The 118,491-nt window shown below is 57.4% G+C and overlaps 4 protein-coding genes across 6 annotated transcripts; 1 reads left to right on the top strand and 3 right to left on the bottom strand.

Annotated features, from left to right (window-relative positions):
• The first annotated feature begins 3,592 nt into the window (after window positions 1–3,592).
• LOC122393164 (neurogenic locus Notch protein-like) lies at window positions 3,593–53,249 on the top strand. Its single transcript, XM_043388905.1, has 12 exons — window positions 3,593–3,822; window positions 11,461–11,542; window positions 23,045–23,515; window positions 28,166–28,299; window positions 32,928–33,067; window positions 36,017–36,233; window positions 36,724–36,879; window positions 39,023–39,107; window positions 39,870–39,967; window positions 45,829–50,510; window positions 50,807–50,992; window positions 51,309–53,249. Exons 1-12 carry the CDS (start codon window positions 3,756–3,758, stop codon window positions 52,371–52,373), a joined length of 7,383 nt encoding a protein of 2,460 aa, XP_043244840.1. The 5' UTR covers window positions 3,593–3,755; the 3' UTR covers window positions 52,374–53,249.
• A 923-nt stretch (window positions 53,250–54,172) lies between these two features.
• Window positions 54,173–58,617, bottom strand: LOC122393165 (glutathione S-transferase Mu 5-like). Of its 2 annotated transcripts, none has more exons than XM_043388906.1 (5): window positions 58,477–58,617; window positions 57,776–57,916; window positions 56,371–56,553; window positions 55,814–55,909; window positions 54,173–54,691 (listed from the first exon to the last, which is right to left on the bottom strand). In XM_043388906.1, exons 1-5 carry the CDS (start codon window positions 58,504–58,506, stop codon window positions 54,491–54,493), a joined length of 651 nt encoding a protein of 216 aa, XP_043244841.1. In that variant the 5' UTR covers window positions 58,507–58,617; the 3' UTR covers window positions 54,173–54,490. The 2 variants fall into 2 exon arrangements, with proteins under 2 accessions (XP_043244841.1, XP_043244842.1); XM_043388907.1 differs by lacking the exon at window positions 58,477–58,617 and adding an exon at window positions 58,272–58,362.
• Window positions 58,618–59,775: 1,158 nt separating this feature from the next.
• LOC122393169 (rho guanine nucleotide exchange factor 7-like) lies at window positions 59,776–100,341 on the bottom strand. 2 transcript variants are annotated; one of them, XM_043388919.1, is made up of 13 exons: window positions 100,086–100,341; window positions 95,441–95,652; window positions 90,188–90,344; window positions 86,631–86,849; window positions 86,247–86,353; window positions 84,866–84,957; window positions 81,886–81,982; window positions 75,259–75,383; window positions 74,007–74,085; window positions 70,379–70,521; window positions 61,993–62,185; window positions 61,380–61,475; window positions 59,776–60,994 (listed from the first exon to the last, which is right to left on the bottom strand). In XM_043388919.1, the coding sequence occupies exons 2-13, from the start codon at window positions 95,631–95,633 to the stop codon at window positions 60,690–60,692; spliced, it is 1,806 nt and encodes a 601-aa protein (XP_043244854.1). In that variant the 5' UTR covers window positions 95,634–95,652; window positions 100,086–100,341; the 3' UTR covers window positions 59,776–60,689. The 2 variants fall into 2 exon arrangements, with proteins under 2 accessions (XP_043244854.1, XP_043244855.1); XM_043388920.1 differs by having other exon boundaries at window positions 61,380–61,472.
• On the bottom strand, window positions 97,053–97,793 carry LOC122393172 (transcription initiation factor TFIID subunit 10-like). The gene is made up of 2 exons (XM_043388927.1): window positions 97,770–97,793; window positions 97,053–97,400 (listed from the first exon to the last, which is right to left on the bottom strand). The coding sequence occupies exons 1-2, from the start codon at window positions 97,791–97,793 to the stop codon at window positions 97,053–97,055; spliced, it is 372 nt and encodes a 123-aa protein (XP_043244862.1).
• Window positions 100,342–118,491: the final 18,150 nt, after the last annotated feature.

The raw sequence follows: 118,491 nt of genomic DNA, 5'->3' as shown, positions 1-118,491 counted from the left end.
ATGGCTATACTTTTATGTAAATCGAAGCGCGATACCATCCGATATTGATTATTCTCGTTTGCTCCAAATGTTTAACGTAACTGAATTAGAGAAAAGACGCCATCAATACGATATCATGTTTGTGGAAAAACTGTACAAAGGTGTCCTCGACTCACATGTACTATTGGCACGGTTTCCGCTGTATGCTGCTCCAAGAATTACAAGGAGGATTGAAGGAGCTCGTGGTGTCATGAATGTACCATTTGCGCGGGTCGACACTATGAAAGGTTCGCTTTTTGTTAGGGCACCCACTATCATAAATGAATTTATGTTCGAGATAACAGATTTGGATTTGTTTCACGACTCAATGCGGGATGTTCGGGCTAAAGTAAGACGACATATACAAAACATGTGAGTCCTGGTGTGAACCGCGTGACTGTATTTATTGTGTTATGCATGTACTGTATGGACTGTGTGATAGATATGGTTGGTATATCGAGGGATTGTATGTGTAAGAGACGAAAGACTAAAGGCAATGTTTACACTGCTCCGAACGTAAACTGCTATGGACTGTTACTGGGCGTCAATTCGCCTGTTGTTCCATGACATCGAATAAATAAATAAAATAAATAGAAAAATTAACGTTTAAAAAGATCTTGACCTTGACCTATGACCTTGAACTCGGATTTTTTCAAATGTGCTACTGCTTCTCGATGAGACGAACACAGTGGTGGCCGAAATTTTCCGATAGCTCAGAAAATGAAGATTTTATAGGGTAAGGCGATTTTTAAAGTGACCTTGACCTTGACCTATGACCTTGACCTCGGATTTTTTTAGATGTACTACTGCTTCTCGATGAGACGAACACACTGGTGGTCGATTTTTTCAAATCGGACCAAAAACAAAGATTCTACAAGGTACGCAGTATTTTGACCTCTCAAGGTCAAACGGTTTGACCTAGGAAAAAAGGTCACCATTTTCGAACTCAGCGTGCCATGGGCTATCTGTATGCCAATTTTGAGCGAAATCATTACTCGAATTTGAATCCGAATTTTAACGTTTAAAGTGACCTTGACCTTGACCTATGACCTTAACCTCGGATTTTTTTGATTGTGCTACTGCTTCTCGATGAGACGAACACAGTGGTGGCCGAAATTTTCCGATAGCTCAAAAAATGAAGATTTTATAGGGTACGGCGAATTTTAAAGTGACCTTGACCTTGACCTATGACCTTGACCTCGGATTTTTTCAAATGTGCTACTGCTTCTCGATGAGACGAACACAGTGGTGGACGAAATTTTCCGATAGCTCCAAAAATGAAGATTTTATAGGGTACGGGGACTAAAATTAACGTTTAAAGTGACCTTGACCTTGACCTATGACCTTGACCTCGGATTTTTTTAATGTGCTACTGCTTCTCGATGTGACGAACACAGTGGTGGCCGAAATTTTTCGATACCTCCAAAAATGAAGATTTTATAGGGTACGGGGACTAAAATTAACGTTTAAAGTGACCTTGACCTTGACCTATGACCTTGACCTCGGATTTTTTCAAATGTGCTACTGCTTCTTGATGAGACGAACACAGTGGTGGCCGAAATTTTCCGATAGCTCCAAAAATGAAGATTCTATAGGGTACGGGGATTAAAATTAACGTTTAAAGTGATCTTGACCTTGACCTATGACCTTGACCTCGGATTTTTTCAAATGTGCTACTGCTTCTCGATGATACGAACACAGTGGTGGCCGAAATTTTCCGATAGCTCAGAAAATGAAGATTTTATAGGGTACGGCGATTTTTAAAGTGACCTTGACTTTGACCTATGACCTTGACCTCGGATTTTTTGGATGTGCTACTGCTTCTCGATGAGACAAACACACTGGTGGTCGAATTTTTCAAATCGGACCATAAACAAAGATTCTACAAGGTACGCAGTATTTTACCTCTCAAGGTCAAACAGTTTGACCTAGGAAAAAAGGTCACTATTTTCGAACTCAGCGTGCCATGGGCTATCTGTATGCCAATTTTGAGCGAAATCATTACTCGAATTTGAATCCGAATTTTAACGTTTAAAGTGACCTTGACCTTGACCTATGACCTTGACCTCAGATTTTTTTGAATGTGCTACTGCTTCTCGATGAGACGAACACAGTGGTGGCCGAAATTTTCCGATAGCTCCAAAAATGAAGATTTTATAGGGTACGGGGACTAAAATTAACGTTTAAAGTGACCTTGACCATGACCTATGACCTTGATCTCGGATTTTTTCAAATGTGCTACTGATTCTCGATGAGACGAACACAGTGGTGGCCGAAATTTTCCGATAGCTCCAAAAATGAAGATTTTATAGGGTACGGCGATTTTTAAAGTGACCTTGACCTTGACCTATGACCTTGACCTCGGATTTTTTTGAATGTGCTACTGCTTCTCGATGAGACGAACACACTGGTGGTCGAATTTTTTTCAAATCGGACCATAAACAAAGATTCTACAGGGTACGCAGTATTTTGACCTCTCAAGGTCAAACGGTTTGACCTAGGAAAAAGGTCACCATTTTCGAACTCAGCGTGCCATGGGCTATCTGTATGCCAATTTTGAGCGAAATCATTACTCGAATTTGAATCCGAATACGAATACGACGCTAACGTTATGGACATGACATTAGGTACTTTGTCTTGATCGTTTTTCAAAGCTCTGCCTGTCACTGCTTCTCTTGGCCTCTGTTAAAATACCTATGTCGCACTATTTATGTACGATGTACTAGTTTTTGAAGAATTTAAGACGTTTCCATGAGTTTTGAAGGTATGGATAAGTTCTAAATATCCGGTTCTGTTTATCCGGGTCATTGACTCCATATGGTCCAGGAAAGCTGGCACACTACTTTTATATATAAAAAAAAACTTCTTACTATGCAGTGCATAGGGCTAGTGTTAAAATTTTGAAGTTCTTGGTGTGGCTCAGGCCGCCCAATCAAGCCTACATAAAACCACGCCCGTCACCAACGTATGGTTGCAGGAATCTTTTAAACGTCGAGCCGACAGGTGAGACGTTTGAAATATTTTTCTGCCTACGAGCGGTTTAATGATTTTATCCCGTACCGCCGATATCTTTCAGGCCCTTTAAAGCGCCCTACCTACCCTACCTACCTACCTTACTATTTGAGCCCTACCAATAAATTTCGTAAAGTGACGCCCGTCGCCCGTTGATACCTTCTGTATAGTTGCCGGTTGCGGGAGCTGAGCCCCGTATGATCCATGAGCCCCCCCCCCCACCCCCGGCCGGTGTCCCCTGCCTCCCCCGTCCTGGTTCATTTACCTGCTGTCGATGTTGGTCCAACGAATCGCGCGCGTACCCTGCGCCGTCTGTCCTTCGTTCCGCATATCGCTACAGCAATACAAATAGTTCCAGAATCATCGCACCATTTCTGGAATGGTGGTCGTAGTTTGCGCTTTATTTTGTTTTTGTACCATATCGGAAATAAATCTGAACCAAAAAATGAACAAAATTTACATTTATGATGGTAAAGCTCAAAATGATAAACTTTCCCACACTAGACCGGCCGGTCGCGCGCATGCTTACCGCGCGCTCCCGGTGCTACTTTCGGCCGGCGGCCAGTGGTCGCGGAGCGGTGCGCGCGAGAGGAGGTGGGGTGCGCGCGTGTGGTGAGCGGTAGGCCACCTGTGCCAAAGTGGTTTGTGTCAGCGATTTCGAAATCGGCGATAAAATCGAGTGATATGTATATGCGGAAATAGCGTGCCGCATATACACCCCTGCCATGGATCCAAAGGCGAGCCTTTGGGTAGGATGCGTCCTGCTCCTCTTATGTTTGGATCTATCTGAAGGTGAGTCGGCGGTCGATTCAGGTGATATTTTGCCTCGCTTTTAATTAATTTGGTTAATTGGTATCGGTAAAGCTGGCGTCACCGTCGGCGGTAGGTAGTAAGGTAGGTTAGGTCGTCAGGTTAGATTGTTTTTTTACTCTAACTTCATTTTCACATGTTGATGTACCGGTTAGCGGCGACGGTGGCGTCAACCGATACCGGTTAATTTATCAAATAGAACCTGGTATGAACTGTCTGAAATTCGGAAAGTCGGGAAGGTTAACTGGACATAGGACTGTCATGCCATACAATACAATACAATACAATACAATGCCCAAGTCTCACGGGTGTTGCTTTCGTTTCAACGCATTCTCCGGTGTCTGTAGGCACTCAGTAGGCCGGGACAAGTTACCTTCTTGAGGCTTCTGCAGTCAATCGAACTTATCTTCTAACGATCCTGAGAAATGTCAATCATTCATGTGCGTTGGCAAGTTATGCGTACGTCTTTCGACGGTAATTTGGCAAGGCGCTGTCCCGTCCGTAATTCCCGAGATCAAGATAAATATAATCCTTTTCCTGTCGCGAAAAGCACAAATTATATATTACAGCGAAAAAAACTAATTAGTTAAGGTCTCGTAAAGATCCAGGCAATATGAATTTATTGAGTTTGCAAGATGCCGATGCTGATAAAATTAAAGCGAATTATTTAGGCATGAAGTTTGGTGAACGCCATCGTCATTTGGTTAGTTTTAAAGCCTATAAGACATTTTCTGTGATTTTTTTATTCATGAGAACGGTATTATTTCATTGCTTATTTTATTCGTGACATGGGTGTAAGCGTCTTTGGTAAACAAAGCTAGTTCTTTTCAATCTTTTCTGATCAAAAGTAGCGCGAATTGGTTGCTCCACGTTTGTCCAGCTATTTATACCTCCCTGCATAAGACCGGCGCAAGGAGGCCCGACCTGACCTGACCCCGCCGGAGGGGGGGGGGGGGGGGGTGCTGCGACGTCACCGTAGGTCAGCCGTGCACTGGAGGAACAGAGCTTACCACAGGCAGCGCGAGTGAGCGGGTCAAGACGGCTGTGGCTGAGATGTCCGCAGTTCAGCGTGCTCCTTTATCCGCCGCAACCAACCATTCACACCTCCTATTTCCCTCCTATTTCCCGCAGCCTCTTATGTGGCGTAGGTATATGCTCAGATTGCATTAGGTACATGTTATCGTTCTGTTCGAACAATGCACTCCCTTTTTCTCTTTCAGTCAGGTTAGTGGTTATGCATGATCAGTGACCACCAACAAGAAACATAACTGGTCTGTACTGATCAGATTAGTGTACCTACCGCCCGCTGAATTGTCATTTGTCAACACGGGTGGGCTCAGTGCTCAGTGGGCTTTACCAAGATTGGCTTTACCATGCTGATAGCGAGACTTTGAATCGCACCGTTGCTGCTGTGAGGCGGTGGTGCAGAACACGGATTACGTGATGAATGTCACCTCATCACACCCTAATTGGTATTTGGATTGAAGGTGAATTTCGAACGCTGCTGGGGCATATGTTCCGTATGCCCCCCCCATCTTTCCTAGATTCCAATTCTCATTCTCATTCATTGCATTTCCTAAGTGCCAGCTGATGATCATTCAAACAGCGAGCAAATATATTTCAAAGGGTTGTTATAGGAATATGCGAAATGTTTTGAACCCATTTGGGCGTCATCATCGGTCCATCACGCAAATGAGCAGTCCGTCGGTACACACCCTCCCCGTCGGCCCTAATCGACCCCTCCCCCTAGCCCCAGGCCAGTCGCACACACGCAGTTCGACCGAACGCTTCCGACCCTGTCTGCGACCCGGCCGCCGCCGAACGGCCCTCCGACATCCGATTGGAGTTCTCTCCTCCTCCCTTCCCGCGCCGGAGGCTCCTCCGATTGGAGTGCGGCACCTCCTCTCCCCTCCCGCGCCGGAGGGCACTCCGATTAGAGTGCGGCACCTCTCCTCCTCCCCTGCCGCCGCCGGAGGCTCCTTCGATGGGAGTGCGGCACCTCCTCTCCTCCCCTCCCGCAGCCGGAGGGCACTCCGATGGGAGTGCGGCACCTCCTCTCCCCTCCCGCGCCGGAGGCTCCTTCAATGGGAGTGCGGCACCTCCTCTCCCCCCCCCCCCTCCCGCCGCCGGAGGGCTGACTCGGGAGCGGATGTGGCTCCCCGCCGGCAGCTGGCGACGCCTCCCCGGACTCCCCGGCCGATTTTCAAACCTGATTGATGCCAACCGCCGCGGACCACTTGTTGACGGAGACTGCTTCCGGTGCTGCGCAGCGTCTCCGAACTCTGGAAAGGACGGACGCGTCGGCGAGGCTGCACCATGCACATTGCACATTGCACATTGCCCATTGTCATCACGCATTGGCAGTGCGCTGTATCTAGCGCTAGCTAGTAAGGGCGCCGAGTAGCAAAGTAATCTTGGCATGTAACACATCTATATTGCGAGCGCTGCCTTGCTTTGCGACTAGGATCCCAAAGGTCCAACCTCTATTGCCTCATCTGTTACCAGTCTGCTGCTGCCCTGAATTATGACGGCGCCGTGCGAAGGTGCTCGCCGGACGGACGTTTCCGTTTTCCTCTGCCGTTCGCCGAGTCGTGATGCCTCCGTGTCGGGACCGGGACAGCGTGTGTGATCGAACTCGGTCACGATTTACGGCTCTCGCTCCCATACATTGCACGGTCACATCTGCACCAATGTAGGCACGACAGCTGGCCACAGCAGAATGGCATTAACACTGCATGCGGGCTCAACAACTGATTTCGCTCCCTTACGTCTGTGTGAGCGAACCACTTTAAATTCCACTCTAAACAAGACCGATAGGGCCGTCCTTCATTGCTCCGTGGCGTAGCTTGTACTTGGTTGAGATTATGTAGGTGGAGTTGTGTGCTGCTTACCATGAAATCCACCTGCCTCAACCTCAGCTCGGCCGTATCGCGTCAGGCGAGTTCCCGTGTCGATGAGACGACCGGCGCTCGTGGTCCGACGCACTCGACGGAGTCCATTAGGCAGCCTATCGCTATCGCGCGGGAGGGCACTCGACCCGTGAGATCGGCAGATAGTGTTTGTCGATTCGCGTGGCTGGACGGACACGGTTTTTGTCTCGGGTCACGCGCTGTCACGGCTCTGTGGTCGGCCCGCCCGCTGCGCCTCCCTCCCTCCGCCGCCGCGACTGAGTCGTCAGAAACCGCCGCGCCGGACCAGTCGCTTGCGTCCGGCGTCGCCGCCAATGTCCCGCCGCTTTGATGCGCCTCTCGAGTGTGACATCGTTTAATGGCAACTTAATATTGTTTACGCGACCGACTATCTGATGGTACACGGTGCCTAATGAGCTTTGCAAGTGAAAGGGGCCACGAGGCGTGGGAACTGCGGCTTGGAGCGGGGGACGGGCCGATTGTTAAAAACCCGCCCGGCCCGGTCGGTAACTCAATTTCGCTGTGCGGTCGGCGTCACGGGGGACTGATTGAAACGCTTCATCTCTGAATGGGTGTCGGGGGACAGTTTCACCGCCCCGCCGATGACAGTTTAATACAACTGGCCCTCTGAATTTAAAAATCAGGGCTGAAAGGGGAGGGGTTGGGTGCCATGGGCGTGCACCCCTCAGTTGTTTCGCAATTAGCGCCGGGGAGGCACGCAGAAGGGCGGATTTTTAGGGGGACGGCGGCTGGGAGCGCCCGGAGGTCGGCTGGCGTGCCGGTGCCGGCGGCGGGCCGTGTGCCGCTGTCCGTGTGCCGCGCGGAACAGCCGTGTGCCGCGCGGAACGGCCGTGTGCCGCGCGGACCGGCCGTGTGCCGTCGCGGCTGGCCCGCCGCCCCGTGACACGCCAGCGGCCGATCGGCGGCGGTGGCGTGTCGGCTCAGACGGCCGCCGTCTCCGCCCCCGCGCTGACATAGTTGAGCTAACCCTCCCCCCAACCCTCCGGTGATACGGGCTGTCCCGTCCCGCCATCACCGGTGAATCAGCGGCGGATGGCGCGGCGGCGCCGCGGTGGGAACGGAAGCGCGCCTTGTGAAGACGCCGCGCGCCGGTGGCCGGCCGGCGCCCGTCAAATGTCTCGGCGGGAGGTCTGTTCCTGCCTCGCTCCTGGACAGACGCCCGCCGACCACAGCGTGCCGACAGCGGCGTGTTCGCCTCTGTTTATCAGAATGGTCGGCGGTTTATTTTAACCGGGTTCGATTTCGGTCGTTTTTTGTTCTGGTGAGTAGTTCCACGCGGCGTCGCTGTCGCCCGTCTTGGATTATGTGCGTGACATCACCCCTCCGCTGGGGAGGGGAGGGGAGGCGCGAGGGGCGGCCGGGAGCGTGGGAACGACTCGCCACTTGTACGGGGCCGCCTGTCCCCCAGATGTGCCGCCGGCGCCGCGGCGCGCTCTCTCACCGAGTTTTTGTTTCACTGGTGGCGGCTAGAGCGCTCGCGAGTGGGGCGGATGTCTCGTCGCCAGATGTTGAGTGAGGGGAGCTGCTACTGCTACTGATGCCGGATTGGCCGTTCCCAGTTCGGGTGTGACATTGACGGACATACGCGGCGGGCGGCCCGTCGGTGGGAAAGTCTCAGATCGATTTGGATATGCAGTTTTGAATGTTGCTTTCCCATTTCGGCTCCGTCCACCTTTTTAGGTAGCTTAGTCGATTTATCATCGCAGGAAGAGATTGCATTGGCGTAATCCGATTGTGTTTTTGTTTATGTGGCATGTCGGTAACAATTTTGAAATCCGATATATTTTGTGCTTATCGTCTATCGCTTATCGCACGGCATGAGGTCTGGGTGTGCCGAGGAATGTTAAAATGTGCACATGGCAGAAGGCCATGAGGAGTCAGCTTCCACGAATCCGTATTCTAGGTGTCGAGTTGGAGGTGACAAATAGCGTCACATTCCGTGTGAAGTCGTATTGGCGCGACCAGATTGTGAATTAGATAGTTCTCTTGATCCGCGCTTCTTGGTACCTGAGTAGTTACTACCCAACCAAGTAGTTCCTACCTGGATCAAGTACCTACCCAACCACCTTTCGGAGCGGTTCGTTGCCCGACCCTTCTCCTTTGCGGAGGAATCACACTCCATTTCCGGGCCATTTTTCCCTCCCCCGCCCCCGTGCCGGGAAGCCCTTCATTTTCCTGCGTCGTGCGACATGGACGGCCCCGGGGAAAACTCGGGCGGATACCGTGCGCAGGCTGCGCGCGCCGGCCGCCCAGGAAAGAAGCCGGCCAGTGTCGGAATGTGTTTAGTCCGGCAGACTGGTCAGAGGTGCGGGCAAGTGATCTGGGTGGATTTGGGAAATAAGGGCCAGGTTAACAGCGTCTTCAACTTACGCTCTGGCGCTCTGCTGGCTTGGTCACACGACTTATGCTTTGACTGTCAAATGACATGCCACTAACTCCGAGACTACCCTTCACATTTGTCATCTTTTTGCCTGTTTTTATGACCCTAACGATGGAGCCAAGGAGGGCCTCCAATTATGAGGTTTCAGACAGGTGTCCATGAACTGAACATCGCCTCATTCGTTTCGTCAAAAAAGTTTGAATATGGATGTCGCGGCTCCGAGGTTCAAGTGTTACAACACGTCTGGCGGGGCGCCACATATCGCCTCTGCTGCTTTCCCTTTCCGCCACGGCCGGTCACCGTTAGACGGTCGTCCGCCTGCCGTGGGCTCCAGTCTGCAGAGGAACAGGCTGCGGGGCACCGGTCAGCGGGGCCGACGGAGTGCCGTGTTGGCCAACAGTGGCGCGTCCCTCCCCCATACGGGGAGGACAGCTTCACGGTCCGCCGACCTGGCGACTGGTCGGACAGATCGGGGTGATTGGGAGAGGAGATAAACCGACTGGCGGCGGCCCTGACCGCGGTCGGGGTCTCCCACCGGAGCCACTGCCACAGTGCCACCTCCACCGCTCGTCCGCGGGGCTGCACCATGCGCCGGCCCAGCCGCGGGGCACGGGTCGCGTGGCGTGCCGCCGCAGGGCGTGTGTTGGGTCGCGTGGCCGGAAACGGGCGGCGGCCAGCGGCCCGGTTAAATGCGCGGCCCGCTCGCCGCTCGCACCTGCGCCAATCGCTTCCGACCGCCGCCGTTTGAATGGGCTGGCTTCCGGCGCGTCACGGCTCGGCAGTTGGGCAGGCAGTGAGAGGACGAGGTCGCTGGGGGACGGGCCGGCGCGGTGGGCGCAGCAGCTCACCGACCCCCGCGCCGGCCAATGCTCGCACCCCCTCCCCTGCTCCCTCTTATCTCAGGCGTCAAGACGATAACTTTTTGCTAGATGACCGTGTTCGTTGAGAAGTCAAGATGTGTGAAAACTTATCGTTGTGACACAATCATTGGTGACGACGTGTTAGCGGTCATTGGTATCAGCTGACCAGACTTTTTATTCCGACGCGTAGATTTTGCGCTGGGAATTGATCCTGCGATAGGCGCTTTTTTTTGCTCCTTTTTCAAGGAACTCCTGTTATAATATGCTTCAGCATAATAACCACGCTTGTTCAGGCGAGTATATCCTTTATACCCATATTTTTATTGTCGTTGCTGAAGTCTGATAGTCGTTTGTTTCTGGATGGTGTTGCGTGATTAATGGAGTTAGGGAATCTGAGCCGTTTTACTGCAGTTCATTTTGAGGTCATTTGTTGACGCAGTATAATCCGAATGTCGCCAAGTGCAGAGCAGCGGGTAGCTGCGCTGCCCTGCTGACATTGATGATGTACGAGCACATGCAGGCCGTGTGACATGTGCAGATGAAACATGTGCCACTGCTGGCTGCAACAACAAACACGCGGTGAGCTCAGTGTCGCTGCAGTTGCTGTCCCCGCACTGCGAGGGAGCTGCTCTCATCGTCAGCGGACGGACCGCTGATAGTGCCGAGAGGATGGGAGGGTCGATATTTTATTTGGGCATTTTGTCTCGTGAAAACATAGTACAATCACTTGTACCTACCCTAAATTATTACTTAACGACTGATACATGTTTCATGCGTCTCGTCAATAACCGGGAGCACGCCTGGCTGCCTGCACCCGCTGTTGCTCCGACTGGGGCCGCGGCGCCACCCGAGAACCGTCCGTGTCCTGCTGGCTCTGGGTGTAATGACACCAGTGCAGTGGCACCAGATTAGTGGCGTTCTGTTACTTGAGTGTGTTGTCACCGAATGAAATCAGTCCCATTCCTCGTGCGGCGCCCTCATGACGACATCTTGCATCTGAGGCTCTGGAGTGACCCCCGTGTGTCCGGTATCAAGCTTGGTGGCGGACCGAGTGGACCCGAGAGTGACTCTCTGATGGCACCGCCCCGATCGAATACCGTCCATTGTTCCCTCTCTGATACTGCGCCCGGCTGGGTAACATTGGATCACTGACTACTGACCGCTCCTCTCTGTTGATACCTCTGCCTCTGACCACCGATACCTCGCTGCTGATACCTCTGACCAATGACCACCGATACCTCGCTGCTGATACCTCTGACCAATGACCACCGCTCCTCACTGCTGATACCTCTGACCAATGACCACCGATACCTCACTGCTGATGCCTCTGCCTCTGACCACCGATACCCCGCTGCTGATACCTCTGCCGGCTGGTATCATACCTCGCTGCTGATACTGCTGGCCGCTGACCCCCGACCGCTGACCGCTGACCGCCCTCTCTGTGCCGCAGGATTCCGGTCCTGCCACCCGAACCCGTGCAAGAACGGCGCCGAGTGTGAGCAGCGCCGGCGCGGTGACCCTCCAGTCTGCAAGTAAGTGCGCGCCCAGCGCCGCGTTCCCACGGGTTTCCTCTGTTCCGCGCTAAAAAGGCCGCGCTGTGGTCGGCGCCGACAGGACAGGGGAGGGAGAGCAGCTGGACTTGTTTGGAACCAGGCCGGGGGAGTGGAGAAAGGAACGCCAGGCCCTGAAAAGGTTCTGGTGCCGTCCGGGTTGCGTGGTGTTTTTGGGAGCATTTACGCGTGACGAATTGGGTCAGTATTGTACGTTTGGGTAGTATGAGGCGGACTGAATTCAAATCTGGTGTTCAAAAGAGTAGAATTAGTGCTCACGGCGTATGTAAGAGTATAGTGTCTGCTTCTGCCGGCTCAGTGCCCGGAGGAAGGCTGGGGCTGGCCGGCACCGCTGCTCGGAGCCGCTCGGGGGCGGGCGGGCGGGCCGCGTCCGTGGCCGGTGGGCGGCTATTTGCCGGCTGAGGGGTGTGCCGACCGGCTCTCTCCCGGCCGACCAGCCGCTTATGGAGCCGGCCAATCATCCTCATTGAGCCGTAATAGCCGCGCTGGACGGCCGGCGCGCCGATTTGGCATGCAGCCGGCGCGCGGCGCGCCGTGCCGTACCCGCGCCATTAATTGGCGCGTCCGCGGCGCACGATGGGCGCGCCCGCGCCGCGATCGGGCCGACGCTTTCTCCGCGGCGCGCCGCCTGCCGCTCGGCGCCGCGAGCCGCCGGTCCTCCCGTCGGCGGTCATGGAGCCACCTGGGCGCGGTCTGGCCCGGCCGGGTCAACACCGGCGGACCGGCGCCGGGCGACAGGTCGTCCTCGTCGTATATCGTCCCGTCACGCCCGTCCCGTCTCGGCCGCCGTCTGAGTCGCGCCTCGGCCGGCCGGCGCGCACACACACCTGCCTCTGTTCGTTATCGGCCGATAGCGGGCCGGTCCGGCCGACAGAGCGGCCGCCGGCCCGGCCCGATAGGCGCCGTCCACCGGCCACCGGCTGGCGGCTACCGCCGCCGGATGGGGGCCAAATACGCTGACTGGCCGGGTTTGGGCCGGCCTGGAGCCGCCGCTGCCCGTCCGTCCGGCCCGGTCCGGTCCGGTGGGGTAGTCAGGTGTCCCTCGTGGCCGACGGGTGCTGGGGGCGGCGGTTCGTGCGCGGCCGTGCACAGCTCTACAGGCCGGCGCGGCGCCCGGCCTTGTCTCTGGGGCTGGTCGGCCTCTCCAGCAGCCGTGACGTGCGTACGGATGCCGCGGCCTGAGGAGAGGTGGTCGACGGCGGCCGAGAGGTGTTGGGCGGCCGGCTCACGTGCTGAGACAGCAGCGACGGCCGGCCACTCATGTTCCGCTGCGCCGGGGAGCGCTGTCCAGTGTTGACAGGCCGGAGAGACACTGCTGCCCGCCGTGGGGCACGGGGTCCGCCTGGGATGTCTCCACCCTGTCCAAGACAGTAAAAGAGCTGCTACGCAGGCAGCATTGGTGGCGTGCGCGGCTATCCGAAAGGCTTGGACCTCAGGCAGGATAAGCCTTATCATTCTGGCAGATACTAAATGCCCGATGCTTGGCTGGCGGACTGATGCGCTTGTAGATGCAGATTAGGAGCTTACTGACAGTTGTACTTGCGTCACCACCGTTGAGCTCGTGGATTTTATTGCATCTCTGGTGGATTTGTGTCCTGTGCTAGCCGAGTTGGCTGTTGTCCGATGGCGGCAGGCTATAAGCCGGACCATTTAGTCCCCCGGCGAGCATCGTAACAATGTCTCCGACCGGGGGTCCACTGCTCCCGTCCACGGTTTATCTGTCTCCAGGCCGGGGCTTCACTGTCCCCAGCAGGGAAATTTGCCGTCTCCACCCAGGGCGCCGGTATCTCACCGTGTCTCCCCGTCGTCTCCTCTGCCGCTTACGGCTCTTACCGAGCGTACACGGCCGTCACAACTCGCCGTAACTCCTCGAGCCGCCACAACTAGCCGTAACTCCCCGAGCCGCCACCACCTGTTTATTTACCGTCCCGTCGCCGAGCCACGCAGCCTGTTAACGGCCGACGCTGTGGCCGCTCCGATTACTGGACAAAAACACTGCTCCAACCCGACCCCGGAGCTGTGAGACGCGGGCTCAGCGCGGTCGGCCGGCGACATGACCCGGCCGGCGGCGGTCGCTGTGGCGGCGCGTCTCAGCCGGTCCTGTAGCCGCGCTCTCCAGTCGCGGGCGGTGTCCGATACGCGCCGAGCTGTTTGTGCGAGTCGTCGTCACGCGGCTGTTATCAGCGGAGACCGGCGCACAGCGCGGCTCGGTATTACACGCCACTCTGTCCGAACGGAGGAGGCGGGAGGGGGAGGGAGGAGAGGGGCGCGTTACACAGGGCGAGGCCGAGCGACCCGTGAGCGCCATATAATCTCGGCGGTTGAGCGGCGCCCTAAACCAGTTATCATTGCCCTGTGTCGTGGCGCAGGCAATTGGTCTGTATATTACTGAGGCCGCTGGGCTGGTCCGCCAGCTGCGTGGGAACGTCCTCCGCCACCGACGGAGGCAGCCGTGGCGAATTTGGTGGCCTGTGCGGCTGCGCCGCTGCAGTCGCCGGACAGTCCCTATCACCGGCCGGCCCGCAGCAGGCCGCCCGAGAGGCTCCGCGGCGGTGGGAGCGCGGTCAGGGCCGCGCCGAGCTGCTGAAGCACGTGCGGCCAGGGACTAGGCGTCGTCGTGACCGACCGATCACGCGGCGGCCCGTTCGACGAGACCGGCACGGGCCACCTTTGACCGGAGCGCGGCCCCGCCGCCGGCTTCCGTGCCGGCCGACCCGGGCGCGGTGAGCTGTCCGCCGAGCCTAGCCAAGCCGAGCAGAGCCGGGGGCTGCCGGTGTCGGGCTTCACCGTGTGTGGGAACACCGCCACCGCATCGATCCCTTTTGGAGTTTTTGTGGCGCGTCGGCGGTCGGCCCGCTGGCGGGCTCGGAGGCTACAATCACGGCGAGGCTGGCCGATCGGCGCCGCGCGGCCGCCGCCGCTGATTATGGTGCGCGCCGCTCGCCGGGCGTCCGCCCGCGGGCGCCCGGCGCGGACGCCCCGAGGGCGCCCTCGGGCGTCCGACAGACGGCCGGCGGGCGCCGTGGGAGCGCCGGCCGGCGTCCGGTCGGTGCACGCCGCCATTAGGGGCCGAGTTATGGGCGCCCGGTGGGATATGCACGCCGGGGTGACAGAGGCCGCGCAGAGGTGCAGCCTTCCGCGAAAGGGCCGCGCCGCCGCCGGCCCAGGGCGCATCGGCGGATTTTGACGGCATTTTCTGCACTGAGTCCAACACGCGACCGACCCTGCATGCCTGCGAGCGGGCGACTCCAAGGCTGTTTGTCTGCTCGGCCGGAGGTATGTGTCTGCCTCCCATGGCTGATGCCGGCGGGCCTGTGAGCGCGCTGCTAAAGCCGCGCTCGGAGCCGGCGGTCCCAGCGCTGCAGCGGCGTCGATCACGCGCTGTCGCTGCTCTCAGGCTGGCTGCTGCTGCTACACATACACACACAAACACTGCCAGACCGCGGCGGCATTCCTGGGCAGTCCGTTTACCGGGTGTCGCCGTGTCGCTGCCGCTCTCCCACGACGGAGCGCGCCGGCTGCGGCCGTCCTGCGCCGCCCGGTCCTGTCAGCCGGGTAACATACTGCCGCTGCCGCTGCCGTTGCTGCTGTGTGCTGGGCAGTGGGCACGGACGCCAGTCACGCGTCCCGGCCGCGCGTGGACAGACGCGCTCGACACCGGACACCGCGCGATGAGCGCGATAGCGACTGAGAAAATAAACAGCCCGCTGCGCGCGGCCGTGTCGCGCCCATGCTCGGCACCGCTCCCGGCTCGTTCGCGCCCCGGTAATGGGAACCGAGGGCCGTGCGGGGTGCCGCGGCCTGCAGCGAGGCCATGCGGGCTGCTGCCGGAGGCCGGGGCGACGACAGGACGCGGCGGAGGAGCCCGCTCTCTGCCGCTTCCGTTGGAATGCCGCACCGGGCCGCGGACGGGGGTGTGCGCAGCGCCGGCCACATGTCGCGGAACGACGCCGGAATGTTTCTGTCGCTCGACTGGCTGTGGGGAGGGGGCAGGTGGTCAGTTGGTGAGCGATGTGTGTGTGGCCGGTGACGTCTATCCCCCTACCTTGCTAGGTTAGCGACTTTACCACGGAAGATGTGGGCGAGGTCATACCATGTCATACGTAGGATTTTCACTTACGCGATAGCTTGGTAGGTCTGTGGCTGCTTTCCGTATCACTGCTGGATCAGGGAGTGAAAAGTGGAAATAAATCGCGTGCAGCATTATGTGGGATTCGACAAATAAAAGTTCGTGTGTGAGTTATAATCTCTCGCTGAAGAACAAAGGACTCTCGGAAGCAGCCCAGTAAGGTCCGGCGCCCGAATTACGTGATTCACTGCGTCTGTGGTCGACCCGTGGTGTCCTGAGTTCATTGCCCCCTTTGGTGCCCATACCGTGCGTCTCTTGCCGGTCATGCGATCGGCAATGTTCCATAGAAATTATCAGAGTTCCAAGCGCGACTTATTTCGTTGGTATTAGGTCTCATGAGCCATGCCACACACGCTTTTCCCATAAGCCTATCTGGAAGCCGAGGGCAGCGACGCATTTGGAAGCTAAGGCTGCCCGTGTCGGCGCTCGGCTTTGGATCTCTGTTTGCAGGGAATGCAGCTCGGTGTCCAGATCCGTCACTGCTCAGAGCGACACCAGGTGTTGCGCAGAGAACGTTGCACTATTTTCAGTCATGTGCAGGGCGCGCCGTCTGGGTAAAACGTTGGGAAATCTTGAGAGTCTGGAATTTGCTGCAGCACAGGAAATCACCGTCAACTGATCTATGTGCGCTGCAGCTGCCGCATGGCTGTTGATTGTTGAGTGCCTTGTAAAGGACGACGAATTGTCGTTCTGAATGCCAGATTTTGAGATCGACTCCGTGTTTTCGCTACACAATGCTGCTAGTGAAATAGACAACGTGACTAGCGCACGCTCACATCATATGAAACAGCCTTTGTTAATGCCTCGTGTCTTGCAAAAAAGGGTTGCACGCTTTGCTGTTCAGGAAACGGATGTAAGCAAGTCGACTGACACTTGGGTGCGTCACTTTCGCCGCGGGTGTCGGCGATGCGTCACTATCGTCGCTGAGAAACATGAGTGATACGCTCGGCGGCGCGGTGCGTCATTGCTGTGCCCACGGAGCGTGGGCCGTGGTGGGCAGGTCGGGACCGAGCCGCCGGCCGGCGGCGGAGACCGCCTGCTGGTGACACAGCGGTCGACCACTGCTTGGGATACTGCGGGGACGCTGAGAGAGGTGACCGGAGTATGTTCGTCCCGGGACAGCGCGCCGAGCTGGAGACCGTGACGGAGGGGGACGTCCCGCTCCCCGCGACCCCGGACCGCCGCGGGAGGCCGGCACGTCGGCTGCCCGAGGAATGTGAGCGGTCGGAGCTCCCCTCCTCGGCGGGCCCTGGGACGCCCCGGGGGCGGGCCGGACGCTGCTCACGACAAATGGAGGCGGTGCGCAGACCGCTCGGCACGCCACCGTCGGCCGGCGCGACTCATGAATAAAGCCGAGCTGTCAGTCGACGAGCGGCGGCCGGTCGACACCTGGCTGAGACCGCCCGGCCGCCGCGCCGCCGCGCCGCCCAAGGACTCGGCGCGCCACACTGCCCTGCCGGGAGCCGTCTTTGTCCCGCCGAGAGCCGCGCCGGTCAGCCGGCCGATCCGCTGTGACCGTCACGTCACGCGTCACGCCGTCACGCTGTGACCGCCGGTGACGGTGCAGCGGCGGGGAGCGGCGCCGCTGAGTTTGCGTCTCGCCGCGGTGGAGAGGGTCCGGGACTCCGGACCGGCCACCTTGTCAGGAGACGCGGTGGCGGCGGCCGGCCATCTGGCGTGCGCGAGCAGGTGGCCTCCGTCTCCTCCAATCAGCGCCGCGGCCCAGATGACGTCACGCCTCTGCGGCCCAGCTGCCGGCGACCCGAGGGCACGGCCGGAGCGGCCGGCGAACAACACGTGGCACCAGCAGCGGGCGTCGGCCGTCCGCCGCCGCGCCGCCCAGCGCCTTCTCTTCATTAGCTGAACGCAACTGGAGCCGGCCGGGGAGACAGTTTGTCACCGCGCCGACACCGACTGGCGCAGACACGAGACACCCGTCACCCTCCGCTCTCCCTCCAGCAGCCACATGTCTCGGAAAAACAGACCGTCCTGCGGGGCGCGCCTTGCGCCGCCATGTTTTCCATCTCTGCTCGGCTCGTCACCGCGCGTCTCGCGGCCGACCCGTCCTGCTCGGAAGCCGGCGGCGGCGGCCGCACGTCACGGCGCCGTGGCGTGGGAACGCGTGCCGCTCGGGCCGCGCGCTGTCACTTGCCGTGTAATTGCCGGCCGGGCCGAGTCGGTCCGCGCCGTCACGGCCGGCCGGCCAAGGAAGACGGCTCGCCGGAGTCGTGTCCGCTCGGCCGCCGCTCGGGTGCCGAGTCCGAGCGGCCGGCCGGGACCGCCGGCAGATAGCATCAGCCGGCCCCGGTGCCGGGCCCAGTGCCATTAGGGCGCGCCGGGCGGCGATGGAATTCGCGCCGCCGCCTGGCTCTAATTGAGTGACGCCCCGAGTCCGCCGACGGTTGGCCAGGCCCGCCTGTAGGTACTGCGGGGCTGAGGCTGGAGCTGGAATTGGACGGTTGGATTTCAGCGTGAGACACTGGCCGGAGTCGGCTGAGTGACTCATGCCGCTCAGTAGCGGAGTCGGAGTCAGCTCTCTGGGCGGGAGTCTGACTCAGCCGGACGCTCGGGTCGGCCCGGGGCGTTTGGCGGAGTCGATGCAGCCCTGACCTTCCACGTTCTGTTCTCACGACCGCGGTGGTCATTACGTTCGGGCGGAGCCGCGCCTGTAATGGCCGCTGATGGGCTGCCCTCTGCCCCGCGCCGCGCCGGCCCCGCGCCCCGGGCCAGAAGGCGCCCGCGCCGCCGCGCCCGCGCCGCCGGCCGCCGGCCACCGAGCCGTGGCTTATCCCCCTCCGAATCCGGCCGGCGGTTTTTTCATGAGGCTTCAACCCATTGAATCCGGAATGAGATTAATGGCCCAGATTTTTTCCGAAAGGGTTAAAAATCGGGTAATAATTCACATATTATTAACTGGACCATAATGTACTGTGTGCTCTTCTTTTTTCGCTTCCCACCGTTGGTTGGTCTGCCATGAGATTTTGAATACGGCTGGTTGGCCACGGAATGAATAGATGAGCTGCTCTGTGTTACATGCATTGATCTGGTATCGGGAGCGGTGCTTGAGCGCCTTTGTGGCCCCTCGGCGGCCATCTGTGGGCCGCCGGGCGGCGTGCGCCACGGCACAATGGGCCGCCTGCAACGCCGCCCTCCCGGCTAATCTATGGGAAAACGGCATAAAAATGCCCGCCGTCGGGAAGTACAACAAGCGGCTGTTGATGTTAATTGGATATTGGTCGGCGGGCGGCCGGGCCGGTGGCGCGGGGGGAGGGTGAGGGCGCTGATCCATCTCAGGGGAGCCGCCCCAGTAAACAACACGCGTGAGAACGGCACTGAGGCCGGGACCGGGCCGCCGCCCTCCCGACCGGGCACCCGCCAATCTGTCGGCTGTCCGCCCCGGGCTGCCTCGCCGAGCCCGTCCGCCCGCCCCGGGCTACCTCGCCGAGCCCGTCCGCCGGCCCCGGCTGCCTCGCCGAGCCCGTCCGCCCGCCCCGGGCCCGCCTCCTATGTTCCTGGTGCCCGCCTCGGGCGGTGAGCTCGCCCGGCAAATCATCAGTCAAACACGCCCGCGGCGCCGACAGTGCCGGCGGGGAGCCCGGGGGAGGTGGTGCCGCTCCCGCTGACCTGCCGCGCTCTCCCGCTCTCTCCCGTCGTCTGGGGCGTGTCACATGTCGAGACATTCTAACTGGCATCAGTATCTGGGTGTAATCCTGGCCGAGCTCGGGCAGTTAGCGGCGCAATCGTCACCGCAACAGACATAGACGCCACCCCTTTGTCGGCCGATTATTGCTTTAGATTTGGCAAATGGTCGTGCGGCGACCATTTTTCACGGTCCACTTGTCGGCTGACGGTACAAAGCGCGGCGAGTCGGCGGCGCATTTGTCACCGGCGCGCAGCTCGCGCCGCCACCGGCGTCGCTTTGTCTTTGCATTGTCGCGCTGCGGGGACAAATGGCGGACTCCGAGCGATGGAGCCCATCAGCCAGATACGATTGTCGCCGTGATACGGCGGCGTGCGCCATCAGTCGCCGCCGCCGCGCCGTCACTCGCCGCCGCGCCGTCACTCGCCGCCGCGCCGTCACTCGCCGCCGCCGCCGTGCGTGCGACACGCGGCCAGCTCTGCGTGTCCGTACAGCTAACGTAGGTAGGTCTCGTCCCCGTGCCATGCGCTCGGCGTGTGAATCTGACCGCCCAGAGTCGTTACGGTCGCTGGCGCCACGGTAGCCGCCTTCCTAATTAATTCCGTCATCCTCTGCGGGTTATACGTCTCTGGCTATTAGCTCCAGGTGGGCGCCTCCCACCCGTCGATTGGCCTATAATGAGCCAGTTTCTCCGCTCTCGACCTGAACGGACAGGTCTCGATTAGCCGCCGATTATTTATGAAATGTCCGCATTTGTTTCCTTCCCAGACTCAGCGATGACTGGAATCGCTGTCGATTTCCTGATGTGACTTTAACGCGTGTTCATGTCGCGTCTTTGCTGGTCCTAAGCCCTAAGCTTTGGCTTGGTTCAGCTGGTGTTCCTGTGAGCTCTCCGCCAACGCTCCTGAATCTGCGGTCAGAGTCGCTGATGCAACTGACCACCGGCCATCGATCATCAACCACTTGCGTGGGCTGGAGACGTTTTTCCTGAAACCTTTGGATTCTTGGTGCAAGCACAATGCCTCCACCTACAAGCGAGACTCTCCGCCTTTTCACCTCGGTCAAGCGAACTCTTCTATCTTGATGTGCATTTTTGTCCGCTCCTTCCTTCCTTGTCGTGTATTCTCTGGTCTTCCGGTGAGTCCATTGAGTTTACAGAGTCCACCGTGGACGCCAGGTGACTTCCATGGAGACTCGGCCTCGGCTGGCCCGGTGGACTCAGCCGGCTCGGTGGACGCTGCTCACTTGGTCCCGGTAATCGATCAGCTCTGACTGGCGACTTTTTACCTGCTCTCGGCCGGTTTTGTCTCCGCGGCTATCACGCCCGTGAACGGGTCGCGTCGTGTCCCTACGAGCTGTTCCTCACCGATGATAAACGACTTAATCGGCGGCGCCGTCACCGGCCGACGGCGGCGCGTCTCCGAGGAGCGCTCCGTTTTTGTGCAGGCATAGGTGTAGCAACGTATCTCTTTGGTGAAGGATACCTTTCACCAAAGTTTCAGATTGGTGAAGGATCCTTCACCAATCTTGGACAATGCAAGGGAGGGTCTTCACCTACCTATGCTTAGAACTACTGGATTCGACGGTTGATCAAATGTCTGTTTTTTAACCCGCGCCCGGCTGGGGGTCCTGGATTTCCACGCCCTGCTGGGGGGGGGGGGGTTGAACCCCCCCCCTTCTAACTCGGCTCCTGGGCCACGTAGCGATACGCGGAAGGCGGCGTTCGAAAGAGCGCCAAAAATAATGACGAAATCACTTAGGTCACTTTTTTGGTCAGGTCAAAGGTCAGGTCACCAGAGGTCATTGAAGGCAAAATTTCGCCGATTTCCAGGTCGAATGTCGACAATTTCCAAGAAGCCAACGCATAGCTCGGGAACCAATAGAGCTACAGCGCCACGGAAAAGCGCATTCGATAGCCCTATTAACGCCCTTTCTGAGTAATTCGCTCAGATTTGACCTAACGTCAACGGTTTTGCCTGCAGGGGGCAAAAACTGCCCAAATAGACGATTTTTCGGGAACAGTTTTTCTGCAATAACTTTTGACTCAAGCCTTGCACGAGCTTTCTTTTACCGACATCATGTTCCTCTTGTCAAGACGCATCGAATGAACTATAATTTGACATTGAAAGTTCAACTTAAAAATTTGACCTCTGGTCAAGGTCATGATTTGACCGGACATTGTCATGTTGCATGTTAGTGGATCTGTATCGTCGAGCTGAACATATACATATAAGGCGTTTTCATCGCTCTAGCATGCCTCTTTCAAAAGTTAGTCGCAAAAAAACTGTTAGATACCATTCGTGACCTGAGATGACCTCAGGGGCATAAACAGGGGTCACGGGTGCCGTTTTCATGTTCAGTGTGTCAAAGTTACTTGTAATTTAGTGTTTGAGAGTGTTTAGAATGACTTTCGTCCGAAAAAGACGGTTTTGAATTTTCTCCCATTGACTTATAATACCTAGAGTCGCAAAATCGACCCGACCTTAGGTCACCGATATGAAAATTCCGAATTTTGTACATACTGTTGCACTTATCAATTGCTGAAAGCTTCAAAGCGATCCGTCACTTGGTGCAGCTATGGCATACATTGAAACATTTTATGATGTGTTTATGAGGTGAGGTCACTTGTAGCGACCTGGTGACCGGACCTTGAAGGACCCTGGTCTGAAATTTTCACAAAATGTATAACTTTGATAGATGATAAGGTGCCGCCGTTTTTTCAGATATCCGCGAAAAACCGCAGGGGGGGGGGGGTGGGTGGGTGTTCAAACCCCCCCCCCCCTCCCAGCAGGGCGCGGGTTAACACACTTTGACCATTTGCCCCAGTAGTCAAAATTTCTTAGCCGAGGCCCTGATTTACATCTTGCTGTCATGGCAAGATGCACAATTCAATTTTAGGCAGGCATTGAAAATTTGACGTTAATGGGATGAAAAGGGCGTAAGATATCTGCGAAAAACAAGGGGTTGGCGAAATTCGCCCCCCCCCCCCCCGCTTGCACGTTGGTTGGCACGGTCCTGTCCCTTTTCATAAGGTTCAGGTGGCATCCTTCACCAATATTTTTGGCGCTCCTACACCCATGTGTGCAGGGCTGTTTATTGACGCGGCTGAGAGGGACGGACAGGCGGTCTGTCACGGCCGGCTGCCGTGCAGTGATGTCTTGTTGATCGCTACCGCCGCTACTGGGAGCAGGCCGGCTCTCATGACTTCCGAACCGAGCACGGCCGATCTCACGGATATCGGTCCGGCGCTGGCGTCCGGCCGTCAGCCGATCTCGATCCTGTTTAATCCGTGTGTCGACGGTGTTGACGGTGGCTGTAGTGGGTGACGCAGCGCAGTCCCATGGATGTTTATTGGACTGACTAGGCCTCCCAGAGCGTGAGATACGCCGAGAGCGGGTATCCCACTTTCACAGAATTATAAACATAAACACAGCGGCCGAGACGTGTGGGAAGCATCAGGCGAAAATTTATTTTGTCGCGGCACTCCCACCCGGAGAGACGCTCTCACGGCTTTGATGAGGAATGTGTCGTCTCAAGCTGGACATGGGTAGGGCTGTAAAGAAACCAGAAATGGCATGTAACAAACTGTGATGAACATAAATGCTGTTTTCTAGGAACCGACTGATCCGTCCCGCCGGTCCTGGTTGTTTTCATTCTAACCACTGACTCTCGTCTCTCCCCCTTTCTTTCGCAGATGTCCTCCGACGCACGTGGGCACCTACTGTCAGTACGAGAACCCGTGTCTGACGGGGCGCGGCCAGCGCTGCCAGAACGGCGGCCGATGCAAGGTCGAGCTCAACGACAACTCGAGTCCGCAGTTCTCGTGCGAGTGTCCGATCGGCTACTCGGCCAGTCTCTGTGAGATCCCGGTGACGAACGCGTGCGACAGCGAGCCGTGCCAGAACGGCGGCACGTGCTCGCTGGAGACGCTCGACCGCTACCGGTGCACGTGTCCGGCGCGCTTCCGCGGCGACAACTGCGAACTCAAGGACCACTGCGCCTCGCAGCCGTGCCGAAACTCGGCCAAGTGCACCTCGCTCGAGTCCAGCTACAAGTGCCAGTGTGCCGACGGGTTCACCGGAGCCAAGTGCACGGACGATATCAACGAGTGCGACAGCGCCCCGTGCGCGCACGGACGCTGCGTCAACACGTTCGGCAGCTACCAGTGAGTATTAGAGGGCTGGGGGCCCGGGGTCCGAGCCGGACAGCTACCAGTGATGGCTGGGTAGGAGGGGTCCATACGGCGGGCAGGGTCAGGAACTCGGGGTGTACCAAAACCCGGGTGTCCCAAAAGTAAGGTCATGATTTAAAACTTAAATATCTCGAGAAATAAGAGTCCGAATCACTTCCAATTTTAACACGTGCAAGGTACATCCATCAAATTATTTTCTTGCATGCTTAAACCATTTTTGATCATATTTACACCGAGCAGTAGGCATAAAACTGAGAAGGTCGAAATTCAACTCTTAGAGAGGGTCCGTCATTAAAACAAAGGGTAAATACCGCCCAGATTTCGGCCCTAAGCAGACCCTATCAGCTCGCCCTATCTCTGAACTCATGCATAGTTTCGCCTCAACCGGTAAAACGTCAGAAAAAAAGGTATAATGTACGCACAGGGCATGTATACTTAGCCACCTGTGCTTCGAGGTCCTGAGGACGACAGCGGGAATCGGGTGACAATAAATCAAGAGAGGTGGCCGAGAGTCCTCCCAGTGGTTCTTCCGCTCGTCGCAACGCAGCTGTGCCGACACCATCAGCCAGCAGTGGTTTCAGCAGGATGGAGACTATGCTTGCACCGTCCTGAAGATCATGCATTGTCTCCGAGAGTGGATGTGAGATCCCGTAATTTTCAGTCAGGGCAACGCCATTGAATGGCCTCCGCGGTCACCTGACGTTACACCTTCATATTTTTATTCTCTGGATACACAACAGAAAGATTGTCTTTTAGGACAACCCAACGAGCCGGGAAGAACTAAAGGATGATCCCTTCGAGCAAACATAGGCGGCATCTCACCAGAGAATCGCTCCAGAATAGTGGAGGAAGTCAAACGTAGTCTATTCATGCACGCGGCCCGAAATGGTAGCCATGTAGAAAAGCAGCTAATGTGGGGCTACGAGCCAATGTATTGACTCATATGTATGTCAGAATAAAATTTTATAAAATGCTCTTTCATATGATGTCCTATTTATATCTATCCATCGCGTATTTTTGGCAGTGTGGCCAAAACAAATGATGACCTTACTTTTGGGACACCCGGTAGTTAGGTGGGTGTCGAGCGGGATAAGGCTGCAGACTGTGACCGTGGCTGCCAGTGTGTCGCGGAGCGGAGTTCTCTCTCTAGATGATGATTCTGACAAACCACTAATGAGATGGTGAAAGCAGAGGCGCAATCCGCTCCGAGCCAGTTAGCTGGAAACACTAGAACATAAAAGGCAAGCAAGACCGGTAAAAACCATGTTAATGCGCTCGTGGTACGTCGTGTTCCCCAGGGTATATTGACTTACGTGTTCCCAGCACGCCCCAGTTAGACCTCGCGTGTGGCTTGTAAGCAGTCGTGGCCGCTCTCCGACTCTCAGGCGGCCTGGGTGTGCGTCGCCCAGCTCCTGCAGAGGGGTGCGTCCAGCAGATAGGTCATCCTCATCGCCGCTCTTTGACCGCGGCTCAGCGCGCGGTGGCCCGCCCCGCTCGCAGAGGCGCGGTTCTCTGCGCTAGATTTTACGACTGTGCTTTAGCACGACGCGGCACTGTCCGATGCCTCGCCTGAAGCATCGGACCTGACGTGACCGCCATCGAGGCATGGCGTGGAGGGTTACCGTTCTGCGAGCTCCGCCTCGTGCTCTGGATTGCTGACGAGGATCGCGCGACGGTGGGGACACATGTTTGTAGTGTTCCGGTGTTTGGAGCCCATGGGGTAAGCTGCTGGCTCTGTGCCTCTGTCAGCTGTACCCAGTGGTTTTGTCAGCGCTGCACAGTCCACTGCCGGAACTGCTCGCCCGGCGTGCTCCAAAACATTGAGCTCGTTACACTGGCTGCGGCCCGCTCCGGTGGACTCAGTGGCGCGTGGTGCCGCGTCAAAAAAGGCTCGTGGCACCGCCCCGTGCGCTGGGTGGGTCCGATGGCAGCGGAAATGGGGCCTCCCGCCGCGCGCCGCTGTGATACAAACAGGGCTGGCGGCCGCAGTGACACAGATTACCCTGCGCTGCTCCATTTGGGGCACTCCGGGACGGCTCACGGCGTGCCGAGTGTTGCCGTCCAGCTGCGAGGAATCACGGTACCTGAGGGGTTAGTCGGCTCAGCCGTGATGGCAGTGGTATGCTGACCACTGGCTGACCACTGGCTGACCACTGGCGTCAGCTGAGGGCGCGACGCTGCCGTCATCGCTGGTAACGTCATCACTGGCGGCGTCATGACGATGATCTCATCATCCTGGTTAGGCTGCTGGACTCGGACTGGCCACAGCTGAGGCGTGAGGACACGAAGTGCCCTGAGGACACCGAGGAGCGACCCTGCGGGCACGGAGGAACGGATTTCCACCCACCGCTGCCCATGATAACGGGGCGCGGTCGCCACTCCGCCCACAGGCGAGCAGACGGCGCCGCGCCGGTGTCTGGACCGAATCTAGGCCGGCTCGAAAATGATAGCCCCGGATTGTGTAATTTCAGCCGTTCACCGCCTGAGAAACGTGTCGGTTTGTGGTCGGGGCGCGCCGGGCAGACGTCAGGCGCTCGTCTGTCGCCGCCGCCGGTGACCAGGCGCTGTCTTACGCCAGTCGAGCGGTGAGGAATGACCGAACGAGCTCAGAACTGCCGGCGTCGGTGGGTCGAGATTGTGGGCCTCGGGGTCACCTGAGACCCGGCGGTCATAGGGAGGGTCGGCGGACTTGGTCAGCTGAACGGCGGACTGCGCCGGCCGGTGGCCGCGATAGGGCAGGTGCGGCCCCCGTGGCCCGTCACCCCTCCCCTCCCCAGCTGGGCGGGGGAGGGGTGTTTGTGCTGCGCTGAAATCCGCCCCCACCTGTTGGGTCACTGAGGGCAGCGGTCGGCACCCGGACAAACACGACGCCAAAACGCTGACCGGGCGCCGCCGAGCGACCGGGCCGAGCGAGCGCTCTGTCGGGACGCTGCGCTACCTGACACCGGGCCGACGCGAGGGGATGAGTCGCGGGGTGAGCTGAGGAGGGGCGGCTGGCGCCCGGGTGTGGAGCCCGGGAGGAGAGGAGGGGGGGGGGGGGAGGCCGTCGCCAGTCCGGCCGACTCACCTGTCTCCCGTCCCATCGGCCCGCGGCCGCCGGCCCCGCGGGGGAGGGGGGTAACGATATCGGGCCGTGAGCGATCGACACGCCCGGTCAGGAGGCCGTCTCACGTCGAGAGCCGTATCGGCGCGCTGTATTTACTCACAGATACCGACACTGACGGCTTTTACACAAAAACTGAAATATGGCCGCCACCTGGGCGGACACAGTGCGTATTTCGGAGGTGTTTGAACAGACCTCCGTGGGCGCGGCCGGTGGCTTGTAAGGTCGTCCGGTCTGCACCTCTGGCTCCCACAGAACCATGATCACTTATGCGCGTGTGGTTATATTGATGTTCAGATCATAACGAGTGACACCCGAGGAACGAGACGCGACCGCAGTTTGAATTATGTACGCCTGGACGCTGTCATGTTGAATTATGGAGGCGATCGGACTATCGCCGGCTGCAGCCGCACACTGTCGCAGTCGGTTTGTCAATGTTCGTCTAATAATGCATCACTATGCATAACGGCGGCTGAGGTGTCGGGACCAGTCGCTTCCCAGGTAGCCTAAGTGATGGTCATGCGTCCTGTCCCACACCAGATGCCAGGCGCACCTCGGGAGCCCCTTCAGGGTCACTCGTGGAAAGATTCGGCAAACCCTAGCCCCACCAAGGCAGGTATCATCTAGTGGTGTCAATTACGGAAAATCGGAATACCGATACCAAACCAAATACCAACAAAAACCGTAGGGAAATACCGAAACCAAACCAACTTGGGAAAATGAGGGAAATACCAACTTTATACCGATTTCTTAGCTTCTTATACATTAGTGATGGTTCATGATACCAACAAAAGACCAAACACATTACAATTGAAATACCAAATACCAAGTTGGTATCGGTTTGGTATCGGTATACCAAAAAGTCGGTATCCGATTGACATCTCTAGTATCATCGGTCGTTCTCAGAACTCAGAAGTGCGACCTCAAACGATCGATACGCTATGGTGAGGTTATTGATAACCGATAACCGTATCATGTCTTCACGTCTTGTCAACAAAACACTAATTGTTCGAATGTAGCTTATCGCTGTTTCACATATATCGAAAAGAGATTCGTGCTAGATTGCAGTTGTGAGTATCGCTGTGCACTATTCGTATTCCTCATAGCGAGGCCATGTTTATCCTCCTTCTTTGGTCCACTGGATGACCAGTGACCGTGTCCATGTCTGACCTGTCCTGACTTGACCCGACCTGACCTGATCTGACTGACTCTGCCACCCTCATCACAAGAGCTTCTGTGACCGTCTGACCTGCCCCTGGCCCCCTCATCACAAGAGCCTCTGTGACGCGATTGGCCTAACCTCTGACTCGTCTCACCTGCCCCCTCTTCACAGGTGCCTCTGTGACGTGTGCTACACGGGCCGCCGCCTCTTACAGGTGCATTGCATTTGTGACCTGGTCTGACCTGTTGCTGCCGCTCCTCACTGCTGCATATGTGACCCGTCTGACCTGACCCAGTGACCCCTGACCCGTCTGACCTGACCTCTGACCCGGTCTGACCTGCTGCTGCCCTCCCCACAGGTGCATCTGTGACGCCGGCTACACGGGACGCAACTGTGACACCAACTACGTGCCGTGCGTGCCGTCTCCGTGTCAGAACGGCGGCAACTGCACCGTCATCAACGACCTCGAGCACTCCTGCAAGTGCCCGCTCGGTGAGTCGAACTAACTCGCCACACTGGGCGACATTCAGCGGGTATATAGTGGGCAGAAGTAGGTTCAGGGTGTTGGGTTTTGCTCAGTGTGTCTGGGTGCTGTCGAGCCCCTCGCCGCGCTGTGGTGATGGGTTTCCATTGCATCCTCCGTCCTTCGGAAACCCTATGCGCTCTGGGCGCTTGGTTTCAAATTTCGTCTTTAGACAGAGCCTCCCGATGGAGCCAGCGTTGGCTGGTGGTCGCTTTTCCTGTCTGTAACAATAGCTAGCGCGAGTGTGTCGCGGCATTGGCTACACAGTGGAGACAAGGAATGTCCAGCCGGAGCGACAGGGGGCCGGCGTTTTCCCAGTCCTTGAGACCGATCTGGAGCCGGGCCAGTGCAGGAGGTCAGATGCTGCCCGTGTTTACGGGAAATGTCGAAGGTGACGACCGGTTCTGTCGATTGATGCTACGGCTGATACTGTTTTATATAATAAAAACCTTGCTAGCAGGACGTCCGCGAGCAGTAAACAGTGTTTTATTATGGTGATGTACTCTGCTAATTGCACGGTCTTTTCTAGTCGGACACAGGAAAATCGATTGTTGCGCAATATTGCTAGAAGAGATTAGGCCTGTCAACAGGCGTTTCTTGGCATTAATACCGTCCACTAGGCTAATGGGCTCCTGCAGTCTTCAGCACTCGGCAGTGTTTCAACTCTCAAGTGCTCCGTTTGTTGCACTGCTTTCGCTGCGGGCTAATTTAGTCGGATCTGTTGAGTGACGTCACCAACTGATATCTGCGTGAGAACGAGGCTTCAGCAGCGGACACACCTGGCGATTGTGTCTCCCGACGAGCGGAGCGGTCCGGAAAAGCCTGCCTGCCCGCCGCAACGCGAAATCGGTTCCCAAAGCTCGGTGAAAGTTTACAGATTTCTGCAGAATTTTCATCTGATGATCTGGGTTGTGTTGCGTGTTTGGTGAGCCGGCGGCTGGTGGCTGATCCCCAGCCGATCCGCTGTCGGTCGATCTGAGCCGTAAAGGACCGCCGCGGGGCCCGGAGCGGGCTGTGACCGGACCGGCAGTGTCCCCGGGATCGTTTTGCATGTGTCCGGTGTCGGGCCGTCCGCCGCGGCCGGCCAGATATGACGGCACACCTTTGTGCAGCGCGCGGCTGTCGATGTTCCCAGAAACGGCGCTAGACACGCGATTTTTCTCCACGAACGACGGGCGGCCGGCTCGGCGGCTTTGAAAGTCAACATCCCAGCGCGCAATCCCTCCTTATTCGTCTGCGGCGGCGGCTGGCGGCCGGTGCTGCGGCTAGGCTGCACGCTAGGTCCCCTCGACCCGGCGGCAGCACGGGACGGGGCTGCCCGATCCCCTCGCTCACTCCCCATTGTAGTCATAAATAGCCATTCACACAGTGATTTACGAACTGCCATACTACGAAATATGTGCACTTATTTTCAAAGATCACGCATATTTTAATTTTTCCCTCGTATTAGGCAGCACAGCGTCCTGAGCACGTTCGGCGCCTCGGCAATCAATCAGGACGGGCGCGGATCACGCCGTACCCGCGCGCTCATGACCTGCCGTCGGCGTCGGTGCGGCACTCTCGTTCCGTGCCGATCGGTATCAGCAGCGCCCGATCATCGCGATCATCTCGTGCCGCCGCCGCCGGCTGCCGTCGTGACCGACCGAGCCGCGCTCCGGACCCGCTCTGGATCAGCTCCGGACTCGCCGGCCGGCGTTCGGTGAACGGCCGCCGCCCTCCGCGTGCCGCGCTTTGTTACCGGTCCGGGCTCAGAGAGACGCTCGGGGACGCGCGGAGATCCTGAGAGACGCCTGGAGGCGCGCGCGAGATCCTGATGGACGCCTTAGGACGCCCGGTGAGCCTGAGAGACTAACGGCGGCGATCGGGGACCACTTAGTGTGCGTCATTATCGCCGGCCCGCCGTCACTCGCGCACCGTATAATTAGTCAATCTGCGGCCGGCGAGCGGCGGGTGACGCGGCCGTTCAACCGCCCGGCTGCGTTACGCCGGCTCGTAATGCCAGTCATAGCCGGCCGGCCGCGAAATGCTAAGTGCGGAGATATCTGTCGTTCGATCGGCAGCGGCGATGCGCGGCGCGTTTTTGGTTGCATATCTGTGCGCATTCAGCGGTCAGCGGTGAGTCGGCGGCCGCCGACGTCCGGCATTGTTTGCCAATGGCTGTCGGAGGCGCGGCTGCCGTGCGCGCGCCGTTCACAGAGACGGGCCGCGGCGAGCGGCCCACAGAGACCATGACATCAGACGATGGCCATCGCTCATACCGCGGCGGAAGCTGAATGACGAATAAATCGCCGTGAAAAATGACGTCGTGTCACGTTTGAGTGGTGTTTTCCATACGATCATTGTTTCTGTTGCGATATTGGTCAAGTTTTTCGCTTGGACGCACGGAAGCGCCGGCCGGGCTTTGTTGGTCGGTCCGGGAGGGACCGGTCCAGATTGGTCCGGCCGAACCGGACCGGACCGGACCGGCGCCGTCTGGGAGCGGCGCCGTGGGAGAGCAGCGCGGCCCGTGACCCGCCGGTCGCCGCTTCCGGCGCGGCGCCGTGCAGCGCCACTGACCACCTGGCTGTCGGCCATTTGGGCCGCCGGTGGCAGCGTGATAATTGCAGCGTGCACAGTGGTGCACAGTGGTGCACACGGCCGGCCGGCGCTCTCCCGTCTCCGGGCCGCGGTCGGTGCCCAGTCCGAGACAAAATGGCGAGACGCCGCGGTCGGGTTGAGCCGCCAGGGCAATTCTCGAGAGGTGGACAGTCCAGTGGGCGATGCCGTTTTGATGGGGCGCCGGCCCGGGTGACGGGGAAGTGGCCGGGCTCTCTGAGCTGCAGCGACTACTGATGAGAGTTGTATGTGGACCATGTAGCCAGCGGCGTCCGGTCCGCCTCGGGCGGCGAGTGGCGCGGCTCAGCGGCGCCCTCCCACCGCGGCCGTGATGACACTGCTTTCCATGCGCCATTCCCACCGAGCCACTCTCTGTCTGTGACGTCTACTTTTGTAAATAAATAGCGGCATAATTCACAGAGCTCCTTGGCGTTCTTTATGGTTAGTTGCGCTTTGATAAAGCGAAATTGCTTTGACCCAGAATGGCTCGGTTTCGTAATGGAGCGGATGAAATATTTGCATTGCAATAAAAATGAATGCACGTTATTATCCTTTGGCGGCTATGCCTCAGCCCTTTCGTAACCAGTCATTCTCTTTGGGTCTCGGGGATAATATGCTAGCTGGCAGAGATGACCGAGACAGAACCCGTTTCAGTGTGTTTTGACTAGATGCGCACTACTACGGTTGGCAATTATTGGTGATTTTGCGTCTTATTCGCCACTTGAGAAACTAGTGGCGGGGCTGGTGAGGACACGATACAGCGGAGGCGGTAGCCGGCGGACGACCTGGGCCATCCCGTCCACTGGGACCATTTAAACCGTCTCCAGTCGCCGGGCGGCGGGCTCAGGATCAAGCCACCCCGGGACGCTCCCACGAGGCCGCCCTCTCACAATGCCGGCGGCCCACCCGCCCCGCTCCGCCACCGCGCCGCAAAAACTGGCGCACCGCGATCGGCGCGGCTGCGCCATTAGCGCGGCCCGGTGGCGGCGGCCGCTGCCGCCCCGCGCCGCCGCAGCCGCCGCCGCCGCCGGCGTCTTGGCGGCCGGCCGACGCTGGGAAAGTTCTCACGGTGCGGCCTCTGGCAGCCGGCTCCACGGATGACGTGCGTCCGCCCCGAGCGGCCCGGCCGGTGGGGGCGCCACCGGCCCGGCCCGCGCGGCCACCACCGGCCCAAGGAGAACGAAATCACGCCCAGTGGACTGGGACGAATCGAGGGCCAATCGAGGGGAGAGGTGCCATGAGGCGGGCGCTGGGCGGCGCGGCCTTCGCTAGACAAACAGCCTTACAGCAGGGATTTCCCTAGATAACGATTTCGGAAAACACGCGAAATTAAGACTGCAAATGCTAGTCTTATCATCTCTAAATCGGTTCTTAAATATTCAAGCGAATGCCAGCTCGTTAAAATCGCCTTTAATTGTCATCGTATTCGGGAGTGTTTTTAAAAATCATGCGGCATTTTATTGTTTGGCATTTCTCTATCGATTAATCCTAAGTGTCGTCTCGAAGTCGCCGATAATTGCTGATCGGAAAGAATCGCCTCTGATGTGATTCTTGGTCGGGCATCGGGTGCCAATTTGTGAAGTTCAGCAGTGTGGGAGCGTGGCTTTGTGCGGCGGGCGCGCGGCCCGGGCCAGGGGCAGTTTGTCAGCGCCGGCGGATGTCGCTGAAGGGTCTCTCCCACGGCGGCGTCCCGACGGGACAGCGGCGGCGAGGCCGGCGGCCGCTCCGTCGCCAGGGTCGGCCGGGCTCCGCATGGGCGGGAGGAGCTGCTGATTGGACCATTTTTGTAGAGTAGGACATGTGAAACATGTATTGCGCTCGACCGAACTTGCGCGTTTAAATTATCTGTCAGGTTGTTAGCTTGTTCCGTCTGATCCCAGTCTGTCGGCACTGCTGTTTAGGCTGTTGCTTGCCTGTTTGTTAACGTGCTAGCTGAACTGCACCACCAGTAATGACCTCCACCGACTCCTTCACTGACCGCCACCCTCCCTTCGCCCGCCAGGGTTCACCGGGAAGGACTGCGAAGACAACACGGACGACTGCGCCGGCAACCTCTGCCAGAACGGCGCCAAATGCATCGACGGCATCAACTCGTACACGTGCGAGTGTCCGCCGACCTACACCGGCGAGTACTGCACGCAGGTACGTGATCAGTGGTACTGGGGAGTAGGGGAGAGTGGGGTAATTTGGCCGCTTTTTTTAGAAAACGATATAACTTAAAATTGACGACACATCTCTGCATTTTCTCAACGCTGACAGGTGTCGCATTCATTTTACTTTACTGGACAGTGAACTTGAAATGATAGAGTAATTACTTATATTGAAATTGTGACGCATTACAAAGGTCTGCAAGGCGGCCAAATTGCCCCACTAGCAGGGTTATTTGGCCGGGGGTGTGGGGCAATTTGGCCGGTGTTAGTTTGCGGTCGGGATTTTCTATTATATTGCGAGTCAGCTTCAGATTCAGCAATGACGTGTGTAATATGACGCATTTGCTGCATTTTGGAGGTTGGCTCAGGGGTCACAGGGGTCAAAATAGCCAAATTAGCGGCTCTAGATGCGATCACAGTTTTTTACGAATAACTTTTGAAGTAGTCAAGCTAGGCCAAAACTTCGAGTACCATCGTAATTCTCTCGTCAGTCCGCATCGAATGATATATGTGTTGACCTTGAGAAGTCAAGGTCAAATGTTGACGTCAGGTCACGTTGCATCAGGTCGCTTGACCTCAAGGTCACGTGATTTCAAGGTCATCATGCATATCATTCGATGCGCCTTGGCGAGCTGAACAGAATGAGACCATTTGTGCGGTTGTACCATTTTTATGTAAGGATTTATAAGCAAAAAACCTTTGGTGACCTTTGATGACGTCACATGCTCTTACAGTTGACCAATCGGAAGTAAGGCATCAAAGTAGTCAAAGTTGGTCATGAATCATGCCATTTATGGTACAATTGACCATGAAAACTCGGCCGTCCCAGCATAATGACCATGAGCGCACCGGCCAAGCTGCCCCGCTAGTCCCGGCCAAATTACCCCATATTGCCATTCTGAAATTTTTTGTCGCTAAAGTCATCACGGCTTTACGGAATTAGATAAATTTGCTCTTGGAACAGCTGAACACCCCCAAGAATGGCGCTATAATGTCTGAATTCGTTTTTAGCCCAAATACTACATGTTATACAGCTTTGTAAACAGAAGTAAAAGTTACCGTTTTCTAATGAAATTAACGTTTTATTAATTTTGAATAAAACTACGAGGGGCAAAGTTTTGACATTTGTCCTCCAGTTATTTCTACCCATGACAAATGAATAGAGACTAGAGTTATTTCACTCACTTTTATTAGACATCGTACAGGTGGGGGCGGCCAATTTACACCACCGGCCAAATTACCCCACTCTCCCCTACTTACGATATGTATTGCAAGTGCGCCCTGCGCCTAACTCAATAGGTATGCAGGCCAGGTTAACCCGGTAATCCTATAACTGCTCACTCGAGATGTGTGATCGATCCCTGCCTCTCTCAGTGCCGTTGAAGGCGGGCGGCCGGTCCTGTCCCACTGCTCCTGGCCGCAGAGTGGGTTCCCACCGGTCCACCCCTGCCTGCATCTGTCCGGATGTGGGCCGTCCCATTGTGCCGCTCCCCTCTCGGGCACCCGCTCCGCCGGTCTCTGGGTCTCGTCTGTCGCCGTGACGGCCCCTCTCCGCGATTCAGCGGCAAACTCTCGATGCGTCTGAAAAGGAATGCTTCCTGTTGGATGGGCAGACCCTTTTAGTGGGCTAATGCTGCGAATAGTTGGCACAGAAGGGAGTCTGTTTTCGCCGCCCGGCCCCGGCCCGGACCCCTTCTCTCAGGCGCTCTAGATTTGGTCTGAGCGCGGTGCTCTCTGTTCCGTGCAGCGCCTCTGGCGGTATATGAAGCGGAGATGTTACGCCGTCATAATCCCACTCTGTCACTTTCCTTCTTTGCACACTCGGTCAATTGTCATTAGTCAGGGGCTGTCCGTCCTGTTGCCGGGCCGCCGAACCGTGTGAAAGTCCCGCTGGCTCTTGGCTGCTCTCGTCCAGCGCTGGGCAGAGGGAGGGTGATGTAATGAGCGCCACTGAAGGGCAACACCTGTACTGACGGTGCTCCGGTGCTCCGAGCACGTGTTACTGCCGTGTCAGCGGCGCCGATTCTCTCCGATAAGATGCGTTCACACCGCGCCGTGACGTCTCCCCTCTCCCCGTGGCGTCTCTCCCCGTGGCGTCTCTCCTCGTAGCGTCTCTCCTCGTAGCGTCTCCCCTTCCCCTGTGACTCCCGAGTCGTGCAGTGCGGTGAGAAAAGTGTTCCCGCGGGAAGAGCCTGCTTCCGGCCGGTTTTTGCCGTGAATGTGCCGCTGAGAGGTGCCATGGGGAGCGCCAGTCGCCTCAGCTGCCAACAGTCGGCCGAGCGAATGACGAGGATTAGGGAAAATCTCCCGGATCTGGTCTTATTAAGCACCTGCAACCTCTCCCGTGCTGGTCTGTAACCAAAGCTGATTATTTGTCCAGCGATGAGCGATGATTCCGAAATTATCCGTTATTCTGGAGACCGGTGCGGTGAGCTGGTCTGTTCGGCCGTCCCCACCGGCCGCGGTGATGTCATTTCTGGCCGACTGGGAGCGACAGGCCGTGACAGCTGAGCAGCGGTGCACGCCTGTCCCCACTCCCACACGACCCGGCACCTGGGACAGACCCGCCCGCAGGAATTCTGTGCATAATTCAACATTCGTCCAGTCACACAGACACCTGGTGCATGGCTCGAATACACACATCAGACATCGTTTCCGTTATTGTGTTTTAGGTGAAGACGAAGCCCTACACGCGGCTCGCGTCTGCATCTGAATATCTGACTGTGTAATGAATGACTGCCTGGTCAGCTTGTGTTATATAAGATATTCCTCTATGATTTCCCCATCCGGGCGACTGTTATGTAATAATTTCCTCTGAAGATTCCCGTCCCCGCCCAACAGTGTGTTTTGTGATGAATCCTCTTGATGATTTCTCGCGCTCGTCCGTGGCGTGTCTTATGTTGTGCGTCGCTCTGACATTGTCCCTCCTCCCCGCCGCCAGGATGTGGACGAGTGCGCGCTGCGGCCCTCCATCTGCAAGAACGGCGCCACGTGCACCAACACGGTGGGCGGCTACTCGTGCATCTGCGTCAACGGCTGGATCGGCGACGATTGCAGCGAGAATGAGGACGACTGCGCCAAGGGCGGCTGCTTCGCCGGCGCCACCTGCCACGACCGCGTCGGCACCTTCCACTGCGAGTGTCCGCCCGGCAAGACAGGTGCGTGTGGCTGCGGACGGCGGGCTGGGCGCGTCGCCGGGCCCTCCTCTCTGTCGTGACACGGTGCTCCGCCGGCGCGGCCCGGCGGCCGGCCAGAACCGGTGGGGCGAGTCGGCCGCCTTTTTTCGTGCTCAGTTGACCGATGACGAAGTGTCCCATTGTCTTGCGAGCGCTGTCTCTGATTCGGCTCGGACATGTTGCATATTCGCGGCCCTATCTAAATTGCGATCGACGCGGCGCCGAGTCGATTCGCCCCATTGTTCGAGCTCTCATTGTCCGGGAGATTCTGTCGATCGGTGGGTTTCCTCGGCTCGGCCGGACGACGGTGCAGAAACTGGTTCGTACTCTGCTCTCCGGCTCTGAGATCCCCTGCCTGGCTGACGAGCTGCTGGGAGGGGAGGGGAGGGGAGGGTCGGCGGCCCCTCTCCGGCGGCTGATTCGCTCGTCACGCGCGCGTGACACCGCCGCTGACCTGTGGCCGTTCCCACAGGTCTTCTGTGTCACCTGAACGACGACTGTGCCTCCAACCCTTGCCACTCGGGCGCCAAGTGCTACACGTCGCCCATCAACGGCACCTACAAGTGCCACTGCGACACCGGCTACTGGGGCAACGACTGCTCCCAGGACCTCAACGAGTGCGAAGAAGGTAGGCATTGTCATCCGGGCGACGGGGCCGTGTTTGTGTGCTGTGTGTTGTTGCTGGTTTGTGTATGGGTAGTGGTGATGGTAGTGGTGGTGGTATGGGTCCTGGTGGGTCGTAGCGGGGCCTCCCAGTCACGGGCAAACTGGATGTGCTGCCGCGGCCCGAGTTTCCCTGATGCTATCAGCGGACACATATGGACCCTGAAAAGTGTCGGGGCTGCACGCTGGCGGCCACTCGTCGGACAGAGTAGAGCTGCAGAATTGGCGTCCGGAGCCCGGCGCCCGTCCAGTCTGTGGGAACGGGCCTGATTAGAGCCGCCCGCCCGATCTTGGCCGGTGTCGGGGGTGGCTATTGCGCAGCTCTCTGCATGGGTTGTGTAACCTTATTGTGGCATTACGGGCAGCTCTGCCAGTGACCATTACCCCGCGCCGGACCGGGGCCGTCTGCGGCCACTGCTATGTCTGCAGCGGTATTGGCATTCTATCGCCCGTTGTGGTGATGCAATGTGGGCTGTAAATATTTCCTGGCGCGGCATCCATCGGGGTCAGGGCTGGTCGGCTCAGTCAGGGCCGGCTCAGTGCCCCCTCCCCTCCCCTGTGTGCCCCCCTCCCCCCCGAGTGGCCGCCGGCTGACCCGTGACCCGGGCCGGCGGCTGATCGCGTGCCGATCCGACCCGAGGTGACCGCCGTGCCCCGCCGCTTCCCGCGAACTGAGCGCACCCGCCCTCTGTGTGCTGTGAATGCTCTAACCAGAACTCGCCTGCCTCCCAAAGCTGCAGCCGTCCAGTATGGTAAGCGGCCAATTTTCGGCGCATATCTGCATTAATATACTGCTTCTTTATGCTAATGTGCGGCGGCGGTGGCTGCGGCGGCGGCGGCGGTGGCCGGCCTGGGAAGGACCGCCGGCTCCGGCCGGCCGCCAGGGTCAGCGCTGCCGCCGCCGCTGCAGTCGCCGCTGCAGTCGCTGCTGCCGCCGCTGCTGTTGCAGTCGCTGCTGCACTCGCCGCTGTCTTTTTATGTTCGTAGATACCGCGCCTGCTAGTGTGCAGAATCTGTAGTGTAGAAAAGCGTAGCTGTATGGTTTTGCCAGTTTTTTTAGTTTTTTTTCTTTTTAATCTGACTGCTGACTCTTGTTTCTAGCGGGGCCATGGGAGTCACAACCAGTCGGTTCTGATAGCGAGACTGAGACCGACCCACCAGGATTCGCTCACTTTTTATTGCATTTGTGTGGCTAGCACAATGCTATCGTTCAAAACAATAGGTACAGAGCCCTTTCAGGAAGAGAACAGGTAAAGAGCGATCGGCGGATATAACGCTATCGCTGCACCACCAAGGTCGCAGCCTGTCACCGGCCAGTCACCATCCCCGCTGCTCATCATTAAATCGCTGCAATTAGCCGGTCTCCGACTGATTTAAGCTCCCTCGCGCGATTACGGAAACTGGCAGTGTCAGTCAGCGCTCGTTCTGGGCCTGAATTCCCCTCTGCTGCTCCTTGGAATGGCGAACTGAGTGGTGGCCGGCGATGGTTTCCCATCATAGGCTCCTCCAGAAACCTGTCGGTAACAGACTGTTATCGGCACATCGCGCCACGACCGGTTGTAATCAGAACAGCTTAGACTCGCCGCCCGCTCCGCGTCTCCGAACCGCAGGCTCCGCGCGGAGCGTGGGGCTCAGGCTATCGGCTTTGGCTTTTTGTTCGCTAGAATGCACTTGTTTTGTAGCTGAGCTAAAATTGGATCTGTATGAGCGCCCAATCGGTCAGTTTTGCTAGCCTTACATGGTCTTCGAGCTGTTTTGTTTCTTCATACCTACAACTCTTCGATAATCGCAGAACAATGTAAATTCACTTATCAAGGTGTGCTGGTTTCTCAATATGAATATTGAATAAGCTGGCTATCAACACATCACATACCGATGTTTCCAGTGTCCTGAGAGTGCATGGTTGTGTATTGTGTAATGTATTGACGACTGTTTGTCGGCCGTGGACGGCCAGGGCTGGGCCAGCCGCCGATGTTTTGTGTTCCCTCGTCTTGGGATTCCATCCGGCGAGTTTTTAGCGCCGCCGGCCGCCTGCCGTGATGAGCCGGCGTGTTTTGCGACATGCTGTGAGTCGGCGCCGCTGACCCGGCCGTCCGCTCCGTTCGCAGGCTCGCCATGTGAGCACAACGGCAGGTGTGTCAACACTCCGGGATCCTTCAAGTGCGAGTGCTCCACCGGCTTCACAGGCGCCAGGTAAGACTCCGACTCCGGCGACTCTGGCCGTGCACGGCCGCAGCGGATCCACTTGTCTGCCGAGAGAGCTGTCAGCATGCTGACAGCTCTCTCGGCAGACGAGTGGATCCGCTGCGCCGCTGTCGACCGCTAAAATAAATATGACTGTGTTGCAACTGAATGCCTATTTGTTATTGTGATTGGTTTACGACAGGTTTTTCGATGCTTTTGAAGCCTTGCAGCCCAATGACAAACACGTGTGCCTGGAAGGAATGGCTTCACTCATTTATTCATTGCTGTCGGTGGTTATGCAGTAGCGTATCATCCGACTGTCATGTCACCCGTGCCCCCCTCTCCCTTGAACGGGCGGACAGCACACCACGTGCCCCGGTGGAGGCCGTGGTGCGCCGCTCGCCCGGCCCGCCCTCGCTGCTCGCGCGGTGAACACCGGTGGTTCCGCCGGCCGGTGCACGGTGCGGCATTTGTAGCGATTGTTGGGCGCAGGCCGGCGCGTCCCGCACCCAAAGGACGCCCACCTGGCGCCCAGTCACGGTTCCGGCCGCGCGCGATGAGACACGAGTAAAACATTTTGACCGGCCCGAACAGCCGACGGTTTTTCAGCCGGGCGCTCTTTGCTTGTCATTGCTGTAGCGGCCGATTCGACCCGTGTTTTCCTGCGCCGTAACACCGTGTTTCTTTGCGGCGACTGTGATTGGAAGGCGTCAATGTCCGCATCCAAACAGGCAATTGACGCTGATTGTTTCCGCCCCCTCCCCTCTGCAGGTGCGAGATCAACATCAACGAGTGCGACTCGAACCCCTGTCAGAACGAGGGCACATGTCTGGACGAGAGTGGCGCCTTCCGCTGCATCTGTATGCCAGGTGAGTGTCCTGCCCCGGGGCGCCCCGCCCGACGGTCGCGGACGCGGAAACAATGGGCCAGCGTCGGCCGATGGGCCGTCCGACGCCACACTGACGCCCGGAGACGGACAGAGACAGAAACAGAGACGGACGGAGACCGTGAACGGACGGCCGCCACGCCGGGCCAGATCCGGGAATGGCAGCGCGGAATGCGACCGAGCGCCACAGAATGCGTGCCGCGTCCGACCGTGTCCTCCCGAGAGGGCCGGAGGGAGAGCGGGGACGCCGGTCCAACGGCCGGCCGGACGGCCAGACGTGGGAACGGACGGTCCGGCGGTGGTGACCGCGCCACGCCGGTCACACGCCGGTCGGAGGAGCCGCGCTGATCGGGCGGGCGATACGCCGCGACTTGACCTCCCAGTGGCTCCTCACACGCCGAGTACCGTCATCGGCCGCGGGGACTCCTCTGGGTACCACTACCGGTCACGAGGACTGGCTGATTTTGGTGCCGCCATCGACCGCGTGGGACTCCCCACACGCCTTCTATCGCTACTGACCGCGGAGGGCCTTCTATGGGTTAGGCCACCGGTCGATAGGGGGAGTGGCTGGCTGATTTTGGTACTGCACCGGTCGCGGGGAGCTCCTCACACATCGAGTGGTGCTACCGGCCGGCCGGTAGCAGTGCTACCGCGGCCGCGGCCGCGACGACCGGTACCGATCTCGCGGCCCGCTCGGTCGGTAATGGATGCAGCTATCTGGCGATTCGGCGAAGATGGGTGGCGGCGCAGCTGCATGCTAAGTGACACGGCACTGTCTGGTGTCACCGAGTGGGCTCGGCTCGGGAGCAGGTGTGGACGGTGCGCCGACGCCCGTGCCTCCTGAGAGCGAGGGACGAGTGTCGGTCGTCACGCCGGCAGCTGTCGGCGGGCGCCGAGGGCTGGTGTTAGCTTCCTATCGACCGGTGGCTGCAGTCTCCGATAGACACCAGTCGGGCGTCGCAGTCTCCAGGGTCTCGAGTTGCGCTGGTGTTACCTACACTGACGGGGCTGGTAAACGGAGAATTGGTGCAGGAGCAACGATTGCATGAGTGCCATAGATGCTTTTTGTGAGTCCTTGTAGGGTATTTGTTTATGAAAACATTTCGGAGACCCGATGCCTGAGTGATAGTCACTGCTGCTAAGCCGGAACTATGATGGAAGTCTTTGAAGACGGTCGGCTGATAAGAGAAGTGATGGTTTGTTGGGAATGTTTGACTGGACGAGTCGCGTATTCATGCAAACAGTTGGTAATTCTCAGTATCAACAATGGACAGTCCGCCGCCGCGACCGTCCTTGAAAGCCCGCGCGCCTGGCCGTGGCCCGGCGGAGTTGCAGACTCTCGGGGTCGGTTGCAGCTCATCCCTGCTTGGACTGGGTCACATCATCTGCCTTGTGCCATGCATGCTGATTCTGGTGCACGTTTCGGCGGCGACTCGGCGGCCGTTCGGGTTCTCTGCAGGCTCCTCGAACCGCTCCTTGCGTCCATCTTCTCCCCGGCCCGGCCCGGCGCGGCGCTGTAACCCCGCGTCAGAGCAGTTGCGCCGCCCATCCATTGTTCGGCCGTGGCCGGACCTCGGCCCGGCAGTAGAGGCCGTTTTCCGATCGCTCAGGCCGCCGAGCCGGTCCTTAGCGGCCGGCTGTTTTTGTTTATCGGGAAGCTGCGCGGGGCAATCTCGTGTGTGCGCACCTGTCTTGAAAGGCAATTGGACCCTATGATGAAGTGCAGTTTTTGGTGGTCGGAAAAAGTCGCGTGCCGGCCCGCGCCGGCCGCCCGCCGGGGGTCGTCGGGCCGCTGATGCAGTGTCGGCACCGACAGGGCTCTCTGAGCCGGGCACCTGCCGAGAGCCGTAATGGGCGCGCGGGCCCGTGTGCCGGCAGCGCGCCGGGCGCCGGCTAATGGTCACCGATCGTGCCGCCGCCGCGGCCGCGGCCCAAAATGGCCGCCCGCCCGTCCGGCCGGCCGGTCCGGCTGCAGAGTGCACGCGCGCGCCGGCCGGCCGGCCGCTGCACGCTCCCAGCACGGCCAGCTCGCGTGCTGCTGCTGCCGCGGCGGCGCCAGTGTCTCACGCCAGGCCCAGGTCAGCAGAGGTGAACGACGGAACTCGGGTTTCCGGAATTTGCTGCGATCGAAGGTTCTCGGCCGCGCCCGAGCCGTACAGTTGCTTTGCATGCAAAGCGGCGAATTCCCACATTTATTGTTGGGCTGAGCTGCAGCGCCGCGGTGCGTTTTTACCTGGGCCGGCGGTATTGGCCGGCGCGCCGTCCGTCTAGCGGCGGCCGGTGGGCTCTCAGACCGCCGAGCCGCCGCCACTGGCCGCCCTTGGACTCGCAGTCGGCTCCCGGCGGCTCCCGGCGGACTGCCATGAATCACGGCCGTCACTGAACCCATCCGGGCTAATTGCACCGGCATTAGCGGCCTGAATGCGCGGCCGACGCTCACCGGTGACCGGCCGGAGCGGGGAGCGGCCCCGACGGTCGGCATGACCAGCACGCGCGGCCGGCCGGCGCCGCTGCAAATCGGCCCAGCGGGAGGCGGGTCGCCGCGGCGCCTCCTCTCATACCGAGAGGCGTGCGCTGCGCCTCGGACTCAGGCGACGGACCTGCGGACCTATATTTGTATGCATATGTGGGACGACGGGCCGGCCGCGGCCGTGACATGACGGTCACGACGGTGGTGCGGTGGTCAGTCCGGCCCGCTGCCGCGGCGTGCTGGTATGTCCGGCTATATCGCTCGGCGGCGACACGGATTCACAGACCCGCTAACCGGACGCGCTCGGCGAAAGCGGTCTGAGTTGACTAGTGCTTGAATGTGCTATATGTTCCACTAGTTCTTGTCTGCACTGGTATGCATTGGGCTGTAGGAGCTCGTTCGGCCACGGAGCCCGACCATACACCGCCGCGCTCCCGGAGCTCGTTCCATGGGCCGGACCTCTGGAGCACGAGCTGCCGGTCACGAGGAGCGGGTCAGCCGCGCCCGGCCCGTTCCGCTCCGCTCAGATAACGACCTGCCGGGAATGTCAGATGCCTCCGGGCGCGGCGGAAACGGCGCCGGCGTGCGGAGGGCGGCGGCACTCCCGCCTCCGCCGCCGCCGCTTCGCCACCGATGGCGTGCCCAATGGGTCGCCGAGGCCCGCGCGCCAGGGGGGAGCGACAGGGAAACCTGTTTGCCCGCTGTCTGGGACCCTTTGGCGAGCGGCGGCGGCCGAATACGACCGGGCTCGGGCCGGCCGACCTTGGGAGCCAGTCCGGCGCGGTGGACGATTACCCGGCGAGTCCCGAGCTGTCCGGTTCTCAGCGGCCGCCGCCTGGCTCAGACCGCCGCTCTGCCGGCCGGCCGGGCAGCCGTGAGCGAGCGGCCGGCCGCCTGCAGTGACCATTTTTCGCGGCCGGGTCCGGTCGGGCCGGCCTGAGTCATGTGAAAGTCGGCGCGGCGGCGGCGGCGGCGGCCGGGCCTGGGAACGGCGGCCGGCGGCCGCGCTGCTCGCGGCGCCGGAATGCGGCGTCCCGCGGCCGGCCGGGACACTGGCAGCAGGACACAGGTGGCGCTGAGCGACACCGGCCGCGGCGGAGGACGGTCCGAGGGACCGGCAGGCTGACAGAGCGACTGACAGACGGACGGTCCGTCACCAACCGACCGACCAGTCGATAGACCAACCAACCAACCGACCGACAGACAGACTGGCAGGATAACAGACTGGCCAACCCACCCCGACCCGCGGGCCGTGTGCGCCGCGGATCCGGGAACGAGCCCAGCTAATTCCTCGAGTAATTCATGGTTAGCTCGGCCGGCGGCGGCCCGGCAGCGGCGCCGCCGGAGCCGCCCAAACCGGCGGTAGCCCGGTTTGAGGGCCTCTGCGCGGTGACCGGCGCCCGGCGGGCGGCTCGTTACTGTCCGCTCAGGTAATGAGGCGGCGGCGCTCGGGCCGGGTCCGCGCCCCGGACGCGCTAATGGCCGCCGCTCCGGCCGCTCGGTGGCCCGTTTTTCCGGCGGCCCGGTGATCTGAGCGCGCTGAGGTGGTCGGCCGGTCGGCCGGGATTCCGGACCGGCCGCGCACACCGTTCCCATAGAGCGCCGCCGTCCGTCATCAGCCATACATCGATGACGCGCCGGCCAAAACTGGTTCCCGACAATAAAAAGGCGGTCCGGTATTCGCCGCGCGGCGATGGCGGTCGCGGCGACGGCGCCGGGCCGTGGGGAGACGGTGCTGGCGCTCGGTGACAGCCTGCAGCATTGCAGCGGCCGCCGCAGCGCCAGGTAAAGCCTGCCGATGGCGGCGCGCCGCGCTGCCCGGCCGGTGGGTGCCGCCGGCCGCGCGGTCCGCTCTTTGTCCGCGTGCGTGGCCGCCGGAGAAGGCGGCTCGCCGCTCGGCCCGGCTCGAGGCCGCCACTGCCGGTGCGGCCGCCGGGCGGCGCCACCGTCCGGCTCGGACCGCCGCTGTTATGGCCGGCCGTGGACGGTGATTAGCCCGGCCCGGTCGGTCGGACATGGGTCGGTCGGGCTGGCCGCCGCGGGCCGGCCGACCGTCCTGGGAGCCCGCCGTCCCACCGGCCGACACTGCCCCGCGGCGCCGCGCCGCAACAGAATGGTGCGTTTGTGGCGGAGCCGAGCTTATCTCACGTGCAGTGCTTGCCAAGCACACCGTCGAAGAATCGCACCATTCTTTGGCCGGCGCGCGTCGACGGCAGGCTGGCTCATTGAATGGACGGCCGGCTGAATGGAGGCCGATTGCAGCCGCGATGCGGGCACGGCCGATAGCGCCGCTCGCCGGGGGGGGGGGGGTGACCGACGCCGCTGGACGGCCGGTCCAAGTGGACCCGGTCCCCGGTTCCCACGGCGTCCAGTGGCCACTGGTCAGGCCAGCCCGACCGCCGGCCGACCATTCCCAGCTCTTTGTCTTACAGCGGTAACATGGCGTGGGCATTGCCTCAGGGTTCAGCAATTTACTGGTGGACAGAGTGCGAGTTCAGACTTGCTGGGGTCATACAGAGCGCTCCCCAGCTGCCACTGTAGGCGCTCCGGACGGCCGGGACCAGCCGGACAGGGCTGTGTTCTCTCGGCAGGCAGGTGCGGGCTGCGGCGGTTCTGGTCGACTAGCGTGAGACAGTGCGAGTCGGGCTGGGCCGGGCCCGAGTCACCGCGCGTGACTCAGTGTCCGACGGTGACTCAGACGGCTACAACAGAACTGGCCGCCGACGGACACGGCCGGCGCCGTGACTGTGACTGACTGTGACTGTGACTGACGGCGACTGTGACTGACGGTGACTGACTGTCGAGTGTCAAGCCGTGTACCCAAGAACCTCGAACCTGACATTACCACTCCCCGACACGCACGGGGTTTCACGACGGTGGAAATTCCTCGGAAGTTGCGAAATGCCGTGCTCAAGTCACCCATTGTGGGTGCACAGGCGGCGTACCTATGGTCCGCTGCGTACCAGAGATGTATGCCTATCGTGTGAAACCTTCATGAAATAGCGGCGGAAGATAGCACATGATAACACCCAAGGCCCCTTTAGCTCTGCAAGTTTAGCTGGAATGTCGCACTCCCATTGTTCGTTCCCTGCATTTTTATTTTGATCTGAAGGCTAGCAAGCTTAATCTTTCTTCTCTGTAGCGCAGTTATCATGTATTTAAGTCTTATTAACGAACATACATTATCTTTACCGTGAGAGGATGTTAAAATTATAACTTCGTTGCTACACTAACGTCGAGTGTCACAGACATGTTCCCATCAGCTAAATGAGGTTTCAGTTATCATTTCTCACCCCTGTTTCAGTTCACTGATTCTGATAATCCGTCCCCGGTCACCCGAGGTTCTGACCCATCCCCTCCCCTGCTGTCCCCAGGCTACACGGGCCGTCACTGCGAGACTGATATCGACGAGTGCAGTCTGCTCGAGGAGCCATGCTTCAACAAGGGCATCTGCATCGACATGATCAACGGCTACGAGTGTCGCTGCAACTTCGGCTTCACGGGCAAACGGTGCGCGCAGAACATCGACGACTGCGTGAGCCGGCCGTGCCAGAACGGCGGCGTGTGCCGGGACGGCATCAACGGCTACACCTGCCAGTGCCCGCCCGGCTTCACCGGCGCCGACTGCGAGACCAACATCGACGACTGCGTGGGCCAGCCGTGCCACCACGGCACCTGCACCGACCTGGTCAACAAGTTCCGCTGCCAGTGCTACCCGGGCTACCGCGGCCGGCTCTGCGAGTCGCAGATCAACGAGTGCGAGAGCCACCCGTGCGAGCACGGCGGTACGTGCGACGACCTGGTGAACGGCTTCCAGTGCCGCTGCAAGCCGGGCACCTACGGCGAGCGCTGCGAACACAACATCGACGAGTGCCTGGCCAACCCGTGCAACAACGGCGCCACCTGCATCGACAAGATCAACATGTACGAGTGCCGGTGCGCGCCCGGCTTCACGGGCCGCCACTGCGACATCAACATCGACGACTGTCGCTCGAACCCGTGCGCCAACGGCGGCACGTGCGTGGACGAGGTGAACGGCTACAGCTGCCGCTGCCCGCGCGGCTACTACGACCGGCGCTGCTTCAGCGACGTGGACGAGTGCGCCTCGAACCCGTGCCTGAACGGCGGCCACTGCGAGGACGGCGTGAACCGCTTCATCTGCCACTGCCTGCCCGGCTACGGCGGCCTACGCTGCGAGCAGGACGTGGACGAGTGCCAGTCGAACCCGTGCCAGCACGGCGGATCCTGTACGGACCTGCTCAACGACTACAAGTGCTCGTGCCGCGAGGGCTACGCCGGCCGCAACTGCGAGATTAACGTGGACGACTGCGCCTCGCGGCCGTGCCTGCACGGCGGCACTTGTATCGACCGCGTCAACGCGTTCGAGTGCGTCTGCGCCCTACAGTACAACGGCACACGCTGCGAGGCCGAGCTGAACCCGTGCGTGCCCAATCGGTGCCGTAACGGTGCCCTGTGCTCACCCAGCAGCAACTACCGCGACTTCGGCTGTCAGTGCCCGCTCGGCTACAAGGGTCGGCTGTGCGACATCGACCTGGACGAGTGCGAGGCCAGCGACCCGTGCCGCAACGGCGCCACCTGCGAGAACGTACCCGGCTCCTATCGCTGCCACTGCATGCCCGGCTTCGAGGGGCGCGACTGCACCCGAAACATCGACGAGTGCGCCTCCAAGCCGTGCAAGAACGGCGGCACGTGTCTGGACGGGGTGAACGACTACACGTGCTCGTGCCGTCCCGGCTTCACGGGCAAACACTGCGAGAAGGACGTGGACGAGTGTCTGAGCGCGCCGTGCCTCAACGGCGCCACGTGCAAGGACTACGTCAACAGCTACACGTGTGAGTGTCCGCTCGGCTTCTCTGGCACCGACTGCCAGACCAACGACATGGACTGCACGGCCAGCAGCTGCATGAACGCCGGCACCTGCGTGGACGGCATCAACAACTACACGTGTCTCTGCCGGGAGGGCTTCACCGGCTCCAGCTGCCAGACGCCCATCAACGAGTGCGACTCGAGCCCGTGCGCCAACGGCGCCACCTGCATCGACCACCGCGGCTACTTCTCGTGCCACTGCATGCACGGCTACGCCGGCGAGCTGTGCACCGAGTACGTGGACTGGTGCTCGACCAACCCGTGCCTCAACGGCGCCACCTGCAACCAGAAGAAGAACACCTACAAGTGCACCTGCCTGCCGGGCTGGACGGGCGCGCTCTGTGATGTGGAGATGGTCTCGTGTCAGGACGCGGCGCTGCGCAAGTCCGTGACGCGGCCGCAGCTCTGCGAGCACGGCGGCACCTGCGAGGATATCGGCAACTCGCACCGGTGCCACTGCGCGCGCGGCTACACGGGCTCCTACTGCCAGCACGAGGAGGACGAGTGCGAGACGTCGCCGTGCAAGAACGGCGCCACGTGCCACGACCTGGTGGGCACCTACCGGTGCGAGTGCCGGCCCGGCTTCTCGGGAGTCGACTGCGAAATCAACGAGGACGACTGCGTGCCGAACCGGTGCCAGAACGGCGGCACCTGCCTGGACATGGTCGAGTCGTTCAGCTGCTCGTGCCCGCACGGAACGGTCGGCCAGCTGTGTGAAACCAACGAGGATGACTGTTACGAGGGCGCCTGTCACCACGGCGGCACGTGTGTTGACCAGGTGGGCGGCTTCACCTGCCAGTGTCCGCCCGGTTTCGTCGGACCGCAGTGCGAGGGAGACATCAACGAGTGTCTCACCAAGCCGTGCTTCGAGCCGGGCACCAAGGACTGCGTGGAACTGGTCAACGACTTCGAGTGCATGTGCCGGCCCGGCTGGCGCGGCCGCCTCTGCGACGTCAAGATCGACTTCTGCGGCCGCAACCCGTGTCTGAACGGCGGCGTGTGCGACGGCGTGCCGGACGGCTACACGTGCCACTGTCTGGACGGCTTCACCGGCGAGCACTGCGAGCGGGAACAGACCGAGTGCGACCGGCAGCCGTGCCGCAACGGTGGCACGTGCCGGCCGTACGCGCGCGGCTACGCCTGCACCTGCCCGCCGGGCATGTCCGGCAAAAACTGCGAGCAGGACGTGCACGACGAGTGCAAGCCGAACCCGTGCCAGCAGGGCGGCGTGTGCCTGGACCGCGCCGGCCGCTTCGAGTGCGACTGTCCGCCGACGCTGACCGGTCTGCGCTGTGAGATCTACGACCCGAGCTCGCCGGGCGGCATATTCCGGCCGGTGGACGTGGTCACCGGCCTGCCGATCGATATCCTGGCCGAACAGGAGCACTGCCGCCGGCTCAACTGCCACGAGCGCGCCGGCGACCGCCACTGTGACCCCGAGTGCAACACGTACGCCTGCCAGTTCGACGGCGGCGATTGTTCGCTGTACACGAACCCGTGGCAGAACTGCAGCACCGAGGCCGTGCGCTGCTGGGAGGTGTTCATGGACGGCAAGTGCGACATGGAGTGCAACAACGCCGACTGCCTGTTCGACGGCCGCGACTGTCAGTCGGTGGTGCAGGAGTGTAACCCGGTGCACGACTACTTCTGCCGAACAAAGTACGCTGACGGCGTGTGCGACCAGAGCTGCAACACGGAGGGCTGCAACTGGGACGGCCTCGACTGTGAGCAGGGGCCGCCCGTGCTCGCCTCCGGAGACCTGCGCTTCGTGCTGCTCGTCGACATGCAGGAGTTCCTCAACAACACGGTGCCGTTCCTGCGCGAGGTCGGCCGCGAGCTGCGCACCAACGTGGTCATCAAGCGCGACGGCAACGGGCAGCCGATGGTGTACCCTTGGCAGCCGAGCCGCACCATCAGCCCTGGCGGCGGCCGCGAGCCCTACCGCTACCGCTTCGTCGGCAAGGGCACCGAGGTGTACGTCAGCCTTGACAACCGCAACTGCGCGCGCGCGGAGGGCGGCCGCTGCTTCATCGACGCCGAGCAGGCGGCCAGCTACCTGGGCGCGGCCGCCTCCATGGCGCAACTCTCCTCATCATATCCCATCTACGAGGTGAACGGCTCGGGCGGCCGCGTGTCGCCCACGCCGGGTGGCAGCGGCGCCTACCAGTACGTCATCCCCATCATCCTGCTGCTCGTCTTCGTCATGATCCTGGTCGGCGTGCTGGTGCAGACCAAGCGGAAACGCGACCGCGGCGTCACCTGGTTCCCCGAGGGCTTCTTCGGGGCGGGCAGCGCGCCCGGGCCGCGGCGTACCAACTCGCGTCGGCCCGGTCCCGACGGCCAGGAGATGCGGCACATCTCGCAGAGCCGGCTGGCCGAGCTGGATAGCAACGACAACGTGCCGCAGTGGTCGGACGACGACGAGCCGAGCGCCAAGCGGCTGGACAGCGGCCCGTACGGCAGCGACCACACGGTCGTCACAGATGTGGAGGACGACCGCGGCTGGACGCAGCAGCACATGAACGCCGCCGACATCCGCAACCCGGACCTGCTGGCGCTGACGCCCACACACGGCGAGGCGGCTGCGCCCGACGTGGACGTGCGCGGACCGATGGGCATGACGCCGCTCATGATCGCCTCGTTCCGGAACGGCGGCGCCACGCCGGTGGCCGAGCCCGAGACAGAGGACGACGTGGACGACGGCTCGGCCAGCGTCATCCAGGAGCTCATCAACCAGGGCGCCAAGCTGAACGCCACCATGGACCGGACCGGCGAGACGTCGCTGCACCTGGCGGCGCGCTACGCCCGCGCCGACGCCGCCAAACGGCTGCTGGACGCCGGCGCCGACGTCAACTGCCAGGACTCGACGGGCCGCACGCCGCTGCACGCAGCCGTCGCCTCCGACGCGCAGGGCGTCTTCCAGATCCTCCTCCGTAACCGGTCGACGGACCTGAACGCGCGCTCCAACGACGGCACGACGCCGCTGATCCTGGCGGCGCGGCTGGCCAACGAGGGAATGGTGGAGGACCTGATCGGCGCCGACACCGACGTCAACGCGGCCGACGACAGCGGCAAGACGGCGCTGCACTGGGCGGCCGCTGTCAACAATGTCGAGGCCGTGCAGATTCTGCTGACGCACGGCGCCAACCGGGACGCCCAGAACAACAAGGTGAGTCACTGGCTACGGGGCGAACCCTACAATTTTTGGACCTTATTCTGTGAGAACGTCAAATGTTTCTCTTTATTTAGTGGAGCACTGGTGTTGTTGCTTCAAAAAAAAAAAAAAAAAACTAAAGCTGTTCGTGTCTCTACTTTACTGCTGATTAGGGGCATTCAATTTTATAGTTGTAACGCCATTCAAACCCCAATCATCATCATCCCCTGTCATTACCTTTTTTGTACGGCTATCCATGAAGCCGAGTGTTTTTACCCATCACTGACTGGTCGTTCGGTGTGTGCCCGCAGGACGAGACACCGCTGTTCCAGGCGGCACGCGAGGGCTCGTACCAGGCCTGCAAGCTGCTGCTGGATCACTACGCCAACCGAGACATCACGGACCATATGGACCGTCTGCCGCGTGACGTGGCGGCCGAGCGGCTGCACCACGACATCGTACGACTACTGGACGAGCACGTCACAATGAGCCCGCAGGTGGGTGACCGGGAGCCCGTGGGCTGGCGGCGGACAGGGCGCCGTGGGCTGTGGGAAAAAGGGGTCGCTGTTGTATCGCTGTTTTCTTAGCAGGAAAACATTATCCGAGGTCAGATGTGCTAATTTGGAAAAGGTGTGTTTGTTCATGGTTGTGATCTCTGATCTGTATAAACCTCTGTATGAACAAATATTGAAATGGAATTTTTCGAGTAATATTTTCGAGGTAAACATATATCTGTTGGATGTGCGTCCCACGCCGTGCCCTGTCTGACGCCGTTCGACCCTGTCTGACGCCGTTGTTCTCTGCCGTCTCCAGCAGATGCCCAGCGCTCAGTCCTTCGGCTCGGCCTCACAGGCCGACATGTCTTCCCTGATGAAGAAGCCCAAGAAGCGGCCCCGCGCGGCGCTGCCGCCGCCGCAGTCGCAGGGCGCTGCCGGCGGCTCGGCCGACGACGAGCGCAAGGCGCGCACGGCCAGCATGAAGCGCAAGAAGGCCGACCAGCTGGAGCAGCTGTCGCCGGAGATGCTGGAGGACGCGCTCGACACGGCCATGTACGCCAACGTGGCGTCGCTGTCGCAGCACTACGACATGCGGATACCCAACAAACCGCCGCCGCCGTACGAGGACTGCGTCAAGTCGGCCGCCAGCATGCAGAGCCTGCGCGGCGCGGGCATGGAGGCGGCCGGCGGCGCGCAGCAGCCCTTCTTCCACCCGCGACAGAAGTCGATGCCGGCCGCCGTCGGCATGAGCCCGGAGGGATACCTGCAGCACATGCAGCAGCAGCAGGAGCCGCCGCAGCCGGCGCCGCGGCAGCACACCCTGCCGCACGGCCAGCAGCAGCAGCAGGGCTACCCGGGCCTGCAGCAGATGTCGCCCGGCACGTTCATGCCGTCGCCCCAGAGCAGTAACTACTCGCCGTCGCCGCCGGGCGCGCTCTCGCCCCAGGCCCTCTCGCCGTGCAAGCAGCGGCCGGTGATGGCGCTTTCGCCCACCCACATGGCGGCGATACGCGGCGCGGCGCGCGTCAACGGCCACCAGCAGTACGCGTACGACGCCGGCGCCTACGGCCAGGCCGAGTTCACACAGCTGGCGTGCGGCGGCCCGCAGCAGCAGCAGCAGCAGCCGCAGCAGCAGCACATGTACCCGCACTACCCGACGCCGCCGTCGCAGCACTCGCTGGGTGGCGAGCACGTGCAGCTGTCGCCGGACCACTACCCGACGCCGAGCCCCGACTCTCCGGGCCAGTGGTCGACCAGCAGCCCGCACTCGGCCGGCGGCTGGTCGGACGGCGTGTGCTCGCCGCCGGGCGCGCAGCCCAAGCCGCCGGCGCCGCCACCGCCCCAGCACCACCAGCCCGTCGGCGAGGGCGTCTATATCTAGCGGCGCGCCGCGCCTCAGCCAGCGACTGGTGTTTCGTAAAGTGCAAAGACAGTGAGTGCGGGCGTGCCGTTGAGTGTACATAGACACTAGGACAGCCAACTGTGTATCATACGCGAATATTATTGTGCGGGGTTGGGGTGGGGACGGGCGGGGGCAGCGTGAGGTGAGCAGACGAGACTGCGGTGTCGGCGACCACGGGCGCCGCGCTCGCCGGCCGCCGCTCGGTCGCGCCAAATTCGGTGCGACTGCCAAAATGGGTGTGCTGCGCGTCGGTTTCCAGCTTCGGAGCAGTATCTGATGTGATTTTGAATGGATCTCACCACTCGTTGCTCACCATGCTAGGGGACTATACCGATTTGTACATGAAGAACGCAGTGGTTCCGAGCCACAGAGAAGCGCGCGGTGACTCACCGTGTATTTATGTAGCTAAGAATCGCATTTGTTACTAAAGAAAGTCCTCGGAATTTAGTGCGAAAAATGTTGGCGATCACGTGTTTCACTATCGCCGACATTTAGCCTTCTTGTACAAATGTTTACGTTGCGACGAAGGTGAGCTCTGAACGGCGCATTCCGTGCCTTTAAACGTGTTTTATAAATCGACCAGCTTGTGGCGATCCGTTTTTAGACGCCACTTTCCCTGAGGTGTTTGTTTGTGTGTGTGCGCGCGGGTGTGTTGGGGCGTTGTCGCCGCCGGCCGCAGTGTGTTGCTGCTGTTCCGCCCTCGGCCCTCCGCGCCGAGAGGCGCCATCTCCATTGCGGCCGGTGCATACGGAAACGAGCGTTTGGTTCTTTGGTAGCATGTACTTCCCGGCGCCGCGTCGTCATGCTGCATTTGCCCGATGTATTTTGTAAAGACAATATAACTTAGCGTCGAAATTGGTCGTTTTCTGGTCTACCCTAAGCATTTTTTTTTTTTAGAACAGCTAGTTTGCTAAATGTCCAAACGTTCTGTATGGTACGCAGTGGCATACCAACACCGGTTTTTGAAGCGCGACTCGCTTCCATTTATCCGCCTAGGCACCAAATTTAACTTCCAAGGATTTTTACGCGAAAACAATTATGCTTGTCACACGAACCAATGTCCTCGCACAGGCTGCATCTGTTCTCCGTTACAAACTGTGCCATGGCACGTAACTTCAAATGTGATCCAGTACGAAGTATTTTTGGACGACCAACAAGCAATCGAGACAGTCAGCCAGCCTGGAGCTCTATACCTACGCGTAAAAGAACGATGCGAATTGCAAGACCTCCAACTGACATGTGCGGGCCACCTTGGCCGGTCTATACCCGTGCACCAATCGTCGGCTATAATGCTATCCCTAGTACTTAGTAGATCGGTGCATGCGATCGATCGATCACGTGCGGACATAAGCCATATCACTCTTCTAGCCCAACATGGTTTCGAGAATATGGTCACATGTATAAGATAATTTGGGTCACGGTCAAACATTTTCAGATCTGTATAATTGATTAAATCTAGGGTACGGATTTAACGGAAGCTTCGTCGCGATGCTTTGCTTTTTTAACGTTTGTGTGAAAATGGGAGGGGTCCGTCGACCCCCCTCCCTAAATGAGAGATGGATCTGTCTGATGCAGAAGGCCGGTTGTTGATCAGTCGAGCGGTTGCCAAGATACATTGCCGTAAAAAAACGTCGTGGGGCCGGATCGGGCTCCTCATAGTGACAGTTCTTGTTATACCGCAGATAAACTCGCTCGCTAGTTAAAAACTGCTAAGAATATTCGAAACATACGAACGCTTCATCATCCTCTAAAGCGGAACAATTAAATAAAAAGAGATATAACGAAATAAACAAAAATATATTTGCCAAAGGAGTAAATCACAGCTAAAACGGTTCGAAACAAACTGCATACACAAAGAGTGTAGCATTCTTGGCACTAGCGACGATTATTCGTCTCGAGACAAACGGCAGATCTATGTTTCCCCACTAACTAGGTGCGACACACAATAGCCACAGCTTCCTCACGTCTGAATTCCACATGACTGTCACATGACTGAGAGTTGAGCACTGACCGCCAGCACAGGCGTCCGGTGGCCAGTGTGCCGTCAGTTGAGCCCGCGCGCCGATAGCCGATCCCACAGCCCAGACTGATCGCCGTCACTCGGCGCCGAACTTGGCCATTTTGTTGTTGAGCGGTCCCTTCATGAACCGGTCGCTGGCCATGTAGGCTTTGATGGGCTCCAGCTCCTCGAAACGCTTCATGAACTTGGTGAGGTTGTCGTGCGCCTCAACCAGCGTGGCGTCCAGCAGTTTGTGCTGGTCCAGCAGCTCGTACATGACGAAATCGACCACCGTCAGCTGTCGGGGCAGGGAACACGGTCAGAGCCCAGAGGGAACACGGTCAGAGCCCAGAGGGAAAACGGTCAGCTGACGGTCAGAAGGAACACGGTCTGAGGGAACACGGTCAGCGGAAACACGGTCAGAGCCCAGAGGGAACACGGTCAGAGCCCAGAGGGAACACGGTCAGCTGCTGGAGGGGTAGGGAACACGGTCAGAGGGAACACGGTCAGAAGAAACGCGGTCCGAGAGAACACGGTCAGCTGGCCGGGGAACACGGTCAACTGGCGGGAGAAGGAACGCGGTCAAAGAACACGGTCAGCCAGCACTATATGCAATATGCATAGGCAACGGAGTACCGACACTCGCAATTACCCTATCGTGGACGCAGTTCGAAACACAGAAACGACGAACCTACTGGCTTTCGGCTCTGATCCACATGCAGAAGGAAGTTCTGGTATAAAGTATCTAATATCTATGCTTGCTCATCTGTGCGTTCTAATTCGACAGCATGCCCGTTGTCTATTATCTGTCAGCCGTTTCGTGCCAGCGACACGCATCAATTCGTGATGCAGCATTATTTCAGCCCCCATATGCAATGGTCACAAAGTGCTGGTCACTTTCGTCAATGGAGGTCATCATGGTCTACCTGCTCTGAGCCAATCGCTCAAACACTCACAAACAATCACAAAGAGTGAACAGAAAGTATCCTACACGACAAATTACAGTGGCGGACCACGTTAACCTCATTTTGCTCATCTAACTGTATACATTCACGATGAATTCGAACCCGTGACCACGACTCGGCCATTGACCACCACACACAAACAAATGGGGATTAATCAGACAATATTTGCCAGTCATTCTGACTGTCATGACGGCCGCAGCTGGCATCAATTGGGGCTAATTTTATTGACACTAGGAGCGACCAGCACGGAGTCAATGAGGAGGCATTCGGTCTAATTGTCCTCAGCAATAGTCAAAACAGCAACGAGAGGCACATTAGCCCGGTCAATGGACAGCGATTGCCTCGACGATGTGCAGGTGCAACCTCCAGACTTCGTAAATGTCTGATTTCTGGTACAAAATAACGTGGCTATTTAGGCGGACAGAAAGCCGGCCCTAGCCTAAGGGCGAACTCACGTTCTCTCCGGCGAACCACTGTCTGTCTCCGAGGAACTTGGAGAACTTGGCGATCACGTCCTTGACCGACTTCAGGTAGCCTTCCTTCATGTCGTCCTGTAACGGAAGGAGATCGGAAACCCGGTCAATCAAACTTTAGAATACACACTCCTTTACCGCTTGCGAGCTGTTAGACTTGCATAAACGTCGAAAATTTGACGCCTGTTTTGTTATTGGCTGTAAATCATGTGCTACTCCGGGCAAGTAATTTCCGTGAAATGTTTACCTATTTCTAACTGATCTGTTTAACTGGTCTATGTAACCGTCTTTATCGATAGATCACCGACGGACAGGATAAATAATTATTTTCCCTTTAATTACACGAAACAAAGCTCCCTAGCATATCCCTGATGTAATCAGCCATAATAGAGAAGATTGACATTTTAAATCGATATTGATATTCATCTCGACTGACCTCTCCTCGTCATGTCTCGAGTAATGTTTCGCCGAGCAATGTTTATGTTTCGAGTATTGTCTCTCAGAGTGTACTCGGCGTCTCGCCTCCCCGGCCGACTCACAAAGTTGGGGTTGTAGCAGAGGCGCACCCAGCCGTTGCGGAAGTCCATCGCCTGGTTCTCCATGATGTCGACACGGACACGCTCCTGCTCCGTCTTGCCGAGCAGGTCGTGCTTGCGGCCGATGTAGCGCATGATGGCATTGCTCTGGGTGACGCCCACGTCGCCGTCCATCAGGTAGGGCAGCTGTCCGAGAACCACGCAGTCAGAGAGGGACAAACCAGGAATCAGCGGGTACAGGGACGATCAGCCTGGGGCATACGTAAGAGGCAGCACCAGCGGCCGCTGGTCAGAGTGCCTTTTGGCTCCTGCTGCCGAAATCAAGGTCACACATGACTTTAGCACCCCTTCGGGTTGCATCAAGCCCGTTTAGCCGCCGTTTTACGTTACTTCATGTTCCTTCAAACGCATACAACGAAGTAGCGGACGTAGCGGGAACGGTTCGGATGTAGCGGAAACTGTTCATCAGCGGGAACAATTTGGGATGAGAACGTAGTATGACGGATGAGGACGCATATTGACCTGACGTCGATAGTTGGTTGGACTCCAGGGTTCAGCGCATTTATAGACACTGCGGTTGATCGGACGTGAAAGTTGCTTGCCATTACGGGTACTGGAAATCGATAAAAGCCACTCTGGCCACTCCATCTGAAGCGGACAATAACGCACAATCTCTCCCGATTACCGCAAAGGCAGCGACAATTTTACATGAACTTGACCTGGGAGGGTCCAGATTTGAGCTCAGGTGGTAAAATTGGTTACCATTAGATTCGTCCCTTCCTGAAAAATCTGTTAGTTTTTCATTCAAAGCTTTATCTCAATTGCAAACAGAAGAACTCAGCAGAACTCAGCGGCCACCATCCCCATCCATTACGGAGTGGTGAAATGGCAAATGCAGAGGGCTGTTCACGGGCCCTGTGTGCGGTCGGACCGCACACAGCCTCCAAGCTCCGCCCACTGCGTCCCTACGTCAGCCTTCCGTCACCGCACACAGCGACCGCTGTGGCCGGTCGGGACTGGCCACAGCGGACCGTCCACCGCACGCAGCCGTGACGTCAGAGCCGCCTACCCATCCCCTACCCCCACGCCTGCTGGACGCACCGCACACACCGCACGCAGCAGTGTGCGGTGCCTGTGAACACCCCTCAGGCAAGAACTAAGGGGTAGTTGGACATTGGTTGGACAGGCCTAAGGTTTTTACAGCAGGCCCCCCAGCTCAGCACTGCTTGGTTGAGTCTTATATTGGGAACCATCACATTTTGAAAAGGCTGTTTTGGAACCTATATGCTCTGGTTTGGACAGTGCTGGTCAACACTGCACAGCATTTGCAATCCATTGTGTGACCCAATCAAAGCCAGTAGAGCTCAAATACCTCAAGATTGGTACTGGTAGTCAATATGGTACTTACATTGGGGAAGTCCAGCTTCAGTTTTTCTTTGATATCAAACCAGCATGACTTGTCATAGTCTGGGGCAGGGCCGCACTCAAACTTCTTGTCTTCATATTTCTCCCCTGTGTACTCCAACAAAAGGCGAATTGGCTGGGCGAGCTGAAAAATAGGTTATTATCATTATGGTTCTGAATATTCTGCAAACCAGATTGTTCCAAAGCATGAAAACTTTACTACTTGGGATTTTTTTGGAAATGCATGTTACAATAAGGAAAATCAAAATGTGAATAAAAGCATGCTTGAGAACAATGTGGAGCCACAGTAATAATAAGAGAAAATGTGAGATGTCAGATATTCAACAAATTAATCATCAGAATCCTGGGTAACAATTAACATCTTATATAATGACAAGAAGTCCAGAATCCTGTTATTAGCCATCACACACCACCACAACCTTCAGTTCAAGTTAGCAAAATTACACCGACATAAGGAAAGAGCACATTTGTCTTCACACCATTACACAAATCTTCACAAATCACATCATACAGCAAAAAAAAACTCAAAATATCTCCCCCCCCAATGATTGCAGAAGAAATAACGAATCCATAGAAATCAGTCATTCACAGCTTGAGCTTGAGGCTTGAGTTGGGATTCGAAAGCCGGTGTTTTTGATATTGATAAACACATTATCACAGGGTACAAGCGGTATAATTACATACCCCACGAATATTCCAGTACGCCAGCTCCATCTCCTGAAGTTATGGCAAGTGCCACCAGTGAAGAACTCAATACTCTTCTGGTGAAATGCTGGAAAAGACCAAGGCCCTATATACCAGGTAGGGTCGTCCGGCGATTCTACCTTTTCGTGACGTCAGCTCGTGACGTCATTTGGAGTCAAGTCTCGAAGCCCCGTTCAATCCCCATGTAAATATACGATTTTCGAAGCACTGTAGAATGAAGTCTGCACAAGATATATCAAACCTAAGTATCTTATCTGAAAGAGCAGACAATTTTCTGCAAGTTATCTATTACGTGTTTTTCGCTAAATCTTTTGCTTTTTTCACAAAAGCGTAAAATGTCCCCCCATGTCTCCGCAGCCTCCCTGCCGCCGGCCGCCGCGCGGTCGCGGTAGTGTAGTGGTTAGCGTGCCCGCGCAGTATTCCAAAGGTCCCGAGTTCGAATCTATGCGGTGCGGAACTTTAATTGCAATTCCAAGCTGAATATACGCACATCCATAATAAATTATTATTCGTATAGCTAAACTGTCACCAAGCTATCCATATAAATTGACTTCACCCAAAATATCGGCAAGATTCTATTAAAATATAAATTCAAATATGGCGGCTTGGACTGCCGCGTGCGTTAGGCTCCGCCCATAGCTCCGCCCACATGCGTGACGTCATTCGTGTTAGTGGACACACGCGGAGATAGGGGACGACATGGGCCTGGAAAAGACTGCGAGAAGGCGACCGGCTCATCCGCTTTTCCCGCCTCCGCGACCACGCCGGCTCGGATTGGCCTTGAACACGAGCGGCGTCACCTCCGGTCGCCCAATCACAGCGCTGTTGGCACCCGGCCGCCGACCCTCCCCCTCCTCCACCGCCGGCCGTCAGCCCGCCCCTTCCCCCACCCCTCCCCCTCCTCCAAGCCCTCCTCCAGCGCCGGCCGGCCATCGAAACCCTGGGAACGGGAGCGGACGGAGTGCAGGGGAGCGACGCTGGGAAGGGGAGGGGACGGGGACGTGGGACAGAAGGGACATGGCGAACCACTGAAGGCTGAAGCAGCTTCTGTCGTACCAATGACGCTTCCGTTTTACCTCACCCGATCCCGACATGCTTGTCAGTCAACACTCAACAGGTTATCTAAGCCCTAAGGAGAGATAACACCTGAAATAGAGCTTTGGTAATAATTGAAATGCCATTCTCATCCACAGGTAGACCGCCCATGCTGTCACACACACTCATACCCTGGGAATGAGGCACGGGCCGGCCGGGAAGGACCCGAGGAAGAGACACCGGTTACGTCTAAACAATATATTTCCTCGGTGACCGGCTGGATACGCGGACACACGTCACATAAATACACTCTGTCGGCGAACATCACAATCACTACCGCAGTTCGGACAGCGGCTCCCGTGTAAAACGAGGGAGCTCAGTTGCTACAGCTGATCACGCCAGTAAGTGGCTGCGACGGACGCAGCCCCAGGCACCGGGTTTGGCCGACTCGCGTTACACCGCGGGTCGCACGGGTCGTTTGGCAAAACATGAGCGACTGGTGCGGGTACACGTCGGGTGACGTACCTGCGCCCTTCTCCCGCCTCTGCAATAGCACGGCGTCCGCGGCTCCCCACCAGACAGCGCGAGTCGCCGCACATTTCGGTAGCCCTCTTGGCAGAGTCGAAGCCGAATCACCGTGACAAGCTGGAAGTTGGAATCATAGTCCGATTTTGATACTTCGACCACGATCTAAGAGTGCAGTGACCGCCCGCGTTACCGGTGAACCCACCGATTCCCCTCAGCCGGAGAGGAGTGCGACCTCACGCCCGCCTCGCGACCTCGATATGCTGCCTGATCTCCGCCACCGGCGGGCGGCTTTTAGCGCCCCCTAGCCGCCGTACTGCTGCGTGCCGTCCTGATACAGGTGGCAGCACTGCTGCCAATAAATGCTGCCGCCATTCCGCGTCCTAGCTTGCCAAATGTTAAGTCTTGTGCATCACCTTACGTCGACCTTTCCAGCTTTCTGACATCATCACTCACACAGTGTGACCTTATCATTTGTGCCGCTACGGTCTCTCATCCCTCCCCATTCGCCCGGCTGCACTGTCTCCGACGCTCCGCCCTCCCGTCCCCTCTCGGCCCGTTCCTCCGTCAGACGGCGCTTTCCGTCCTCCCGCCCCAGCACGTCTCACTCGTCCCGCGGATGTCAGCGCGGCTCACTCGTCCCAGCGGATGTCGCTGCGGCCGGCCAGCAGGTGCGTGCGCACGATGGTCTCCAGGTGCTGTCGGCGGCGCCGCTCGTCGTCCAGCCGGTCGCGCAGCTGGCGCACCTCGTCCCGCAGCTGCTGCACGCTCTCCAGCAGCCGCTCCTCCTGCTGGGCGGGCACGGCCGGGCCGGCGCCGGCGGCCAGCGCCGCCAGGGCGGCCGCCGCTGACACCCCGCCGCCGCCGGAGCCGGAGCCGCCCGGCTGCTGCTGCTGCTGCTGCTCCTCGGGGATGGGATGCGGCGGGTCCAGCAGCGCTGGAAAGGAGACAGAGAGAGGTGTGTAAGAAACTCCTTGGTACGACAGGTCAAGCAGGGATGGGGAGGAGGGTGACGGGAGATGTTCGTCACGAACTCTAGGGTTCTCCATGCCGGACCACCGGCTGTCCTAACGGAGGTATGGATAATCACACCAAAGCTACATACTGAGCACGCTGGCTAGAAAGCCTAGCGTGGGTCTAAAGGCCACACCTTCACCTCCTATCCGGTCATCCAATTAAACGCAGCAGCACAAATCTTGTCAATAAACTTCAATTAATTATCCTTCAAAGCAGTGTGAGGTGTGATGTCGATGTCCGGACACCAACATCCCCTAGTGCCATATGGAGGGATCGCGGGGATCGCTGATAGCCAGAACACTCACAGGAGTTGACGGTGTGCCGCGGCTGGGAGCTGGTGCAGTACGCCTCGATCACACGCAGAATCGTGGCGTCATCCTCATATGAACGGTCATCGCCTGCTGACAAAAATAACAGACTCATATACTGAACAAATCGCCCAACTGAACAACTCATCGGACTCTGAACCGATCACACAGACGTCTCACCGTATAAATCACATACCGCACCGACACAAAACAAATCACATTCAGTTCTCACTGCAGACAAAGCATCCCCATCCCACGCCAAAATAAATCCCGCCGGGGTCGGCGCCGCCGGTGCCAAACGGCTGGCCGACGGCCGTGTCCCAAAGTGGCGACATCAAACAAATGAGGGCCCAGATGTTCCCAACAGCGCCACGCCCAGACGCGTCAGTTATACCGATGTCAATTGTCATGGACGGCTCCCAAAACCAGCGACGATCGGTCGGCGGCGGCAGATCCAAACCGGCGTCAGTTATGGCTCTATTCAGTACCCGAGGCCGTATGGAGGCATGGTACCAATAGTAATAAAGCACACAGGGATGCACGCACACACCACTCACGTGCTGTTTCCGCATGAGAGCGCAAAGTGCGTCGCCACCTACAATATACCTACCTCGCTTCTTGTACTTGTAGACCATGTTCCTGCTGCTCTTTCTGTTGGTGTCCTCCCGTCCGAGCGCCAGGCAGGGCCGCAGCGGCGGCGAGGGTCGCAGGCAGGCGGCCGTCCAGGGTCGCAGCGGGCCGGGCGCGCTGGAGACGCCCACCTCGCTGACGGGCGCGTGGTGCGGCGGCGGCGGCGGAGCCACCTGGGGCGCGGCCACCGGGCGGAGGTCAGACGCGGGCACACGAGTACCAGTCAGCGAGAACCATGTGACGCGATGTTATAAAGCTCTGATAAACTTTGGGAAATTATCCAGAGGTGTCGACTGCTGACGGCAGACGTTTGTCAAGCAGTGCATTAATCAACTTGAAATGTGGTATAAGAAATGATACCGTAGCAGCGCACTGGTAACTGTTTTGTCCTAAAACTATGTAGCAAAGTAAACCAATTATGCACAATATGTCAACCCCAAAACAAAAGCAGACAAACGGTTACTGTTAACCACAAAGTAAGGGCTAAGCGCTGTTCAGTACAATGATGGCTACTGACAACGAGCTGATGTTAGCCACGCCAGGTAATAAGAGTGCAGTGAGAAGGGAAACAGCAGAAAGTCGGCACAAAACAGATCTACACACTAAACCAAAGCCACTACACACGCTACTTCAATATAAAACACCGATACGGAGGGCCTGCTCAAACAAGCGAAACTACACCAAATATGGGACATCAAAAGACGACAGGTCAGCCGCTAGAGGGTATCGCACACAGCGGTGAGCCGGCGGTAGCTAGCGGCCGGGCCAGCGCGCGTTCTGAGGCGCTGTGGAGGCGGCGGCGGCGGCCGGGCGCGGCGGCGCAGCCTCAGTCTGCCGTACGGAGCGTGCGGGGCGGGCAGGTGGGCGGGCGGGCGAGCAGCACACCACACGGCGCGGGCAGGCAGGTTACGGCCGGCGGACGCTTGCCTCTGTCAGTGGTGGCGCGGTCGGGCGCGGCGCCGCAGGTTGGCCGGCTTGGGCGGCGGGCTGGGTCGGCGCGGCTCCGAGTCCGAGCTGGAGGCCGCCGTGACGGCCGGCCGCGGCCGGGGCGGCGGCGGCGGGCCGGCCGGCGCCTCCTCTGAGCCGCTGGAGGCCGAGCGCCACTGCTCCAGCGGCGGCGGCCGGGAGTCGGTGCCCGTGCTGGAGCGGCTGGCGGCAGAGAGCGGCGGCGCCCGGCGCGGCCCGTCCGCCGGGCCGGCGGGCGGCCGGCCGCTGAACGGCGCCCCCACGATCGGCACGGCGCAGTCGTCGGTGCTGGAGGCCGGCTCGGACGGCGAGGACGTCTCGGCGGCGTCCTCCGTGTCCGGGCCCGGCGCCGCCACCTGGTACCGCCAGCCGCAGTAGCCGCCGGCGCTGGTGCGCACCTCGTCACCGCTCGAACTCCCTCCGCTACTGCCCAGGCTGGGCGGCCGGTGCGGCGCCGGCGGACCGACCGCGGCGGGCCGGGAGGCAGTCTCCGGAGACCGAGACACGGGCGGCGGCGGGAGGTAGGCGTGCGGGGGGTACGGCGTGATGGGCGCCAGGGCCAGCGCGGCGGTCCGGCCGCGGCCGCGGGCGGCGGGCCGGTGCCGCTGCGGCGGCGGACTGCGCAGCCCGGTCCGCTCCAGTACGTCCCGGAGCCGGCGAGTGTACATCTCCAGCCGGCGGCCAGCGGCCACCTGGGCGGCCGTCTCCTCCACCAGGGTGGCGTCGTCGCCGCTGCTGCCGCCGCTGCTCCCCGAGTCGTGCGACACCACCGAGCAGCGACCCATCAGCGTCAGCGCGCGCAGACCGCCGCCCGGCTCGTCGAAGCTCGACACGGACTCTGAGGAGTAGTCAGTGGAGCGCGTGGCCGACAGGCGCGGCAGCTGGCTGAGCGGACACCGTCGCGGCGCCGCCGCCTCCTCTGGCTCGGCCTCCTCCCCGATGGCGGCCGGGATATCGTCGGCAACCTCTGCGCTCAGTTTGCGCGCCAGCGGCCGGTGCGCGGCGGCGGCCTCGGGGGGTGGCCGGCGCACCGGCCGGGCTGCCAGCGCCGGCAGCGGCGCCGCCGGCGGACCGGTGGGTGTGCGCTGCGCCGCCTCCGGCTCACTCTGACTCGACTCACTATCCTCGGCGATGGTGGAGGGCACGCAGCGTTCGTGCAGTAGGTGGACCGGCTGGGCCAGTGGCGCCGCGCCCACCATCCTCTCCTCAGCAAACCGCGGCTGGCGCGCCGCCCCGGCCGCCGCCCGCCGGTACACCGCCGGGTCGATGGAGAGCGGCGACGGCGACAGCGGCGGACCCGAGCGGACCGACGAAGGCGACGACGGAGGGCCCGCGCGGACCGACGACGGTGACGGCGGGGGGCCCGAGCGGACCGACGACGGTGACGGCGGAGGACCGGCCCGCACCGATGACGGCGACGGAGACGGGCCCGCGCGGACCGATGATGGTGACGGCGGGGGGCCTGAGCGGACCGACGACGGTGTCTGGGGAGACGCCGGCGGGGTCCACTGAGCAGACGGCGGCCGAGCGGACTCTTCAGGAGGTAGGGTCAGCGGCGGCGGGATCGGCGCCCGCGACTTTGGCAGACTCCCTGCCCGGCTCAGCGCCCGGGGTGAGCGCGGTTTGGGCGGGGTGGCCGGCCGCGGGGAGGGCGCCGGCCGAGGGGGGCTCGTCGTTCGGGCCGATTTTCCTTCCGGTACCGGGGCAGGAGTTAGGGTGGGCTCACTCTCACTGTCGTCCATGAAGGGAATCTCACGGCTGAGTCGTGGCGAGAGGTGGCGGGGTGCGGCGGGCGAGTCGACAGATGTTTCCCGTTCGCTGTGTTCGTCTGGACTGCTCGTACTCGCAGGCTCTTCAAGTTCCTCAGGTTCCTCTGGCTTGGTTTGCACTTCTATGCTCTTAGGTTGATCGGTCTCCAGATGCACCGCGGTCTCGCTTTCATCTTCTGACTCTCCCTGTTTCTCAGCGCTCTCCGTTGGCTCCGGTGTCGCGAATGACGCTGACTTACAGAGCCCTTCATCTGACGGCGGCTCGCTTGGCCTCTCCTCGTCAGCTGACTCAGCCCATCCCTCCAACGGCTGTGGATCCTCCCCACCATTTTCATCTGAAGGGATCTTTCCATCCACATCTTGATCCTCCTCCCTTTCGTCCCCTCTGTTGAAGTGATCCTCCATTGCTCCCACACCAGTAAATTCCGTAGGAGGCAGGACTAGAGGGGACGCTGGGCCCTCTCGCTCGTCCTCCGGAGAGTCTCCGCGCTGCTCCTCGGGTGGAGGGGCACGCTGCTCGCCGTGCTTCAGGAGGAACATCAGCATCTCCTCCTCCTCGTCCTCCTCTCCCGAGCCGACATCGTCCACCGGCTCCTCCGCGGAGGCGTCCCTCTGAGGAGTCACTCCGCGGCTCCGGTCCGCAGGCTGATCGCCCACATCTCCTGGGTGTTCGAGTAAGGGATCGTGTGGCTGCAGCTCACCACGGCTCGGGGTCGGGCTCCGCCTACCGTCTCCAGACATCTGGTCATCAGCGGCGGTTGTGCCTTCTACGCCAAGGGGAGGGTCGTCTCTCGCCGGAGTTAGCTCTCTCCTTGGACTCACGCTTCTCTGTGGAGTTACACTTCTTTGAGGGGTTACGCTCCTCCGTGGAGTTACGCTTCTGTGTGGCGTTACACTCCTCTGCGGTGTCAACTCTCTTCCAACGGTCTCGCCCCTCCTTGGAGTTGCTCTCCTGCCCCGGCCCTCTCTCGACACTCCTGTGCCTGGTGCTGACCCAGAGTCTCCCTCCGTTCCCGGGGTCACCGATCGGCTGCGCGCCTCCTGGGATCGCCTCCCTCCTCCAACATCCGACTCCGACCCGCCGTCCGTTCTCGGGGTGGCGTCACGACTCCAGTCTCCCTGCGGCGACACGCGCCAGGACGGGTCGTCCTCGCGCGGCACGAAGGCAGTGGTACCCCGCCGCTGCTGTCCGGCCACCGGCGACGGCCCGCGGCTGGGTGACAGCTCCGAGCCGCTGCCTGCCACCGAGCCGGAGTCCAGCCGCTGCCGACTGCCGGGCCGGCCCCCGCTGAGCAGTACAGGGAGGGACGCGAGCCCGCCGCGCTCAGACGCTGACACTGGGGACTTCTCCTTACCGATCGTGAGCGACTGTCGTGTGAGGGTGGGGCGTCCCTTCGCCGCAGAGTGTCCCAGCGCCGCCTCCTCCTCTGACGAGCACTGGGGACAGTGCAGTCCCGGCCGGCGACCGAGATCACTCGGCACGGGGTGGTCCGAGTCGCCGGCTCGTTCGGCGTCATACCACGGGTCGGTGGCGACGTCCTGAGTCGGTGGTATCTCTCTACTGGCGGGTGGTCGCGGTGATGACCCGCGACTTCGAACGGCAACGGGACTGGGTGAATCAGCTGCTCTCGCCGGTCGCTTGGCAGCATCACTGTCTTTCGGACGCCTTTTCGGCGGCAGCTCCGGTGGCTCTTCGAGCTGCATCTGCTCTTCTTGAAACACTTCCCGTTCCCCTCTCAAGTGATCCACATCCGCGGCTTCTCTATCCTCACTACCACTTTCCAGTCTGTCCAGGGAAGGCGTACTACATCCCTCCTCTCTGTCTAGGGGAGGAACACTGCCACTATCCCCTCTCTCCAATGGCGGCGCGGTGGACGGCGCGGCGCCACCCTCCTCTCTCTCCGCGCTGCTGCAGTGCGGACAGTCACGGCTGTAGGAACTCCAGGGTCTCCACGGGTGCCATGACTCGGCCGAACCGGAGCGCACGTACACCGCCTGTCGGCGCGCCTCGCGGTCCTCAGAACTCAGCTGGTGGATCAGTGCCGAGTCCAGCGGCCGCTCTGCCGGCCACAGCTCGGCCCCGCCAGGCTCAGAGCTGTCGCGGCTCCCGGACCGGGGCTGCCCGGTTCCCGGGAGGGGGACGGTCCACTCAGGAGAGGAGGATGAGGGGAGTCGCTCGGGAAGGATTTCAGCACACGTGGGGTCGGGACAGGTCTCAGGAACTGGGTGGACCGGATGGTGCGGTGATGGCCACTCAGAGTAGTCCCCGGCCTGAGCGGCGCAGGAGGCATCTGGGCCGACGTGCGGATAAGACGGCAGGCTAGTCTGATCACAGCTCTCCGCACTACCACGATCACTCTGAGAGGAGGCGCCACGCACAACCCTGGCTGAGGCCGACATCTGTCCACGGTCGGCCTTCACCACCACAGGCGCTGATGTGGCCAGTATAGTGGCCGCGTCGTAACAGAACACCCGCAGTCGTCGGCGAGCGCGGGCCGACGGCGGCGGCCGAGGCGGTGGAGCCTGTTCACCAGGCGACACACTCCGCGACAGGCCCCTGTCGCTCACAAACGAGCTCCTCTCTCCAGCTGAAGACGACTGCCGTTCCCGATCCGAGCTGCCGGGTCTCTCCTGCGCCGCACCGCTGTCCGACTCGCGCTCCTCGCAGCTCTCCGAGCGTCGCTGGTCGCTTCTCCGTGCCCCTCCGTCGGACAGTCGCTCCTCAGAGGAGGCCGGCTCGACGGCCGCTGCCGCGCAAGACTCCAGCACCGTGGCCGCGTCATAGCAGAACACCGACCTCCCGCGCCGGCCGCGCGATCCGCGGGATGCTCGCGAGGTGCGCCCGCTGCTGGGAGAGGAGCGGGAGCCGCGGCGCGGCGGCTCGCCGGCCGTCGACAGCGCCACCAGGTCCGGTGAGGAGAGCCGCACGGTGCCGGTCCGCCGGCGGCCGCCCAGCAGGCCGATCTGCAGGTGGCTGCGGGCCGGCGGCGGCGGGACGGCCGGCGGGACGGCCGAGCGGGCTGCCACGCGGTGCAGCGCCGGCTGCCGGCCGTGCCGCAGCAGACCCTCGGCGCTGTGGCCGGCCTGGTCGTCCAGCTCCACCTCCGCCATGGTCACCCACTGGTCGTCGCCCTCGGCGTCCGGCGGCGGGTCCGAGCTGGCCTTGAACGCGCGCGTGCTGTAGTTGCTGCTGCTCTGGGACGCCAGGCTGGTCTGCGAGGCCTTGGTGGCGCGCGGCGCGCCGGCGAACCGCGGCCGGTAGCGGCGCAGCGAGAGGTACTGTTTGCAGGCGACCGCCTCGGAGCGGCGCAGCTCCCATGGACACACGGACGTCTTCATCCACCAGTGGGCCACCATGTGGGAGCGGAAGCTGGCGCCGCTGGAGGCCGACCGGGGCCGGACGGACGGCTGCGGCTCGTCACCGCCGCCGCCGCCCTCCGCGCCGCCGCCCGGCGGGTCGTCCCCGGGCTCCCGCTGACCGCCCAGCCGCCGGGCCGGCAGTGAGCGGGTCGAGCCGGTGCGGGACGGCGGCGGCGGCTCCTCGCCAGCGCGCCCTCCCTTGGACTGCATCCCGCCGGCCTGCACCCCGGCGGCCGCCGGCAGACTGGCCTGCGAGCCCGCCCAGAAGGCGTTCAGCAGCGCCAGCCGCGGGTAGGAGAGCCGCGACGAGCGGCGCAGGCGCGGCGTCGAGCCGCCGCGCAGCGGACACGAGGCGTTGTGGTGCGACACGTCCGCCAGACCCGAGTCGGCCGAGTTGGCGCTCTGCACATCACAGGTGCACTTGGCGGCCGGCCGCGGTGGCAGGGCGGCGACAGGGGCGGCCGGCGGAGCGTCCAGCACCGCCACCGTGTGCACGTAGTGGTTGACGAACGGACGCAGCTGCGGCGGACTGGAGCGGGGCCGCGCGGCGGCGGACCGGGCCACCCTGAGCGGGGCGCGGGTCTCCGCCAGACTCACCGGCGGCTGATGGCTGCTGCTGCTGAATGTCCCGTCCTTAGTGATAAGTTTGGGAGCCTCGTCGGTTCTCGCAAGGCTCCCATTCGCGGACGAGTGACTGGTACTGGAATGTTTCAGACACGCGCCAGCACGGTTTGGGCTCCCGGCTGGCACACTGTGACTGTCTGCTGGACATATCCCGTCCGTTTCAGCCGCCCTGGTACCCCCACTGGACGGCCGGCTCTCGCCAGGGGAGTTCCTCTCGGCGACCGTCTCACTGATGGCGTCATGCTGCCTCCGGCTGGCGGCCGAGCTGCTGCTCCGCCCGCTGCGAGTCGAGAACTGTTTCCTCCTGATGGCCGCTAAATCGACACATCTCGGTCCGGCGCTGGTCGCGGAACTGCCCTCCGCCGACTTCTGGCTGCCGACTGACGACTGCTTACTGCAGAATGACGACTGATGCCTGTGACTGGTAAAACGCTGACTGCCCGAGGTCTGCTGACTGCTGACTGAAGACTGATGTCTCTGACTGGCAGATCTCTGAGCGCCTGCCAACGACGCGCGGCTGGCGGCGCCCGAGCGCTGTCCCCCAGACGACAGGACCGAGCCGCTGCCGGAGCAGCCAGTCCAGCGGTTCCCGGGCAGGTCGTGCTCTCGCGCTGCCTCCGGGACCTCACACTCTGTGCTGGCCGGGGCGGGGCGGGTCAGAAGCGGGGGCCGGGGCCGCGGGCCGCCGCCGGCCGCCAGGGACGGGGTGGAGTCTGAGCTGCCCGGGTAGTACTGCCGCAGCTCGGGCTCCTGTGACTCCTGCGAGTCTCCGCACGGAATACCCAGCCAGATCTCGTCGGGCAGCGGTATGGGCGGCGCGGGCACACAGATGGTGGAGGCGCCGGCCGCGCCGGCCACGCACGGCAGGCTCTGGGAGTCGCCCCAGACGGCGGCGTGCAGCGGCCCGGCGCGGCCCGGCAGCTCACAGAGCGACCGGGTACGCTCGGGCGCGTCCCAGCTGAGCCGCGGCCCCCAGTGGAGGCGGCGCAGGCGGCCCGGCGCCGGCCGGTCGCCCACCGCCGACAGCTGGTCCAGCGACAGCCAGCCGGCGCCGGCGCCGCCCAGCTCGCTCAGGCCGCTCTCGTCTGTCGCCGCCGTCGTCTGACTACCGTCGAAGTAGCGAATCCAGCCGTACGGGTTACTGTCGGAGCGCAGCGCCGGCTCAGAGATTCGGAACGTGTCCGTCCGAGACGGCGGCGGCGACGCCTCGCTGCGGTCCCGCTCGAACGACTTCTCGCCCTCGAGCACCCAGCGCTTCAGCGAGCGCAGCTGGTCGCTGCCGACGCCGGGCGAGAGCGTACCGCTGGAGGAGGCCGACGAGACGGAGCCGCCGCGCCGGCCGCGCCGCTTGCGGTACACCTTGCGGCGCACGTGGACGGCCGAAAGTCGCCGGCAGGTGACCGAGCTGCGCCGCCGGCCGGCCGACTCGGAGCCACTGCTGCGCGCGCCGTACAGCAGCCGCTTCAGCCGGCCGGCGTTCAGTACGCCGCGCCGCAGCAGCTCGCCGATGTGCTCCGTCAGCCTCACGTACGGCACACTCACGTACTCGAGCACGGGCTGGTGCAGCGCCAGCGGGCCGGCCGCCACGAACGCGCGCACGCCGCTCTCGTAGCGGCCCGAGCCGGGCGTGTGCCGCAGGAAACTCACGCTCGTGTGGGGGATGGGCTGCGGCTGGCTGGGCAGGAAGGCCGACTGGCGCGCCGCCTGGATCTGTCCGAGCAGCTGCGACACCCAGGCCTGCTGTTCGTCGCGGCTCTGGCACTCGGCCACAATCCGCTCGATCATCGGACCTGTCGGCAGCGGGCACACGTCTGCCACACCGCGCACGGCGGTCCACACACACATACAAACACATCGGACCTGAGCACGGTAGGCGATCGGGCCGGTCTAGCCTCGCGAAACCTCAAAGACACTTTTTTCCGAAAATTGGAAAACAACGCATACTAGTCGACAGAAAAATCGTCAAAGATTACGATTAGTGCACTTGTATGGCTCAGGAGACATTTTTTCGTAGACAAAAGTATCGTTAAAGACAGCGTTCCGTAACACTTCATAAGGGGGATAATCACAGCCGATTTTTACGCTCTTTGAATATTTTGCGGAACGATGAAATTGCTAGGTGTTGAGCGTCCATTTTGCATGGAAAGTGAAATTTAGGTGTTTAGACGATTCCGCCATAGAAAGCAAGTAGACAAAATCAGTTCAAAATGTCTTATAATTAGGTTAACTTTTTTATTTTTTTTCTACCACTGAACATTACGTTCACTGAATTAACCAAGCACAGCAAAAAAAGTTTTACGAGGATGAACTGGAAATAATGCTGTATCGCATGCACTAAGACACTATCTTTTAGGGGAGCCAGTGAAAATTTGCAGCCACTTGCAGCCCTGGCATCCAGACACTTTTTTCTTCTAAGGGTTGGCCGTGGCTTGGTGCACTTGAGCACAAGTGGTAAATGCCCCAAAGGGTGTTTTCGCGATAGCTCAAAACACCCAGGCAATAGAGAGCTGCAACCTGGCATACCTGACCTTTGATGCACACTGGATCTTGTGACACCAATCGCACTTTCAAGTCAGGTCAGGTCACTGACCTATGACGTCATAAATGAACCTCTGCACGATCCTCATATGTCGCAACCTTGCAACGCTCTCAGTGCCAAAGTAACTTTCACAGGGAGGTGAGACTTGCAGAACTTATTGTCCTTCAGAGGTCGTACAACTTGTATATCTCAGATTTTTCCTAAATGTCACATAAAGTCAGGTTGGTCACGTGACCTCACCTATAAGTCAATGGAGAAATATGAAAACTGTTATTTTGGCGTCAGGAATGATATTCAATTGTCTCAAATACATGGAATCGTTACTTCATGCACTCCTTGCAAGATTTGATGCTGCATTTTTGCATTGTTGACCTTGCATGACGTCATTTATGACGTCACTAGGGTCATACGAGTTTTTCGTCAATAACTCCCAATCAAATTGAGCTAGAGAGTCGACAAGGTCACCAATGGACTCCGCAAGACCTGCCGAATCGAATGATATGCGATATGACCTCCTTCGACCAACTTCGTGATTTGAAGACCTCTGACCTGACCTTGACTCGAGGTCAAGGTCAGGTTGACCTTACGGTGGCCTCACCTAAACAAAAGTATACCATTCGACGCGCCTGAACAAGGCGAACACGATGATGTCAAAATCGTGGTTCTGCGGCCATTTTTTGCGAAGTTATTTACCAAAAACCAAACCTGCTGCTTGGGTCACGTTATGAAATGGGGCCTTGCCGGGCGAGATTTACGCTGTTTCATGATAGGTACAAATTGGTAGCGCATGATTGTTTGAATAAAAAATTGGTTTGGAAGCAATTTTCTATGGAGGTACACACCATTTCAATGTCCTACCCAGCTCATATCGTCATAAATTTCGACCTACCCTCAAAAGTATTCATGCGTTATTCGAGCAGCAATTAGGCAAATTGCAAGCTCGCCACAGAGCACAAATCCTATAAGAGATAGTCTTTATTTCAAACATATGCTCATTGGATATTTAAGAAGGTTGCTTCTAAATATTGTGGTTCTAGCTTCAAAAACATGGATGTTATGAATGCCGATAGGTTTCGCGAGGCTACACCGGCCGGATCGCCCACTGTGCTGAGGGCAGCGGGCACACGTCTGCCACACCGCGCACGGCGGTCCACACATACTGACACATACCATACCGGACACACACATTGACACATACCGCACCTGTCGGCAGCGGGCACACGTCTGCCACACCGCGCACGGCGGTCCACACATACTGACACATACCATACCGGACACACACATTGACACATACCGCACCTGTCGGCAGCGGGCACACGTCTGCCACACCGCGCACGGCGGTCCACACATACTGACGCATACCATACCGGACACACACATTGACACATACCGCACCTGTGGGCAGCGGGCACACGTCTGCCACACCGCGCATGGCGGCCCACACACACATACTGACACATACCATACCGGACACACACATTGACACATACCGCACCTGTCGGCAGCGGGCACACGTCTGCCACACCGCGCATGGCGGCCCACACACACATACTGACACATACCATACCGGACACACACATTGACACATACCGCACCTGTCGGTAGCGGGCACACGTCTGCCACACCGCGCACCGGCCGCCCACACAACCTGCACACACAGGCTTACACACTGGACCTGGGGCAAACCACTGGGGAAACTCTGACGGGCTTACAACACACATTGTTCACAGGTCAGACGCATGTAGGTATAGATATTGTACAGGGAAATCTCTATAAAATATGTTAGAAACATAGTTCAAGACATAGGCCGACAGACTGAGATGTCGACAGTAGCACTGGTATGGCAAACGGACAGGCCGACTTACCACCAGCACGGAAGTCTACGACATGTCTACGACATGTCGTAGACATGTCTATATATATATATATATATATATATATATATATATATATATATATATATATATATCAATGTCGTACACTATATCAATGTCGTATATATCAATGTCGTATATATATCTATGTCGTACACTATATCAATGTCGTATATATCAATGTCGTATATATATCTATGTCGTACACTATATATTCCGTGCCACCAGCCTGTGATCGACCAAAGCGCTATCGAGGCGGGTGATTACGGGCAGTGACTCGGGCCGATCAGCAGCAGCGAACACAATAGAAAACATTACCACATACAAACGTATAATACAAACGTATAACACACGATGCACAGAAGAAGTGGCATCAAACCACCACAGAACCTAAAAAAGTACTACGTAAAACGCCAAAGGCGCTCAGCCTAGTGATGCATGATACGAGGGTACGTCTAACCACACGGCGCGGGGAGGAAGCTGAATAAAACAAAGCAGCCGGGAAACAGCCACCCCGGTGTCCTTGGAACCTTATCACACTGGCAGGGTCAGGCGGTAAAGAGATTTCTATTCCACTCAGCATCATAAAGCTGATTTGATTTGTCTGAGCTTATTTGATTCTCACGCCAGTCAATCATCACTTGGAGTGCTCCCTGTGTAATCAACCACCTGACTGGGCCCTAGTCCTACTCAAAACTTTTGATCGCAGCAAAGGCATCTCATTTCATAATAATGACCCCATATATTTTAATTTTTTTTTCAGATATTTTTTTCAGAATGTCTTCTAGTCTACTGGCTAGACTAAGAAACCAACTACGTAACTTTAAAATAGCTTCATGACTTTATTTTCACCCAAGCCTACCTGCGATCTCGAAGGCGTTCTTGTGATCAGACGAGTCCTCCAGTTTGGTGACGCTGATCCCGGAGAGTGGCAGCTTTCCCTGCGGAGGAGCCAACCGACCCCGTCAGCACTCGTCACTCAGCCCAGGGTAATAGCCCAGCGCACAGCGACGCGCGGGTCGGGAGCCCACCAGCCCGGTCAGATTGTGACGCCACCCGGCCCACCAGCCCGGTCAGACAGTGATGACAGATGTCACTCAGCCCACCAGCCCGTTCACCAGCCCAACGTCCACGCAGCCCGGTCAGCACTCGTCACCCAGCCCAGGGCGCCGCGCCGGTCGGGAGGCCAGCAGCCCGGTCAGATAGTGACGTCACCCAGCCCAGGGTAATAGCCCAGCCCCGGGAGCCGCGCCGGTCGCGCCGGCCACGCAGCCCGCTGTCCCCGGGTTCATTCCCGGCTCACCCGTCAGCCACACAGATCAATAGAGCCCGGTGCGTCCGTTTGATTACACAGGTTCCAGTATTATGGTCGCTGCGGACGGGTGGGACTGGGGACGAACAACACCGGGAACTGGAGAGCTGGGAGGGGAAACAATGAAACATAGCCGGCCGACTGGACACTGGACAGGGCAGCCCCCGGCGACCGGCCGAAGGTGTCACCCACCAGCCACAGGGACGGAGGTGCCTTCAGAGAAACCCTGCCGGGGCGGGACTGTGTGACCGTAATGATGTAACGCGACCGGAGCCGGCGGCGCGACCCGGCTGTTAGGGGGACAACGAGACCACTGCCCGCTGTGTGGGGCACAGTGGGCAGCAGAGACTGTCACAGCAGACTGTCAGCTGTGTGTGTGGGATACGAGGCTAAGGCGCACTCCGGCCGGGTAGAGCCGGCGTCCGCCAGAGGAGCCGACTGAATAGAGATAGGAACAGCCCGGTAGCACGATAAACAACATATCTATTTGAAAACATCAGCTTATCACTACTTAGCTTTTATGATATCCTCCTCCCCCCCCCCCCTCCCTGAAAAGGCAAAACAGCGGAAAACGGTTGCTTCAAATCGATAACGTTACCTGTAAACTTAAATCCACAGGACTTCTGAGAGCCTCAATTTTCAAATAATGAAGCCACGCAACGCTGCTAGCCATATGTTGATACCAGCATTTTCCCTCACCAATCTACCCCTCAGTTCAGCCGGCCACCGCTCACAAACCCGCTGCCCCTCATGTCAGCGTCACTGACCCGGCCAGTGTCACCGCCACCCGCCGCCGACTGACCTCGTATATGAATGCCGACATTCGCGGGGAGACGCTCAGCATCACCAGAGTGGTTCGGAACAGCACGAAGTAGCGGTCGCTGTGCTCCTTACCCACCGCCACCGAGCCCATGTGGATGATCTCACCTGTGGGAAGGTATAGGGGGTCAGACAGGCGGGGACGGTTAAATGTGGGGGAGGGGAAGGGGTTATGTCGGTCCGATTCACAGTGACACTCTTTCACTGTCTGGGTCTTAGATCACAGAGTGAATCACCAGCGTTCCAGAGTTACTTCGCGACAGCCTAGCGGACTAACGACGGATAAGTAGAAGACAGAGGACCAGAGCCAGCGTTGGCTTCCCTGGCGAGCCTAATGACGATACCGCCCAGCCCAACCCATTCTCCCCGGCAGCGCCGGGTTAGCAGTAGTCGGACCGACCGGCGGTGACGAGGCCCTCGTTACCAGCCGTACAGCGGGACGGGAGAGTCTCAGCCCGTGGTCAGACGGCGGCACCTCGGCAGAAGACGCAGGCCGCGGCCACACACGGCGGCCGGCACCCGTTGATCAGCCAGTCGACAAAAAAAAAACGTAAATAAATAAATAAATGCAACGTCGCCGTTCGTGCTCGGTCCGTGCTCGTCAGGACGTCAGCGGATTGGGCACCTTCCTGAGCATTAGCGTAGATCGGGGGATCACAACATGCAAGCTCAGTGCCATTCCCCTAAGGAGATTAGCACTGAATAACGCATGGCTTTGAGCGTTCATGCCGAGATATCATGCTGTTCGTAGACGCCATCAGTTATGCCATCAGCGATCGCCGTTCCGGAAATCCCTCCGCTGAGGTCAATACCAAGCAGCGCGGACCCGGCGCCGGCCAATACGTCCATTCAGAGCGCCGGTCCATCTGTTCTCCATATAGGACGCCGCAGAGCACTAATGGGATAATCGGATTCGGAGAGATGCCCGCCAGGGATCCGGGGCGAGATCTCGGGTAATTTCGGGCTGTGACGCCTCCCCGGGCGGTGACACGGAGCCACCCTCAGGTGAGGGGACCGGCCGGGGGCTGACCGGATAGCCCGGGGCGGCCGTCTGTGCCCGCCGCCGACCGGTGCCAGCCGCGGCGGTGCGGCAGTTCCGCCCGGAGCCACCGTTTCCGGCCGACGGACATGTTCCTGGCTCCGTCACCGGTTCCCGCAGACACGGCTCGACCTTCACCGCACCCGGGCGCAGAGTGGCGCCCGTGCCAGCGCCGCCGTCGGCCGGGGGTGACGGCCGCCGCCCGGCCGGCGCCTGTCGGTCACAGCTGGGACGGCTGACGGCTGACGGCGGCGGCGGCGGCGGTGAGAGGGACAGGATAACCACAGTCCGCGACACGGACGGGCTAACGCCGAGACAGGCCGAGTAGAGCCTAGCCAGCAAGACAGACTGCCCGGACAGTCCGTAAAGACCGGCTGCCGAGACGGACTGTGAAGAAAACAGGCAGCCGCAACAGCTCATTGGAGACAGACTACGGTGACAGGCCGAGCGGAGAACAGAGCTCCCAGCCAGTGTCGGTCACGGTGGGGGCAATCCGTCACCCGGCCGGCGCGCCCGTCTCTTTTGTTCGCCGGCACGTGTCAAAAACAAAGCCAAAACTCTGAGTGGCTGAGGAGAGGAGCTCGGAGCGACCACCAGTTAGGACACGGTCACCGAGCTGCGTCACGCCCGCGCGCAGTTCGAGTATCTGCTATAGCGGCACGTGTCTGTAGGTCAGACGTCTGCCAGCTGGTCAACTCGACACACCACACCGGCCCGCTTCGATACTATTCCGAGCACAGATATCTCATCAGCCCTGTGCGGCCTCTGGCTCCCGTGAAGGAAGCACAGCGGTCCTTTCTGTCGTCCCATTCCGTCCGGGCCGGACCGGCGGCGGCTCAGACCGTCATATCACAGCGGACGAGACGAGATCACGCTCTGTAAGACGCCGGTCGGGTCCGTCCAAAGGCGGCCGGGTGATTGGCGCGGTCGAGCGCGCTTCGGATTGAGGGATTCCGCGGATCTGCCCTTATGGGCTACATAGGAAGCTATTTCCAGGAGGCAGGTCGATCCAAACTCCGTCGTCACTCGGAAGCCGCGTGGGTGTTTTCGAGAAGACGCCGCTTTGGGTTCGGAGATAAATCACCTAGACGTCTTAATGAAAGACTATGATTTAATTCAGAGACAGGGACCACACGACTGGGCCATGCATGGCTGGTACAAATAAGTAAATAATTTATGAAGACCTAATAAAGTTCCGGGACCACAGCCAGCTGATATTCCGAATACAAACAGAGACGTGGTGGGACGTCCCCGTCGGCCGCTCCGTTTGGCCGAGCGCCCGGCCTGTCCCGACCAGAGCGCACCGCTCGGCCCGCCTGACCCAGGACGCTGCGCCTAGAGCGACGCCCCCGGCCTGTCCGACCCAGGAGCACGAACCAGCACGCCCCCGTCTGACCCGGGACGCTGCGGCCGCCCTCCAGCCGAGTGTCATCCCCGGGCTGTGACCTTTCCCCAGCACTCTCGTCTGGCTCTGGCGATGATGGGCTACCGCGGACCGCCCACCGGTTGGGGACCGGCAGCAGCCCGATTGGGGATGGGAGCGGGAGGCAGCGAGAGGTCCTGGGGACGGGGATAAATGACAGAGGTCACGGATTTGTTTATCGCTGTTTGGTCTGGACTCCGGAGTAGGGTGGTCCATTTTGAAAAAAAAAAATTCTACGATCCGTCGGGCCGGGTCGGAATTCTTGTCGATACCATGACACAAGGTTGTGTGCAAAATTTCATTCTGATCGGATAAAGTTATCCCGTCCCGCAAAGCGGTCAAAGTTTTCCTATATTAACAATAAGGGGATGGGCGATAATACGGATTCTCCCACTCAGTTCACATTTTTTTACTCAATACGCACTGGCAGTCACTAAAAAAGAACAGCAAAGGAGAGAAACACATCAGAGTGGAATAGGCATTGGTGAAAATAGCATATCGGTACAGATTAAAAGACGAAGTCCACCGTGCGAGCCATCCTAAACCAATCTCCCGCCCGGATGCAACGCCCAGTGAAGTTACGCTCCTCTACCTGAAGGAAGTGCTGTCATCTGTTCCTTGCCGTGCACGATGGCGCTAAAAATTTGCCGCTAATGGGGGCAACAGTGCAGCACCCGGCTCCTGCAAAGTCGTTTACCAACCGTATATGTGTCGGTCGCCGACGAGCAGAGGTCAAGTCGTCATTGTACGACCCCTCGGCCGGGTCCACTTTGAGGAAATCGTGACTGGCCCCGAGGGCGGTACCGAGACCAACATATGCAAAGGACGCCAGCGAGCGCCGCTCCACTGCGTCGAGGGCGACGTCGACGCGGGAGGGTTCTTCTATCTAAGCCGCTGCTGCATGGAGGTGGCGATCGCCTGCTTTTCCTCGACCGCCGTCCCGACGCCGAAGAAGGAGACCGATGGCCTTGAGACCTTGCCTATCACCTTTCCCGGTAACCTTCCGGTATCCGTGTGGTAAGCGGCGAGGGCCTTTGGGGAGGGCGATGTCAGTTCCCCATGCTGAGGTCGATCAATGGGCAGACAGTCAGGATGCTACCTACCTTGTGACGATTAAGGTGGTGAACCGGACCATCGTCCTCTTCTCGTGCTCGGTGAGCGCGAGCTGGCAGAAGAGAATGATCTTGAGAGTGTTCATCACCTTTGCAATCCAACGACCACGTTGTACATAAGGCAACCGGTTCCGGCAGGGGCCCGGGAACGATTTTCAAGTTGGGGGGGGCGAGCCTAAAATGCCTTACATGATGCATATGAAACAATGACGTAGCTAGGGGTCTAACGGGACACGTACCCCCCCCCCCCCCCCCATCGAGATAAAAGGGTCCGAGGGGCCCTGCGGCGCCATTTGACCGCTGAGGGTTAACGATGGCCATATTTCTACTCAGAAGGGCCCATGGGGCTCGTTAGAGCACCTCATGGGCCCTAAATATCCACACTAAAGATCTCCATAAGGGCCCCACGCCGGCTTCTGAGGGCATCTTGCGGCTTTTAAGGGCACCTCGGTGGTCTCCAAAGGCCCGTTACTGGCCTCTGAGAGGTCTTACCGGCCTATGAGGGGCCAGTTCTAGGGGCATTTACCGCCTGTGATGGTCCCACCCTTATTTTTCTGAGGGCCCCATAACGGCAACTGTGGGGCCCTCGTCGGCGCCTATGAGGGCCCACACCGGTGTCTCTGAGGGTTTCACACCCCCAACTCTGAGTGCCTACACCAGTGCCTATTAAAGTCCTATATTGGCGGCTCTGAGGACCCAACCAACACCTGCGCATCTAAAGGTCACCCACTGGTGACTTTTGAGGGCCCCACCGGCGCCTGACAGTACCATGCCGGTCTCTAAGGACCCCACAGGACTTCTTCTGCCGGCCTACGGACCCCTTGCCGGTCACTGAGACCCCCTGCCGGCTTGTAGAGAGTTCGCGTCAGCAGCTCTAAAGGCCCCACACCCGTCTGTAACGGCTCCACACCAGCGTCTGGTGCGAGGGCTGGTGCGATTAGCAGGCAAGCTCATTGGTAGATAGCCGCTGGCACGACTGGGCAATGTTGAAAGACGAATATTCGCCCTATACTGGTACGTATACATATACTGGACTGGTACGTATAATGGAAACTTTGACCGCTTTGCGGGACGGGAAAAAAAGCATCCGATCTTAATGAAATTTTGCACAGAAGCTTGTGCTATAGTATCGACAAGAATTCCGACCCGGCCCGATGAATCTGACGAACTTTATTTTTTACCCTGTAGATGTGGACCACCCTACTCCGGAGTGCATAATGCACTAGACGGAAGTCGTGTCAACGTCACGTCTCACGTCAATGTCAATCACGTCAATCACGTCAATGTCACGTCCATGTGTCTTGGCTAAGCCTTTCCAATCAGGACGAAAACGTGTGCTCGAACTCACAATGTTACCAAATACCAATTGACCCAAGCACAATTATATTCGATTATCACCGATTTTCTGATGAAATGTCGGCTTTATCGCTCAACTCTCTAAACCAATTAGGAACGCGGCGAGGATGAGTTAGTGACCTTGTGTCGTTCTATTATGACAAAATGCTAGTGTCAAGGCAGAATGCCAGCTGGAATCTTTTCACAACTATTAGAATTGGAAAAGGGGCCACCTGAGACTGGCTAAGTACTCGACCTAAGGTCCAGGACCCAGTTCCGTGTCAGTGTCAGGTCCGAGGTCAGTCTAAATGTCCGTCGCTGATCGTCCCCATTACCCGGCTCGACAACCCGCGACGAAGGATCACCGTCGGCTGTCATCGTCACGAGTCACCGACCGGCGCGCGACGCCCCATCGAAATCGGACCCCGGCCGAGGGTAGAGCGGAGGAGGCAGAGGGAGAGGGAGGGAGCGGCGAGCGGAGGGGCGGGGTCGATAAGGCAGACACCGGCTCCCGTCCGCCCGGGGAGGGGAGGGAGGGGAGGGGAGGAAGTTTGCTCGCGCCCCGTCCCCCCGAACAGTCGGTGGAGTTCGGTGGAGTCGTTTCCGGGTCTCACGCACGCGTAAATAAGGCGGACGGAGGCGGGCGGAGAGCAGAAATGGCCACGGTAAACTGCCCAAACGGCCCATATCACACACCGCAGAGCTACCGTCCGGAAACGGGGAGAGGTAGGAAATAAATCACTCATACAGAAGACCGAATGAAATCGAAGGAGGTAAAAATGAACCTCGCTGGTCACGGGATGCTCAATAATCGATAAGTAGGAAAGGTACGGAAACGACCGAAACACGATCGACTGACTGAAGAATGCAATGCAAAGCTTGCCGGTGTGATGGAAACTGCTTTTGCTTGCTCGGGAACGCAGTGATTCGTGTCCCAGTGGGTCATACCGTCCCCCGTTCGTCAGTCAATAATTACTGCGTTCCGTCAGCTACTCCTCCCTCGGTTCGGTCAGCTTTGATCGCTCCCGCGCTCCGTCAGCCCTAATCAGATTGCTCTGGCGCACACTGCCCAATATGCTGAGTGAAGTGTGTTGACCAACCCCGGACGCGGACGCTGGTTATACATCCGCGGTGTAAATGTCAAATGTCGTCCCGGCCTGGCGAGCAGCTGCGAACGCACTGGGCCGCACTGGGCTCAGACTGTTGTAACCGAGGGTTCCGCGCGGCAACTTTTCCCGACAAAGGTCGCCATTCCACTGCCGCTGGTTCAGGATACCCGGCTGTTCAACAAGGCGGCCGGCGCGTGCACAGATGAAACACGCTCAAAGGCTGACGCCGGGCCATAGTTCACGGGCTGCTCGGCCTTTGATATTCCAGCCGGGCTCACAATGAGTCCCTCACCGCGGCAGATAGCATCCATCACGGCAAATTCACGGGAAGGCTGCGAAATGAACCGGCTGCCCGACGGACGCAGTCTGGCGCGACCCGTGACCTTTCGGGACCGGAGACCTTTTGACCTTTTGTAATTTCGTTATGTTGAATTCAATGCTGATGTGTGGTGTCTGTCTTCCGTGCCGAGTTAGCACTAGTTGGCTGGTTGGTTTATGGATACCATTGATACCCTATCGGGACCTAAGCTAATTGGGATTTCTCCAAGAGCCAGTCTATATCTCGGAGATAGGGTGGTGAGCCGGTACGTACCCATGTTGGCCATTTGTTCGCCCTCCCAGCGGCGGATGTTTCCGGAGAGAATCTCCAGCTCCGTCTCCTTCTGGCGACGGATCGTGGCACAGCTCGTCTGAAATACACAAACACGGAGACGTCACATTGCTGATGACACAACGCTATCTCTACACAACACCGACAGCAACAGACAAAGTAAATCCAAATCAACAAACGTCCAGCTATAATTCATACCGGATGTCAGGGCAACTGGCAACATAATTCAAAAGGTAACGGTCGATTTATCATCTATGCGCTTTTACGGACAAAGGAACACAAAACAAGACGACCACCTCAGTAGCTTTACATCGAGGAATCAGAACTACCATTGCATGATGTGGTTTGAGGCATTTCAGAAGCGGTGTCGAGTTTCACACGCAGCGAAGACAGTCGCAAATTATGTGCAGTTAAACGGTAGTCGGTAACACCGATATTTGCGATTGAATATGCAAAAAATGTTCGTCTTGACTGTGGACAATAATATTCCTGTCGGTACCTACTTAAATAAAATCCAAACACAAATTATTGAACACCAGTATAACGCCTTTTGTGGCGACTAACGGAGCGAGCGAGAGGGTGGGCCTTGCACGTGCGAAATTGCGAGGGGGTACCTCCAACTGACTTGTGCACGGCACCTTACTAACCGGTCTCTAGCGATGTGCCAAATTTGAGCACAATCGGCCCAGCCATTCTCGAGATCTGGAAGCGGCACCCTGCACGTGCGCACGTGCAAAATGGGTCCCAACTGACTTGTGCACGGCACCCTACTAACTGCTCCGTAACCGTGTACCAAATTTGAGCGCAATCGGTCCAGCCGTTCTCGAGATCTGGAAACGACCCCTGCACGTGCGCACGTGCAGCAGCACCCCAACTCTGGCACATGGATATGCATTGCCTAGTGGGTGCCTACCTACATGCCAACTCTCAGCGCAATCGGCCCAGTAGTTACCGAGATATTGCAACAATTACAAAAGTGACACCTCTTCGTTTTGCACGTGGCACGTGCATAAAGGGTCACCCACATGCATCGGGAATAGTGCAATACTTGGTAGAAGGAATGAAGCTACCCTACAAAAATTACCGCATGTAAATCGGTCAAGTGGTTGCTGAGATATAAGCCTCGCAAAAGCGTGACCACGGCCGGCCGGCCGGCCGGCCGGCCGGCCGCTCATACTCAGAAATTTCCGTTAATCTAAGGAAAGACTACGCTCGCTTCGCTCGCTCCGTAACAACCGGATGTAACAAAGATAGTAAAATATCTATCACATCTAACAATATCTATGATTACGGAGCGAGCGAAGCGAGCGTAGTCTTTCCTTAGATTAACGAAAATTTCTGAGTATGAGCGGCCGGCCGGCCGGCCGGCCGGCCGTGGTCACGCTTTTGCGAGGCTTATATCTCAGCAACCACTTGACCGATTTACACGCGGTAATTTTTGTAGGGTAGCTTCATTCCTTCTACCAAGTATTGGACTATTCCCGATGCATGTGGGTGACCCCTTATGCACGTGCCACGTGCAAAACGAAGAGGTGTCAGTTTTGTTATTGTTGCAATATCTCGGTAACTACTTGGCCGATTGCGCTGAAAGTTGGCATGTAGGTAGGCACCCACTAGGCACTGCATATACATGTGCCAGAGTTGGGGTGCTGCTGCACGTGCGCACGTGCAGGGGTCGTTTCCAGATCTCGGGAACGGCTTGACCGATTGCGCTCAAATTTGGTACACGGTTAGGGACCGGTTAGTAGGGTGTCGTGCACAAGTCAGTTGGGACCCATTTTGCACGTGCGCACGTGCAGGGTGCCGCTTCCAGATCTCGAGAACGGCTGGGCCGATTGTGCCCAAATTTGGCACATCGCTAGAGACCAGTTAGCAGGGTGCCGTGCACAAGTCAGTTGGAGGTACCCCCTCGCAATTTCGCACGTGCAAGGCCCACCCTCTCGCTCGCTCCGTTAGTCGCCCCAAAAGGCGTTATACTGGTAATATTTTATCAGCGAATGTACAAAAACATTCATACCCATACCCATACCCATTCAACCCCGCTGATCCCACATCAGCTGAGCTCAATATAGACGCCATCCATTCCCGGAGCCCGTTCCTTAGATAGCTCGGACGCGTCTGATCCACCAACACAAGCCGTCCGGAGACGTCGGCTTTGACGTCATTAACTTAGGTAGGGAGTATTCTCTGACGTCATCAACGCTGGACAGTCGGATGAGACGTCAATCTCGCTGGACAGTCATCTCCGACGGGCGACGTCATATACGCTGTCCTTGACGTCATCAACGCCGAACAGTCACTCTAGGTGTATGACTGTCGGAAAGTGGTCCTGTGACATCACGCCCCTTACAGCTGTCCGTGACAGCCCTGACTGCCTGTCGCCGTCAGACCAAACTCCGGGCAACTCCGGGCAGTCAGCCCGGACGCCGCTCCTGACATTCCGGACATACCTCACACGGAGCGTACATTCCGGACATAATTGCCGCCCCGTTTGACACTATGTGCCCCGGGTATCACAGCGCAGCAGCCCCGGCCGTCCTGCCCGCCGCCGCGCCCGGCGCCGCGGCTCCCATCAGCGCAGTGACGTGTCCACAGCGCCATCCGTCATCTCACGCCCCATTGGCGGCCAGTTATCTGGATGGTCGCAGCCACACAGCGGCGACATGGGGCGGCGCTCGGCTGACAGCGTTACACACTGTGGGCATCGGATGCGTCGCTTGATTCCGACGGAGGCTGTTCGTTTAAAGCTGCGTCGTACCGGTTCTGTATTTTAAGGATGCTGCATGCTAATTTTGATACGGGCAATACGAATCACGCCAGGCGATTGGGTCAGGTCATAGCCAGGTCAAGACCAGTTACTACTCCGTAATGCTCAGACAGTCTGTCCGACCAGCACCTATCGTGATCTCGCCGTAGGAGTGTATAACGTACCGTGATCTCGCTGTAAACGTGTATAACGTACCGTGATCTCGTTGTAGACGTGGATGGAGCGCTGCGTGTCGCCCCGGTCCGGATGGCCCTCCTCCAAGTGACGTTCGTACTCCTGAAGCATGCCTGCAACGACGAGCATGGAAGTAAATACGCGTCTCGGAGAAAGAGCAATGATGCCATACTGTTGCATGATATACGCTGATCGCGTTGCATTAAAAAATTGCCACCTTCATGATGTTTAAGTGCAGTGAAATGGATGACACGGCGCTCGCTGGCGGGCTCAATGAGTAGCGATTCCAGCCGATCAAACAAAATCAGCAGTCAGCACTAATCCTCATCCCTTATCACCTTCACAAATCATACATATTGATCATCGGAACTTCAACGGCGTACGATTGCTTTCATCTCAATCTATTTCACTTATCGAACAAGAATCTCTCCCTGTATCAATCTGTACCACTACTTCGCTGCATTGATCATCAGTGGCGCATTTTACACTTTCTCGCGTTGGCAGCTCGCCTTGGCAGACGGGCCGAGACAAAAACGCCGCTGAGGTAGGCAGCCGGCCGCCGCCGGCCGCCCACTCGGCTCGGCTCGGCTCGGCGGCGCAGAGCCAACAGAGGGACGGTGGTGCGGGGAGGGGGAGCGGCTGGACAGTGGACAACACACAGTGCTGGCTGGGGAGCTGGGCGGGATGGGGCAGGAGTGGGAGTACGGCTGGACAACACTGCATTGGCTGGGGCGGGAGGGGGAGGGGGCAGCTGGACAACATAGCACTAGCTGAGGACCGGGGTGGGCTGGGTGGGAGGATAGGGAGGGAGAGGGGGCAGTTGGATAACACAGCACTGGCTGAGGACCCGGGCGGGCTGGGGCGGGAGGGTAGGGAGGGAGGGGGCACAGTTGGACAACACAGCGCTGACTGGGGAGTGGGGTGGGCTGGGTGTGAGAGGAGGGAGGGATGATGGGGCACAGTCGGACAACACAGCAGTGGGAGCAGGTCGACCGGTGGGAACCAGCGGCTGTCAGAAGTCGTGGATAGACACAGTGGCGACAGCAAGCTACCGCACACAATGGGAGGCAGGGAAACGTAACCGGAACGCAGCTAGCTACCTGAGACACTAGAAAACAACTGAGAACACTGAGTAAGTTATGCTAGGGTTACTAACCACATCTAGGCATTCGCACTACACCCAAATTGTTTTAAACCTGTAAAACATTTATTCATTCGCACCGCATCAAAACTTGTAACACTACAAGGCATCCTATCATCCCATGGCTTTTCAGGGGTCGTAAACACGGCGAAACATCCCAGCCATGTTTTACAGGCTGTCAAGCAGGGAGCTACTGAGATTTGCCGCGGCTCCGGGGCAAATCCCTCCCGGGGCGGACGGAGCCTCTCGCCGGCCACTCACATGGGAACTTGTCGAGCCGCCGGAACACCTTGCTCAGACCGGTGGTGAGCACCATGATACCGGGCGTGTGGGCGCCCTGCGACTCCATGAACGCGTTCAGTGCATCCCTGCGGCGGCACAGAAGGTGAGGAGGGTCAGCAGGCGGTCGCAGTGGGCGGGATCAGCGGGTCAAATGGCTAGATAAATGGACTCATCAAGATCAGCTATACAAGCTAGACTACATATTTTACTGCATGTTTCCTATCTATTAACATACCACGACTCAGTCAAAAAATGGCTCGAATGACAAGATTAGCAGTGGCAGCCTGTTTGCTCTAATTACGGTAACTGATATCATCAGTCACCTAACTATCAGTCAGCCTCCCTCCCCTGCCCACGTCTCACTTGTGTTTGTCGAGCACACAGACGGCGCGCGGGTGGCCGGCGCAGTACTGGGTGTGCACGCGCTTCAGGTCGGCCGCGCGGCTGAGGAACACGTGTCCGGCGCGCTGCGGACGCTGCTGAACGGCCGCCTGCAGCTCGAGCTCGGCCAGCAGTCGGCCGTGCTCGCCGAGCACCTCGTCCAGGTTACCGGTCAGCTGGCGGTACTCGGCCGCCGACAGCCTGCCGGGGTAAACACATGGGTCAGGATACTCCACACAGGGGTCAGGGTACTCCACACAGGGGTCAGAGTACTCCACACAGGGCTCGGAGCCTCGCCCTGGTTACCGGTCAGCTGGCGGTACTCGGCCGCCGACAGACTGCAGGGGAACGGTACAACACAGGAGTCAGGGTACTCCACACAGGGGTCAGAGTACAGCACACATGGGTCAGGGTACTCCACACAGGGGTCGGAGCCTCGTCCAGGTTACCGGTCAGCTGGCGGTACTCGGCCGCCGACAGACTGCAGGGGTATAACGGGGGTCAGAGTACTCCACACGGGGGTCAGGGTACTCCACACAGGGGTCAGGGTACGCCACACATGGGTCACAACCTCCTCCAGGATACCGGTCAGCTGGCGGTCCTCAGCCGAAGACTGTCTGCCGGGGTTACAGCTATCAGGATTATCGCACGAAACATAACCAGTAAGTTTCCTGGATTGGACGGTACCGGACAGGGCGCAATAGTCAGTTAGTTGTGCGCTTGGCAGTCGAGCTCATGAGGTTCGGAGAAACGGAACCGGTAAGTTAAATGACAAGTAATAGGTAACTAGCTTCGGTTGACAAATTTTCATAAATTTGCAAGGCTTCATCTCGTCTACTGACTACGTCGTACGTCGTAAGGTTGCAAAGCAGATTTATTGAACAGCAACTGCGACAAAGTTTGCCCAGGTTGAGGTGAGCCCTGTGACTTGGCAACTAGGACTGGAGCGTTGCACATGAAGCACTTGCCGGAGGGCCGCCAGGAACTTGCTGTCCAGCGTAACTTCAGTCGTATTTTGACAAGACGAAGTGTGGCGAACCTTGTATGGAAACTCAGAAAATGCAGAAGCAAAGTTTTGCCGTAAAATACACCGGCAACTTTTAACGAGAAGCCAGAACTGCCGAGCTAAATTTCACCTGGGTACGTGGCAGGCACTTACAAGTATCGTAGCTCAAAAGAGGACCTTGCGTTATGAAGGGCGGAGCTACAATATATGCAATATGCACCCGGATATTGGTTGTCCCAGTCCACGGCCAACACGGCAAGTCTGTATCCAGCGGCCATATAGGTATAAAATATATGCGCCGTCGCCGCAATCTGCGGACGATGTTGACCCTAGGGTCGCAGGGCGGCAGGACAGGGCGCTGGGCGAGAGTTTGCCCCCCCCCCCCCCCGTCCAAGTTTTGATGACTGGCACCGCTCCACCTCTCTCAAAGGCCGACTTACAGGTCCCGTCGTGTCCTCTCTAAAGAGGAGCGGCGCAAGGACCTCCCTCTCGACCCCCGGCGAACCAGTCCGCCCCGTCCCTCCCTGGGAAATGAAACGGCACAAGGTCCTCGGCATACGGACATCTCTCGGTAAACGGACCTCTCTCGAGCCTCTGCGGCGAGAGGTCCGAGAGAAGTCCCTCCCTGGAGTACCTCTCTCCGGCCCCGGCTGACCGCCCCCAGTCTCCACTCCAGCCGACTCCCGCGGGACACGGACCGTTTCCAGCCGTCCCGGCCGGGCAAATAATGACATTACGGCAATCGCGCCGCGGCGGCTGAGCCGGCCGCTGTGCCCGGGCGGCTGGCCGGCGACTCGGCCCGGGCCGGCCGGCAGGCCGCTGAAAGGTCACAGCGGGAGAGCCGGCACTTCAGCGGGGCTGGCTGGCACTTTGGCCAGACTGGCTGGGCAGGAGTGAACGGGTCTGTGACGGGCCGAGCAGTCAGTGGGATTATTAAATCATCGGATCAATTAAAATAAACGGCAGCTTTTGAAATCACGTGCAATAAAGAATGCAGAATCATCTATGCCGAATCCGCTATCCCGAGTGCTCTCTTCATACGTGACCGGTACTCCAGAAGTGTTGTGTTGTTTGACCGACCAAGAACCCAGATAAGACACATCTTATGGACGGCAGGCCTCCGGCGCCTGTATTACCACCCAACCTAACTATAGCACCAGAACAATACACCACCAATCCTGGATCGCCACTAATTACACTACCGGACCAATCAGACCGCGGCAGATCACTGAGCGGATGTGAGCGGACGGGCCCACCGTCAGACCCCGGCCGCGCCGGCTCCGGAGGTCGGCTATTGGAGCTACGGACAGTATCTCACCGACCCAACCGTGGCAGTCAATCGAGCGTGGCCGCGGCGCCGGCCGTGACCGAGTGTCGGGCTGACCTGACCGGCGGCAGCAGGAGTCCGTGAGTGGCCCCCCGGCGCTCGGGACGGGCCACGGCGCCCGGCGGCGGCAGGAGTCCGTGAGTGGCTCCGCGACGCCCAGCTGACGGGACGGCCGTCAGACGGAATCAATAGTCATAACGCGGACGCCGAACGGTCCGTGTCCGTCCCCGACGGCACATTGAGCAGAGGCGACCGCGGCGGCGGCGCTCATATTGGACACGGTCATCTCCGCCCATAGAGCCATCCCAGACATGGAGCTGGTTAGAAAAATTAATGGAGTGGAGTCCCAGGCTAACATTTGACAGAAATGGACCCCCACTTAACAGTCCAGACGATGCGAAACTCTTGGATAGCATGAAGTCAAGTCCTTTCATGCGGTCAGGACGGAGTTTTATGTCCCGCTGGCACAATATGGCGAGCAGCCGACCGAGTTGCAGGCACCAGCAGTCCCCTTTCGTTAACTGTCTTGTCTAATCGAGTGCCGTCCTTTGGCCACGCACATCGAGCGAGTAGCGATGACACGCGACGCTCCGCAATTCAATCAGAGGACCTGCAATGACAGTGGAGACTTCGGCCACGCACAGCGGCCGACCAGCCTCACAAGACGCTGAACGCATGTTCACTGCTCAACAGCCAGTAACGCACAGCTATAACTCACAGAATGGCATAGGGGGACTTAACTCTCAGTACGTCGAAGGTGGCTGAGCCACTGACAAAATGGTCAGCCACTGCATCACCTATCGAATCGGCCCAATACATGTTCCATTGTTCGGCAACTCATACATCAGAGGGTTTAAATACAGGTTCCGGTTATCAAATATGGGAGCCGCTGAATGCGTGCTCAGCTTATCATACGTCTCAGTTACTGAATGCATGTTCAATGTTCAGTCAGTGTTCACTGTTCACTCAGTTCAGCTTATCAACCATGGGAGCGTCTGAATCCCTGCCCAGTTACTCAGAAGTCTGAGAGGCTGGGTGCATGTTCACTGTTCAGCTACTCACATGCCTGATCGGCTGAGATGTTGGGTGTATGTCCACTCAGTTCAGTTGCTCACAAGTCTGATCGGCTAGGTGTATGTTCACTCAGTTCCGTTACACACAAGTCTGAGAGGCTGGGTGTATGCTCATCACTGTTGCGTTACTCACACGTCTGATCGGCTGAGCGGCTGGAGGAAGTTTTTGCAGAGCGTCTGCAGCTCGCTGATGTGGGCGCGCTCCGAGTCGATGATGTCCTGTAGCACCAGAGAGCGGTACACTCGCTGCTGGCTGACCAGCTCCATAGGCGCCGCCGACTGCTGCGACTCTGACGGCCGGGGAACGGGGGACAGTCAGTGTGCCGCGACTCTGACGGCCGGGGAACGGGAGAGAGTCAGTGTACTGCGACTTTGATGGCCAGGGAACGGGACAGAGTCAGTGTGGTGACTTTGACGGCCGGGGAACGGGGGAGTCAGTGTGCTGCGACTCTACGGGGCTGAGTCAGTGTGCTGTGACTCTGACGGCCGGGGAACGGGGCTGAGTCAGTGGGCTACGACTCTGACGGCGGGGGAACGGGGGAGTCAGTGTGCTGCGACTCTACGGGGCTGAGTCAGTGTGCTGTGACTCTGACGGCCGGGGAACGGGGCTGAGTCAGTGGGCTGCGACTCTGACGGCGGGGGAACGGGGGAGTCAGTGTGCTGCGACTCTACGGGGCTGAGTCAGTGTGCTGTGACTCTGACGGCCGGGGAACGGGGCTGAGTCAGTGGGCTGCGACTCTGACGGCGGGGGAACGGGGGAGTCAGTGTGCTGCGACTCTACGGGACTGAGTCAGTGTGCTGCGACTCTGACGGCGGGGAAACGGGGCAGAGTCAGCGCAGGAAAGACGGGGCATATGACGGTACAGAGCCAGACGGCAGAATACGCCGGAGCAGCATAGACGAGGCGCACGTCAGTACACAAAACTGGGACAAACGGGACACGTTCGAGACACTAGTGTAGACCCAAGCAGATGCACAAAAAGGAAAAGTCGCAACTGCAGACGGATGAGCCCATGCGCCAATACCGACACAGGCTCGACTCAAGGCAAGAGGCACGGGTCAGTACAGTGACGGGATGGCGGATCTTGAGGTCCATCAATATCATTTATTACGCAAGGCTTGCGCCCCAGGTAGCGGGGAGTAAGCGTACTGAGGTCTGAGGCAGCACTCCTGGTGCCTCATGGGCCGGAAGAGGTCAGTGCTACTCCGCCGTCCGACCGCAGTGTCCCAGGAGCCGGGGAGAGGTCAGCCCGCCGTCCGGCTGAGGTGTTCCAGAGTCCGGGTCCCGGCGAGAGGTCAGTGCCACTCCACCCTCCGGTCGATGACCACTTGAACCTCGGCGGAGCGCCTGCCCTGAACTCCAGCCAGAGTGTGACTGTTCTCCCGTGGATTATCGGACAGGCGACTGATCCCGGGAGCTGATATTCAGCCCCTATCCGTCGGGAGCAGCGCCTGCCACAGGCCGCGCCTCCACAGGGAACCCAGTCCCTGGAGAGGTGCCTTTCACTGTCCTACAATAGTCCCGGTCCCATGCGCGGAGCCTGCCACCACGCCGCAGCTCCAGCGCGAGGTTTGTCAGACTGCGTCAGCCTGGCGGACCGGGTTCCTTCCTGGTAGTGTTCCCAGGCTAGGGATCGCCAGCGACCCGTTCCGTAGGCCCGGCGAGTATCTAGCAGTATGTGTCGCGCCTCGCGGGTCCAGCGGTCTGTCCAGCGGTCTATCTCACAGACCCGTCGGCTACCCAGTGGTCTGCCCAGCGGTCTACTCCATCGAAGCGACGACTATGCTGGCACAGTGCCACTCAACAAGACAGCCGATTGACCAGTAATTACGAGCGAGCGAGCGCAGCGAAGTCTTTTCAATATAACGGAAAAATCTCAGTATGAGCGGCCCGGCCCGGACTGTAACGCTTTTGAGAGGCTTATATCTCAGCAACCGCTGGACCGATTAGCCTGCGGTCTTTTTCACTGGGTAGCCCCATCCCTTCTACCCCGTAATTGACTACTTTTGATACATCTCAGTGACCGTCGTGGCACGTGCCACGTGAAAAGTCAAGGGTGTTCAAGCTGTTTTGCAAAAGTAGTGATTTTGAGAGGCTCATATCTCAGCAGCCGCTTGGGCGATTGTCTTGCGGTAATTTTTGTAGGGTAGCTGCATCCCTTCTTCCAAAGGTCGGATACTCTTGATCTATGTGAGTGACCCCCACTGCACGTGCAAAATAAAAAAAGAAGAGGTGCCAAATTTGTTCCCATTTCAATAACTCGGTAACTACTGGGGCGATTTCGCTGAAGCTTGGTATACCTACAGGTAGGCACCCACCAGGCAATGCATTCCCACGTGTTGCGGTTAGGGTGCTACTGCACGTGCGCACGTGCAGGGGGCGCTTCCAGATCTCGAGAACGGCTGGACCGATTGCGCTCAAATTTGGTACACGGTTGGGGACCGGTTAGTAGGGTGCCGTGCAAAGGTCAGTTCGGACCCCGTTTGCACGTGCGCACGTGCAGAATGCCGCTTCCAGATCTCAGGAACGGCTGGGCCGATCGCGTTCAAATTTGGCACACCGCTAGCGACCGGTTAGAAGGGTGCTTTGCACAAGCCCGTTGGAAGAACCCTCTCGCCCTTCCGCACGTGCAGGGCTCACTATCTCGCTCGCTCGTTCTTCGCCCAAAAGGCGTTTTACTGGTTATTACTTGGCTAGAAAAACTACTTACACGTTCCTAACTTCAGGCACATTTCTGTATCTCTACGGAAAATTAAAAGCTGCAAATCTACAAGCATTTGATTCACGATGGCTGCACATTACAGTACAATATTTGGGCAGCGGCCGCTCCATTGTTCTGCGTAATTTGACGATTATTCAGTCACCAAGAGTAGTTAGTTATGAGAGCAGTGCGAGTACAGCCCAGGGCGACGCCATTTCATTCACATGCTAACAGGAAGCTACGCTTGTCCCTTGTTTGTCAGCCTGGGCAGCTTCGGACGCGCTCATTGACTAGTGAGCTGGTTATTGAGCAGGGCATACACAGCTGAGTCATATTCACATTCCCGGCATCTCGGGCCATTTCGGCCGGCACGCTCCGCACCACCGGGGCGGCGTCCCTTGCCGTCTCTCACACTGCCTCTCTGAGTCGCACCCTCCCTGGCGCGCCTTGTTATCGATTGGGAGCGGGCGATCGCGATGATTGAGCAGCGTCTCCCTGTTGGCGTCCCGCGCCAGGTCCGTAGGTGAGAGTGTCACCTCTAGGGGCGATCACAGGTGAACTCCTGGCTCGGCCACCGCTGCACAGGTCCGTAGGTCAGCGTCACCTCTAGAGAAGGGGGTAGTCACAGGTGAACTTCTGGCTCGGCCACCGCCGAAGAGGTCCGTAGGTGTGTCAACTCTGAGCGGCAGTCACCTCAGAGGGGTGGTTAGAGGTGAGCGCCTGACCTGACTCGGTCACCGCCGGAGAGGCCCGTAGGTGAGTATGTCACCTCTGACTGGTTTTCGCGTTCACAGGTGAGCGCCCCCGCTTGGTCACCGCTCTGGGAGCTCCCCGGTAGCAGCCGGGCCGATTGACGCCGTTCTGGGCGCCAGGGCTGCGGAGTCGGAGTCGGAGTCGGTCGGAGTCGACAGTTGTGACCGGAGTCGGAGTCGGAGTCGGAGTCGATATTGGAAACCCCAGCCGGAGTCGGAGTCGGAGTCACCGAAAATCGGTCGACTCCGCAGCCCTGCCAGGTGTGCGGAGTCGGAGTCGGGAGTTGGAGTCGATCCGAGTCGACATTTCTGCCCGCAGTCGGAGTCGGAGTTGGTTTTTGAAAGCCGGAGTCGGAGTCGGAGTCGGAGTCGCCGTAAATCCATCGACTCCGCAGCCCTGCTGGGCGCTACCCTCCGGTGGCAGTGGGGCTGAGTGACGCCGTTCTGGGCGCTCCCCAGGGGCAGTGGGGCCGATTGACGCCGTTCTGGGCGCTCTCCGGGGGCAGTGGGGCCGATTGACGCCGTTCTGGGCGCTGCACTCCGGGGGCAGAGGGGCTGAGTGAGGCTGGGCGCTGCCCTCCGGTGGCAGTGGGGCCGATTGACGCCGTTCTGGGCGCTACCCTCAGGGGCAGTGGGGCTGAGTGACGCCGTTCTGGGCGCTGCCCTCCGGGGGCAGTGGGGCCGACCGACGCCGTTCTGGGCGCTGCCCTCCGGGGGCAGTGGGCTGAGTGAGGCTGGGCGCTGCCCTCCGGGGGCAGTGGGCTGAGTGAGGGCAGTGGGGCTACGTGACGCCGTTCTGGGCGCTGCCCTCCAGGAGCAGCGGGGCTGAGAGGCTGGGCGCTACCCTCCGGGGGCAGTGGGGCCGATTGACGCCGTTCTGGGCGCTACCCGGTGGCAGTGGGGCCGATTGACGCCGTTCTGGGCGCTGCCCTCCGGGGGCAGTGGAACCGAGAGTGACGCCGTTCTGGGCGCTGCCCTCCGGGGGCAGTGGGCTGAGTGAGGCTGGGCGCTGCCCTCCGGGGGCAGTGGGGCCGACCGACGCCGTTCTGGGCGCTACTCTCCGGGGGCAGTGGGCTGAGTGAGGCTGGGTGCTGCCCTCCGGGGGCAGTGGGGCCGGCGGTCGAGTGACGTCGCTGCCGTGTTGGTGTTGGCCGGCAGACAGCGGCGATCGGCGACTCAGACGTCGGAGAGCGGCCGTCTGAGCCCGTGTCAAGGCTGGCTCCGGGGGCTCGGCTCTCGACACCGCCGCGCCGACACGGGGACGGAGCCGGGTCACTCGGAACTGAGCGCGGGTCCGAGCGGGTCCGAGCGCCGCTGGGACGCCGCGTGAGGACGCATGGCCCAAGAGCTGCGCCAGCCTCAGCAGAGAGCGAGAGGAGGCATAAATAACAACTGCGATACACGTCGCTGCATTTCCTACCTACCTACCTACCTAAACGTCAAGGGTAACTAGTTCCGTACCAAGTCATTAGGTAGCTGCGGATAGATTCAACGCATGCGAGCAAAACCAGGGTGTGATCTCTGAAGCCAATTGAGCCGTACCAAACGGTAAATGCTTTTGGCTCGCCGTCATTTGAGGCAGGTTGTTTGGGCCAATAGTTATGTCCGAAAGATATTGATTAAAGATTAAACGCTCGAGTTGATGACAACAATCTGCAGCATTGATAACCGGGTTACCATTCATACACAGTTTCACTCGAATTCAAGACCTAGCGACGCTGGAATCAAATATTCAGCAGATGCAGCAAGAGACACTACACGCGACAGTCTACACCGACGATTGATAAAATTGACACGGTAAGTCCGAATGCTGACCTCACCGCTAAACAGTTCCATCTTTTATAGCCAAACAAAGCATACACGAGACAACAAGAAGCCCTCAATCCATCGCTCGTGCCCCCCTCCCCTCCCCGACCCCTGCCGGTCTCTCACCTGCCGCGGAGCACTCCTTGACATAGTTGGCCGGGAACCAGCCGGTGGTATCGCCCAGTGTGCCCTCCCACCAGTCGGCGTCATCGCACTGGGTCAGCGTGATCACGTCGCCCTTCTTGAACGTCAGCTCGTCGTTGTTGGTCGCCTTAAACGAGTAGAGCGCCTGTACGAGCTGCGGCCGGTCGGAGGCCATCACGGCGCCGGCACTGGACCTGACGACAGAGGCCGGCGCGGCGCGGCGTCAGAGCCGGCGGCCGGCGCGCGCGCAGACGGCCGGCAGACACCTCGGCCGCCGCCGTCGGCGCTATAGATAGCCCCCGGGCGCCACCGCCGGCCGCTGAGGTCGCCGGATGACGGCAGGGGGACTCGGGGCGGTGGTGGGCCCGGGGCGACCCGGTCGGTCAGGCGGCCGCTCAGCTCACTGCCGGCCCTGGATCGGTCCGATGAAAGGCCCGCCGGCGGTAGTTGGTGCTGACTGCTGAGTCACTCAGTGACCAACGGACCCCACGTGTCGGCACGCCCACCGCACGGCGCCAATATCAATAACACTAGGGTGAGGGGTGCGTCAGTCACGTGATCAGTCAGGCCGACGGCAGCAGACATGAACGGCATGCCTAGTCATTAATCGCCAGACGTGTTACATTGGTTACCTACCATCATACGTTGGTAATTAGGAGTACGGGGGCGACATTTCAATCATAATTCATAACGTCTTTACGGTGTCAAGCGTAATTACGAAAAACATGTTACATGGTTTAGCCGTTATTTATATGATGGTAAACAACATCATCTTTCCGATGGTTAATTCCCGCAATGAGGAGCGGAGTGCCAGATATCTCACGCAAACCGGCAGCGCCACTGCGCCTTCCCGGTTACAGCACAGCAATCAACAAACGAAGTGATCGTGGATAACTGCTGACTGATTGACTTTGAAGTGTAGTTTGTCAGAAGCAACCCAATAGCTCGGTAAGGCTTGATAGCTACTCAAAGTAATCTCATGGGACCTGATGGAGCCAAGGCATTAGTTTCGTGTGAACGTCAAGCAGAGTCGCTCTTGGTATTGACATTTCAAAACCAGAGATAAAACATCGTTTAGCATTTTTTTGTAGCTTTTATTTTCAAAAGGCCCGACCAGTCATACAAAGTTATGTCGAGAATCGCGGCAGCAGATAGCACTGAGATGAGTGAGAGCCGGAGCTAATGACAAGCAATGTAAGTGTGAGACGCAGTGATCACCGAAAGGCTTGAACGCAAACGAGTAGCGGTGGGTACATCGATAGGGACGCCCATGGAAATGCACACACTGAATGAAGCACAGAAAACGAAATGGTATCCAGTCCAGCAGCAGAAAAGAACACTGGATGATGCTACTTTCCATTACTTACAACCCCCTCCCCCCCCCCCCCTGACAAAATACAGTTCGGCAAGCCACGAACCGTCACTTTCCGCGAGCATTCACCACTCATTCAGCGGAATGATTTAGGGCGAGCATGTTTTACACTACCCCATTTCAGGTGCACGTCCCCCCCCCCCTCCAACACTTCTCGTAAGCAGCACTGGTCCACCCCCCCCCCCCCCAGTCGCTCGCCACTTCCCCCTCGGCAGGCTGCACTCAGACAAAGTAGGCCGGCTTCTTCACCTGGATGCCGTGATCAGCCAGCGCCTGCGTCAGATCCTCCAGCGTCAGCACGTACTTCTTGTCCTTGGCCTTGTTCTTGGAGGGCAGGCTGGCCTGGCGCATCTTGTACAGCTGCAGCGCGTCGTGCGCCACGTCCGAGACGAACTTTTGCGCGGCGATGGCGATGAGCCGGACGAGTCGCGGGTCGTCCGTGTCCAGGCCGGCCTCTGCCAGGTAGTGGGCGGTGACGGCGTCCGGCAGCGTGGGCTGGTGCTCCTCCAGCTGGGCCAGCACCTCGCTCAGCGCCGCGCCCGCCGACGGCTGCGTCATGGTCGAGCCGCTCTGCCGGCACACGCGGGACACAGCGCTCACTCAGTGGGCCCGGCCGCCGGCGGCGCCGTCCTCTCACACCGGCCAGGGCCGCCACAGAGGCTCTCCCGGGCCCGCGGAGCCGGCCGCGCCCCAGTACAGAGCCGCTCCGCCCGCGACCGGGGACGGCGACAGTGACGCCGCCTGTGTCGGGCCGGCCGGGCGGAGTCGGCGGCACCAGCGCCACCTCGCCGTCAGCAGCAGCACGGCAGCGGCAGCGCCACACAGCGGGCGGCAGTCGATGGGAGCACCACCCAGCTCCTACCATCAATGTCACTGTTTAGAGATAATTGCCAGCAGGAACAAATCTGCAATCTGCTTAGGATTAGGTTGGGCACTCACCAGCAGTCTGGTCAGCGATTCCATGATCTGCTAATTGGTTCACTAAGCCAGGCGCAGTACATGAATATGGGTCCTTCTTAATGGTGCTTACAATGCCACAGGCTCTCTTGTAGGTATCTGGTTAATATGCAACATGTAGGAATGCAGATGTCTAATATTTGTTTATCAAGGAATTTCAAATTTGCTGCATTCATTTCCACAAGCTGTAATACTTGTTATTCAAAGTATGGATGAATCATTGATAGCAATAATAATGCTATTATTATAGCAGATATGGACATTGGACAGTCTAACAGTATTCAATTATATTTCATGAAAAGAAATATTGTTCAAACTTCTGTTAGAAATAAGGTGAAATATCAAAAAGTGGCCGGTGGGGCAAGATTGTGGAACAACTAAAAGAAAATTACAACTTGGTTAGGAAAACAGCATCTTCGCCCTACTACCTTCAATTGGTCAAAGGAAATGAAAAGATTATTTAAGTCAAATTCATACATGTTTCAGTGAATGTAAAGAACTGATTAGTTAGAAAGAACTAAAAATTTCATTATTAAGCCTCCTGACTAACCAGCTTAGGAAAGTTTATCCAACAACCATGTAACAACCATATTTTACCAACAGAAAAAATGGCAGTTTTTTTATTTTTTGCCTAGAGCCAACCAAAACTTGGCCAGGTACATGAAGCACATAATACTTTTTATGTGGTCAGTTTAACTTGTGACTTGAGGAGAACTTGGGAGAATAAAAAACTGTCCGTTATAGTTGGATTTTTTTAAAGCCTGTCTGATTGCTCAAAGTGTATAACTGAATATGGCATGAAGCGAGCAATAGCAATGAAGTATGATCAGAAAGTTAAAAAGTAAAATGAAGAGTTAGGTGGTATTTTCAGTTGGCTGGCAAGTGTTGAAAGTATGGAGCCCCTATGTGCACTTATAACTAAGGCGCTTAAAGCAATGAAAAATATACTTAAGCATAGTAAAACTGGCCTCTGATGCCAGTTGCAACAACCAGAAACTGCTGGCTGTCAGTTTCCATATGTGAATGTGAGTTTGGTGGCTGCCAGTCTGCTACAAATTTCAATTAACCACACCAAAAGCTAATCATTTAAGTGAAAACATCAATAAGGCTGCCTCATACTATTTTGTGCATCAACTTTTTCTGAGTTGCTGGAAAATTTGAAGGCAACTGTCAAAGATATGTGAAGTGATATGTAATTATTACATTTTTCATGGTAAGGTACACTGCTTCACTTTAGGAACTGCTTGAACTGTTGGGAAATGTGAAGATGAGGTCTGAGTAGATAAAACCATAATCTAGCCTAAAATAACCTTGCCTACTAATCTAATATTTAGTAACCTTTAACCAGGAACAACCTACCAACCTATAACCTTACAACCAACCAACCTACAACCTATCAACCTACATACCACCCAGACTTTGTCTTCACATATTGATATAGGTACCTACCAAGCTGTTTATATAGCCATTAGCCAGCTTGCTTTTATTTCTTATTTCCCATTTTATACAAATACCTTTGTCATTTCTCTTTACAATTTGAGCACATGTGCACCTACGCAAGTGCATGTTTATGTGAATGTTCTGTGGATTGACAAAACTTTTGTTTTACCATTTGTTTTCAACATTGACTTTGTCACTTAGGGGGTTATTCCATCCAATTATTTTTGGAAATGGACAAAAAAGTAAAACAACAGCTTCACTTAAAATGACCAGTTTGGTATATCCAAAATTTGATTGCTGGTAAAGCTGCATCTTGAGCAGATTTCAAAAACTGCTTAGAACAAGACACCACATTTCTAGGTCTATCTCAAACACTTATGTATTTTGATTCAAAGCAAGTATATTTCAGAACATTTATTTTATGAATAGCATAATTTGTGCTGTTTGTGAAACTAGCATGAGTCATGATACTTGGGCATTGCAATGGGCAGGCAATGATTAAAGGGACCCTCCCACCTTCAAAAAAGTTAATGAATTGGCATAAAAGTGATGTCGCTCGGTTCAGAAAGAGCAAAAATGAATATCTACCAAATTTCACCAAAAGACATTCACCAGTTTACAAGTTTTACTTTTGTTTACTTTTTTGGGATCTCTGCTGTTTCTAGCACTCATTTTGGAAGTGCGCGTGCCCAAACCGGTATTTGCAGGCCATGGCCACCAATTTGGCTATCTCAACTCAAAACTAATGTTAAGGTGGGATGGTCACTTAAATGATTTGGTGTTATCGGGCGCACCAGCAACAAGGCGGCTATATGGCAAGAGGCAATAATTAAGAAACAAAAATGGGTAGGTACTTACGTTTGACTGAAAAATGATATGCGTCCAAGTTCCAGGCCAGCGACCAGCCGTTGAACAAGCCCCTTTTGATGAGGAAAAAATGGGCTTTGTCAGACGGCCTATAGTCTTCGAGACGGGCGTATATTTCGGTATTTTGTATTTCAATGTCTAGCTTTCAGAGGGAGGAAAGTCACGGAAAATGGAGTCCGTGGAACCACACCAGTCACACAAATCAAAATATCACAAATAAACAATTCACACAAAAATACAAGACATTTATGACGCACGCAGAAATTGTTTGTCGACAGCAGGCCCATGTCACTCCACTTTTGATGACATCATAAGGGGGCCTCAGGACAATTAATGGCGCGGTGCGCCACAATCGCTCCCAAGCTACTGGCCAACAGCTGCCATTTTTGAAAATATTATTTTGAAATAAAGTTTCAAGTAATGAAAATACTGTAATAAAGTTGCAACTCAAATCTATACCATATCTAAAAACTTACTGAAAAATGAATTATCCAAAGTAAAAATATAAGCTCGGTGCGTTTCTACGTTGCTTTCCTGCTGCTGCAGAGGGTTTTTAAATCGTCTATGGGCCTGTTCCAGCGCCTCCAGAAACCTCCAGAAAGCTCCAGAAAGCTCTAGAATCCTCCAGAGAGCGTTCCAGCGCCTCCAGAAAGCTCCAGAAAGCTCTCGCCAAAGCTCCAGAAACCTCCAGTAGCCTCCAGAGAGTTGAGAGGTCCAAATTTCTCTGGAGGCTCTGGTCTACAATTATGGTGCACATGTGACAATCACGAATGTAGACAAAGGACATTTGACTGATTATTTTACAACTTGAATGTAAAGAAAATTACATTGCTATAATTTTATTTATCTTTTTAACTAAAATTGAAAACAAATTTTGCGTTTCAAGAGAGAACAAACGTCATTCTTTTGGTATCTATGACGCCAATCTCCAGAAATCTCCAGATTGCGTTCCAGCGCCTCCAGTAAAACCTCTGGTAGAGCCTCCAGTCAAGAATTTCTTCTGGAGGCGCTGGAACAGGCCCTATATCTTCAAAACCGGCCATTTCTTAGCATATTGCTGCTCTTTTTTGTCGCTGGAAAATTAGTTGGGCTTTCCATTGACATCAACGGCTGAGCGTTATGTGTAGAGTGCCATCAACAATCTTCAAATGAAATTAGTCATTTTTACGTTGAAAGGAATGGAGTACCCCTTGCGAGCATCAGGGGTGACGTCACTCAGGATCTGTCTCTGATTGGTCGGCGGGAGAGTGACTGTACCTTCTATAGATGGCCTTGGTCGACAGTATTATTCGGTGCGAAGGAATCACTGAACTCTATGTGCGAATAGAACATTGCTAAATAGGTCTTATGACGTATACTAAAAAGCTGGCCAATCAGGGACGGTTCAATAAAACCACCGTAGTAAACATTAAATTTATCAGGCGCGGATTTGGGGGGGGGGGGGAGAAGTAAGTCATCTTGATTCTTGGGGGAGGGCCTACGGCCTAGCCTAGGGAGTTCTAGGCTAGGCCAAGGTCCCTAGGCCTTGGCCTAGGGACCGAAGCCCCTAGCTTATCGAAAAATGCCGCCCTCCGGCCTCCGGGCCTCCACCGCCGAAGGCGGCGCCAGGGCGGCATCCTACATGACACACGTCTGACGTCACACACATCACACCCAGTAGCAGCGGAACACCTGAGGAGGAGTGGCACTGCCGACTTTTGGTCCCATTCTTTCCATGCAACGCCCATAGGGCTAATGTTAAAATGGCAAAATCAAGGGGGCACGGTGCCCCGGACCCCGGTGCCCCCTCGTTCCGCCACCTATGATCACACCATCACACCCCATCACACCATCCCTATGCATAATGCATTGCGTCGATTGCATCCATTGCAAACCATTGTTGCATGCATTGCATCGTCATCATTCTTGTGCACAGTGACAGGGATGCGGAGTCGATGGATTTTTCGGTGACTCTGTCTCCCACTCCGGCCTCAAAAATCGACTCAGACATCCCGACTTTTTCGTCTTTTGTCCAATCGTGATGGCAAAAATTTACGTCTGATATCTTTTATTTATCTTGCCTGAAAGTGAAGGCTGAAACCATGCCTTGCACGTCTTGGAATGTTCCAATGCTTTCTAGGAAACATGTACCCAGGGTTACTTTTACAGGAAAAGTTGAGGGGGGGAATCATTGGCAGATCCAGAAAGGTAATCTTGGACGCTGCGGGGGGCATACCCCCCCCCCCCCCAAAAAAAAAAAACTTTCTCTAAATTCCAAAAACTCATCGGATTTCGGTTCCTTACCCACTGCTGCGCAGTTTAAAACAAACTTTTCCTAATAAAAGTTGTTTAGTTTTCGTTTTATTCCTCAAAAACTGTAAATTTTCGTCGATTTCGGGCGCTGCGGGGGAGTGGGCGTTTGCCCCAAATGTCCCCTCTGGATCCGCCAGTAGGGGAATAAAATTCGAGTAGGTCATGAGTTTAATCAAAACTGGCAAACGGTTTATTGAAATTGTATCGGGATCCACAGGGGCCATAGATCCGGGTGAGCATTTTGGCAGGGGATCCAACGAGATTATATATAGTTGAATCCATGACTGAAAGAGAGAGAGAGGAGAGAGAGCGCCCCCTCTCCCACGTGCGAGCCGCGTCCTTTTCTACAAATGAGTCATTGCACGCCCTCTCCTCCCTGCGAAGCCCTGGCTCACGCTCGGACACACTTCGTGGCTGATGCATTGGTGCAAACATTAAATTTATGTTCGGCAATCGGCGTTCGGATCGGGATTTGCGAATATTCACAAGGATAGAGAGTGTGCCCTCCATTTCCAGGTAACTTACCTAGGCTGCCAATCTTCGTGCAAGTCCGACAGACCAGTTTGCCGTCCTTCACATCAAGCCATGGCCGCTTTTTCTGCCACCTAGTCCACTGATCAGGTGTCAGTGGTCCAGGCGGCTTTGGCACAGGCACGGCCGGCATCGCGGTTGTGGTGGCACTGGCGGGAGCATGTACGGCCTCGGTGGGAGCTGGGGCGGGAGCAGCAGCCAGCAGGAAGTTGGTCTTGGTCTGCCTCCGCTTTGTCAGACATCTCTGTCTCGCTACCACTGGCGATATTTTCATTTACTGCTTGCCTTTTAGGATTTTGAATGACGCTCAAAATGGTCGTTTGTTTTGGCCGAGACATTTTGAAAAACCACTGCGCCATAAATAACCCGCCCGCAGCGCGACGAGACACGAGATGACTGCACGGTAGCCGCCAGCCGGGCGTTTTTCCCTGGCGGCTGATGAAAATATGGAATAGCACGTGCATATTCACACCCGGGTCTCCGATAATGAAGACACGCTGTGCCAGTGCTTAGGTCTGCCGGATATTCCAAGTTTCGCCCGGGCGGTGCCACTGCCATTGATAATATATGTATTACGCCAGCAACGTTGATTGATGACTGGAATCTGAATAACGATGATTATAGAATCTGAATAGCGAAGTAATTGAAAATGGGCTCAAAAATAAATTTGAAAGGGGGAAATTCCCCCTTCCCCCCCTAGCCATTCTGACACAATTTGAAAGGGGGATCGGAATTTTCGAGGGGGGGAAATTCCCCCTTTCCCCCCTTTAAAAGTAACCCTGCATGTACCTACCTACCAGTAAAACGCCTTTTGGGCGAAGAACGAGCGAGCGAGATAGTGAGCCCTGCACGTGCGGAAGGGCGAGAGGGTACTTCCAACGGGCTTGTGCAAAGCACCCTTCTAACCGGTCGCTAGCGGTGTACCAAATTTGAACGCAATCGGCCCAGCCGTTCCTGAGATCTGGAAGCGGCATTCTGCACGTGCGCACGTGCAAACGGGTCCAAACTGACTTTTGCACGGCACCCTCCTAACCGGTCTCCAACCGTGTACCAATTTTGAGCGCAATCGGCCCAGCCGTTCTCGAGATCTGGAAGCGCCCCCTGCACGTGCGCACGTGCAGTAGCACCCTAACCGCAACACATGGGAATGCATTGCCTGGTGGGTGCCTAGTGCCTACCTGTATGCCAAGTTTCAGCGAAATCGCCCCAGTAATTACCGAGTTATTAAAATGGGAACAAAGTTGACACCTCTTATTGTTGTATTTTGCACGTGCACTGGGGGTGACCCACATGTATCGAGAGTATCCTTTTTTGGTAGAAAGGATGCAGCTACCCTATAAAAATTACCGCAAGTCCATCGCCCAAGCGGCTGCTGAGATATGAGCCTCTCAAAATCACCACTTTTGCAAAACAGCTTGAACACCCTTGACTTTTCACGTGGCACGTGCCACGACGGTCACTGAGATGTATCAAAAGTAGTCAATTACGGGGTAGAAGGGATGGGGCTACCCATAACCCAGCAAAAAAGACCGCAGGCCAATAGGTCCAGCGGTTGCTAATGCTGAGATATAAGCCTCTCAAAAGCGTTACAGGCCGGGCCGGGCCGGGCCGGGCCGGGCCGCTCATACTGAGATTTTTCCGTTATATTGAAAAGACTCGCTTCGCTCGCTGCGCTCGCTCGCCCGTAATAAGTATTGCGGCATGACTGAGTCATGCGAAATTGACTCCGAGCTCCGACCCTGGAGTCGGAGTCGGCATGATTTTGGCGACTCCAGCTCGAACTCCGACTCCGGGCAAAACTGTCGACTCCGACCGACTCCGACCGACTCCGACTCCGACTCCGACTCCGCAGCCCTGCTTCGGCTGCTTGTGCCTTGTGCATAATACCTCAGGGCTGCTCGGACCAATCTTCAGGGCGGAAAGACATCATTAGCCATTATGTATGTACCTACCTAATCCATAGCCAATGATATCCCATTCCTGCGTCAGCCACGTGCCGCCTGTGCCGCCCGCAATCGCATACTCCTCCGCATTCCAGCGAGCCGGCGCCGACCTTTGTCGCCATGGCAACGGCGGGACGCCGCATCGATAAACATGGCTGAGCACCGGCTGACATGCCGCCGCCGACCTTATGAGTTAGATACTTTCTGATACCAGGCAGTGCGGGTCTTGCCTGTGCGGACAAATGGTGTGTGTGGACAAATCTTTGAGTGAAAAACACGGCATGGCCGCAGTTTTATCTCGGAAGATGTCTTCCGATAATGGACCAAACGTGTCGGCCACATACAGCTTTTCAAGTCAACCCAGAGCCATTTTTCAAGGACAGAGGACTTCAAAAAACGGCTCAAAGTAAGTATCGCTTCAATGTTATGATATCTTAATGCGTAAAACGCCTATATATGCAGTGGCGGTCGCAGGGGGGGGGGCCATCAGGGCCATGGCCCCCCCCAAAGGCAAATCAGGGGGGCCATCATATCATTTGCCCCCCCCCCCAAACAATCGATGGGCCCCCATGGGCGTATGGGGCCCTGGCCCGTATTCGATTGTCACGAGGCTCGAGAAACCCACGCCAGCTCCCATACCGGTCTTTGAGGGTCCTACACTCACCTTTGAGGGCCCTTCAGTGGCGGTCAAGCGCCCACATTGACCGCTGAGGACCCACGTTAACCTCTGAGGGCCCTCCACTGGCCTTTAAGGGCCCCAAAACCGGTCTCAGGGGCCCAACCGGCGGCTGAGGGCCTCACCCAGGCTCTGGTGGCCTCATTTCTGTCTCAAGACTAGCCTTTAATTGCCTCTGAGGGCCCCGCACTGGATTCTGAAGACCCGATGTCGGCCACTACGAGCCCGGATCGACCTCTGAGGGCCCCTCTTGGTCTTTGAGGGCCCTCCGCTGGTCTCTGGGGTCCAACGCCGGCCTATGCCGGTCTTTTAGGGCCCCACACTGACCTCTAAGGGCCCCATGCTAGCATATAAGGGCCCACATTAGCCTCTGAGGCCCCCCGCACTGGATTCTGAAGACCCAATGCCAGCCTCCAAGGGCCCGCATCGGCCTCTGAGGGCCCATCTTGGCCTTTGAGGGCCCTCTGCTGGCCTCTGGGGTCCAATGCCGGCCCATGCCGGTCTTTTAGGGCCCCACACTGACCTCTGAGGGCCCATGCTGGCCTGTAAGGACATACATTAGCCTCTATGGGCCCCGCACTGAATTCTGAAGACCTGATACCGGCCTCTAAGGGCCCGCATCGGCCTCTGAGGGCCCATCTTGGCCTTTGAGGGCCCTCTGCTGGCCTCTGGGGTCCAATGCCGGCCCATGCCAGTCTTTCCGGGCCCCATTCTGACCTCTGAGGGCCCCATGCTGGGCTGTAAGGGCGCACATTAGCCTCTGAGGGCCCCGCACTGGATTCTGAACACCCGATGCCGGCCTCTTAGGGCCCGCATCGCCTTTGAGGGCCCATCTTTGGCCTTTGAAGCTGGCCTCTGGGGTCCAACGCCGACCCATGCCGGTCTGTAAGGGCCCCACGGCGGCCACGTTAACCTCTGAGGGCCCCATGCTGGCCTGTAAGGACCCACATTAGCATCTGAGTGCCCAAGTCGGTCTCTGATGGTCTCAAACTGCCCTTTGCAGGCCCTGTACTGGTCTCTGAGGGCCCTAAACTGGCCTCTATATGGCCCCAACTGGCCAATGAGGTCTCTACACCGGCCACTGATGGCCGTATTATGTTCTATGGGGGCCCAAGACTTACCTTTGGGCGTCACGCATTTGCCTCTGAGGGCCCACATCAGCCTCTGGGGCCCCATCTGGGGCCTTTGAGGCCCTTCGCTGACCCTTGGGTCCAACGCCGGCCTCTGGGGGTCTGACACTGTACTCTAAGGGCCACATTGCAGCCTCTATGCGATAGGTATCGCCGAAGCGTTATCCATGGGCCTATTAGTGTAGGAGCCACGGGTGCAGTGGGTGAAGTTGCACCAAGAATAATTCTCCAGTGGGTGCAGACAATGTATTCTCTACCCATAATAATCTGGAATAAACCCATTTTCTCATCAACACTACTTTCGATGCAGCACGACAAATCAAGGATATTTTGCCCACTACTATCCATCTTTCGATGCATTTGCTACTGTGATGGTCTTCAAAACTTACATGTGTGCTCAAGTGAAAAATAAGAAACGGAACACAGTGATTGAACACATACCGATGACCCACTGTCAAAAGTTTTAGCACGATATCTTCAAAACGGCAAAAAAAAGTTAGCCGGTTTTACTTTTGGCGGTAGTCATTTCACAGTCGCGTGAATTATTGACATTACCAATGCTTCCAAATGAACTTACCTTTTCGACATAGTACACTCTCAAAGCTGGCAAAGAGCCTCCGCTCGGGTGCCGCTCCCTACCCCCCCCCCCCCGCTTCACCGGTCATGGCTGGATTTCTGCACTCATGCACAACGCCCGTGGGGGGCCCCCCGGGTCAGTGCAGGGGCCCCTTTGCCAAGTTGGCCCCCCCCAAACGCCAAGTCTGCGACCGCCCCTGTATATATGGCCTTGATGCGCCTGCTTTACAGTTTACATGACACGGCAGCGGGCAGGCCTGTGCACATTGCACAGTAGGTACACCGCTGCACAAGTGCACACAGCCGCTATTTGAGTTCGGAAGTGGCCAAAATGCGATAACTCGTTAACCAGTTGACATTTTGCCAAGGAATTTTTATCATCCATATTATAAATCCTAAAAAGTACCCCGCCCACGCCGTGTGCGACGTAGTCACTTTGTAGCGCTTATTGCGGCGGCGTCTGTTGACCTACGGCCGTGAAATTTTACAGCGATGTGGGCCACCTTTACACGTAGGTCGTATTAAATTTTGGACATGATGCGGCCGGGGGTGCGCCCGCGGCGCGTGCTCGCGTGCCCATAGGGTTAACATTAGAAATGGCAAAAACACACTATTGCTCGGGAACGGTGAGGGCTACGGGGGTGAAATTTTCGCTGTAAGTCGAACGCGTGCACTCATTTGACGTATTAAATTTTCGAGGGGGTGGGTTCAGCGGTGTGCACGTGGTGGGGCCGCGACCGGCGCCGAGCAGAGGGCACGTGCTTTAGGCTCAGTTGTTCGCTTAAAGGGACCCTCCCACCTTCAAAAAAGTTTATGAATTGGCATGAAAGTGATGTCGCTCGGTTCAGAAAGAGCGAAAACGAATATCTATCAAATTTCACCGAAAAATATTCACCGGTTTTCAAGATATTAGACTTTTACTTTTGTTTACTTTTTTGGGATCTCCGCTGTTTCTAGCGACTTTATTTTAGAAATGCGGCGTTTGCGGCAGATGTTGCGCGCAAATAGCATATACCACGGCGTGCTACAAAACGTTTTAGTCAAACATTTAAAAATCGATAGATATTTGCGCTGACGTCACACATTCAGAGGGGTATTCCTAAGCATTAGCCCCTCTGAATCAAAATGCTGCAATTTTGAAATTTAATATTTCCGATTTAAGGCATTTCTCGATGTTGTGAGTGCCAAAACCGGTAATTGTGAGCCAGGGACCCCATTTTGGCTATCTCAACTCAAATCTAATGTTAAGGTGGGAGGGTCCCTTTAAAAAACTGAGTGGGCCGGCAGGTCATTGACCTTTGAGTTGACAACGAAGGCCGACACAAGGCACCGCTCGCCAAGAGGATTCGCCAGTAAATACAATTAATTTGTTTTTGCAATATCTCAGCCGTTTCTGGGCCGATTTAGCTGAAACTTGGACTGTCGGTGGTAGTGTAGGGTAGGGTAGGGTAGGGTAGGGTAGGGTAGGGTAGGGTAGGGTAGGGTAGGGTAGGGTTGGGTAGGGGATTGTAGGGTAGGGTAGGGTAGGGTAGGGTAGGGTAGGGAATTGTAGGGTAGGGGTAGGGTAGGGTAGGGTAGGGTAGGGTAGGGTAGTGTAGAGGTAGGGTAGGGAATTGTAGGGTAGGGGTAGGGTAGGGTAGGGTAGGGTAGGGTAGGGTAGTGTAGAGGTAGGGTGGGGTAGGGTAGGGTAGGGTAGGGTAGGTTAGGGTAGTGTAGGGTAGGGGTAGGGTAGGGTAGGGTAGGGGAAGGGTAGGGTAGGGTAGTGTAAGGGTAGGGTAGGGTATGGTAGGGTAGGGTAGGTTAGGGTAGGGTAGGGTAAGGTAGGGTATGGTAGGGTAGGGTAGGGTAGGGTAGGGTAGGTAGGGTAGGGTAGGGTAGGGTAAGTTAGGAGTAGGGTAGGGTAGGAGTAGGGGTAGGTAGGGTAGGGTAGGGTAAGGTAGGGTAGTGTAAGGGGGAAGGGTAGGGTAGTGTAACGGTAGGGTAGGGTAGGGTAGGGTAGGGTAGGGTAGGGTAGGGTAGGGTAGGGTAGGGTAGGGTACAGTAGGGTAGGGGTAGGGGTAGGGTAGGGTAGGGTAGGGTAGGGTAGGGTAGGGTAGTGTAAGGGTAGGGTAGGGTATGGTAAGGTAGGGTAGTGTAGGGGTAGAGGTAGGGGCAGGGTAGGGTAGGGGTAGGGTAGGGTAGGGGTAGGGTAGGGTAGGGTAGGGTAGGGGTAGGGTAGGGGTAGGGTAGGGTAGGTTAGGGGTAGGGGTAGGGGTAGGGTAGGGTAGGGTAGGGTAGGGTTGAATTGAGTAACATCCTAACTTATTAAGGGCTCGAACAACTCGCATGCATCACCATCATACTTTATAGTTCAATTAAAAGCAGTTACCCAGTTCTACACAAATAATACCAATAAAAATGCAAGTTTCTACACCCAAACTAATGCATCCGTTTATCATACATATCAAAACATACAGTTATCGCGTAAACCTGTACCTCTAGTCAGGGGTGGATTTATTTGTTTTTTTATTGGGGTTGCACAGCCATGAAAGGGCGCCCAAAGCGGTTCCGAGGGGCGCAATAGTCCGGAAGTGGGCGCCACCAGGTACGGTCGTAAACTTGGCGTGGGGGGGGGGGCGAATTGGCAAAGGGGCTCATGTAGACCCTCGCTGGGGGGCGGTGTGTTAGCTTAACCCGCGTACCGCGGAGGGGGGAGGGGCGAATATCCGCCCCCCTCCCCCTGAAGTTTTTCGTAAGTAGAGGAAATCTTCTGAAACCAGTATGAGACCTATGAGACCCTTATATAAGCCCGGCGTAAGATCATTTAAGGCCAGTATTGAGATTGACCCTCATAAACCGGGCGAGACCTCGCACAGCAGTATGGGTCTTTGAACTCCAACGTGGGTCTTACGAGACCTGCCTGAGCCATCAGAGGCCAGTGCGGTCCCGGGGTCATCAAAGGCCAGTGCGGGGTCGTCAAAGGCCAGTTCGAAACCTCTGAGGTGGTGTGAGCCCTTGAGGCCAGCGTTGGTCCTTGAGAGGTCAATGTGGGACCCCTTGACTGGTATGGGCCCTAAGAGACATGTGTGGTGCCAATGCGCCCCAAAATAGACACAACTAACGACATGGGGCTCTTAGAGACTAGCAGCGGCCCTTAAAACCTGCAGAGGCCAAACAGATCGACAGGGGCCCTCCGAGATCGGCAGAGAATAAGAAGATAGCATGAGACGCCTATGATGGGCAGGCCCGGGCTCTCAAAGACCTAAATGGAACTATCAGAGACCAGGGACCCTTGGCAGCAGACATGGGCCCTCAGAAACCGATACGACCCCGATATGGTAATAACTATATGGTAATAACTATATGGTAATAACTAGTTAGATTAATGCCGGCCCGCTGCGACGAGATAACGGCCCTCAAATTCCGAAATTCCGACATGGGGACCAACAGAGACTGACAGGGAACCTTGGAGGACGGCATGAAACGCCAAAAGTTCTTCCTTGGACCCCAGAGACTAAAGATGGGACTCTCAGAGTCTGGTGCGGGGCCCTCTGAGGCCTGTTTTGGGCCACCAGGGTCCGGTTCGGTCCATCAGATGCCGGTTATGGCCCTCAAAAGCCGGTTTTGGACCCTGAGTGGCCACTGGCCAGTACTGGCCCTCCAAAACCAGTTGGTCATCAGAGGCCAGCCCAATATGATCCCTTACAGGCCAGTGTGGAGCTCTCGGAGGTCAATGTGGGCCCTCAGAGCCCAGTGCGAGGCACCCAAAGTTCAATCTTGAGCCCCCAGCGACCGGAGTGGGTTCATCAGAGGCTAGTGTGGGTCCCTCAGAGGAGCTCGATTCGGGGCCCTTAGAGGTCGGTGTAGGGCCCTCGAAGGCCAGTATTGGCCCTCAAAGGCCTGTATGGGGCCCCCAGGCTCAGAGGCCGATGTGGGACCTCAGGGACCAGACTTACCTGGCACCCCAGAGACCATAATAGGGTCATCAGTGGCGATGTAGAGACCCCATAGACCGGCTGGGGCCCATTGATGCCAGTTTGGGGCCCTCAGAGTCCAGTGTGGGGCCTGTTATAAGCGACAGTAGGGCTCCCGCTTGCATTGTGTCTCGAACAAGACTGGTCCACATTCCAACCGCGCCCGCTGACCCCAGCCGTCGGCCCATGCGCCGGCGGGCAAGTCATCGCAGAGGCGGCTCCAGGGAGACAATCGAGGAGCACACTACCACAGAGCCCCTAAACACCGTCATGGGTCCTCAGAGGCCGGCATAGAGCCTTCAGAACTCAGAAGCCAGTACGGGGCCCTCAGAGGCACCCAAGGGACAAGGGCCAGCCTTGGGTGTCAGTGACAGAAATGGGGTTATCAGCAGCCGGTGTGAGACATTTAGAGGCCGGTTTGGGGCCCTCAGAGGCCAGTTTGGGACCCTTAGAAGCCAGTTTAGGGCCCTCTGGGCTCTGAGACCAGTACAGGGCCTTCAAAGGTCAGTTTGGAACCATTAGAGGCCGACGCGGGTCCTCAGAGGCCAGTGTGATTTCTACAGGCCAACGTGGAGCCCTCAGAGGTGTCAGTATGGGGCCCTAAAAGACCGAACATAGCGTCCTCAAAAGCCAGGATGGGCCCTCAGAGGCCAATGTTGGTCCTAAGAGACCGGCATCGGGCCTTCAGAAGCCAGTATGGGCCCTCAGAAGTGCCCAAGGGTTAGTCTTTGTCCGCCAGAGACAGAAATTGGGCCATCCGAAGCCACGGTGTTGGGCCCTAGGAGGCCAGTTTGGGCCGTCAGAGACCAGTTTGGACCCTCAAAGGACCAGCGTGGGTCCGTACCGGCAGTGTGAGGCCCTCAGAGACCAGTACAGAGCCTTCAAAGGGCAGTTTGGAACCATCAGAGGCCGACGTGGGCCCTCACATGCCGGTGTGGTATTTTACAGGCCAGCGTGGAGCCCTCAGAGGTCAGTGTGGGGCCCTAAAAGACCAGCATGGGTCGATGTTGGACCCCAGAGGTCAGCATAGGGCCCTCAGAGGCCGATATGGACCCTTAGAGACCGGCATCGGGCCTTCAGAAGTCAGTACGGGCCCTCGGGGACACCCAAAGGCCAGTCTTGGGCCCCCAGAAAAAGAAATGAGGCCATTAGAGGCGTGGACCCCCCAGAGACCAGTTTGGAAGCCCTCGAGACCAGTACAGGGCCCTCAAAGGCCAGTTTGAGGCCCTCAGAGGTCGATGCGGGCTCTTAGTGACCGGCACCCAAAGGTCAGTCCTGAACCCCAGAGATAGAAATGAGGCCATCAAGAGTTCAGTGTGGGGCCCTCAAAGGCCGGTTGGGGGACTCCTGATGCCGCTTTAGGGCCCTCAAGGGCCAGTGGAGGGCCCCGAGAGGTCGATGTGGGCCCTCGTCGGTCAAGGTGGGCCCTTGAAGGCCACTGAAGTGCCCTCAGAAGTCAAGATACTCAAAGACAGGTATGGGGGCTGTTACATAATACCTGGCGTTGGTTTCTTGAGCCTCGTGACAATCGGGTAAGAGTCAGGGCCCCTACGCCCATCGGGGCCCATCGGTTGTTTAAGGAGGCAAATTATATGATGGCCCCTGATTTGTCTTTGGGGGGCCATGGCCCTGATGCCCCCCTGCGACCTCCACTGGGCACCACCCCCACCCCCCACTGAGCGGTGAGCGGCGCACCAGGAATCGAAATCCACGATTTTTTTAACTGGTCATTTTTGCATGTCCGACAGCTCTGTACGGCCTTGTGACAGCTCAAGCTCCTGAGAGGAGGGTAGTACCTACATTAGAGGGGGCGGCGATGGCATTTGCACTTGAGGCGGCAGCGCCTACACTTAGAGGGGGCGGCACCTACATTTTATGGGCAGCACCCTAACTTGAGGGGCGGCACCCACGCATGGGGGGGGGGGCGGCATCTATCTACATGTGAGGGAAAGGCACCTTCATTTCAAGGGGTGGCACCTACACTTAGGGGGTGGCACCTACATTCGAGGGGGCTGCACTGCAACTAGGCCTTAGGGGGCGGCAACTACACCCTAGGGGGTGCCATCTACATTCGAGGGGACGGCACCTACATTTTATGGGATGACCGATGACACCTATGCATAAGTGGCCGGGGCCAACATTTGAGGGGGCGGCTCGGCACCTTCATTCGAGGGGGCGGCACCTGCATTCGAGGAGGGCCGGCACCTACATTCGAGGGGGCGGCACTAACATTTGAGGGGGCGGCACCTGCATTCGAGGAGGGCCGGCACCTACATTCGAGGGGGCGGCACTAACATTTGAGGGGGCGGCACCTACATTCGAGGAGGGCCGGCATCTACATTCGAGGGGGCGGCACTAACATTTGAGGGGGCGGCTCCTACATTCGAGGAGGGCCGGCATCTACATACATTCGAGGGGCGGCACTAACATTTGAGGGGGCGGCACCTACATTCGAGGAGGGCCGCCATCTACATTCGAGGGGGCGGCACTAACATTTGAGGGGCGGCACCTACATTCGAGGGGCGGCATTTAGGTACATTTGAGGGGGAGGCACCAACATTCGAGGAGGGCCGGCACTACATTCGAGGGGGCGGCACTAACATTTGAGGGGGCGGCACCTGCATTCGAGGAGGGCCGGCACCTACATTCGAGGGGGCGGCACTAACATTTGAGGGGGCAGCACCTACATTCGAGGGGGCGCACTTACATTCGAAGAGGGCCGGCATCTACATTCGAGGGAGGGGGCGGCACTAACATTTGAGGGGGCGGCACTTACATTCGAGGGGGCGGCACCTACATTCGAGGGGCGGCATTTAGGTACATTTGAGGGGCGGCACCAACATTCGAGGGGGTGGCACCTACATTCGAGGGGATGGCGCCTACATTTAATGGGCGGTGCCTACATTCGAGGGGGCGGCACCTACATTCGAGGGGGCGGCACTTACATTTGAGGGGGCGGCACCTACATTCGAGGGGGCGGCACCTACATTCGAGGGGCGGAACTTACATTCGAGGGGGCGGCACCTACATTCGAGGGAGCGGCACCTACATTTGAGGTCTGAGGAGACGGCAACTACACTAGATAGTTGAGGGGTGACTATTGCCTATATGATGGGTAGGGCTCTTTTGAAAGATGGTGCCAGGTCAACGGGTCGCATAGAGTTTTGGGATGGCTCAGGGTTATGGGGGCGGCACCATTCGAGTCGCCCGCCGATTTATTTCAGTTGTAAAGTTGGGGTTGCACAAACCGTTGTTGGGGTTGCACAATTCAAAGTTGGGGTTGCACGTGCAACCCCAACTTAATATAAAAATCCACCCCTGCCTCTAGTATGTGAAGTAAATCTTAAGGTCACGTATGGAAACGTATGAGCATCCTGGCCCTGCTGATCCAGCATTGCCGTAAAAATATTTTTGCTTGTAATCCGCGGATGACGGGTATATCCCATAACGTGGGTGACTCGGGAGGGGATTCTGCATAGCTTCCCTGCTGTCTTCGAAACTACTCGTTCAATACTAAAAATTCAAACGGCTTCTGATAGGAATAGCTGACAAACGAAACCTAACTTTGTTACAAAAGGTCATGGCAGAGGCGGATCCAGCTCAGAGTTTTTTTTTTGGGGGGGGGGGGGGCAAACCATAACAATTTATCGATTCTTTCCATGCATCGTCTATAGGCGTAATGTTAAAATTATGCCGTTTGGGGGGGGCAAATGCCCATTTTGCCCCCCCCCCCTGGATCCGCCACTGGGTCATGGAAAGGTCATGGGTCACAAAAGGTCATGGAAAAGGTCATGGAAGGAAATGTATACATTTTTAAGGTCATGTGACACATCTTTAAGGGTCCATTTCGGCAAAAGCATCTAAACATGATGTCATTTGGGTCGTCCGATTCGAAACTATTTCCATTCGACAAATGAAGGTCAGGTCACGGCGAGGTCAAAAAGGTCAAATTTTGAAATTGAACATTCTCAACAAAAAAGATGTGCATCGGATGCAATTTGAGCTCTGGAACACGATGATGCTATTCGTTTTCGATGTCAAGAACGTGCTGAAATTGCCTTTTCAATATCGAAAATTGTGATTAACCGACTACGGTAAAATGCAAAAGCCGATAACATTGCCATTTCTGAAGATATGGGTGTCCGTCAAAATTCGTGGAGATATGCTGTCCCACGATTTCAATAATGCCTCACGTCAATAAATGAGCTTATTTCAGCGTGACACGGGTCCGTACGCGATATTTGGACATTTGATTGAAGAAAAAAATCATTGAAAACAAGATTACTAGAACATAAGGTTGGACAAATCGTGACGTCACTGGTGCTTGGAATATTTTTCCTAGTATCCCACTAGACAGTCCTAGTTGAAACTAAATTTGAAGGGAGGGCAATCCATTACCAAGTATCTGATTTTGTGAAAATAATTGTTGGAAATGTAAAGTAAGGAACCATGGACTTGTTTTTAATTGGGAGCAGATGATATAAAAAGAAAAATAAATGTTTTACGATACTACTAAATCAGATAATTTGGTACAAATTCATAGACGTATAAATAAACTGGACTGGCAATTCGAGGGGACCTCCCATGGAAGATAGTGGTGCCGACAAAGCGGCGCAAAAATCTGTGCTGTGAAACGTTGTAAAGCAAATAAATTTGTAATTATTTTTAAATGGATGATCGGATCGAGGTGATGCTGGTGCCGTTTGACGTGCCATTTCTGGAGGCAGGTGATGGTTTAGGTCCCAGGTCATTCTCTGTCACGTGGCGCGTGTGACTTGCCGACAAACACATTGAGAACAAAAACCTATTATCGAAGCTTAAAGCCAATCCAAGGGAGGTCCAGGTGCCAAATTTGTAGGTCACATGTCCCGGTACCAAGCCACTGACATATGGAATAATCGGCACCGAGAGATACATATTGCACATGCTCGGAGCGAAAAACATGTTTTGATGAGGCATTCTCCGATGTCCGAAAACTTTGACCCAAGCACCTAAAACTCGGCAGAATGACACAACATGGACAAACGCTTGAAGGCGTTGTACGAATAGGTGTGCTGAGGTGCACTGTCCACTTGCTTCGCACGTGGAAACCTTTTGATACTACGCGTACGTGCGGAACGATATATTTATATTTCCGAAGCTAAGCATCGTAGCGCCACGTGCAAGGTGGCGTTGGAAAAGTTTCACCGAGGCGCATCAGAAGTATACCCTAAAATTCCGAATTTGAGGCAACGTGGTCAAGGTCAGATAAAATTGACCGGAAAAGGTCAATTAAACCCTCCCCGTTTGGCCACTGATTGAGCTAGAGCCTCGCATAAAAAGGAGCGTGTTTCCCGTGACGAGAGCAAGCCGATGATACCCAATTTTAAGGTCCTAGCTCATCGGTTGACCTGCCAGGTCAGGTCAATGACCCAAAAGTCGGGAAAATCGGGACCTGTTAGAACGTCGTAAAGTGTGGCTGCTGTGAGGTTTTTCGCGGTGCTGATCACGAATATCATGTTAGTTTTGATCACAGATGATGTCTTCATGCATTTAGGCCAGGTCAGGTCAGGTGAAGGTCACCCAGCAGGGGTCCAGCCGGGTATTCATTGTAGGTGTCAACCGTTACGAAGGCGAACAAAACTACTTCGAAGTTGTTGAAAGAACTGCTAAATTCGAAATCAGCTCCAAAAACTAGCTTAGAAACATGTAAAACTCGAAAAAGTGAACCGAGGTCATCAAAGGTCAATATCCTGACCTGACCTTCAGGCGACCTTGACACCCACAGTAATGCATGGGACCAATATCATTTCACGTGTTTAAATGTTTGAAACCACAAAAACACTGCAATCACGCGGATAATGTGAGCTGACATACGCAGAATCGCGATTCCAGCCAAGCATGGTCTCGAGGAATAGGTTACAGGTCAAAGGTCAATTCGATCAGCGTTAGATTGTTGGGTAGATTTAAAATTAATTGCCTCGAGGGTGCTGGAAGTTTTGTCGCGATCGGCGACTTTTTATGCGAGTTAGGTATTCGCGAAAAACGGAGGGGAGGGGCGTCCGGTCGACCCCCTCCCCCTATAAGCGCGTGGGTTAAGAATTTGACCTCGGGTCAAGGTCACAGAAAAGGTCATGTTGGATGCCATTCGATTTGTATTGCTGAGCTGAACACATTAATGGTCGTTTCAGCTCTCTAGCATATTTCTATCTAAAGTAATGTATTGTCAAAAAATGTTGGAGACGTTTCATGACCTGAAATGACCTCAGGGGCATAAACGGGTCATAGAAGCATTTTTTTTCGGTTTAGTGTGTCATGTTCACATGTGTTTCTTGATGTTTGAGGGTGTTTTAAGCCAAAAGAAAAGCATTTCAATTTGTTCCCTTTGATTTACGTACAATGGAGAGGTCACAAAATTGACTTGACCTTAGGTCACACACATCCAAATTCTGAGAGAAACAAAGTGTTGGTTATTGGTACTGATTCCCCCATGCAATAGGTACCCTGAGTGTCAAGCTACTGGAATGTATAATGTAGGAATGACTGAATCACAAAGTTCTTAGATACATGGTCACTTCACTTTGCCTGGTGAACTGACCATAAGTCCATAAGTGACCTGGGGTCAGACATTTTTGCACACGTTACGAATTTGATGTATCGTAAGCTTTACTAAGTATGGATTTTATCATTAACGATCATGATTTAATTATTATCATAAGTTATTTTCACAACATAACATTCATAAATTTCATTTATTTGTTGCTGACGAAGTTAGCTGACGATCGTTTGTTGAAGGTGCAACATCTTCACTTTCGGTTGCTAGGGACGCTCGGTTGCTAGGAATGGCGTCATCAGTAGCAAAATGCCGATGCCAGATGAAGATTTGGTGGGGGCTGATTGAAAAGGCAACAGCAAAGTGGCAAAAAAAAAATTGAACATCTTTCCAATACCGTGCTTTTGTGTGCCTATGTACTTTAGCTTGTCCCACAACCTGCGAAAAAAAATCTACAGAGCTGCTGTGTAGTTATTTTTAGAGATAATTGAGCGCGAGGGAGCGTTGTGAATAGCAAAAACATTGAAATTTCTCTTCATGGTTCTTATTTTTTGGTTATACAATTTAGCAAAACTGCACAACGCAAAAACGTCTGTCCCACGGTTTTTGGCAAACTTTTTTTCTGGGTCACGTTTGTTTCTGGGTCACGGTACTTAGCTCCTCAATCAAAGCATTACGGACCGGGTAAGCAGGGTCTGCAGACTTGCCTATGGTCCTATCCCGCGAAGGCGCAGAGAGCGGGGGTGGAAACTGAAAACTGTCAG

The sequence above is a fragment of the Amphibalanus amphitrite genome, unplaced genomic scaffold (genome assembly GCF_019059575.1).
Source record: "Amphibalanus amphitrite isolate SeventyFive unplaced genomic scaffold, NRLGWU_Aamphi_draft 000520F_arrow, whole genome shotgun sequence".
NCBI classification, from domain to species: Eukaryota; Metazoa; Arthropoda; class Thecostraca; order Balanomorpha; family Balanidae; genus Amphibalanus; species Amphibalanus amphitrite.
This window is presented reverse-complemented; position numbering and strand designations above follow the sequence as displayed.

Coding starts and splice junctions, on each gene's coding strand:
- LOC122393172 (XM_043388927.1), bottom strand. CDS start 97,793: ATGGAATCGCTGACCAGACTGCTG. Junction 97,401..97,769: donor AATCGCTGACCAGACTGCTG/GTGAGTGCCCAA, acceptor GTGTGCCGGCAG/AGCGGCTCGACCATGACGCA.
- LOC122393169 (XM_043388919.1), bottom strand. CDS start 95,633: ATGGCCTCCGACCGGCCGCAGCTCGTACAGGCGCTCTACTCGTTTAAG. Junction 84,958..86,246: donor GCGGCTCGACAAGTTCCCAT/GTGAGTGGCCGG, acceptor TCGTCGTTGCAG/GCATGCTTCAGGAGTACGAA. Junction 74,086..75,258: donor TGTCGGCATTCATATACGAG/GTCAGTCGGCGG, acceptor GCTCCTCCGCAG/GGAAAGCTGCCACTCTCCGG.
- LOC122393164 (XM_043388905.1), top strand. CDS start 3,756: ATGGATCCAAAGGCGAGCCTTTGGGTAGGATGCGTCCTGCTCCTCTTA. Junction 3,823..11,460: donor ATGTTTGGATCTATCTGAAG/GTGAGTCGGCGG, acceptor TCTGTGCCGCAG/GATTCCGGTCCTGCCACCCG. Junction 23,516..28,165: donor AACACGTTCGGCAGCTACCA/GTGAGTATTAGA, acceptor CCCTCCCCACAG/GTGCATCTGTGACGCCGGCT.
- LOC122393165 (XM_043388906.1), bottom strand. CDS start 58,506: ATGGAGCTGGCGTACTGGAATATTCGTGGG. Junction 55,910..56,370: donor TCTGCTACAACCCCAACTTT/GTGAGTCGGCCG, acceptor CTTCCGTTACAG/GACGACATGAAGGAAGGCTA. Junction 54,692..55,813: donor AGTGGTTCGCCGGAGAGAAC/GTGAGTTCGCCC, acceptor CTGCCCCGACAG/CTGACGGTGGTCGATTTCGT.